The sequence below is a fragment of the Equus asinus genome, chromosome 6, assembly GCF_041296235.1.
Source record: "Equus asinus isolate D_3611 breed Donkey chromosome 6, EquAss-T2T_v2, whole genome shotgun sequence".
In the NCBI taxonomy this organism is placed as follows: Eukaryota; Metazoa; Chordata; class Mammalia; order Perissodactyla; family Equidae; genus Equus; species Equus asinus.
In genome coordinates this window covers 29644982-29783227 of record NC_091795.1, presented here as the reverse complement: position 1 = coordinate 29783227, position 138246 = coordinate 29644982, and the positions used below count along the sequence as shown (strand labels likewise).

Genomic DNA, 138246 nt, shown 5'->3' with positions numbered 1-138246 from the left:
TTGTACCCTCCCACCGTGGGTCTCTCCAGGTTCTGGTAACTGTGCCCTCCTCTCTCCCTCACAGGCCCAGTTGCTCCCTACACCGCCACACTGTCCCTTGTGATTTCCCTCCACCCTGCCCCCACTTTTGTAAAGAGTTCCTTTATTGAATTCTGCTGAAATCACTCAGAGTGTGTCCTCTGTTTCCTGCCACGACTGTGACTAACGCAGCCACTACTGCACGGGATGACCCTGGTCAACTTAGGCATCATGGCCTAGGTTTCCTCATCTCTAAAGTGGAGATAAAAATGCCAGTCCTTACACACTTGTTTCACAGCGTTTTCATAAGGACTATAACGGTGTCAAAGCATAAACAAACATTTTTTTAAAATAACTGTGCTTTCTAAGTTTCACAGTTCCAAGAATGCCTAAAAATAACATGCTATCTTTTATACGTCAAGATGCTGCTGCCAATATGCAGACACTTTAAGTAGTTTTTGCAAAATGCACGTGCGTTTTCATTGAATACCCAAAAGGCTAATCAGATTTCACTGTGATAAACATAAACACGTGAGGTGGCCAGCGATACTTTAATCCTAAAATCTATCCCAAATTCAGAGAGAGAAGACAAAAACATTTTCAATATTTTGCATTCATCAGGATGGTAATGATTAGCATTTTACCAGAAAAAAAAACTCAACATAAGTTTATTTTTCATTTTAGATAAATAAAAATAGCTTTGTTATTACTATGGCCACCAAACCCTGTTGTAGGAAAAAGTGTATTGTCAGACTTGAAAGACAGGTCCTGACTTTAAGTGCCAGTTCTGACACATCTTATATGTGTGACCTTAAACAAAGCATTTCATCCCTCTAACGTTTTTATCAGATCTGTAAAATGGGAGTGATAGTTGCCTCCTTTGCTTGCGTATGAGATGACAGTGAGAGTCCCCTGTAGAGGAAATTGGGCTGTTTGCAATTGCTCCCCCAAGGCTTCAAATACGTCATCTCTGATTATTCTTATCTGCTTAAGATAAGTGGGGGCACTGAGGGATGCCCTGATTTGAGACTCAGAGGGAAATGGCATTCGTCTTGGGGGAGGACAGTGAGGGGACAAGGCACAGGAGGGCCACATGTCCTGATTAACCTGGCTCGAAGAGATTTTAGCCACCCTAGGCTGGCTGCCGTCCAGACACAGAAGTGAGTTCGTTGGTGAATAAGACGAGTCCCTGCCTTCGAGAACTTTACCCTTTAGCCGGGTAGTTAAGTGTAACCCACAGAAAAATCGTTCAAGAGGGGGTTACAATTGCCAAATTGTGTGGTCGACAGGAAGCTCCCAGCTCCCTGTGCACTGGAATATCTGCCTCATACTGCAAGGAAGAGCTGGGCCTCCGGGCGAGCCTGGGGGCAGGGGTGCGGTGCGGACACTCATGCACCCAGCAGGGAGGAGGCTGGCTGTGGGGAAGGGGAAGCAACTTTAGGAAGGTAGGAATGGACCAGACAGCTGGGCCTCAGAGGCAGGCTTGATAACATCCTCAGCCCATTCATCAGGAAACAGAAAACCATCACGTATGTTTTTTTTTTTTTTAAGATTTTATTTTTCCTTTTTCTCCCCAAAGTCCTCTGGTACATAGTTGTGTATTTTTAGTTGTGGGTCCTTCTAGTTGTGGCATGTGGGATGCCACCTCAACATGGCCTGATGAGTGGTGTCATGTCCGCACCCAGGATTCAAACCAGCAAAACCCTGGGCCGCTGAAGCAGAGTGTGCGAACTTAACCACTCGACCACGGGGCTGGCCCCACCATCACGCATTTTTGAGGTGCCTTTCTCACCTAAGAATTTGAAGATGGGTTTTGCAGAGATGGGCAGGATGAAGTGATGAAGAGACTGAAGAAAAAAGACAGATTTTTTTCCCGCTCTTTTAAAGAAACCTAAATATTTGCAACATAACCCAGGAAATTAGGATAGCTGATTTTCCTTCCTGTTAAAGACACGTCCTTCCCAGAATATTTGTTCTCCCTTTAAATGAAGTTTATTTACCCTTCAAAACAGAAGCTTACACTACTATGAGATGACTGTCAAGGCCCTGCAGGTCCCAAATCAGATGGGGTCTCTGCTCAAGGCCCTAAGGATTTACAACCAAGAATTTTCCACCATTATCAAACGTGTTTGTGTGCACTCCTGTGCACGCTCGCATTTTCTTAAAAAGCGTTTTTTTAAAGACTTTATTTTTCCTTTTTCTCCCCAAATCCCCCCCAGTGCATAGCTGCATACATATATATTTTTTCAGTTGTGGGTCCTTCTAGTTGTGCTACGTGGGACACCGCTTCTGCCTCAGCGTGGCCTGATGGGTGGTGTCATGTCCACGCCCAGGATCCAAACTGGCGAAACCCTGGGCCACTGAAGCGGAGCACGTGAACCTAACCATGGGGTCACAGGGCCAGCCCGTAAAAACATTTTTTTAAGAACCATATTAACCCATTGGTATTTTAGGGATGACCCCTGAGGTTCAACTTGGCACCTTTTGTTTTGTTTTGTTTTGTAATCAGCTTCCCTTTATCACTCACTCTGCAGACTTCCTTCAGCAACAGAAACCTTTCTGGCTGTCCCACCCAGGCTTTGGCTCAGCTCAGACTCAGAAGCACCTGGATTGCCTCCCTCTGCAGCCAACGACCTTTTGTCTCAGGTCCAGGTTGTTTATTTATGTTTCCTAGACTATTTGAGTCATTAAAAGAAATGAACTAGTTTGCTTTTTCAACTTCTCTATTCTCTGGAATTTTGCTTCCTCATTTTTACTTATTTATTTTTTATTTTTATTTTTTATTTATTTTTCAGTGAGGAAGACTGACATATGTTGCCAGTCTTCTTTTTTCGCTTGAGGAAGATTGGCCCTGAGCTAACATCTGTGCCAGTCTTCCTCTATTTTGTATGTGGGACGCTGCCTCAGGCCCCCCAAGCAGAGCGCATGAACTTAACCACTATACCACCAGGCCAGCCCCTGATTCCTCATTTTATACAAGACAGATAAAGGAAGTATGCTGGGTGTTTTTTAGCAGAATTTTTGGGAGAAGGGGGAAGGAGGGCCTAATCTGAAATAAGGAAAGAGGGAATCATCCTTTCATTTTTTTCCCCTTTCCTTATCACATTCACCATCATGTTATGCAATGCAACATATGTTGGCATAGAATCTATGGAAGGCACTGGCTTGCGTACTCATCGTGATTCCTGCCCTCTGGGGGCTTACAGTCCAGTTGGGTGATCTGTATGGAATACCTATAGATTCTGGGTCAGGACAGAAGTCTAGAAGAAAGGGCAATGGCCAAAGGCTGAGAGAGTCAGGGAAGGTTTCGAACAGGTGGGGCCTTGAAGGATGGGCGGGACCGGAGAGACCAAAGCCGAGAGAGGTGGGTTCTGGGTAGGGAGAAACCCCAAGCAAAGCTGTGGAGGCCGACACAAGCCAGCTGTGTCTGAAGAACCTGGCGTGCGGAGCGTGCTGGAGAAGAGGTGTGTGACGGCAGGGAGTAGATGATAACACAGGGCTGTATCACAGAGCACGAGCTCGGAAACCCTGGGCTGTGGTTGGCTTCAGGGGCCTTGAGCCCTGAAACTGTGCTGAAAGCGGGGTGTGTTTGTACAGGCTTCTGCAGAGGTGGCCATAGAGGTCAAAGGAGTTTGGGGAGAGCTTTGCATGCCTTGGCTGAAGGTTCTGGATTTTATTCTGTGGAAGCCAATGAGTAGGGGGTGGAAAAGAGGGGTCTCACGGGAAAAATAGTTATTAAGTGTGGGGTTTTGTTGCTGATTGGTTTTTATTTTTTAAAGATTAATCCAGCAGCAGTGGGTTAGAATTAGGAGGAACTCAAGCAGGGAGATAATTTCGATCCCTTGTGATTCAAGCACAAGGCGAAAAAGGCCCAAACACAGTGATGGAATGGGCAGGAGAAACATTATAAGGGACAAATTGGGAAGAGTTTGTGACTGCATGTGATGGGAGAAAAAGGATGAATTAGGAAATCAAAGTGACTGAGGCCTCAGCCCAGACTAGGTGTGACTACGTTTATGCACAATCCTGGCTTATTTCTATAACTTATGGCTTTTAACAACAGATTTTGCTTACGAACTACCCCAAGTACAATTACTTTCTTGAAGGATAAGGTGCCATCTCAAAAGGGTGTATGAGTGACCAATGAACTTTGAGTGCCTTCCTCCACAGAGAAGCCGGGCCAGGACGCCCTGTTGAGCAGCCAGTGATCAAACACATAAGCGTTTCCAGGAGAAAGTCACAACAGGTCTTAGGGATTCATCAGGTTTCACTGTCACATCTCTCTTTCAAATTATTATTATAAGGGCAACATAAAACCATTGAAGAGAGTGGAGAAAACAGGAGAAAGGATTTCCACTTTTGGCTTTGGCAGACAGCTCCCTGAATACCCTACTGATGAAGGCAGCAAATGCCCCAAAATAAAAGTCGGTATTTGTTGAAAGCCTACTACAATCAAGACACTTCAGGATTTTAAAAAACTGAGTTCAAAGGCAAGCTATAACAAGGAAATTAATGTTTTTTAATACTACTTTCAGTTACCTGAAGAAATTAAAACTTGAAAAGAAAAGAAATGGGTTAGTCAGAAGGCTATTTCCAGATATCTGTTTGGTTTTCACTGGGCTTTTTGGCTTTGGGTCAACAGAGCTTGCTCCTGCCTGTGGGGCTCTGAGCAGTGCTTGTGAACTGGAGAGAACTCACTCAAGCCAGCAGGGAGGTTTTCTAAGTCACCCAGGCCAGGTTGTCACCTCTTGTGCCCAGAAGTGGGGGCCACGGCAGTGCGAGCTGACAGGTTTCTCTCTGGCCCTGCCTCAAAGCCCCTTTCCAACAGGTCTGACAGAACCTGAAGATGGATGTAGCAGGGACAGAGGCTTGGGACCAGATGGGAAGCTGAAACTCCTTTGGAAAATCAATTAGCGTTATCTAGACAAGTTGAAAAGGTATAAATCTTAGGACCCAGAAATAACCCTAGAGAAACATGGGCCCCAATAGTCATATGCAGGAATGTTCATAGCAGCATTGCCAGCAAAGCGAAAAATCCAAATGTCCATTGAGAGGAGAATGGAGAAGAAAATGGCAGAGTATTCACATCATAGAATATTATATAGCCACATGCCATAGCATAGACAAATGTCACAAACATCATGTTGAGTGGTAAGAAAAGCAAATCAAAGAATACATACTATATGATTTATTTTATATAAAGGTCAAAAGCATGCAAAACTAGTATATTGTTCAGGAATAGGCATTTTAGGGTAAAATTATGAAGAAAAGGAAGAGAATAATCAACACGAGTGTATAAGGGATGGGGAGAGGTACACAAGAGGGCTTCAATGGTGTGGGTTGTAACCTATATCTTAAGGGGGGTTGCAGGTAGCTGGGTGTTCATTTTTTTATATTTTGCTCATATGATCTATCCTTTTGTATGCATTTAATATTTAATTGGATTTTGAAAAACAAGATGGGGGTGGAAGTCTCCTGCAAAGGACGTGATTACAAAGCCTTATCCTCATAATCCCGGAACTTGAAACTCATCAACTCTCTCTTTGTTTAGCAGTCAGACAAACAAAATGAAAAGGCCAAGTATATATACAGAGCAAATATAGATGGGGAAAAACGACCCAGAGCCCCAAGTTTCTCTGTTTTCTGGATCACATCTGTCATTTAGCATTTCTTCTTTTTTACATTTCCTTTATTATTGTAGCCAACAAACATTTCTTGAGTATCTCATGAGCTGGACACTGTTTAGGTTGTGAGGATTGGACAGTGGAGAGCAAGACTGACGTGGTTCCTGCCCTTGTGGAGAAGACAGATAATGAAGCAGTGAAGATAAACAAGGACAGGTGCTGCACAGTAGCACGGGAGGATAAAGGAGTAAAGGGCAGCCCCAGGCAACTGAGCTTGGGAGATGTACTTTAGAGAGTAACATGAGTAGATGCTTACCGTGTGCCAGGCCGTGTTCTAAGCACTTTACATATTCTGTACACCGTATATCAACTTACTGAATCCTCACAGCAACCCTAAGAAGATAGGTGCTCTCATCATCCCCATTTTACAGATGAGGAACCTGAGGCACAGAGGGGTTAAGTGACTAGCCCAAGATCACACAGCTAGGAAGTGCTGATCCGGGATTCAAACCTGGGCACACTGGTGTTCTTAAGCACCACATTTGGCTGCCCTTTATGTTTCCCTTAGAAAGTGACCTCCTGGCTGAAACCTGAGAGATGAAGGGCAGTCAGGCAGGAATAGAGGAGGGGGGTGAGAGTTCTGGGCAGATGGCCACTGTGTGCATCATTTGAAGGTGATACAAAGAAGTAAAATAAATATTTAGTGACAAAAAGTGTGAAAGACCCTTCCAGCTGAGAACAGTCCTTCATTTCTCTTTTTTCAGACCTTGGCCTAGAAAAGGCAGTTCAGGGACGAGGTGAGGTCTCGGGGAGGTGGTTTGAGCTCTGTCATTTCTCTGGGTGAGATGCAGACCTTGGTGCCAGGGCTCGGAGGGTTTCTAAAGCCCATGGCAACAACTGCCAGGACTCCTGGGAAAGTCCCCAGGCATCCAGGATCCTGTGGCCTTGGCAGTCCCTCTGTCCCCTCTTGGCCTCCTTTCCCAAATGGATCCAACGTTGATCAAGGACGAGAACCTAAAGCACGACCTAGCAAACAGCTGGCAAACTATTTTTAAAATCCAATTTAAAGTTGTATATGTGTAAGCCCCACTGTCTTTCTCTGGGGGATTCTATCTTTCAAGTGGAAATTTTTTTAAGTCAAATAAGGTAATCTCTATTTTGATTCCCATCCAGCCCGAGCGCAGGGCCCCGCAGCCTACGGGAAGTGCTAATCCACTTTAAGCACCAGCAAGTCGGAGCTTGGGAGTCAGGGAGACTCCAGGACCCAGAGAGAAAGGTCAAGACTGCTGATATTTATCCTGTTAACACTGTTATTCTGTGTTTGGCTTTGTCCAGCAGAGGAGAAGAAATAGAAGACAAGGATTATGGCGGCTGGAGTCGGGGAGAATGAGGCCTCTGGGATCTGCCCATATGTTGTCCACTTTCCTAAATCTTGGACTCCCTCTAGGCCCTTTCCAAAAAATAATAATAATAATAATAATAAAGGATTCAGAAGAAACAAGAGTGAGGCGAGAGCAGAGTTCTGGGGCAGGGAATGGAGCAGAGAAATTGAGAGGGAGGGCGGACAGAGGTGGGGACACAGCCGCCAGCACCTCACAACGCCTGCTTGTCTCACTCTGGCCACTGTCTTTCTGGTGATTCTGCAGCTGCCAGGCCTTGGCCTCAGGCGCCAATGGCGAGATAAAGCATCTTGTCCTGGGGCCAGCAGCACAGCGTATCCTGTGAGAATGACAGCAGTTTGCTTCTCCTAACAAATGCCTTTTGCATTCAGCAACCCAGATGTATTTGTCGGGGCTTTTTTTCTTTCTGAGGGCTAAATTGGATGGATACATCTAGAGAAGGAGTTCTCCAGCTTTTTTTTTCCAGGCACTTTCTAAATTTCATTGCTCCTACCTCACACTTTTTGTCCCAAACAAACTTTAGGATAACCCTTGGCTGCCCGAAGGGTCAGGCCTACTGTGGCCACTGCCGCAGCCAAAGTTATCATCCATGCAGGTGAAAGTTTTGAGTCATCAGAAGGAGAGAGCATCCTGGGGTGAAGAGGAGAGGGGCCTGGCCAGGACAGGCGGGCCTAGAGTGGAAGGAAGCTCCTGACAGAAACACTTTATAATTTGCTTGCTGTGATGGGACCCAGGGGGACGGTGCAGGAGGCCGCTCTCAGGAAAGGAAGGCAGTTCTATTAGGATGGGAGCAGGGCAGGGAGCCAAGTCAGAGGAAGGCTTTTCAGACAAACCATGAGTCTATAAATGTAACTTCCCAGGGCTCACGATCATCAGTTTCTGCAGCCATGAAGTGATCACAGTTTCACCAGGCAGCTCGTGTTCAAGTCTCATCATTAAAAGAGTCATTCTCGTATTGAACTAATGGATACCAGGTATTGAGCCCATGCCAGAGCCTGGTGTATGGTAAGTGCTCTCTAAATATGAGCCAGTATCATGGTTATTATTGGGCAGAAAGTTGCTTCCCCCGAATATTTTAGCCATTGGCCCAGTGCTGTCTTCAAAAGCAATCTGGTCCATATCTGATCCCCTTTGTTTCACTTCCATAATAAATGTCTTCGGTGCCTTCCACCATACCTGATACTGTATGGCTTCCAGACACACCACCATGGTTGCCCTCTATGGACAACTCAAGTTATTAATGACTCTTTCTTAACATTTTAAACATGGTACCCAGGACTGAATCTAATATTTCAGGTATTATATGACCATCCAAGAATACAGTGGAAAAGTACTGCTTAAGTTCTCTCACCTGTTTATACACGAGCCATTATGCTAGGTGTGTGTGAAATGCTGGAGATATAAAGACGAAGAAAACACAGTGCCTGCTATTTTCAATAGCCCCAAATGCAGCAGCTCGTCATCATACTTGAATGGATCAATAAATTGTGGCCTATTCACACGGTAGAATATTATATGGCAACAGAAATGAACTATCTACAACTGCATGCGACAACATGGATGACTCTCATGAATGTGACGTTCATCAAAAAAGCCAGACACTAAAGAGTACACACTATTGTTGGTCTATTTTTTTATTTTACAAAAACAGCCCAAACTAATCTTTGTTGTTGAAAGACTGGATAGTGGTTCCCTGGGGAGGGAGACAGAGAATGTAAGAGTACAAGGAGGGTTCTAGGGAGCTGTAATGTTTGGTTTCTTCATCTAGGTGCTGACTGCATGAGTATGTCCAGTTTTGAAAATTCTATGAGCTATACATTTACAACATGTGCATTTTTCTACTTGGATGTTATATATCAAGAACTTAGGGGGAAAATATCATGCATAGGATCAAGTTAATTGAAGGAGACAGACAGTGAGATGACTTTAGTTCAGCATGGTAAATGCCACGATAGACAAATATGTACTGTGTGTTACAGCAATAAAGATAGAAAAAGGAGCTCAGAGATAGAGCAGGGTCAGGGAGGCCTCCCACAGGGACTCTAGAGCTAAACAGGAGCTGAACTTCATCCTCGGAGGCTAAATACTTGGAAAAGAAGGTAAATAGTGTTTTACATACATTTATGTAGAGAGGGCTGAGATGTTAAAGGCACTCACCCCTGAGGATCTCGTTGGGTCCCTGAAATAGGAAGACAAGATAGGCAACCAAGATGAGAGTGGAAGTGAGATGTGAGACGTGAACACGGTGATAATTTAGAATAACTGGGAGAGCCAGAGCCAACCAAGGAAGTAAAAATAAATTGATGGGTGGTACAGAGAAAGCCCAGCGGAGGTATAAACTATTAATGTGGAGTGGGGCCAGTCTCATTGGTTGGATGGCCTTTTTCAGGAGCATAAACAGAAAATCCAGGGCTGGGATTTTACTGGGCAGATGTGGCAAAAGCAAAAGAATTGGCACTAGTGAGGGGTAGCTTAACAAATCAGCCACGGTGTCTAGCCAGGACCAGAGAGCAGCCGTCCGTGACCCACTTCCTCCTGTTTCCCTCTCATGGCTCTGATCACACCCCAGCCTCACTTCGGGTTCCTCTTCCTCTACCAACACTTAAGCGTAAGTGATCTCTAGAGTGCCACCTTGAACTGAGTCTCTTTTTTGGTCTACACGATTTGCTTATACTCAGTTTTGACTACCACCTGATCTGAATCGTTCCACCTGCAGCTCAGAATTCTCTGAGCTCCATACCTATATGTCTACTCAAAACGATCAAATTCAACACATTCTTCAACTCAACATGTTCAAAACTGAACTCACTATTTTCTTCCCCACCTTCTTCTGGTCTCTAACCTTCTCCTTCCGAGTGTTTTCTTAGGCAGCATTGCCATCCGCTTAGCAGCCCAAGGCAGGTCACTGGGCTTCCCATTCTCGTCTAATCAGGCACCAAGGCTGTCAATTTCCCTTATTGATAACTCTCCTGTCTGGGGCTGTCCCTTCATCCCCATTAACACCTCCTAAATTTGAGACGTGTTCTATTGCAAAAACCTTCTGACCAGTCCCCCTGACTCTGGTCTCACATCTCCCCTCCCTCCTCCAGGCTGCTGCCCTCATGGTCTTCCGAAATCCCAAATAATCTGGTCACAACGCTTTTATTAATTCAGCTAAAACAGGGTTGTCCTGTGTCAAGATAAACCGTAGTCTCCCATCTAAGGGATCCCTCGTCTCTGTCTTCTTTATCCCTCCACATTCCTGTCTGCTTTTAAAATATTTATTTTAAGAAAAGGGTTACATTTACATGGAACTTTAAAAAATCAAATATTAGGGGCTGGCCCCATGGCCGAGTGGTTAAGTTCATTCATTCCACTTCGGTGGCCCGGGGTTTGCTGGTTCGGATCCTGAGCACGGACGTGGCACCGCTTGTCAAGCCACGCTGAGGCGGCGTCCCACATGCCACAACTAGAAGGACCCACAACTAAAAACAATATAGAACTATGTACTGGAGGGATTTGGGGAGAAAAAGAAGAAAAAAAACTAACATTGGCAACAGTTGTTAGCTCCGGTGCCAATCTTTAAAAAAAATATTATAGAAAAGCATCAAATAAAAAGCACAAGTTATCTTTTCCTCCCTCCAACCCCCAGTGCCACTCTCCAAAAGTTATCATCACTTCTTATGTATCCTTCCTGAAAAAAAGTCTGAATATACCTGTACATCTGTTTTTTAAGTTTAACACAAATGAGATTATATTGCTGTGCACATTATTTTTGTTCTTGTTTTTGTTTTTAAACAAAACAATTTTGGAAGATCTTTCCATGTCGGCATATACAGTTCTACCTCGTGTTTTAATGACTGCATACTTTTCCATTACACGGATGCGTTTAACTGATCCACTGCTGATGAATATCTAAATGCTTTCCAGTTTGTTGTTATTACAATGTTGGAGTGAACATCCTTGGACATGATTTTGCCAGTATCTCCCTAGGGCAAATTCCTAGCAGTAGAATTGCTAAGTCAACAAGGACAAGCATTCAAAATGTTGATAGACATTGCTAAACTGCCCTGCAGAAGAGTTGAATCTGTTTACACTCCCAGGACCAGTGTATGAGGGTGCCCATTTTCCCATAAACTTGTGAATACTGAGCATTACCAAACTTTTGTTTGCCAATCTGATAGATGACAGATGGAATGTTTTTGTTTTGCAAAGCATCTGTTTATGAGTGAAGTTGAATACCTTTTAGATGTCTATTAGCCATTTGTGTTTCTTGTAGACTGTTTATATCCTCCGCCTCTACAGTGTTAAAATTAATGAGTCTGAGTGTTTGAACTATAGTCTCCCAGAGAAGTTAATAGATTGACAGAATTCCACGCATTTCACCATCATCCAAGTATGAGCCTCAGTCAGTCGAAGAGGATTGCGTGGCTCTTGAAAATAAGGGCCTATTCTTGGAGCTTTCTGTACACTGGTGCTTGGCCCAACCATCTGACCACTCTCTACGCGTTGTGCAAACGTCACCCTTAAAAGAAACCCCATACCCATTAGTAATCATTCCATTCTGCTTTCAGCACCAAGCCACCACTAATCTACTTTCTGTCTCTATAGATTTGCCTATTCTGGACATTTCATATAAATGGAATCATATAATATGGGGTCCTTTGTTATTGACTTGTTTCACTTAGCACAATGTTTTCAAGGTTTGTCCATGTTGTATATATCAGTACTTCATTCCTTTTTATGGTCAAATACTATTCACTGTGTGGATATACCACATTTTGCTTATCCATTCATCTGTTGATAGATATTTAGTTTGTTTCTACCTTTTGGCTATTATAGAAAACGTGCTATGAACATTTGTGGTGCCATATTTTTAATTCTGTTTGAGTTAAACGCCCAAACAAAAACCCAACAACAAACAAACAAAAAGCTCATAGTGATCTAGCATCCAAAATTATGTTTAACGATCTGTCAGCTAACAATGCCATTAAGTCATCCAATTGTGTAGAAAACAAAGGATTAGACAAGATTTAACTTGCAAAAAGATTTGTCAGTCATCAGAATTATTCATTTTCTCAATACCTACACCAATATTTTAGTGTGTTCCTTTGTTTAGCACCCCAGAGTGAGATTCTGCTGGGTGAGACGTCTTCCCTGCTCTAATATACTTAAGAGAAGGGCCACTATGAAAGGAGAATGGGGGATGAGAACCTACTTTTCCATCTCAGGCCCATTCTCAGGCAGATCAGTTTTAGAAAATAGTCCATATGGAAGTTAGGGATCTGGAAATTTATTCAATTAAAACTATGAATGTCTGGACGGACCTTGGAAAGCTTCATGTAGTCCCACGGGTACCCTATGCCAGTTTGCAGACTCCTAGTCTAGATCCTTGCAACTCAGCATGTGGTCCATAGTCCAGCAGGACCAGCACCACCTAATCAGAATTGTGGACTCTTGCTAAAATGCATATTTTAATGAGATCCCCACGTGATCTGTATGCATATTAAAGTTTGAGAACCCACTGCTTCTGGCGAAGGTGTCCATGGTCTTGAAGGATGACACTTTTATCACACATATAACATGGATCTTGCAGGCCTCTTGAAGGTGTAGGGTTATTACCACTGATTAAACCAACAATTAGCTAGCCCAACAGTTTTCAATCCTGGTTGTTCATTAGAATCACCTGGGTTGCTTTTAAAACATACCTATGGCCTATCTCAATCTCAGGGATTCTAACTTAATAAGTCTAGGGTGAGGTCCAGTCATCAGTTGATTTAACGTGCAGCCAGAGCTGAAACCACAACACTTCCTCTGAATTACATACTTGAGAAAGGTTGCCCAATACTCTGAATCCTAGCTGTTGCGATTGTCAAGGGACTCCAAAAACAGGTCCTGCCAGTTCTAATCTGCACGTAACCTAATCCATGAGAGTTAGGTTGATGCTTCCAATCCAGCTGGAAGCCTGGAAAGAGGGTATCAATGTAGGAACCCATAGAGAGGATCATTCCAGTAGGACATACTGGGTGATCACTCTGTTAGACCACCTTCCTTGTGATAGGTGCCATGAACCCTCTGAGACTGCACATAAAGGGTAACATCACTCCAGATCAAGTTAGGGGGCAAAGACTAGAACTCTGCTCCCCAGCAGCTGAGAAGATCTCAGCCTCAGTTGATCCTGACCATGGCCTGGTTTATACTCTTCCTCTGCCAGGCTTTAATCACAGAGTGCAGTAAAACCAAAATCTCTTATATTTGCCTTCATGGATTCCCTTCTCAGTCAAATGATAACGTAAGAACACCAACTACTCAGGCTTCCTGGAGACTGAGTAGCCTGAAGGACCGAAAAGTTCTCAGAGTATGGCAAAATACTTGGCAGGCATGTCAGGTCTCTGAGAATTGTGAAGGCAACACCACTGAGGACAGGGCTCGGTGCTCCCAAGTGCCCCACCAAGTCAGCATTCTTCATCCTGGGGACAGCTGTGTCCTCTCACAGAGCAGAGTTGGGCAAGATGAAGGATACAGGAGTTCCTTCCTACTTCTACCCCAACATCCTCATTTACCCAGGGGAATGGGGCAGGATCTTCCTTTGGCTTCCTGTGGAGGCAGTTTACAAAAGAAGGATCCCAAAGCCAAATCCAGTATCAGTTAGTACGAGGTTAGTCCAGACACACTGAGTCCAAAAAAGGGAGAAAAAGAGTCAGAGATGAAAAGGTAGGTCAGGAGGCCCAGGTACCAAGCAAACAAAACTGGAGATAGAAGCAAAAGCAAGCAGGTATACCAGTAGGACAAAGCTGGCAATCATCTAGGGCAGATTCAGCCCTGAGTTCAGGGCAAACCTAAACTACAACCAGTCTTAAGAGGTGGGTATGTGTCTTCCTGAAGTGTTAGGGTGGGGTCTAAAGAGGTAAGTCTCCAAATGATATGTTGTCTATGGGGAATGGCACCTGCCTTCAGATGAAAACTGAGGATGGCATGTGGTAAGTCTACACGATAGCAAAAACAATCTCAACCTGTCCCAACAAAGATACTGATGATTCAAGGGAATAGCCATGGCTCTAGACAATGGCCAAGTGGCTGAACTAAGCAGCAACAGAAATGGTGAGAGTAAATCTTACAGGAGTCCCTGAGTGCTGATAGTAATCTTTGGCCACAGGTAGACTTGGTTCAATCATGAGAACTCCATCCATACTTGGGTAGGAGAGACATTTGAATCCTAGTGCTTGGACACTGTACACCTCCATGAATGGCGCCATTAGAAATTTTGGAAAGCATCATCAGAATCCTGAAAGCTCTATCAGAGGCCAAACTAAGGGGGAAACTAGAGATGGAGCATCCTATTATCTAGAATCTTCCTTCTAGTCTCCCCTCCTCTATGCACTTTTGTTTTTCCAAAATTCACCATACAAATGAATTAATTCATTTCCCTATCAATGAGGTTGAGCATCGTTTCATATGTTTATCAACAATTTGCCTTTGCTTCTTGGTGAATTATTCACTTACATTCTTTTTCCCAGTTTTCATTGGGCTGTTTGTCATTTTCTTAGCAATTGGTACAAACCCTTTGTCTGTCATGTGCTGCAAATGTTTTCTCCTATTTGTTTGTTTTGGATTTTACTTTACAGTAATTTTTCATTTTTATGTAGTTAAATCTATCAATCTCTTCCTTTGTGGCTTCTGGATTTTTCATTTGTCATACTGACAAAAATCAAAAAGAGTGATAACACTCAGCATTGGTGAGAGAGTTGGAAATGATATTCTCATACCCTACTGGTAGGAATGTGAGTTTGACAACCATTTGGAAAGTAATCTGGTTATAACTACTAATATGTAAAAGTGTACATAATCTTTGTCTCAGCAATCCCACTTTGGGACGTCTTTTCCACAAAAATAAAAACATTGGTTCACAAAAGTATATGTATAAAGATGTTAGGTTCATCAGCATTGTGTATAGGGCAAAAATGAGAAACAACTTGAACATCAACCAATAAGGCAACAACTGAGTGAACTGTATGGCAGAGTCATACTATAGTATATTTGACTGTTATTAAAAGAAATGATTTGGTATAACAATGTCAAAGTACTTAATGCCACAAAACCGTATACTTAAAAATGGTTAAAACGGTAAATTTTAAGTTATGCTTCTTTTACCACGATATGAAAAAGAGAGAGAGAGAGAAATAGAATGATTTATATCTCTACACATTGTCCGGGAGAAATGACCATGAAAATTGTTAAGAGAAAAATCCATGTTTCAGTTAAAATGTGTGTGTGTGTGTGTGTGTGCGCGCGCACGCATCTTCACAGAAAAAAGTATAGAAGGATACAAACCAAATCTTACCATTAATTACCCCAGGGAGTGTGAAGTATTTGTTGTCTGACTTGCAACAAGGAGCATGAATTTAGAGATCAGACCCAAGCTCAAGTCCCAGCTCCACTTCTGATTTGACCTGGGAGAATTACATGTTTGTTCGTTTGTAAAACAGGAAGAGAAATAGTACCTGCCTCATTAGAATTGTTGTGAGGCATAGATATTAGAACAGTGCCTGTCATAATAAATCATAGATATTGTCATCATTATACTATTGTCTCCTTCAGTATCTTCTTCATTGTACCCTATGCATTCTTCCATCCCTCACTACTTCGAGATTGTCAAAAGACTTAAGTATCAGTAGAAAAAAACCAGAGAAACGAAAACAAATTACAAGAAGCCTAAAAATGAGGGGTTCACATACTACTTCTTTCAGATCCCACTAGAGTTAGCTTGCTTCTGAGGCCATCTGAGATGTCTGAGCTTTGGCCCTAAAGGACTGGCACAATTTTGGAGATATCTGGCCTAGATTTCTTTCTTCTTGGCCTGTCATGACGTAGAAGGTACTCAAGACTCACAGCCTAGAAGCTTTCTTCTCAACTTCTCCACATCTTCCCTATTGCTCTTTGATAATACCTAGTATCATCTTCCTCTTTTCTCTTGTCAAATCAACAGCTTCTTGCACTGCAAATACTTTTTCTTACTTAACTGGAACTCTCTCCTTGAGTGGCAGACTGATAAGACCTGGAGTTATACTTGCTGCCTGAGTCACAAACCCAGTTTATCTAATCCCAACCTTGCCCCTTTCGTAGGACTACTGCCACATTAACATTCTCTGGGTTGAGAAATCTGGAGCCTTTAGGCAGTGATTAGACTTTTTCTATGTGCTTTAGATTTCACATTCAACAAAGCTCATTAATGTTAAACATGAAATAAACCAATAACTTCTCCTGGTTTATTTTACCCTTAAGGCACTAATATGTGGAATCAGAAATCTCATTCCTCTCAGAACAGGATGGCAATGAGCTTCCCTGTTAGTAAAGAGCTCTCAAATTTATTAATTATGCTTGTGACTAAAACAAAGCAGTAGCTCTCTGCATTATTTTACATGATCCCCAGGGTTTCTCATTTCCCCACTTCCTTCTGCCATCCCTTATATTTATTCATTTTTCCTTTTGTCTCCTTCTCTTTCTCCCTGTCTTCTCTCTCCCTCTCCTCAAACATTCTTAAGCGCCTTCTGTGTGTCAGGCAGTCAGCAACAAAGCGTGAACAAAACAGACCACCTTCTCATTCTCACAGAGCTTACAAACCTAATTGGGAGTTGAGACATTCATCGAATAATCATCACATCTGTAATTTCAAACAGCACTTAGTGCCACATAGGAAAACCCAGGACCTTGTGAGAAGTCTGTGTAGGTAGAGGTTTCATCCAGGAAGCGGCAGCTGAGCTGGGGTGGGAGGGATGAGGAGGAGTTAGTCAGGCATCTCCCCCATTTAGAGCTCCAGGTGGGCAGAGACCAGGACTGTCAGAGCACCAGCCCTGACGAGGTACTCATAAATATTTGTGGGAGGAAAAGACAATGAGAAAAATATACAATCAATGAAAATGTGTCCTGCTTTGTTTTGATACTAATCAATCAATAAATTTAACTGTTACTAATTAAAAGAAATCCAAAGTAGAAGACAGAAAGGAGAAAGTGGCACAAGATGAGGTTGAAGACGTAGCAGCCAAATCACACGCAGGCCTTTAAGGGTGTGTAGGGATTTTAGTCTTTACCCTAACAGCAAGTGGAAGCCACTGAAGGGTTATTTGTTCCAGCTAACATTAAAAAAAAATAGCCATTATGTGCTAGATACTGTGCTAAAGACTTTACTTGGACGATTTCATTTAATCCTTGAAGCAATCTTATGATAGTACTGTTATTATCCCAGTTTTACAGACTGAAGACACTGAAGTGTAGACAGGTTAAGTTGTTTGCTCAAAACTGTTAATAAGTGGCAGAGGTTTGACTCCAAAACCCTTACTCTTAACTACTACATTACACGTACTCTGGGCAAGAAAGAGAAGTAGGTAAGCAAGTATGAACAGCTGATTCTAATCTCCTTGGCAGGAACAGCGTCACTGTGGAGTTGGTAGCATAGGGGTATCAGGGTTTAAAGAGCTAATCGTTGAATTTAACTAATCCCCTTGTTCTGACTCCATATTAATCAAATAACCTTCTAATTATATTCTGGCTTCCCATATAGAGTTTTCTGCTGGGAGATAATGCACTGACCAGCCTACACACGCAATTTGTTCCAGTTGGCAATTTTATTAGTCATTGTGAGTTAGTAAACTGGCATTCTGCTTAAAAAAAAAGGTGAAATCCACTAAAACACACAAAAAATTATGAACTAGTCTTATACAGTTATTTTTCCATTAAGTTAGTTTGAAACAAACACCAATAAATAAAAATAACATATATTGTCTCTTTTGTGATCTAACCTTTTCTAGCTGCCTGCTCGGAGTGACCATGAATGCCGTCATGAAGTCTAGAGATGAGCCCTTTCTTTATCTTCTTTGTCAAAGCCCCTAGCACAGCTCAAGTGCTTCCATTGCTTCCTAATTGGCAGACTCCAACCATTCCTCCCGCAGACCGCGGAGAGGACTCTTGTTCAGAATCTACCTAATTCTGTGAGCAAGAGGCAGCTGAAGGCTGCTACAAGGGGTCGCATTCATCTCCCCAGGGCACGGTGCATCCTATCCTAAGAGCAGGCGTTCCCTACTAACATCATTAAACCCGATGTTAATGCGCTCGGGGCCTCCGGGACAGCAGCAGCCCCTGCCAGACCTGCACCGAGTCGCAGCCTCAGTACGAGAGGAAGTGACCCCCGCCCTCCTTTCCACGTGTGGGCTCCTTCCACGCGGGGACTCCATGAAATCGGTTCCTGACTCCCTACTCCTTCTTGGCTCAAGTTTTGTTCTTTTTCTTTCTCTCCGTATAATTCCTTTAATGGGCAAAACTGAGACAAACGCAAGTGGACATGTTAAAGGGAAAGCTTCATGAAACAGACCATTTCACCCTGTCAAGAGATCTGCTTAATCACATCCAAGGGCTAAATAGGGTTCCCCTCCTCCGAAGAAAAACATTCAACAGTCTCTTGAACAGAAGATGAAAATGACACTCTAAACAACCATTTTTGGTTTTTCCTCAAAGACATGGGAAAGTCAGCAAGTGCAAGGTCAGCCTTGCGAGCGGCCTCCTTTCTTGGACGGAGAAAAGGCCGGAGCTGAAGGAGCCGGAGCGCGGCCTCCACTGCGGTGTCAGCAAGGGAGAAGGGCCTCTCTCACAAACGTTAGCGCTGGGGGTGAAAGGAGGACAGCTGTCGTTTAAATGGATGACAGAACTCTCCTTATCTTGCTCTGCGGCCATTTTCACCACAGAGGCATGAACCAAGACATTGCTAGCAACCAGGCGGCCCCCCTCAGGACTTCCAGCCGCCAGCAGCGCGCAGCGCGGGGATGAATACAGCCGTGCGAAGAATCGGACGCTGACCAGCCAAGATGGCCACTTTCACATGGCTGAAGGCCACTGGCTCCCCGTCACCCGAGCATCTAAAGGCGGGGCGGCCGGAAAGACCCTCGGGAAGAGTCAGAGGACAAAACCGTCGCCGATTCCCGCCACCGCCGCTGGGGGACGCGATCTCGCGGCCAGATAACCGGGCCAACGGTCGGAAAGGAGGTGCCATGTCACAGCACAGGGGGGGAGGCCCACAAAACCCTTGTCGCTTTCCCTCCACCTTCAGCACAGAAGGGTACCACGACCCAGTATCCTTGCGTTTCCACTTACCCCTTGTTCTAACTGCTTGAGATAGCTACATATTCGCAGGAGGGGCGCGTTACCTCCGCTCCCTCCCCCTGCCTGCCAGAGTGGTTCAGCCCGCGCTCCCCTCAAAGCACCGCCCTCTCCGCTCGCGCGAATGGCGCATTGGCGCGCGGCGCCGAGGGGCGGGGCCCGAGCCGGGCGCGCGCTGGCGCTGTATATAAATGCTGGGCCGCAGAGCCCGCCGCCTCGTTCGCTCCGCGCCGCCCGCCCGAGCTGAATAGGACGTCGTCTTCAGCTTGCGCATTTCGCAGTCGTCTCCTCGCCGCTCGCTTCTCTCTTCAGCGCCGCTTTCGCTCCCCGCCACTGTCACCAACACCACCATGAACGGGCAGCTCAACGGCTTCCACGAGGGATTCATCGAGGAGGGCACGTTCCTCTTCACCTCAGAGTCCGTGGGGGAAGGCCACCCAGGTGAGGTGACGGGGCCTGGAGCGACGCGTGGGGCGGGGCGTCGGGCCGCGCTGGGGCTGGCCGGCCGGCCGGGACCTGCGAGCGGCGGTGCCCATCACATCCCGCTGGTTGCCCTCGCCCGGCGGGCGGTGGGAAGAGCGGCGGCTGCGCGCCTTCCTCGTGGCGCCGCCGGTGCCGAGCGCGTGGCCGCCGCTACCCCCGCCTTCTCCTCTCGTCCCCTCCCATCCGGCCGCGCGCCTCGGCATGCGGAAGATTCCAGAAATGAGAAGGGCGGGGGCTGCGGCAGCCAGTGCTCTACCCGGGGAGGGCACTGTTTCCTCCTCTCCGCCCTGCCGGCTGGAAACCCTCGAGTGGGCGACCCGCCCCGCGTGCTCGCGGCCGGCCGTCGGGAGCGCGCGCCCCGCATTGCGGCCGCAACCACGTGCTTGCCGCATGTGGAGGCCGGGCGCGGGGGAGCCGGCGGGCCCGGGAGCGCACGGGTCTGCGGAGCGGGGCCCGCGCCTCGGGCCGCCTGGGTTTCCATTAATTCCTTGGCGTGGGTCGTTACTACACGCTGCGGAATACGGACGTGCCCTTAGGCGGTCTGTCGCCCCGTCTTCAAGGTGACAGCCTCCAACTAAATATAGCGCGCGTCGGAGAAGGCCTGCCTTATTTGGGCCATGCGGGAGAAGGCTAGGAAGCATGAATTAAGTGTAAGCCGCCGTTGCGTTGGGTTTCCTTTTAAAGGCTGGGGCTTACCGTTAGGCAAGGTTTGCCTTCACCGTTCCTCCTCCGGGCTTTGTCCACTGGTCCGCCATTATGGGGATCGATTTACACGTGAACGGGAGAAGCTATTTCAAGGAACTTTGAATCTCAGCCTGCAGACGTCACCTAGTGAAGATCACGATTTTGCTAGACTGCCTCTGCCCTTTCTTAGGATGACCACCATGACATAGTTATCTAGTCTGATGGGTGAAGCATCCATTTCTCTCTAGTAAGTCTACCGTGCCTGTGATGAAATCCCACAAGCAACCTAGAGGTATTCTGCTGTGGTGTGGGTTTTTTTTTTGGTTCGACTGGGTTCCCCCCCCCCATGTTGAGAGCATCAACACGTGTTTGACCCACCTTTTTAATCATTTAAGTCACAAGCTTTTATAACAGTTTGTAGACTGTCTTGAGCTTCTGACTTGACTGCAACATATTTTGCTTTGTTTTGGAAGGTTATAGCAAATTCAGGAAAGTGACATTTGGGGGGTTATTTCTGTTCCTCTCCCAATTTTTAATAGACGACAATATAGTGATGAGAAAATCAACAAGGATTCAGAATGCATTTTGGGCATATCCCAGTCTGTTCATTCAGCTCCTGTTCCTGGGCTAGTCTTAAAACAAAATCAAATGATTCCTCTTTTATTCCTTTTGTTCGTAAGGTATTCTTGCTTTCATTGTTTAACTCTTTAATTGACATTATTTCTCGTTGCCCTAATTGGTGTTCTTTAGGATCAGGGAGAAATTGATAACAAGACAAACAGTTTACTCTTCTGGTGGTTAGATTTATAATGCATACTTTAAATTTTTGGAATAAACGTGTTACTGTCTTTGGAAATACTGTAAAGCTAAATGTTTCCTTGCTTTACTTCTAGATTTGGAAATGAACCACTTTATTTCTACTTTCACTTGATCTCAATTATGTCGCTGTTCTGTTTAACAGTGGAAATTGTTTTGCCTGGGAACTTAATTTTTCAAAATGTCTGAAAGACTTGAGAGATGGGACTGAAGTCCTTGTAAGGTGTAAAGTGCATATCATAATGAGTTAAAATATATTAAACATGCGGGGAGTTCTAGCAGATAGAATTGGTGAGTTTGGTGGTACAGCTATATTAAGACCATGGTGTCAAGTTTTCAAGTAACATGTAGTACTGTATACAGCATTTATTCTTCAGGCAAATGGCTTCTGGTAAAGCAGTGCTTTAATTAGACAGCAGTTAAGCTCTCCATACTTGGAATGCCACTGAATTGTACACTTGAAAATAGTTAAATTGGTGTTAGAGTAACAGTAAGTTAAAGAAATTGAGCCAAGAATTTTTTTTTCCAGATAAGATTTGTGACCAGATCAGTGATGCTGTCCTTGATGCCCACCTTCAACAGGACCCTGATGCCAAAGTGGCTTGTGGTAGGTTCAGAATACAGCTTGCTTATCAACTGATGAAAAGGTAACATCATGAAAACTACTTTATAAAAGTGACATTTGAGTGTAAATCTCTCTCTTATTAGAAACTGTTGCTAAAACTGGAATGATCCTTCTTGCTGGGGAAATTACGTCCAGAGCTGCTGTTGACTACCAGAAAGTGGTTCGTGAAACCATAAAACACATTGGATATGACGATTCTTCCAAAGGTGTGTTTTAATGAGTTGGATTTTCTAAGCTCCTCCTTTTTTTAGATGTTCTCTTCAACCCTCTCTAGCTCTGTCTTCTACATTGTTACTGCTAATCTTTAACTCCAGTTGTGTAGTTTCCCTATCCTTTTGTTCCAGTCCTATTCCGTTTTTTTTTTTTTAAGATTTTATTTTTTCCTGTTTCTCCCCAAAGCCCCCTGGTACACAGCTGTATATTCTTCGTTGTGTGTCCTTCTAGCTGTGGCATGTGGGACGCCGCCCCAGCGTGGCTCGATGAGCAGTGCCATATCCGCGCCCAGGATTCGAACCAACGAAACACTGGGCTGCCTGCAGTGGAGTGCATGAACTCAACCACTCAGCCACTGGGCCAGCCCCCTGTTCCGTTCTTTAAAAGTACTAAGCTGTAGTTGTATTTTATTTCTTTAGTGGTGTTTAGAATTCCAGATAATTGTTGCAAATGGAAGGCATTCCTGTGGCCTGTTTTTTCCCCCTCCCCAAAGTCCAAGTACATAGTTGGGTATCCTAGTTGTAAGTCATTCTAGTTCTTCTCTGTGGGGTGCTGCCACAGCATGGCCTGATGAGCAGTGTGTAGGTCCACGCCTAGGATCCAAACCAGCAAACCCCAGGCTGTTGAAGTGGAACATGTGAACTTAACCACTTAGCCATGGGGCTGACCGTGTGGCCTTTTTTTTGTGTTTTTTTTTTTTTAACAAGGCACATTGTTTTATTTATAGGGTTTGACTACAAGACTTGTAATGTGCTAGTAGCCTTGGAGCAACAGTCACCAGATATTGCTCAAGGTGTTCATCTTGACCGAAATGAGGAAGACATTGGTGCAGGAGACCAGGTATCTTAGTAGACGCTATTTGCATCTCTTCTAAGACTAAATTCTGATGCTTCAGTTGATCACATTGGTGACCTTTCCTTTTTTAGGGTTTGATGTTTGGTTATGCCACTGATGAAACAGAGGAATGTATGCCTTTAACCATTGTGTTAGCACATAAGCTCAATGCCAAACTGGCTGAACTGCGCCGCAATGGCACTTTGCCTTGGTTATGCCCAGATTCTAAAACTCAAGTAAGTGATGATCATAAAGCTAGATTACACATGTTACATTGGCACAGAACATCAGTAAAGTTGTTTAAATAAAGCTAACTAAAAAAAGAATGAATAGCATTTGTCTTTCGTTATATTGTAACTTAGAGTAAAGAAGCAAGAACAGAGCTGTTGTTCAGTAGACTAACTGTACTGATGGATCTGTGTTGCCTTCAAGGTGACTGTGCAATATATGCAGGATCGAGGTGCTGTGCTTCCTATCAGAGTCCACACAATTGTTATATCTGTTCAGCATGATGAAGAAGTTTGTATCGATGAGATGAGGGATGCCCTAAAGGAGAAAGTCATCAAAGCCGTTGTACCTGCAAAATATCTTGATGAGGATACAATCTATCATCTACAGCCAAGTGGCAGATTTGTTATTGGTGGGCCTCAGGTAAGGCCTTACGGTGTCAATTGAGGTTATTTTTTGCATCTTCTGTGATGGTTACTTGCAGAAATTTGGCTACTTTGACCTTTTTTCTAGGTTTTCTGAAGCCTACATGTGAATCTCCTGAGGATATTTGCTGAGTGATACAGAATAGACATTTAACAAACGTGATCTAGAACTACATATTTGAAAGGATTAGGCATAAAGTGACTAAAATCCTGTAATTTCAGGGCGATGCTGGTTTGACTGGCCGGAAAATCATTGTGGATACTTATGGCGGTTGGGGAGCTCATGGAGGAGGTGCCTTTTCAGGAAAGGATTATACCAAGGTGGACCGTTCAGCTGCTTATGCTGCTCGTTGGGTGGCAAAATCCCTTGTTAAAGGAGGTCTGTGCAGAAGGGTTCTTGTGCAGGTATATACTTTTATATAACCAGAGTGATTAAAAGGCATGTAAATGGGAGGGCATTTAGTGTAGTTATCTACTTTTTTTTTATACCACTGTATTACACAAGTGTGTGTGTCTTTTGATCACTGACTCTTATGACATTTGAATCCTTTTAGGTCTCTTATGCTATTGGAGTTTCTCATCCATTGTCTATCTCCATTTTCCATTATGGCACCTCTCAGAAGAGTGAGAGAGAGCTATTAGAGATTGTGAAGAAGAATTTTGACCTCCGCCCTGGGGTCATTGTCAGGTAAAGATGGTAAAGCCTGTTGCTAGTGAAAAATGATGAGGGTGTGGGTGCGTGTATATATATTTGAGATATATTCAAATCTGAGAAGGTGAAGGTGTGAAGAAAGACTCATCCAGTGGGGAAGTTGAATTTCTAGAAGGTGTCGATGTTATCCTTTAAATTTCCTGCAGTAAAGGCTTAAATTAAGAAAAACGTAAAATTATAGTGCTCCATGGCTTAGACTAACGACTTTAGAAAGTCTACATCTGATATTGGGCTTTGTGCTCATGTTACCTAAGGATGTTTACTTAACAGAAATTAGTACAGATAAATGGAATGTCCAAGGCTGGTAACAGAGAAAATAACCGTGTTAGGGTGTGGGCATGGGACCTGGGTAAGTATGCCATGATCTCAGATGAGCTTTTGATACTTGAAATTTCTCAGAATAATGACAAGTTTTCATATTTGTTGAGCCAGGGACGGAAAAACAAGAACTATAGTTACTAATAAGGACTGTGCAAGGAGTTTGGACACCAGGGAAGTAACAAATTATTTTTTGCCACAAACTTTTTTCCTAGCATACCCCAGAGAACTGAACTCATTTGCCAGAACTCTTGAAAATGAGTCTTGCTGATTGTTTTGCTTTATTTAAATTGAATGCTACATATTAAGTTACGGACTTGTATATTCCAGGGATCTGGATCTGAAGAAGCCAATTTATCAGAGGACTGCAGCCTATGGCCACTTTGGTAGGGACAGCTTCCCATGGGAAGTGCCCAAAAAGCTTAAATATTGAAAGTGTTAGCCTTTTTTCCCCAGACTTGTTGGCGTAGGCTACAGAGAAGCCTTCAAGCTCTGAGGGAAAGGGCCCTTCTTCCTAAATTTTCCTGTCCTCTTTCAGCTCCCAATCAGTTGCAGTCACTCTAGTCAATGACATGAATTTTAGCTTGTGTGGGGGACTGTAAGTTGGGCTTGCTATTCTGTCCCTAGGTGTTTTGTTCACCATTATAATGAATTTAGTGAGCATAGGTGATCCATGTAACTGCCTAGAAACAAACCAACAACACTGTAGTAAATAATGCTTTGAAATTGAACCTTTGTGCCCTATCACCCAACCCTCTAAAATCCTAATTGCATTGACTTCCCAACCAAATGCTGAAAAATGTCCTTGTAATGTGCACGTAAAGTACTTGTAGTTCCATTATAGCCTCTGTCTGGCAATGCCACAGCCCTGTCAGCATGAATTTGTAATGTCTTGAGCTCTATTATGAATGTGAAGCCTTCCCTTATCCTCCCTATAACTTGATCCATTTCTAATTATGTAGCTCTTTGTCAGGGAGTGTTCCCTATCCAATCATTCTTGCATGTAACGCAAGTTCCAGCTGGAGCTCTAGCCTGACATTAAAAAGAAAAAAAAAAGGCAGTTACCATTAAACCATCTCCCTGGTGCTTATGCTCTTAATTGCCATCTCTTAAAACAGCACCAAATCAAAATCTCTCCACTTTTCAGCTGTCTTTTGGAGGACGTACGTAATAAGGTTTTTATTTAGTAAACCAATTCTATGCATGGGTTCAGCACTAGCCAAACCACCAACTCCTAGCTCTAGATAACAGGCACTTGGCACCCTTGTGATGTTATACAGAGAAGTCACAGGGCAGTACCTGAGGGTCTGTAGGTTGCACACTTTGGTACCAGATAACTTTTTTTTTCTTTATAAGAAAGACTGAGTATTCCACACTGCACAATAACTCCTCCTAGGGTTTTAACTTTGTTTTATTTTCAAAACCAGGTCCAATGAGCTTTCTGAACAGCTGGTGTAGCTACAGAGAAACCAGCTTCCTTCAGAGAGCAGTGCTTTTGGCGGGGAGGAGGAAATCCCTTCATACTTGAACATTTTCTAATTGCTTATTTATTGTATTCTGGGGTATGGCGTAAGTACAGAGAAGCCATCACCTCAGATGGCAGCTTTTAAAAGTTTTTTTTCTTCTTTTTTTTTTTTTTTTTTTTTTCCTCAACACCATGATTCCTTTAATAACATGTTTCCAGCATTCCCAGGTAGGCCAAGGTGTCCTACAGAAAAACCTTGGGTTAGACCTACGGGGGGTCTGGCTGGTGTTAACAGAAGGGAGGGCAGAGCTGGTGCGGCTGGCCATGGAGAAAGCTGACTTGGCTGGTGTGGTACAGAGAAGCCAGCTTGTTTACATGCTTATTCCATGACTGCTTGCCCTAAGCAGAAAGTGCCTTTCAGGATCTATTTTTGGAGGTTTATTACGTATGTCTGGTTCTCAATTCCAACAGTTTAATGAAGATCTAAATAAAATGCTAGGTTCTACCTTAACTGTGTCCTTTATTCTTTAAAAGTGTCTTGGTTATGAATATGATCTGAGAGCATACTCTTTAACCCTGAAAAATTGCAGTCCTACCCATGATTCAGGGAAATCGCTTCAATCCTTAGACCCTGACTGCTGGCATTTAGTAGGTTTGTAAAACCTATCCTTAGCACTAAGAAGAAAGTTAATGATTTGACCTCTGTCTCGCATTGCCTTTTTTGGCCAATGCAATGGCCAAAATTCATGTCTCCTTGTTGCAGCAGTCACTCTTGTACCACCAGTAGTGTTTTAAATTGTCTAAGGGCTCAAAACCATTAAAGGCATAAAAACCACTGAGTATAATGTGGAGAGAGTAGTAATGTTCAGTTCTTAAAACATTAACTTTTCATCTTTTTGACTAACGTGGAAAAATGGGTTTATTTAATGTACCTTAAGTATTAATCCCTTTATATAAATGTTACAGGCTACAAGTTACATGCTCAGTACACATTACAGTTTGAAAGTGTTTTGAAACAGTGAGAGACCAGCTTCCAATCTAAAAAGATAGAATGAATGAACTAAAATGGAACTTAAAATTAACAGCAAAGATACAACTTTCCAAAGGCTTACTCAAAGTTTGTGGAAGTTTGGGGGCCGGCCAGGTGGCACAGTGGTTAATTTTGCACGTTGCACTTGGCAGCCTGGGGTTTGCCGGTTCAGATCCCGGGTGCAGACATGGCACTGTGTGGCAAAGGCCATGCTGTGGTAGGCATCCCACGTATAAAGTAGAGGAAGATGGGCACGGATGTTAGCTCAGCGTCAGTCTTCCTCAGCAAAAAGAGGACTGGCAGTAATTAGCTCAGGGCTAATCTTCCTCAAAAAATTTGTGGAAGTTTGTATAGAAGGCTCAAACAACTCCAACTATCCTTTCTCAAGCCTAGGAGCTAAAGTATAGGCTGGAGCCACTTGGCACATGTTTTTACCAGCATGTATGAAGTCAGGTGGTTCAACTCTACTGTGTGCCTGCTGCAAATGTGAGACTCGAGGAATGCTTGCTTGTACCCATTTACCTGGAGGTCTAAAAATTGAGAAATCATAGGGATGGTAAGATTTAAGTCTAATTTAGGAGTATCCAACTCTAACCTACTCAAAGTTGAGAATCTCAACTTTGCGAATAAATTTCGAAAAGCTTAGATAACGCATTACCGGCTGAACACAACCAGGTTGACCAAATAAGGGAAATGATGAGTAGGTCCCTGTAGGCTGGTGGTAGCACCAAAGTAACTGTCTTAAGTTTGGGTTCAATATTTACTAGGAAAATCCTTGCCCTCAAGGGATTTGCACACTAATGACTCACTTTGCAGGTGCTTGTTCTTTGCCCCTGGGGGAAAAGAATCCTAAAGATAAGAAAGTGGAGGAGCATTAACCAGCCTAGAGAGAGTAGAAGCAAAGACATAAAATGGGGTGAAGGTCATTACAAATAGTTGAACAAGCATGAAGTGTGAGTGTTATGTAAAGAAATGTCAAATATTTCATGTTTAGGTTGAAAAATTTGTACCAGCCATCCTACAAAGTTTCAAAGGGGGTGACATCAGTCAGACGATATCCAAATGCTGGGGGTAGAAAGGATACTAAAAAGGAAGGTGATAACCCAGTCCTAGGACAGCTGTAGTTGCACAGGGCCTGATTCCTCCTGAAACCTGAATAACCAAGATCTCCATTGAACAGCTTTTTTTAAAATCAGTATTAGGCCCATTTTTCTCTCCACCCCACCCCAATATTTCCACTGGGAAAAATGAGTCAGAGAGGTGGTAGGTACACTAACAGTTTGGAGAAAGCAGCATCCTTGCCTATATTAGGGAAGAAGGGATGAGGGGAACAGAAGATAGCTTAATTTACTGGCAAAGCACACAGTGTCACTGAGAGAGATGCAAAAGGGTCAAAAACCAATGTTTCACCCATACAGTGCCTTGTATGAATTAGAGGGACTTAACTGTCAGACCCTACTTGGCCTCTGTGGTGCCCTTATTCAGGCCCAAGGTGCACAACCACATGGTAGCCCTGCTCTGGTCTATCCCTAACTAGATTCCAAGATAAAGGCTGAAAGAACACAGAGGTACCAGAGATGGCTGATGACTCACAAATGACTTGGTCAAAAAAATACAGTGGCATTCATTAATGAAGCAAGTGGACTGGGGATGAATGTAAGTTCTTTTTAGGACAGTTTGAAAGCTCTGGGATATCCAGGTGGGACTGGTTAGGTACATAGGTCTTGTTAATACTGTCAAGACAATTCCACCTCCTAGCAACCCTGTGTAGAGCAGAGTAGAAGCCTGCCCGGTCTTTTTGTGCCATCCTCTTGCCTTCTAGTGCAATATGGGTTTTCATGGCCATTTTTTTTGGAAGTGGATGGCCAGGTCCTTCTTTCTAGTCTGTCTGACTCTGGAAGCTCCACTGAAAAATATCCACCATGGATGACCCTGCCGGTATTTGAAATATTAGCAGCATAGCTTTCAGCATCACAGCAACACTCAGCCACCACAGTATGACAACCAACAGATAGGTGGTGTGGTTCCCTGACTGGGAAATGAACCCCAGGCCACAGTGGTGAGAGCCCCAAATTTTAACCATTAGACCACCAGGGCTGGCTGATAGAGGTCTAGGGCATAGGAAAGAAATCTAAGCAGGATCACTGAGAACCATGGAGTGGACATAATCATCCAAAGTGTGTACAGTGAAAAGGCAGCTGCCTCGGAAAGAATCCTGAGACCACTGTCCAAGGGGGTGGGGTGGGGCATGGGAAGAGAAGCCTGAAAATAGAGATGCAATCTTTTATCAAAGTTGGTGGGACTGCCAATTTACTGCCAGTCTCTGCCACGAGACCCGAGCAGGGGCCTTTTATTTATTTTTATTACTCTATGCATTCTCACTTCCTAGCCCAGTGCCAGGCCTTTGAATTTTCACGGAATTGAGAAGCTTCCTGAATCACCCTTGTTCATCCAAACGTACAAAGTGACTATAAACATTCCCTAAACCCTCACCAAGTTTGGTTAATTCTTACTTCACGTTCTGCTTACTGAAGGCTATGATAATGCTAAATATACTAAGCTTATTTTTAGAGAAATGCTACTACCAATCATCTAAATTCCCTTATTAGTTTAACTTTGTGCTATTCTAACTACTTGCATAACTGCTGGTGAAAAACTTACTGGTTGTATAGATATTAGGAACAAAGAAGGAACTAGAGCTGTAGTGAGAAAATTACTCTGCGTTTAGACCCTGATCACTATCCTAATCATAATTACGAAGACGAGTTTTAAGCTACATTATTTCAGAATTATTGTTGGTGATACTGAAAATTACAAGAGGCAGGGTATTTAGGACCTTAAATCAAATGGACTTGTGGTTCAAACCATCAATCCGTCCCTTACTAGGTGTATGTCTTTGAGCAAGTCACATTACCTCTCAGTCTCACTTTCTCCAACTGTAAAATGGGGCCACAATGGCTATTAAGGACTAAATGTAATAATGTAGGCACAGTGCTTCACAGTGCCTGGCACACAGCAAGCACTTGAGAAGAGTCAGCTAGTATTTTCATCATGGTACATTAAATTTCTTTCCCCAAGGAGCCAGTCACTTTAAACCTGACTCTTACCCCTTTATCCTAGAAGGACATTTTCACATTGCTTTTAACCCCTTCTTAGCCCCTCAACCTTAGCTTGATAAATTATTATCCTTGCTTTACTTACTTGGCTCCTCTAAGCTATCATCTCTGAATTTAAAATAGCTATGGAGAAGGAAGAAAAATGTAAAAAATATCTGAAATATTTTCAAATAAACTTCCGCTGTGTAGGTAATGGTCTTGTCACTGGCTGCTCCCATATCTGTATCCAACGTCTGGCCCCCTCAGAGCTCTGAGTGGACAGGGTCAGCATTTGTTTCAGGAGGATTTGAAGAATCTGTGTCTGGAGGACTCGACTCTCCAACTGGCTCAAAGGGTCGTAAGTTTGCGTAAGTCACCTCTTGGGCCAGCTGCTCCAGGGAAGGACGGCCTAATGCCAGATTTCGAAGTGAAATACAAGTCATCAGGAAGCTGAAAAAGAGGGAAAAGGCCATGCAGTCCATACTCCTGTTTCAACATTGGAATTCCTGCCTAAGCCCTTTGGGCCCACATGGTCCTACCTCCTCTCACCCAGGCATAAATGAAAATCTCCTCCCAGTGACCCCTACATCCCAACTGGAAGGGCACCCTACTCCTTATAGAGCCTGGAAGAGGATTCCGGGGTCGGGTAGGAATAACCTACAGGGAGGTGGAAGATAAGCTGAGGCAGAACAAGACAGCAGGCCATCAGACAGAGATCATTTACTCTTCCATTAAATCAGGGGGAAGAGAACAAAGAGTGAAAAAGAGGGATTTAGTGCTAGAATGTCCTTTCCTGGGAGAGAGTCCCTACTGTTACCCTCACCAGAGAAAAGTTACCCAGATTACAAACATCTGACGGCAATGACAAGTATTGTGGGGAAAACTTACCTGCGGCGAAAGATATAGAGCTTTCGCAGCAAGAAGCGGAAGAATCGCTCATGAAAAGGGGTATTTCGCCGGCGTTCAATCTCCTGGAGCCTTTGCTGGCGTCTAAGGAAGGTCTGAACCAGAGGGGTTGGCTCAGGGCCCCCTTTTACTTCCCCTTCCAGCAGAGGTTGCAGCTCTGGAGGTAGAGGTCCTGTTTCTGCCGAGAAGATGGCAAAAAGAGGAATCACTGAGAGAGAGAGAGAGAATTCTCTCTCTCAGATCCCCCTTTCACCAGCTAGAGACTTCAAGGTCATTCTTTAACGGCTAGACCTCATTCACAACCCCCACTCCCTGTCAGCCCCAATCTTCAGGTACTCACCACTTCCATTCTCCACCTTCTCCTTTAATTCTTGCAGATATGCCAGGTCTTTCTCCAGTGCAAGCTCGGTAGTATTGACATAGACGTACATGTAGCAAGAGGGACTGGGTGATATCGTATACACCTTATGGTACTCACCAGCAGGCAACTGACAAGCAGGAAGAAATGGACGGATTTCACTCTCTAGCCTTTCCCTAGCCAGCCTATGGGCTCCTTACACTACACCCCCCTCCCCCGCCCTCGCCTCCAGGCATCTTTCTTCTCATCGGGTTTTGGAGTCCAAAAGAACTCATCCCTAGAATCCTGGATGAGGTTATTCACAGCCCCAGGGCCCTTGCTTTTTGAGCTCCCACTACATCACTCCTATAGTAAAGTATTTTGAGTCTATAATAAATTAACTCCACTTATTGAAACTTTTCTGTCATTGTTAATGCCAACAAAATACCTGCATTTTTTCTCCCTCCTGAAGAGTCTGGTTCTTCTGTTCTGCCAGCAGCTCCACAGTCACCTCCCCCTGCAGCAGCTGGATGCTAGTGTTGCCAAGGTCTTCACTCACAAAATTCTCCAGGTGCAGCCCTGCCAGAGGCAACAAAGTTCCCCATCCATCCCCACCCATGGTAGAGTGAACTCACTCCCAGCCAGAACAGAGACATCATATGGTCACCACTACCACCCTTCAGGTTTCAAAAACATTCCTCCCACCAGGAATGCCCCCTCCTCCCTCTACCACATGCAAAGCCTCCCCTTGCTTTGCTCCATACCAGGGAAATCCGCAATGAAGACCACCTCCGTGTGGTTGTCCAGGCTGCTCTTGATTTCCTGTAATTTGGCCCTCCAGGGAGACAGGTCCATCAACAGTGGCTGTAGCCAAGGTGTACGCTGGAAGGGAGACCAGGTGGCCTGCACAATGTCCACACGAGGGTCAAAAATCCTTAGGAAAGAAAACCATGTTCTAAGGAGGCCACAACCACCCACCCACCAGAACTTCCGGTTCTGTTCCTTTCATCACCGTTTCCAGATAGAGGGAACAGGGTTTCCTGATAGAAGAAATGGCCTATGTCAACATGTTATTGCCAGTCTGGGGCAGAAAGAGGAGGGGAAAGAGATTCTGGAGCATTGGGAAGAATGGGGGTTAGTGGCCACCTGAGGAGAACGGTGTTAATAGTTTCTAAAAGAACAAGTCAGTTACCTTTCCTTCTGGATGATGGTGCCCCCTGCTGGAAGTAATCAGCTTTGCCCACAACCAGGTCAACAGGGACATGCACCAGAGAAGGAGAGCCTTTCAAGCAAGACAACACTGGGGAGCATGGGCTATTCATCTTGGCAAAAGGAGCTGGACTTCATTTTTCCCCCAACTCTGCTCCCCTTGCCCACCTCTGCTGGAAGCGGTCATTGATGGAGACCCAAATATCAAAGTAGATCTGGGGCTCAGTGACATTGTACTTGGGAAGCAGGTGGCTCAGGCAAGTGGCATATTGCTTCAGCATGTCTGCGTGATCCTTCCATCGCCGGCTCTGTGTGAATACCTGCCCCAAACCCCCATATTAGTCCCACTTCCTCATTATCACCTCCCAGACAGTTCATGCACTGCCAATGGCACAGAGAGATCCCTGCCTGCTGCCCATTTTGACCAGGAAAAAAACCCTGAATTTGTCTTTGGGGAAGAATCTTTCAATGCTGGGCAAGTGGTACTTACCTTTCCTAAATCTAATCTCAGTTCAAGGAAATAAATGACACTGCCCTTTTTCAACCCACATAAAAGAAGGTTCAACCTGGCTCCTGAGAAAGGGCAGAGTGGGCCCAAAATTGTTTTATTTTCTGATTGTGTTTAAGACCAAACCAGACCCTAAAGCTCAAGGGGCCCCTGAAGAACAGTGAATTGTCAGCATCAGATGTCTCACCCCAGGGTTAAGGTAGCCCAGCTCGCCGGTGCGGCCATCACGGTAGGTGATCTTCACGTGCTGGTGGGAGCGGGAGTGTACCATCATGTCCCAGGAATAGCCGTATAGCCCGTTTGTCCAGTTGTTATAGCCCTGAGAAGGCAGGGCAGAGGGAATCAGCTCAATGGTTCTCACATCCTCTAGTGAGGAAGGGCTACAAAACCAGTCCCATTCTTTCCCTACTGCTGTCACCTCTGCCACCTTCCAAGCTAAGCCCCAGCCCATACACACCTGGGTGAGGAAATGGGAATAGGGCAGGAAGAGCTGCTCCAGGAGGTAGAGCAGGGTGAAGGCAGTACCGAGCTGATGGCGCAGCCCTGGCTTCTGGCCACCTTTGGCCCGGCTCCTCTTATACATGCAGGAAGTGCTGGGCTGAGGGGCGGCCTTGGGGGGCAGCAGTTCTTGCAGCCTTCTAGGGCAGTAGGATACTAGCTTCCGAGGCCACTCAGGGTGGCAGAAGAGAGGGCTGCTGGCCAGCATGACGTAGGAGAACATACCTAGGAAAGCAGGAAGAAAATAAGCATTTCAGGAGTTTGGTTGGGGGGAACGTGGGTAATCCCCTCAACTCTCTTCCCTTAGGAAGCCTCTTCTAGGTATTCCACTTACGAGCAAAGAAGTTCTCAATGAGAGGATACTTACTTCCCAGAGATTCCTTACTGCACAACATAGTAGCTGAGCCCGGAAGCCCCAGTCCTCTCCTCCCCGTTTCTTTCCATTTCACAGTGACCGCATCTGGCTCACTTCAGCCCGTTCCCATCGCCATCTCACACTCCTAAACAATGCCTCTGGCTAGTCCCTCCCTGGAAGCCTGTGGTTTCCTGTTACCTACCAGACTATAGGTACTGACCAATGCTGAAAAGCTGGGAATTCATGCAGTGGAAGTAGGACACGAAGAGGAGGCCAATGGATCTTGAGGCATCAAAGAAGAGCAGGAAACCAGCTGAGAGGTCCAGTAGCAGGCCGCACCAGTGCACCACTACTAGACTAGTCATCTCTTCGGACAACACTAGTCTGCAGACACCAGGGACAAAGGTCAGGCACCTGCCCACTAGAGAACCCAGCATTCACAGCAAACGTACCTCTGCTACCCTGTCCTTGCCAAAGCATGTACCCCAGCAGGTGGGCAGAAGAACTCTGCACAAAGACACCCTATGGGAATAGAGTTTTCCAACCCCTTTCATTTCCACACACTTTAGGTGGCCAACGTTTTCCAAGATACCCTATGCAGTAAGGGCAGATCTCCTAGGGCAAAATTTGATGGAGAAGTGTGTGTGCTGTGCAGGACAGGCTCTTCATGCAGGTTACAAAGGAAAAAAAACTTTAAGACATGAATGCGTGACTAACATAATAATGAAGTCAACCTTTAGGAACTGGGAAATAACAGCGAAGAGGAAAAACAACACGGTAAAAGAAGAGGAAAGAAGAAATGGGAGGAAGAGAGAAATCAGAGAGGCAAGCCTCTTTTTGGTAAAGAGTTGGTAACAATGGCTTTGTCAGGGCAGGGACACTGTCCATCTTCTTGGTACACTGATTGAAGAATTCTGGCAAGAGGCTGAGGTGGCAACCTAAGGACATAGGCAAGCCCCCATGACAACTGCTGGGGCACTGACTCATTCACCAAGTCACCTAGTTTGGCTTCTTTCTTTTCCTCTTTTCATTTCTCTTCCCTTAGCTCCCACCCATATCATAAGTCTCCCAGGAGCAGCTAGGCCTAGATATTTTGCTATCATCAACTCTGCCTTCTGCTGAGTAGGAAAATGAGCGGACAGAGGAAAGCATGTGGCAAATTCAGGCAAAGCAGGAACAGCAGCCATCACTGCAGACCTGAGAGAGGCGAGTCACCCACTTGGTACCTGTGCCTCAACAAGGCCTCTGCCCTGACAGCCACTCACTTGAAGGGACTGAAGAGCCAGTGCCGGGACAGGTATTCCATGGAATAGCCTTCAACCCAGTCTGCGTCCAGCTTTTTCACCCCGGCAATGAAGTAAACAATGAAGATCTGCAAACACAAAATGCAAAATGAATGTTCAAACAAAAAAAGAACCTTGTTTTCCAGAGACAGTCAAAAATTAAATAAGTTCTGATCTCAGTTCAGGGCCCAAGGAAGATTAGATCCAGTCTTCTATTCACTCATCTCTGATATTCATTCATCCAACAAGTATTTGTTGGCATCCTACCCATGCTAGGCACAGCATTAGGCACCAGGGAAAGTCATGAAGCACAGATGTTATTCTTTCCCTCATGAGGATTCTACTCTAGCAGGGACAAAGCTCTATTCTTTCCTTGACAAGGTGAGAGAACCCAGAGATTAGAGGATTAGAAACAACAGAAAAGCAAGCGTAGCTTTCCAGCCAAAGGGAAAAATGAAAAGACCCAAGGAGGCAGAGTAGAGTGCAGCCTGGCAATGGGATGGTCATGCTGACAATGGCTATTGAAGAACACCTCCCTCTTTCCTAAAATCTTGTACCTGGCCACGTAGCACAGTGTAGTTCCAAAGGGGCACATGGGCATTCCGCTTACGGGCATTCAGCATGCCGTCCACAGACCTAGGCCAAGGAAAGTAAGCAATGAGGAGAGTTCCTTAGTGCAGCCACATTTCCACCTTTCTTTTAAAATATAATAATCTACCTATCCCAGGACATCTCCCATATCCTCTCTGGTCCTCTGGGCTTTCCTAAGGCCCTTTAGAATTAAATGAACAAATTATAACAGTGATTAAGTCGTAACAGAAATATAACTAGTGAGTTATAACAACAAAAAGTTCAGCATTTACTATTAGTTAGTTAGCAAGTTAGTTTGTTCTAATGGAACAAATCACGAAAAAGACTACAATGCTAGAATATAACTGAATTTGAAAAAGAATGAATTTGAAGGAGTGTTTGAAAAGCTAAAGCTATATGTAAATATATACAGTTCATTAAAAAACAAATCAATATCCAAGACAAACTGACATTTCACAGACCTGGATGCCAGGATCTAGTGGCAGACCGTACCTGCTAACAGTTTACCTTGGGAGAGAACTGATAAACCCAGGCTACTAAAACTAGATGTATTGTGGGGAAGCAGAAGGAAAGCAGGTTTTCAAGAAGACAATGAATGAGCAGAGTCTCTGGGAAAGGGGTAGCTTACACTTATTGTCAAGAGCCCTGGAGTCTGCAGTGAAGGAGACCTGGATTCTCACTTGTGCCTCTTACCTGCTATCTGACCTTAGGCAAATCCTTTCCTTCTCTAAGCCTCAGTTTCTTCATCTGTAAACGGGAATAGCACTACGGGCCTCATGGGGTTGTAATGAGGAAAAATTAAGCGTTTAGTATAGTGCCCGGCATGTGGAAAGCCCTCAGTAAGTGATAGGTATTTTTTTCAAATTGTGTAAAAAGTCATACAAATGAAACTTTTCAGGGATCTTCTGTCAAAACTGCCTCTTAATTCTACATGATCAGAGCTGGCTATTCTGAATGAATTGACAGGTTTACAAAAGGGGTATCTGTGTACTAATGAATGAAACTTAATTAATGACTGATAAATCACTAATGAATTCAATGTTTGAGATTTTTTTTTCCTTTACCCATCTTACTGACATGTCATATTTGCTTTTCACTTCATACTGGGAAGAATCCTTAAAGGTCATCTGCCCTGCGACCCTGTCTCCAAATCCCTTCTCCACCTGCGCTGAAAGATGGTCACCTAAATGAGAGGTGGGGGAGGGTTGCCTCCTCCCAGGACAGCACTGCTGAGCTGCCCTGCTGGGCCCTCTCCTTCAGACATGGCTTTGCCTCACAGCAACTTTTACTCTGGGCTCTAACTCTGCCCCTCTGCGCTCACACAGAGAAAGTCTGCTCCCTCTTCCACATGACCACCCTTGAAGTATCTGAAAACAGCTATGTCTGGCTTTAGTCTTCTCTTCTTCTCTCTAAGAGGATTACAGGAAGTGGATAGATCAAGGCACCTGGGGAAATATGGAAAGAGTGAAGGGGTGGGAATGGAGCCATTTTGCTTTTTGTCATCCCAAGTGCCCCAACCTCGCTGACCCTTCCCCCTCCCAAATCCATCCAAATGAAAGTGTGACCTTGTAACCAACCTTTGCAAAGAATGGCTGAAAATATGCTTGCTGGGGCAAATTCTAGGACTTCACTGGGCCCTATCACTGGTAACCATCCTGACCCAGCCAACCCCCCAATCTTTTCCCCTAGACTCACCAATAGTGGTTTGCATCCATGAATGTCAGCTGAAAGGCCAACAAACCATACAGATAGGAGTGGTTGTTCCACGACGTCTTGTCCAGGAGAAACACATACCAATATGGCAGCAGGAATAACACACAGCTTATCCGGTAGCACATCCCCAGCATCATGCCCAGTGCCCCTGGGATTTGTGGAGGAGAGGATTAGGAGGTCAAAGGGTCACCACAGGCCCAGCTCCCCTGGGACAGGCTGTGGGTGGGATTAAGAAAAATCATCAGACATTCCATAGTGAGGTAAAACTAAATGAAAATTAAATGTTATTTTAATATTTTTAAAAAGAGTTATGGGGTCACAGTTCAGATGATACACAGGTCAGCAAGATGAAATTATGAGTCACAGCAGAAATGAAATAAGGAACCCAAGACCTTGGTCATTCATCAACATGCTTTGTATTTCTGTGTTTTAGGCAGGCCAATCAATACTCCCATCTATCCCACAGTTTCCCTCACCCAGAAACATGACGGTATAGACAAGATACATCCAGTCAAGTGGCAGTGGCTGCAGGACATCCAGCAAGGGGAAGCGGCACACCTCCAGCCCATCCAGGTATTTTCGGTCCAGGGAGCTGAGCCCCCGCTCCTGGGGAATGTCTAGCACCATCAACAGCCCTAAGAAGGCAGTGGAGGAGGGGGCAATTAGGCTCAGCAAAGGAAGCAGTGGAATACACTGGAATACAGTCGAGCGCACCCAGCTCCAGGGTCAGACTTCTCTCCTGATTGTGGCTCTGCCATTTATTCATTCATTTAACAATAATTACTGAGTGCCTACTCTATGCTACGTATTAGGCCAGTTGTGTGGTCTCAGACAGCCACTGCACCTCACACTGAGCCAATTCTTCACTTGTGAAATGGGGCTCATAATATTTTACAAGGTTACAGAGAGGGTTAAATGAGAGAAGTGAACAAAATGCTATGAAAGTTGTTCAGGTTTTGATAGTTATATTTATAAAGGTCTGTCCTACTGGGATACAGAAAGTGCTCTAGGTGGTGCTTCGTGACCTTTTCCGGGCACAGCGAGAAAACAGCAGTATTTGGCTAACACTCTGAGGTAAACAGAAGGGGCCACTCAGGTCAGGAAGCCAGCTCCAGTCAAGGCAGGGTTTTTCAACCTCAGGACCATCCCCATTTTGGGCTGGTTAATTATTTGCAGGTAGGGGCTATCCTGCATATCACAGGTCATTTAGCAACATTCTTGCCTCCTACATAGACGCCAGTAGCCACCTATTCCCCTTCCCCCTAGGTTGTGACAAATAAAAATGTCTACAGACATTGCCAAGTGTCCCTGGGGTAGCAAAATCGCCCCTAGTTGAGAACCACTGGGCTAAGGGGATTAATATCTCAGCACATCTGCAACCCATTCCAAGCACACATGCTGTGGCCTCTGAGTTAGGAAGCTCCACATTAGGGAGTCACAGTCAAAACGTCTGCCCTGTCACCTCTGCTATTTCTCTGGAGTCTAGTCTTTAGCATAGTTCCTGGGCAACTTCACTCCACAAGCAAAATGGGTCCCTGTTCCTCTGCCCCTCTGTTTCCTAGAGCCTCAGATCAAAGCATCTCTGGCCTCCAAACCCTAATCAGAGGAGACAAAGCTGGGTTTGATCCTTAACTCCACAAAGACCTCTTCCAGGATATCAATATCTTCAGCTCTGAGGAAAAGGGTAAGTCCACTAAGTAACCAAGAAATGGACAAGGGACGACTATCATTCTCCCACCCCCAACCACACTGGCCCCTCCCAGAAACTGGACTTACCAAAGAGAAAACGGAAGACAGCCAGACTTGCAGGATCCATTGGTCGATTCAGCAGGGTCACCAGCCTCCCCCAGCTGGACACATCTGTCCACTCAAAACCCAAGAGTTTCCCCATTCGGCTGCCCTGACTGGGCCCTGAGGTCTGTCCAGCCTTGTCTTTCTGTGCTTTATCTGCAAGCAATAAATGGAAAAAGTGTGCATGAGCGCGTTGGGGTGCAGGTGCTTAAAAACAGGCTCCTGCCCAAACAGCAGAAATCACAGCCCCAGCAGCCCCCGGGCTTCTGCCTACCTGGGTTCTCCCACTGATCTGTGATCAGAAACATCCCTGCAGGGCAGCCCCTTCTCCAGGATCGCCCAATGCCCCAGAACCCCCCTAGACCACAGCCCCCTCACCGCAAAGAGCCCCCGAATGTCATCATCACCCCGAAGCCGCAGACGGCAATCTCTCTCTACAAGTCCCTTCCCAACCGAGGCCCCCTTCCGCAAGTCCCACATGGCGGTCCTCCTGCCCCGCCCCTCGGAGACCAGCGCCCCTTTCTGTCCGCCACAGGGTGGGGCTCTGAGCCTACCTGAGTGCGGCGAGGCCCGCGCGGACAGGGAAGGCTCCGCCATGGCTCTACCTAGGTAGGTCGGCCGCAGCAGCCCCTTCCGAGCAGAGGGCGTGGCGAGAAGCCCCTCCCCTAATCCCCGCCTCCCCGACACATCAGCAGCCAGACGGCCTGCCGGGAAGCGCCAGGACTGTCGTGACGGGCCCTGGCCGGCGGCGCCGGGTTCCCTGCTTGGCGGCAAGGGGCGGAGCGAGGAGACGGGGCGGGGCGGCGCAGGCGCGAAGAAAGGGGTCGCTTTACCTGGTGATGGTGAGGCTGCGGCAATTCCGGCACGCCCCGTCTTCCGCCGCGGGACCAGTCTCGTTCCAGAAGCCTCCCGCGGCCCCTCCGCGCTTTCAACCCTGAGCAGACTCGGAGTTCCCCCCACTTCCCATGAGGCTTCTGCAGGTTGTTGCGTCCCTGCGGTGCTCCTTGACGTGAGCGATGCGGACGCAAATGTCAGACTCTTCCCCAGGGAGGGTGACCGCCGAGTTGAGGACGCGCCTGGAAGGGCTGCCGCAGCCTAGAGAGCGTGTGCGAGTTCTTTTATTCCCTCTCCCAGTACCTGGCAAGAACGAGAGGTTTGAAAGCAGCAGGGGACACCGGGACAGCGTAACTGCGGAGGGGATGCAGAGCAGGGGCAGTGAGTAGAGTGTGGTCCCTCAGGGGAGATTCTTAGAGGTGAGTCTGCGACACCACTGGAATTCTCCGCAGGATAAGAGGAAGGCATCCCAGAGCAGTGGTTCTCACGTTATTTTGGTCTCAGGACCCCTTTACACCGCTACACATTATTGAGAACCCTGAAGACCTTTTCTTTCTTTTTCCGTATTTGCCCTATTGGAAATTTACGCTGACAAATGTTTAAAATATGTATTGACTCACACACAAAAAGGAATAAACCCATTACATGTTTACATAAATAACATTTTTATGAAAAAAGTATGTTTTCCGCAAAAAAAAATTGCATGAGAAAAGTAGTATTGTTTCGCGTGCAAATCTCTTTAATGTCTGGCTTAATTGAAAACAGCTGGATTCTCATAGCTGCTTCTGCATTCGATCTGTTGTAAAGTGGTGTTGATTGCCGTAGATGAAGGAAATCTGGCCTCACAGATACTTAGAAGAGGGAGAAGTATTTTAATAGCCTTTTTAGATAATTGGGGATATTTTTGATACAACACCTAAACTTAGAAGTGGTAGTTTTTTAAAGGTTAGTCGGATGTGGAATCTGAAACCATATTAAGGAACTTTATGCTCTATTACTTTAAAATCATTGGTATATCTCGCATTTTGAAAGGACCTCTTATGAATGCATGACTTTGTAAAATCATACATATCATCATTTGGAAGACACTGGTTCACTGAATTATGCAGCTCTTCCAAACACACAGTCTCTTAAATGTTGGGAAGCTGCCAAGTTCACAGCGACAGATACAAGTTTTCCAAAATTCTAATTTTCACTTGAAAGGTCAAATTTTATCGTTGGCATCAAATACTGTCTGTTGTTTTCCTTGAAGGAACAGGCTTACTCCTTTCGTTTTTGAGAAAATATCTGCCAAATGTGCCCGTTTGAATAACCATAGTTTGTCCGATGTCTTTTCAAATAAAATGGTCCTTAGTTCAAAAAACAAAAAACAAAAAGATGCTGAACATCTTATTTTGTTAGGGAATTGCAAATTAAAACAACGAGATACCTGTTAGAATGGTTGAATTCCAAAGCACTGACAACAAATGCTGAGGAGGATGTGGAGCAGTGGGAGCTCTCCTTCATTGCCGGTGGGAATGCAAAATGGTACAGCCACGTTGGAAGATGGTTTGGCAGTCTATTACAAAACTAAACATACTCTTACCATATGATCAGTGATTGTGCTCCTTGGTGTTTACCCAAATGAGTTGAAAACTTATGCCTACACAAAACCTGCTTGTGAACGTATAGCAGCGTTATTCATAATTGCCCAAACTTGGAAGCAACCAAGATGTTCTTCAGCAGGTGAATGGATAAACTGGGGCACATCTATACAAGGGAGTATTGAGTGATTAAATGAAATGAGCTATCGAATCACAAAAAGACATGGAGGAAGCTTAAATGCATACTGCTAAGTGAAAGAAACCAATCCGTAAAGGCTGCATACTATATGATCCCGGAAAAGGCGAAACTACCGAGATAGTAAAAGATCAGCAGTTGCCAAGCATAGGGGGAGGGAAGGTTGAATAGGTGGAGCACAGAGGATTTTTAGAGCAGTGAGACTATTCTGTATGAGCCTCTAATGGTGTCATGGAGCATACATGTACAGCAAAAAGTGAACCCTGATGTAAACTATAGACTTTGTTAGTAATAATGTATTAATGTTAGTGCATCAGTTGTTACCAATGTACCAAACGGATGCCAGATGTTAATAATAGGAGAGATGTTAATGTTAATACTGGGAGAGTGTGAAGGGGTGTATGGGAACCGTCTGTACTACTCAAAAAAAAATCAAGTCTATTAACTTAAAAACAAAAGTTATTTCAGCTCACAGTTTAACTGCCCAAGTCCTTTGTCTCAGAACAACTGACTTGGGTATATAGAAGCGCTGTGTGCGTATTTCCCATTTCTTCACACAAAATAGTAAAAAGGTGTGTACTCTAGTATCAAGAGTTAATAAAATTAATAATTTTATTTTGCTTCTTTAAGGGTGTTAATTGAAAATGGCATTTTAAAAAATTGCAAGGGCGCGGCAGGGAGCGATGCAATGATGACTACTACAGTTTGGTGTCACTGTCTCATTCCTGCTAAGTTGCCAACAGTTTTACCCACCATTGCTTTTGCATCATTGGCTTGGCGCAAATGTCAACACAGTTAAAAAGGCAAATAACATCTCAGGATTATTATAGAAGTACTTTTGTTGTGGAAGACTGTAGAAGTTCATGGACCATGTGCTGAGAACTGCTATCCTAACAAGGAAAAGAATGGCAGGGGTAGATGTAAAAGTAGGGATTACTGGGGACAGATGTGTTTGGCAGGTGGAATCACTGGGCTAACAGTGTTACTGCTCTCGAAGGTCTGGCCCACTTCTAGGGCATCCTAACAGGTAAGGCGGGACAAGTCACTTTGGAAGCCATAGATCCGTTTAGGGGATGGCTCTCTTAACCTGCTGTCAAACCCCAGTCCAAATGAATTCAGTGTGGGTTGGGAAGTTTGGGCTAGTTCTTCTAGGACCACTCAAAATTAGATGGTTCCACCAAGTCCAGCATTTATGGTCTGTTACATGCCAAGAACTGGACAAGTTACAGAGGAGGAAACGGAAATGATTAAGTTGTGGCCCCTGTCTTATAGGACTTTAAGGATAAGGAAACATAATAAAAGAATATAGAAATAATAGAATAATAATAATAGAATGTATGTAAAAAGTCATAAGTATTAAATGAGGTTCAAAGTGAATTATGACTGGAGAAATCAGGAAAGTTTTTTTGAAAACTTGAGCTGGGCTTTGAAGAATGAGTACAATTTTGAGAGGAGAGAGGGAAATCAAAAGTTCTTAATAGGGGGCCGGCCCTGTGGCCGAGTGGCTAAGCTTGCAGGCTCTGCTTCGGCAGCCCAGGGTTTCGCTGGTTTGGATCCTGGGTGTGGACATGGTACCGTTTGTCAAGCCATGCTGAGGTGGTGTCCCACGTGCCACAACTAGAAGGACCCACAACTACAATATATAACTATGTACCAGGGGCTTTGGGGAGAAAAAGGAAAAATAAGTCTTTAAAAAAAAATTCTTAATAGTTGGGTGAACTGAGAGCATTCTGGGTAAGAGAAATGCAGCTAATAAATGAGCTGTGCTAACTCAGCACCTCTCCATCCCATGATTTTAACTTGTTTCTGTTCAAAGAGTTGATCTCCAGTTTATCCTTTCAGGACCAATATACAATATACTTGTGGCATTTAGCATTCATTTATCCATAAAATTTAATACAAATAAAATAGAAATAAAATACCCAAAATGTAGAAAAGAAACTTATTCATGGGTCCTGTCTAATGAAAATTATCTTTCTGTCTGGACTGTGAAGAAAGAGGCCCTCTTTCAGATCTCTCAATTCAGTACTCCAAACATTTAGTGAGTGCCTACTATGAGAGGGGTATATGTAATTTTCTCTGAGGGGTAAAGTAAAGACACAGCCCCTGCCTTCACTGAACTGAGTCTCAGAGGAGTCAAATGCGTATGCAGTTAATGGCAAAGCATATTATGGATTCTATGAAAGATAAAATGTGACAGAGATCAAAAGAGGATGTTAGGGGGCCAGCCACGTGGCCGAGTGGTTAAGTTGGTGCACTCTGCTTGAGCAGCCCGGGGTTTCACCAGTTTGGATCCTGGGTGTGGACCTAGCACCACTCATCAGGCCATGCTAAGGTGGCATCCCACATAGCACAACCAGAAGGACCTACAACTAGAATATACAACTATGTACTGAGGTGCTTTGGGGATAAGAAGAAGAGAAAAAAAAAAGAAGATTGGAAACAGTTGTTAGCTCAGGTGCCAATCTTAAACAAAAAAAAAGAAGAGGATGTTAGGAGCTGGCCCAGTGGCATAATGGTTAAGTTCACGGACCCAGCTTCGGCAGCCTGGGGTTTGCAGGTTTGGATCCCGGGCACAGGCCTAGCACCACTCTTCAAGCCGTGTTGTGGTGGTATCCCACATAAAATGGAGGAAGGTTGGCACAGATGTTAGCTCAGGGGCAATCTTCCTCACAAAAAAAAAAGTTATTTTGGGCCAGCCCAGTGGCATAGCAGTTAAGTTTGTGCACTCTGCTTCGGTGGCCCGGGGTTTGCTGGTTCAGATCTCAGTGTGGACCTAACACTGCTTATCAAGCCATGCCATGGCAGGCATCCCACATATAAAATAGAGGAAGATAAGCACAGATGTTAGCTCAAGGCCAGTCTTCCTCAGCAAAAAAAGAGGAGGATTGGTGGTAGATGTTACCTCAGGGCTAATCTTCCTCAAAAAAAAAAAAGAGGACATTAACCTCAGTAGGGAAATCTGGAAGGCTTCATGGAAGCAATGTCTTAAATATGAATAGACTTTTCATAGGCTGTGATGAGTGAAGCAGCATATTCATTCATCATGAGAAAAGTCCACTTGAGCAAAGATATAAAAAGGGATGGTGTGTTTCGGGAAGGGCATGTAATTTGGTATGAGTGGGGGGCTGGGAGGTGAGGCTCATGGGAGGTAAGCTTCAAAAAGCGGGTTGAGAACAGTCTTGGAATGCCAAGCTAAGGAGTTTGGGCCTTACCCTTGGGGCAGGGTGGAGCATACTCAAATCTGTGTTTTGGGAAGATAACAAGCAGCCCCGTGGGGAATGGATGGACAAAGAAAGGTTAGTTTGGAGGTGAATGGAATTATTCCGAGAAGAGAGTATGCTGGCATTACCTAGGAAGCAGGAGTTGGTGTGGAAAGGAAGGGGTAGATATGAGAGACAAGACCAAGATGGAATCAAGACTTAGTGATGTTCCATTGCATATGTCAGATGGCTTAGGGGTTCCTAGCTTGGGAAACTGGTAGCATGGGAGTATAACCCAGGAGGAGGAACATGGGGAAAAGATAAAGGGTTTGGTTTGGCTGTTGGAGGTGTCTCTGGACTGTGCAGGGCATTGGAAAGGCAGCAATGGCAATTGAGAGAGTTGAGAGAGAGCACAGGGCTGGAGATAAGATTTGGGGCTTGTCCATAAATGGCTGTTGAAAATGTAAAGGCATTGCACTTCCCTAGGGAGACGGAGGTTGTCAACCTCGGCACTATTGACATTTTGGTCTATATAACTCTTTCTTGTCGAGAATGCTGTCCTTTGCATTGTAGGAAATTTAGCATTCTTGGCTTCTACCCATTAGCACACCCCTCTAGTTGTGACAACCAAAAATGTCTCCAGATGGTGTCAAATGTCCCCTGGAGGGCAAAATCAACCCCATAGAGAACTGTTGCTCTAGGAGAGAGTGCAGAGTCAGAAGAGAAGACGGCCAAGGGCAGAACCTTTGGGTTCTAAGAGCATGGTCAGAAAGGAAGAGAACATATTGGGAGAGATGGGGGTGACTGTGTCGCAGATGGGGTGGCCCATTGTGTGACAGCTTACAAAGAAGGATTTGGACACAAAAGAGGCCTTGGCAGTGATGAGAGCTTTATGATTCTTCAGGGAGCAATTTCAGTTGAGCCTCCTGAATGTGCCTTTTCCTTGTTCTCTAGCCTTTTCCCTGAGAGGTACAGGAGTAAACTGCCCACTTGGGCCATAAATAAGAAGACTGAGATATATACTAATGTACCCCAAAGTTTGCCTAGTTGCTTTGCAGGCTGTTAATTTTCCTCTTCCCTTATTTTCTCATTCCATTTTCTCTATTAGTCTCCTTTTTCATCTGTAAAGTGCTTTAGCAGAAATATAGAAATATATACCCATATCATTCAATCCTAATAATAACCTTGCAAAGCATCTTTCATTCTTATTCCCATTTTTCAGATGAGGAAACTGAAGCTCCCTGAGGGAAGTGGCTTGCCCAAGACCACACAGCCAGGGAGTAGTAGAGCTGATACGCAGATCTTCTGATCACAGGGGGACTGAGAACACTCTCTGTCACACTACGATGGCTTCTTTCACTGCAACTCCTACCGCCCAGCATCTTTTCCTTACACAGTTACTGACACTCCATTTCTCCTGGGATAGGGCCTTCATTGACTGGAGAGGAATCAATGACTTTTGTTTCTCTTCTTGTACCCTGCCCATTGCTGCTCATAATGTGTTGTTCAATGCCTTACTGAATGTCTCACCTTGTGAGGGTATTAGCAAGGTGGTCTTCTGACAAAGGGTAACATCGTAATGTTTGCACAGGTGAGGCCAAGCCTGCAGGGATACTGCCGGGTGAAGAGGTCACAGGCCCAACTTTGGAACCCCCCTGATGGTTGCTGGGTCTAGGCCAAGGGTCAGCTCCCTGAGGGACACCAAAGTACATCCAAGGCTGGCAGGGGCATACCAGACCCCAAACTCCTCAACCTTATTCCCACGCTGGGGTTCCCTCCATTTCTTCCTGTTCCCCTCAGTCCTCCTACTCTGGTCCTTTGTTTCTTGGTACCACTCATGTTCCCCTATCCACTACCTCACTTAGAATCTGAAACTCTTAATAATAGTAATCACAATAGCCACCGTTTACTGAGGATGTTTAAGTGCCAGGCACAGACAGTGAGGTAACTGAGGCTTAGAGATGTTATGTAAATTTGTCCAAGGTCACATAAATATTAAGGTATAGATCACCATTTCTAGTAGAAGTACAGACATGTAATTTGAGCCACATTTGTAATTTATATTTTTCTACTACCCAAATTAAAAGAGAAAAGAAACACATGAAATTAATTTTATAATTTTTTTTTTTGAGGAAGATTAGCCCTGAGCTAACATCTGCTGCCAATCCTCCTCTTTTTGCTGAGGAAGACTGGCCCTGAACTAACATCCGTGCCCATCTTCTTCCACTTTATATGTGGGATGCCTACCACAGCATGGCTTGCCAAGCAGTGCCATGTCCACACCCGGCATCTGAACCAGCAAACCCTGGGCTGCCGAAGTGGAATGTGCACACTTAACCACTGCACCACAGGGCCAGCCCCTATAATTTTTTTTTTTAAGAGCCACACTCATTCTTGTCGATACTATCTAGGGCTGCTTTTTTTTTTTTTTTTTTTGCTGAAGAAGATTTGCCATGAGCTAACATCTGTGCCAGTCTTCCTCTATTTTGTATGTGGGTCATCGCCACAGCATGGCCATCAACCAGTGGTATAGGTTCATGCCCAGGAACCAAACCAGGCCGCTGAAGTGGAGCATGCCAAACTTAACCACTAGGCTATGAAGCTGGCCCAATATTTTTTTTTATTTAACCCAATATATCCAAAATATTATTTCAACATGTCATCAATATATAAAACTACTAATGAGATAGAGATATTTACATTCTTTTATTCATAATAAGTCTGAAATCTGGTGTGTATTTTACTCTTAAATCACATCTCATTTCGGACTAGGCACATGTCAAGTGCTCAACAGGCACATGTGGTCAGTGGCTTCTGTATTGGACAGCACAAGTATAGATCAAGGATTCTGACCTGCCTCCACTTGGCCATGTTGTAGCCTTTCTAAGGATGGTGAGGAGTGGGGCAGCCACATTCTCTGTGAAAGCAGGCTGGTACTGTCCACCAAAATTCAGGGCTGCAAAATATGATCATCTAATTGGGAATTAGATTTCATTATAAATTAGAATAAAGTGTCTCAAAATGCTACAGAGGTCCAAAATTTTATTAGACCTTTTAAAAAAGTATTTGTTAGAGGGACTGGCCCCGTGGCCGAGTGGTTAAGTTCACGCGCTCTGCTGCAGGCGGCCCAGTGTTTCGTTGGTTCAAATCCTGGGCACGGACATGGCACTGCTCATTCAAGCCATGCTGAGGCGGCGTCCCACATGCCACAACTAGAAGGACCCACAATGAAGAATATACAACTATGTACCCGGGGGGCTTTGGGGAGAAAAAGGAAAAAATAAAATCTTAAAAAAAAAAAAAAAGTATTTGTTAGAGAAGCTGACATTTCCCCCTTGGAACTGGGATGGGACAGGAATGTTCCCGTCTGCATGTCTCTGTTACTGTTCTGACTTGATAAACACCATCCGGGAAGAGTGGATTTTCTCTGGCCTGGAGCCCGGTTGGTGGAAAAATCCTTTGTCCCGGGCCCCCTCTCTGGTTTATAGGGCAGTCCTCTGACCGTTTTTGAGTGGGCTCACCAACTCCCATGGTGGCCCCTGAATGGAAATGTAGGATTGTTGAATTTTGGAAGGAAGGGAGCCATTGTTTCCTGATTTGCACAGTGGACAGTCCTTCGGTCCAGGCACTGCGCTGGGCACATTACCTGTGCAATCCTTTTACTCCTTACCAGCGCTCTCTGAGGTCTGCATCAGCACCTGCAAAACCCAGAGAGGCAAAGAGGTTCACTCAGGGTCATGCAGCTAGTAACTCAGACTCTGACACCAGAGTCCGGATCACAGCATTCCATTTGGGAGTTTTAGTGCTTTCTGCCCACCCACGGACATGGGAACAATGGCTGTCCAGCAAAAAATGTTCGTATTTCCGTTTTGTTTCCCTGTGAACTAGGCCGGGCAGGGTGCTTACAGTCGATTTCAGTCTCTAAGAATTGGGCTCAGGTATTCAGGACATGAAAAAAGGAGATGGCTGCCCCTTCCATATCAGGAGGCCCAGCCTCAGGAAACCTAGGAGGGCTGCTTGATTTTTTTTTGTTGTTGTTCCTAAGCAGTTAAAAAGACCTTTGGCTCCAGGGAGCCCTGTTGCTTTAAGCCTAAGCCCTGGTTTGGGAGGAGACTAGGAGGGCAGTAGAAGGTGTCCGCCTACCTGGGGGAACCTGCGTGAGGTGTGGCTGGAGCGGCTCGGGATGCGAGGTAGACGGGGGCGGGCTGAAAGTTGGAGCAAGCAGGAAGTGAACCGAGGGCCGCCCCAAGAGGAAACAGACTAAGCAAGTTCAGCTGCTGACAGGCCCCAGCCGTTCGGAGACATGGTGAGTGAGCTGGGAACTAGGAAGGGGCTGATTTAAAGACAAGCCAGAGGGGCCTCTGGGCTGGGGATCGGGAAAGGAGAGTTGGTGGCAAAGTCAGAGGGTTGGGCCGGCACTGACTGTGGCCTCTGTTCTGTGATGACTTGGCGCCACAAAGCTCTGAGCTGCCCTGGCGGGTGTTCCTCCTCCTTCTAGACTTCCTTCCCTGACCTCAGTGCTGGCCTGGAGCAGGCCTTCGGTGGATGGGCTTGGGGAATCCGAATTCCAGGCAGTGAGCTGCCGAGCGAGCGGCCCTTCATCTCCTCCTCCAGCCCGCGCAGTCGGCTGGGTGTTGTGACACTCTGGGCAGCGCCTCTGCTGTTCCCAGCGCAGATTCCAGCCCAGCGGCAGGAGCTCTTCGCCTCTGCCTTTCACTTTATCCCTGTACAGAAACTCCGAATATTTGTCTCTCCTCCAGTCCAGGGAATCGGCCTCCCCTCCATAAACATGAGGAAGAGAGCTGAGGGTTTGTAAAAGAACCACAAGTTGGTTCTCTGCGATAATCTAGTTTGGATCCACATCCCTGGCCTGTGTCTGGAGGTCCTGTGGGTCGGAGAGGGAGGAGCTTAATAACGTTTTTCCCTCGTTTAAAAACCTTATCATGAAGCGTGATGATGAGGCATCAGCCAGAGAAGACTTGTTTTCTCTTTTCCCCACTGCCCAGCCTGCTGCTTTTATTTAATATCTGCTTAAGCAGGCCAGTGGCGTGGTGCCTGCGCCTGGTGCTAGGTGGTGGGGAAAGCAGAAGTTTGTGGCCCAACGGCTCTCTCTTGGGGCCTTGTGAGGGACTTGGAGCCTAGTTGCTGTTGCTCTGGGTCACAGCAATTAGGCTGCCCGGGAGGCCAGAGGCGGAGCAGCTCTCCAGCTGATGTCTTGGAGAGAGGGAGAGTTGGGCTAGGTGAGGGCATTCTGCTGGCCAGCACAGATGTTTATAATAAGGACCCTGTGGGATCTGGGAATTAGGAGATAGCGCCGGGGTTCTGCGTTGTGAGATGCCAGCTCAGCCGTCTTCTCTGACCCTCTCTGAGGAGCAAAGAAGCAGTGGAGAGGGATTAGTGGTATGCCTCTCTTCTTTGTCAGGGAGGGCCCAAAAAGAAGTTTGATCTGGTCTGTCTAGCGACAGCTCTCATCTTCTGGGGCTTAAATAGGCATTTAGTTTTGACTACATGAGTAATACATGAAAACATTCTCTTTGTAAACATTTCAAGCTTTACAAAACACTAGGCCCACTTTAGGTCTTCCCCTCCTCTAGCCTCTGAGGCTGAGTCTCAGTTCCTCCACTTGGCCCGATTAACCCCTGTGTTGCTGTCCAGGAGGAGGGCAGTGGAGGTGAAGGAAATGATCGTGTGCGGGACCTGCGGAGTGAGGTGGAGGGAGTCAAGAATATTATGACCCAGAATGTGGAGCGGATCCTGGCCCGAGGAGAAAACTTGGACCATCTCCGCAACAAGACAGAGGATCTGGAAGCCACAGTGAGATGGAGAACCCACGGGAGCGAGAAAAAGAGAGCAAGGGAGGGTTGTTGGGGGTTTAGGTTTGGTGGTATTGGGAGCAAAATGGTTAGGAGGGAAGTCTGCCTTTTCACCTGTTTTAGGAATTGATGGGATCTGAGTCCCCACCTCTGATTCTGCTCTACCCCGCTGATCGGTACTGGGGTCCAGGGAATGCGTCCAGTGACTGGGGTTGGGGCACAGGGGCTGACCCTTGGAGGCGTTTTCTGAGACAGATAGATGGCTAATCCAGCCCGTGCTTTCTTAGGCTTCTCTCCTATGAAACTGATTTTCCCTTTGAAGGCTGCCACTGACAACCATTTGGACCTCACCTCCCCAGGACAAAAATATTGGCTCTGGAAAATCCTCCCTGGGCCTTTGACCTTTTCCAGTTCTTAGGCCCGGGGTGGAAAACTGTTAGAGTCTTGCTGAGTCCGCTTTAAAAAGAAGCTGGGAAGCGCAGTGAGTCTTTGATGCCGAGGTCCTTGCTGGCTGAAGGCTAGAATAATATCTCCCACACATCTTGCTAGATCTCATTCTTCTCTCTCTCCAGTCAGCTGCTCAGGAAGGGAGTAACTTTAAAGTTCAACAAAGGCTGGAGCCTAGGGTTCTATGTCTATGGCGAGGGACTGGCTGTGGCTTTCTGAGTCCTGTGTGTAATCTTGGGTAGAGCTTCTTTTTCTTCCTGGGACTCAGTGTTTCTTTCTGCAACCTTACCTGGGGAGCATGGCCCAGGGAAACTTAATTTCTGCAACTCAAGTTGGGAGAGGAAGAGCAGTTTCCCTCACTTCCAACCTCCATATTCCCCTGGTCCCCCTTCAGCTTCAGCAGTCCCCATGGGCAAGGAGACATGGAACCAAGGAAAGGTGCCCACCTGGAGCTTGCACCCCTCGGTCCCAGTGTCTGCCTCCCAACGGCGGACTGTGCTGCCAGTGTTGTGTCCCTGGGTGTGAGCGAGTGTAAAAGGCCCTTTACTGGGCATGATCAGTGCAGGGGTAAGAAGAGAAGCGGGCAGGCAGGGGCCCAGGGGGAGCCCAAGAATTCTAAACTTGAACCTGGCCCACCAGATTGTTATGAAGGTATATTTGTCAAGGTAGGAGGACAGAACATGTTTTTATTTAACAGTCTGTTACCTCAACTTTACCACTTCACTGTTTAGGTGTATCGCACATGGGCCCCTGTTTGTACTCCTTTTCCAGTCGGAGGCAGCTCTGGCTCACTCTACCTTATCCCCAACAGTCCGAACACTTCAAGACCACGTCGCAGAAGGTGGCTCGGAAGTTCTGGTGGAAGAACGTGAAGATGATTGTCCTCATCTGCGTGATTGTTTTTATCATCGTCCTCCTCATTGTGCTCTTTGCCACTGGTGTCATCCATTAAGTAACTTAGGGAGCCCCCTCCCACCCTGCCCTCTTCCTTGGGGCAACCCTCCATAACCGGTGCCACGAGGGGCCCTCTCTCCTACTCTTCTCCACAGGGAATGCTGCTCGGTCCTCCTGCCCCTCACTTTGAGGCGCGTCTGCCACAATGTCTGCCCCAGGGAGCACTTTGGTCCCCGAGAAGGAGAGAGCTGGACTGTGATTGCATTTCATGGGTCCTCAGAGTTGGCTGGAGAGACCCAGAGGGCCCAGCTTGTGGCTGGGAAACTGCTGGTGGCCGGTGGGCAATAAAGACCTTTCAGTATCCCTACATGTGTGAGGTACTTCCTCCCTTTCCAGTCCTCCTTTGGACCTTCTATTTCTTTTCTCCCTTAGAACACCCTCTGGCTAAGATTCTCCTACCTGAGGCCCAGGTTGTTGGAGAGCATATGTTTGGAGAAGAAAGATGGGGCCTCCCTGTCTTTCTTCATTCCTCCTTATTCTGTTCATTTTCACAGGTCTCACAAACAAGAATTTTCTGGGGGTCTTGGCATATGGAGAATTCAAAACCTTCATGGCATTTTAGCATGGTGTGCAAGACTCCTAAGTGTACCCCTTAAGTCTTGCCATGTCCCTTTATTACTTTTCTGCTGGAACTGTTAGCCGAGACATGAGGTCTATCTGGACAGAGCATTTAGGGATCTGGGTAAAGGCCTCCTTGCCTTTTGTCTGCCCCTGCCTTTCTGGGACTTAGCAGGGCCTCTGGGTCTCAGCTGTCCTGAGGGGGCGAGCATCTCTGCTCCATGTCCCGTGGCTGGGCACAGTCAGTGTCACAGGACAGGGCCTGTGGCCTTCCTTCCCCTCCATGTACAATGGGCCTCTCTGTCTTTGGGCCTCCGTCCTCCCCACCAGGTTCCACCGTCATTGTCACTCTTTCCAGTGCCCAGTCTGCATTAGTTCGGGGGAAGGGTTCTTGCCATCTCTGTTCCTATTTCCCCCATAGGCTTTCTAGCATTGAAAACAACCTGTTTTGGGGAGGGAGTGTGGAAGGGGAAGGGTTGGGACATAGGATTTGGGACTCATACTGGCAAGTCAGGTTCTGGAATCATGCTCTGAAAACTGGGGAGGGAGGGGGAAAGCATGGAAGAGACCCTTGGGGAAATCTTTGCCACAACTATGTCCATTCTCTCTCTCCTCAATCCACTCCTGGACTCGAGGTCTAAGGAACTGGGATGAAACCTCTTCTTTGGGACCCAGACAGTCCAGGGTGGGGGTCAGGTTTGTGCTCTCAAGGGCTCAACCACAGGGAGAGAAGCCCTCAACCCCCTTCCTCAAGAGGGGCCACATTTGAGATATGGTGACATCGGGTGGGGTGGAGAATCGGTGACTGGTGACGTCTCTGCAGCAGTGAGAGGAGAAGGTATGGACTGGGGATTCACCTAGGGAAGGCTCTCGAGGGGCCACCAGCTTCACCCATCCTCTGACTGAGGAGCAGGGTCATATCAGGGCAGGGCTGCACCTGCCCTCGTGGTGAAGAGGGCACTACAGAAAAGCTAGAACTAGAACCTTCTCCACGGGGGTCTGCTTTCTTTTTTAATTGAGGTGAAATTCATATAACATTGCAATCGACCACTTAAAAATGTACAATTCAGTGGCAGGTAGTGCATTCACAATGTTTACTGTGAATAGATTTTCATTTCAAAACTCTTTTAGGGTCGGTTTTTGGTTGCGGGTGAGACGCACTCACCAAGGGGGCAAAGACCCCACCTGGCTGTTCAGGGGTATCCAGCGCCTAGCACAGTGCCCACAATGGCGCTCATACAGATGCTTGTTGAATGAATGAATGATGCCTCCCCAGGTAAACCCAATCTACCTGATCTTGGATGCAGCCCCAGGGAGGACTTCCTGAGCCCGCTCCAGAGCCCACTCCACTGTGCCCATTTCATAGACTGGGCCCCCCGAGGAGTGGCCAGCGTGCAGACCCGGCGCCAGGCTGCTGGGCCGTAGCTCCTAATTCACGAGGCTGGGGAGTTACCCAAAGCTGGGCGCCAGCGGCCCGGGAGGAGGCGCCCGACCGACCCGGATCGCCGTCGCCGGCCGCTTTCGATTTGACTTGGTCTCGGCAGCCGCTAGGGGAAGGCGCGCCCCGAGCCCCCCGCCCCTGCCGGGCCGGCGGTCCGCCCCGCCCCGCCCCTCTGCTTCCTCCTGGTTCTCGGGCGCTGTGGGCGCTCGGCGGGCAGAGGAGCTGGAGAGGGCCAGGCGACGGCTGCAGCGATGGTGAGGCCCCCGGGCGGGGCGGGGCCGGCGGGCGAGGGGCAGAGGGAGAGCGTGGGGGTGCGAGGCAGAAGTCTGAAGTCCGAGGGAGGGGGCGTCCCTCGGGACCTGCGCTGGTCCCCTCGGCGGCGAGGTGACCGCGGCCAGACCCTCCGCTCCCCTCGCTCCCCGGGAGGGAAAGTGCGGCGTGCTCCCGGTCCGGGCTGTGCGGGCGGAGTGAGCGGGACTCGGGCTGCCCACTTCCCTGAGCGAAGTGGTTACGAGCACCGGGTTGGGAGTCAGACTCCAGGCTGAGAGCCTGGTGGTGGCCACTTACCGGGACTGTGACCCGGGGCAACTCACTTAACGTCCCTGAGCCTTTCTTCCGCATCTGTGAAGTGGGGTCAGCAATACCTGCCTTGCTGGGTCTTTTTGAGGTTAATGACAGAGGCCCGCCCGGCACTCAAAACCTGCTTCCAAAAGTGGTAGGTAATGTGATGACCTCTTCAGCCCTTCCTGGAGCTGTGAGGAGCCAAGCCGGGCTGGGAGTTGGAAACCTGAGCAGCTGGGGTGGTGGGGGCCATGCCAGCCCCGTGGCAGGGTGCTGGAGGGCAAACTCCTTCCTCTGGGGAAAAAGAAAGGAAGATGTTTACTATAAAAGTTCCACTGAAGTTATCAGAGTGTGGCTTAGGCCTGAGTCCCTCCTAACCCATAACTAGGGACACATTCCTGAGTTGAGTCATCCTCCACTCCTGCTGCAGACTCTGGCCTCTGTCCTCACTTGCCATCTCCAAGGCAAAGGTATCAGAAGCAGGTGGTGCCACTGCTTCCCCTCTTCTCTGGGACCTCTGGGAAGATGGGCCTGGCAGGAAGCAGGCTTGGAGCTTTAAGATCGGCCACTGAGGAGCTGGCAGAAGTGTAGTGGATGTGGCCTGGCTAGGGGTCGTGATGCCTGGATGACCTCATCTCCAGGGAACTGGAGGCAGGAAGAGGAAGCAGGGCAGGAAGATGGTGCTGAGCTCTAAGGCCACGCCAGGAAACTGAGGGAGGCTTGGAGAATGCGACAGAGCCCAGAGCCCACTTCCTAGCATGGAGGGCAAGGGATCAGATGGGCCTGGGGGTCGGATTCCAGCTGACTCTTAGCACTTGGGGAGAAGAGGAAGCTCCTGAAATGAAGGCTGAGGCCAGGACAATTTATTGGGGGGGACTGGAAAACTCTAGGACTCTTACAGGTTCATGTGAGGCAAACAGTGGATCAGAGCCTGGGGAGGGTACATTGATCTCTCTCTCCTACCCATCTCCTAGCCCCATCCTCTGTTTCTTCTTTCACTCCTGCCCCTTTCTCTGCCCCTCGATCTTTCCCTTCCTTTTTCCCATCCCCCTTCCCTCCCTGGTGCTTCTTCCTTTCCCTTCTCTTCTCTTCGTCTCTGGTTCATTCAATCAACAAGTATTTCTTGGGCATTTATTTTGTGCCAGACATGGTGATGGGTATAGGGATAAAGTAGGAACAAAAAAGTGATGGGAAAGATGGAAACTGAATGGGTAGTGACTTGAATTCATTCATCTTATAGATTGTCCTCTCATGTACTGTCCAAAGAATTTGGGTTTTGAGCCATGGACCTCCCTCACACATATACAAGTTGAGTTGGCAGCATCAATGGGTCTAGTGAGTCTTTAACAAGCCAGCTAAAGCATTTGACCTGGACCTGCATTCAGCTGAGCACAGGGGTTAAGGTTAATGTGATCTTTGGAGTGTATGTTGGTTCAATTTTCAGATCTTCTACTCACTGGCTCTGTGACCTTGGATGAGTGGATTTAACCCCTCTGAGCCTCAGTTTCTTATAAAAGTGGGATAATAGTACTGTCCTCAGTGGATTGTTGTGAGGATTAAATGAGATAAAGCGAACAGCTAGCAGCACAGTGCTTAGCTCAGAGTATGTGCCCGTTGAACAGTGGATGTTATTACTGTCAAGATATAAAGCCTTCTCAACAGCCTGTAGTGCCTGATGAAAATAAACTAGATGTAGGTTATCAAAGGCCCATGTCAAGTTCTGTATTTAGGTTAGAAGCAATTAAGTGCGATAAGGAAGAGCTTGCTGGGCTGTGTATATATAAGAGGTTTTACTGACCACAAGTATTGTGTAGTTCTTGGGATCGGACTGCAAAAAAATAAACTAAGGAAACTTGAGCTACATCAATAATAATAGCTGTTATATATTGAGCATTTAGTATGTGTCAGGTATTGTGCTAAGCACTTTATTTATAATATGTCACATGCCTTAGCCAACATTATGGTAGATGTTATTGTCACCACTTTACAGATGAGGAAGTGGAGGGTCAGAAAGGTCATGTCCTCAGTCTTCGGTCACTCAGCTGGTGAGCAGCAGAGGCAGGATTTGAAGGAACCCAGGGCCCCAATGTAAAGAACTGCTCTTAGTCTCTGAGCTCACATGAGTGAGTGCTGACCCAGGAAGGAGTTGATACACCCAGTTGCTGCCCGGGGCCATCTGACTATGATGACCATGACAGCTGGAAGAGGGTGTCTTAGGCACTAACCAAAAGAGAGGGGAGACAGGAGAGTTCGGACAGGGAGGTGTTTGAGAGGTTTGTTTTCAGATCAAAGAGGAATCTTCTCTTCAGAGGGTAGCGGTCTATCAAGAACATTTCCTGTGTAACTACCACCCTCTGTCTGCCAACAACGCTGCTGCCCCTCCCTCCCCCGGCTCGAAACCTTAAGTCCTGCAGGCCCTTGGCAGGGCTTGGAAGTTCCTGTCTCACCCTCCCTTCCTCTCTCTGCTCTGTGCTCCCCGCTAGCCTGGCGGACATCTCCTCATACCCTTGCTGGTGGCACTTCTCCAGCCCTTCTGGCTGGCCTCTCTGCCCTGAGTTTTCTCACTTCTGTCCATGCCCGTCTACCACCAAGAGAGAAATTATCCTGAAGCACCTCTTCAGTGTTACCCTTGGCTCAGAAACCTACACTAGTTCTCCTTCTATCCCTCCCTCCAAGGGAGCTTCCTCTTCTTGACTTTTACTGCTTTCTCTGGCCCCTTCTTGCCCCTCCACCCTTACCCGCTGCCTGCTCCATCACTGTCCTGAGCGTCTGTCTGTCTCTTCATGCCGAGAATGCCCCACTTCCACCCCATCCATAAAGGGCTCACATCCTGTCCATCACAGTTCCAAGAATCCCCCTCTCTGTGGGCCACTCCAACCCTCACTATTTGTATCTCACAGTGTAACTCTTTACTTTCTCTGATTGTCTCATATATGTCTCTTTCCCCCAACCTATAGTGACTTCTTAAGAACAGGCGCAATTCATTCAGAAAATATTTTCTGCTCATCCATTGTGTGCTAGGCACTATGCTGAGTTCACTGTGGCAGGAGGCGGCATGGCCTTGCCCTCTGGTCGCTTACCTCCTTCCACACCTGTAATTCTTTATTTCTCACTGTGCCAGCAGAGACCTGTGCATACAGTGTCTGTTTTCCTCTGGTTGAGTGGGGCCAAGGAGGGCCAGAGACTTGAGCCTGAGGCCTCTGTGCTCCCTGGAGTGAATGTTTTTTTTACTCCTGGGCCCATCTTGGCTCCAGAAAGGGCTGACTTTTGCAGTGGGGGAAGGAGGCTACAGACTGCAGCAGGAGGCACAGCCAGCTCTCCTGGAGAATGTGACCCAACGTCACCCCATGTTGGAGAATAAGATAACAACAGCTGTAGCATTCAGAGTAGAAAAAATAATATCCAATGTCCCACCCATCTTTAGTAGTGATTCTCATTTTCGAATCTTTGTCCATTTCCAGGTTTTTGCCTTGGACTATTTGAATGGGGGGTGTGTGCGTGCCTTGGACTGTTTGAATGTGACAGGCTCCAAATAATGGAGCCTTGTTGAGTAAAATAGCAGTAATAATAGCAATGATGATGGTTGACTCAGGAAAAGGTAGAGACAAGTGCAGTTTCTCTGCTCTCTTCATCATTCTTCCTTGTTCCCCAGTTACTGCTTCCCCCAGTCTGTGAGTGCACCCCTCTGCTGTGGTTTGCCTGCCCCCTCTCAAAGCAGGTTGCTTTTCTAGCTCATGAGTAAATATTGACCTACTTGGGTTTCAGATGCCTGCCCCTCGAAACTCCTGCTGGGCTAGATAAACACACAGGGATAACATCTCTTGAGAATCAGAGCTGCTTTTGGACAGGCTAAAATGCAGTTGACCCCCTCACTGAGTCTGTGCAATGGTCAGTGCTGTTCTGCCTCCCCGGGATGGTGGCAGACAAAGGCAGGGCACTGGCCCCTGCCCTCCCTCTAGGAGCTTGTGGTCCAGTTGGGGAGCTAGGACTCATATACTGGGAATGCTTGGAGGTTGTGTGCAAGACAGCTGCAAGGATCCTGAATAAGGATTCTTGCCTGAGTAGGTGGCCCTCTGTGACCACAAGATCCCTTCCCTTTCTCTGGTTTTAAGTGGAATTCAGTCAAGTGCCAAAATGTTTGCTGAAGACAATGGGCAATACGGTTTAGCAGGAAAGAGAGCTTGGCCAATGCTCTGTGGGGAGGAGATGAAAACAGGGATGGGCTGTGGGGGACAAGGCTGGGAGGAGTTACTGTGGTTTGTTAATCCACTGGTATGCATCTCCCTGACATGTCCCTGGACCTGCTCCTGGACCTCCAGCTCTCGCTAGGGCCTTCTGCCCTGAGTCTCTCTCAGTTGCATGCATCCAAAGCCCAGTTCCTTTCTTGCTTGTATCCTGTGCTTTCTTCCTCTCTCCTGTCCTCTCAACCTCCCCTGGCTTGGACCCTGCACCTCCCTTCCCAGTCCTCTGAAATGAGCTTGATTATTTTGTCAGGAGAGGCTGCTGCCCAGGCTGGGAAATCCATGAGTTGGTCTTGTCTCAGTGAGTTGGATCCTAGTGAAGATCCAGGCCAGCTGGAAGGCTGGAGACCAGAGGCCAGGAAGGCTGAGGTTCCCAGGCAGACAGGGAATCAACTTCGAGCATTAATGTGGATGCAGGGTCAGGCCATGAGGCAGAACTGGCCTGACCAGTCAGAGGCCCAGGGAGGGAGATCTGATCTCAGTTTGTGTCTGTGTGTGTCTGTGGGGTTAAGCAGAGGTTATGACGTGTGGTGGTCCCAAATTACCTTTCTAGCTCTGTAGGGTAGATCTCCTCCCTGTCTGGCTTCTAGCCAAGTAGCTTGGTTCCCTGTTCTTTGCTGCCTCCTTAGGCCAATGGGAAGCCATGAGGCAGGCATACATTGGGTAGAGGCCATCCTAGAGCAGGTGGGAAAAGTGTCTGCTTTGTGGGAGGCTGGGGTCCTGGGAAGGTCCCATCCTGAGGCACTTTAGAGTAAGCTGAGATGCTTGAAGCCAAGGCTGACCCAGGACCTACCTTGATGGCCAAGGAGAGGAGCCTGTGAGACCAAGGTGAGCCACACTCAGCCAGGAGGCCGGCCCTTCACTCTTCACATATCATACCCTTACATGAAAGATGCTGTTTCCCCTACTCAGACACTGCATGTGTGTGTGCGTGCACGTGCACACAGGCTTGCGTCCGCACGCACATGCACACACACACACACAAACACAGTGGGGGCAAGGAGGCCTCTAGGTCTCAGGATGAGGGCCAGATGGGGGCCTCTTGCAGCCCTGACCTTGGGCTTGATGCCCAGGCAGGGAATGAGTTGGAACGGTGCCAGCGGCAGGCGGAGGAGGTGACGGAAATCATGCTCAACAACTTCGACAAGGTCCTGGAACGCGATGGGAAACTGGCGGAGCTGGAGCAGCGTTCAGACCAACTCCTGGACATGGTGTGAGGCCTGGGGAAGCAGGGAGCAGGGAGGGAAAGGCTGCAAGGGTTCTTCAGAGGGAGCTGTCAGGCTGTGCTCAGGGTCTCCAGCCCCTTCGTGGAACCTGAGGCTTGCTTGGGGGCCAGTGTGGGGCCTGTGGGTTTCTTGAGGCACCCTGAGTCTAGATATGCAATGGGTAGGCTTCATGAAGTAATAAGTCCTTGGTTTAAAGCTGTGGACTTTCCTGAACGTTAAGGACTGGCATTGTTAACTGGGGGTGAGTCCACAGGGCTGTGAGTCAAGGGCTACACCAGTGCCCAAGACCAGGAGTCAGGCTGGGAGGGTCCCAGCGCAAGCTGTGTGGAGAAAGGGAGCAGACCGGATGGGGAGGATTCAGGAGGAAACTAGGCCATGCTGGGGTGGGGTTGGGAGGAGCTGGCTCTGGAGCTCTGGGGGAACAACTAACTCCTACCCTGTGTCTGGGGGGCATCCACAGAGCTCAGCCTTCAGCAAGACAACTAAGACCCTGGCCCAGAAGAAGCGCTGGGAGAACATCCGTTGCCGGATCTGCTTGGGGCTGGTGGTGGGCTTTGTCCTGCTCATCATCCTGATTGTGCTGCTGGCCGTCTTTCTCCCACAGACAAGCAAGGACAACAGTGTCCCACAGGCCCAGGACACAGGCATTATCTCAAGGCCTGGGGACTGACCCAGCTTGGCCTGGAGGAGAGGTCGAATGACCGCACTGGCTGGTTCTAGTCTCCAGAGAACCCTGGCGTTTGCTCCCACCTGAGCCACCCCAGTGAGTGCTGAAGGGCAGCCCCAATGTGTCCACCTTTGCATCTCCTATCATGCCACAGACTGGCCCTTGAGGGCAGCCTGCTGCACTGGCCATGCCAGGCCAGCCCCACCTGGAGCTCAGTAAAAGCTGCTGTTTGGTTAAAAGCTGGTGTGCGTGTGTGTGTGTATGTGTGTGCATGTCTGAAGGTGTCCAGGTTGGTTCATCCTGCTTTGCTTCCACCCCAGGACTGCTTAGAAAGTCCACCAGCCAAAGGACTCCATCCCTGGGAGGTGGCCCCCTTCTCTCCCTTCCCTACTTGATCCACCCCTCACAGACAGATCCTTTCAGAGTGCAGGTGTAAAGACACAACAGCCCCCAAACCAGACCCTTCAATCATTGCCCTCTGGGCCTGTTTCTCTGAGAATGAAATCTATTATTTTTCTGATGTCTTGGGGATGCTCAGAGAACCAGTGGGATGCTACATGGTATGACAATGAGGCAAGCACTTCAAAGATTTTTATATCATGAGACTGTCACCTTCAGGTAGACTTTTCCCTCTCTGAATGCCTCCTCCTCCTCAATTTCACTGCCCACGTTCTTCAAACTTTACACCAAATTACAGATGAGGCAGGCAGCAATAAAAATGGGAAGGGCTTCTATGGTGCTACAATGCCGACTCACAAAGGATGGCCTGGCGTTTGCCTTGTAAGAAAGAATTCGGACTTTTCAAAGCTCCAGGGCCACAGAGGGCCAAGTCAGCACTGCCTTCTGGGCCACAGGAAAGATCACTGGGTGAAGGCCGTTGAAGAAGGAAAGAAGGCCCTACCAAGATGGTGGAAGCAGGGCAGCCTCTGCCTGGGCTATTTCACTCCATCTCAAACTCAAGTGTGGGTGGGAAGGGGAATTCAGGGTGAAGGGTTTAACAGAAGCAGTTCCTTTTCGGGAGAGTGAGGGCTGACTGAGAAACAAGAACAAGCCAGAGACTTGTGTGGCGCTTTACCCTCACAGATCCTGTTACTTCGGCTGGGCTCATTACCCTCTTCCTTTCCTGGGGAAGAAGGAGGAAAGCCCTTGGCTCTGCCAGGGTCAGCAACACCACTTAGAGGCTGTGCAAACATGGGCAAGCCACTTCTGGGACTTGGGTTTTACATATGTAAAAAGGGATAATGATACTTATCTCCGAGGACAATTGTGAGGATTATTTATGCTGTGTGTAAAATATCCATCAATGTAATGGGTTCTAGATGCCAGATAAATGGTAGCTATCATCCAAATCATTTAGTACAGTGGTTCTCAACCCTGCCTCACAATAGAATCACCTATAGGGGCCGCCGGGTGGCACAGCAGTTAAGTTCGCACGTTCAGCTTCAGCAGCCCAGGGTTTGGCGGTTTGGATCCTGGGTGCGGACCTATGCTGCTTGTCAAGCCATGCTGTGGCAGGCGTCCTACATATAAAGTAGAGGAAGATGGGCACAGACGTTAGCTCAGGGCCAGTCTTCCTCAGCAAAAAAAAAAAAAGGCGGATTGGTGGCTGATGTTAGTTTGGGGCTAATCTTCCTAAAAAAAAATCCTCTTAAGACTGTTTCCATGTAATGTAAATTAATTAAATGTTAAAAAAAAAATAGAATCACCTGTAAAACTACCATGCCCAGTTCAGTTAAATCGGATCAGTGAAATTAGTCTTTGAGAGTATCAGACACGGGTTTTTTCTAAAGCTACAACCTTTTCTCTCCTTCTCTCTCCAGGAGATTCATGGGTAGTCAGGGATGCAAACAACTTATTTAATTCAAGACACTAGTTTTACAGAAGCTAGGGGAGAAGTTGAGCAATGGGCTGAAGGTTACATAGATAGTCCCAGGAGCAGGTAAGGCCCCAGGTTCCCCGGCAGGGATCTTCCCCCTGTCAGCTGGGGAGGTTTGCCCCACATTTTATTATTGTGCCTAACACAGAAGAAATGAGCAGGACATTTTTGTTTGTCTTGCGGGGATCTAGGGGGAATCAAGCGCCAACCCCTGAACCAACTAGAACCCAGCGGGTGCGTAAGTGTCCAGCGGGGTCCAAGGCAGAGCAGCGGGAAGCACCCTGACTCCAGGCTCTTTCCCTAGGCTCGCAGAACCCTGAGCCCCTGGGCCAGCGCCTCCCTCTCTCTGAGGTCTCTAGCATCTTGCACTGCCTAGGCCCCCTGAGCCGCAGAGCAGACTAAGGACCCCGACATCCCAAATACTTGGCTTTTCCGGGTGCTACAGACCCGATCCACACGTCATTCCCAGGTACCTAACCTACACTCGGACTCCAGAACAGCCGCTTCCTGACCAGCCCCGGGCTCTGCCATTGGCTTTAGCCTTTGGTCACCTGACTTTTTTAAGCCAATGAGAAGCTACAAAATTGATACTTCCGCTTCATGTGCGTCTAACGAGCCACTGTACCCACCTTTCGGGTGCTCTGATTGGTCATTCTCACTCAACTCGCCAGTTTATTGGTTAGTACCGCGAGGCCGCAGTACCGGGGGCTGTGAGGGCTGTGTCAGCCAACCCGGCTGCCATGGCGTCCTATTTCGATGAACACGACTGCGAGCCGTTGGATACCGAGCAGGAGGCCCGAACCAATATGCTGCTGGAGCTTGCAAGGTGGGTGGCTGGGAGGTGGGGCCCAGGCAGCAGGTTTCTGGGCTGGGGCTGGCTGGAGAAGCCGGATTATCTGGGGCAGCGGATTCTGGGGAGGACGGATAAATAGTCTGGGGTGTTAGTCCGGCGGCGAGATTCGGGGGGAAGTTGATCATTTGGATCATTCGTGAGCGGGCCGGGGCAAGGGGATTTTGGGACAGACTGGAGCCGGAGAGTAGGGGGGTGGTGGGGTCACGGGCGGGAGGAGGAGGGCCCCAGGAAGTAGGGGAGGAGGCGGGTCATGGGGGCGGGGTAGGGGCCTGAGGGTGTGAGTAAATACGTTCGTTAGGAACTCCAAGCACGGAAGACGACACTGCCACTTGGAATCTGGCTTTACCAGGTTATCCCTGCGTGGCCTGAATAACTTCTCTGAGCCTGTTGCCTGTATGAAATGGGAATAAACGGCCTGCGTGCTTGGGTTTGTCTGATAGTAGCTGTAAATCATTTCCCACTGCTTTTTATCTAGTGAGCACTACTGAGGAGTAGCTATGATTACTATTAACTGGGCAGGGTATGTATCTGTTAACGCCTAGTGGATTGTGAGGGCAAAGAGAAAGGATGATTTTCTTTGGTTCTGACTTTGCATCCTTCTTCCCAGGTCACTTTTCAATAGGATGGACTTTGAAGACTTGGGGTTGGTTGTAGATTGGGATCACCACCTGCCTCCACCTGCTGCTAAGACTGTGGTTGAGAACCTCCCTAGGACAGTCATCAGGGGCCCTCAGGCTGGTGAGAACACTAATTCTTTCTGCTGTTTGGGGCAGGTCAGCCAGACCCACTTCCTACCCCAGCCAGACTATGGTCTGGCCCTTAATTTTCCAGGCCAGGTTGGGGCAAGAGTGTCCTTCAGGAGTGGGAGCTGGGAGGTAGGGCCTGTAGCAGCTCTCCTGATCAGCACTCCCTCCTAAAGAGCTCAAGTGCCCCGTGTGTCTTTTGGAATTTGAGGAGGAGGAGACTGCCATTGAGATGCCTTGCCATCACCTCTTCCATTCCAACTGCATTCTGCCCTGGCTAAGCAAGGTAATGCTTCCTTTCTCCCAGCCTGCACCCTGCCCTGGGCCCAGTTCTCAAGCCTCTTTCTGTTTATGGACTGTTGGGGGATCAGGGAAGGGAGAGGGGTAGGAGTGGGAATTGGTAGCAGGGGACTGATATTAGCTTATGAAGACCAGACCCGGGCTGGAACACTGCCCTGCTTTTCACAGACAAATTCCTGCCCCCTGTGCCGCCATGAACTGCCTACTGATGATGATACTTATGAGGAGCACAGACGAGATAAGGTAGGGGCTTGGGGTAAGCAGAGGGGGTGGTGATGGGGCTCCCTCAGTCCCTGTCCTCAATGCTTGCATTCCACACCTCAGCAGGCTTGGGTAGACCTTAGGGTCCCTGGTTCTGGCCACCTTCCCAGTGTCTTTAGTGAGGGGCAAGAGCCTTGGCAATACAGATGCTAGGGGCCTGAAAACAGTGAGAACCTGCCCCATCCCTTCACCCACAGGCCTTCAGGTATGGCCCCTTCCCAGCGTGCCCTCTTTCCTTTAGGCTCGCAAGCAGCAGCAGAAGCACCGACTCGAGAACCTCCATGGAGCCATGTACACATGAGACAGCTGGGGCTGGGCACCGGTCTTCCACAACATCTTCCTGTTGCACCACGAATCCTCATTAAAGGTTTCTTTACCCACCCTGCGGCTGCATTGCTCAGAGGTCTGGGCAGGGCCTCTGCACCCTCCACTAGGTCCCTACTGCTAATGGGGAAGGTAGTCCTGAACCACAGAAGGCCTCAGGTTGCGTATCCCTCCCTGCCAAGCCTGCTGCCTTGTCTGGCCTGAGGTCAGTGGAGCCCAGGTCAAGAACCTCGCCGCTAGATCATCCAGGGCTTGGGCCTCTGTCTTCGTGGCTAGAAAGCAAAATGTGTCTGGGTCTGGCAGCCAGTAGCTACTTAAAGATGGTAAAGAAAAACTAGCCTGGATCCCCCTCCCCCTGCAATTTTTAGTCAACCTTGGAATCCTAGGGGCTTTCCTTAGCTCCGCTGTGAAAATTGCTTCTAATGTTTTTAAGTTGTTCTCTCCCCACCTCCCCATATCCCATACTAAGGAATCAAACTTCAAACCAGACTCTGAGCAGGGGAAGGAAGTGTGAAATGATGAGACCAGGTCAGTTCTTTAGACTGCTTAAAGGCCCGGAAAGGGCTTCCAGCCCTGGAGGGGTGTTTGGATAGCACCTGGCATCCTTTGTTCTTAGCAGCCCTAGTCTCAAAAAGAGCACTGGGCACTCAAGTCTCTCCCTGGGGGCAGGGGCTTCCTCCTGTCCTTTGCCTAGGGAAAGCCATCCTCGATCAGGCCCTCTCTGACTCTCCAGAACAGACTACAAACATGCAAATTAGAATTCTTTTAATAGATATAAAAAAAAAAGTACTAAAATACCCACGTGGTTCTGCTGTGTTATTTGCCCTAAAGAAAGTAATGGGCAGAGTGAAGAATCCCAGTGCAACTCAGTGGGCCCAAAAGTGGGCCTTTTCACAGACTAAGATGTGCTCACCCCCCGCCCCCCCGACTTCTATCCTTCTTGCTGTTCCCAGCCCCCAATTCCTGCAGCAGGAAACCCCAGTGGTCTGGCCTCAGCACTGGGGAGTAGAAGGCACCTGAAGGGCTGGCTGGGTGAATGAGGATATGTGACCTTTAAACATAAAAACAACACTGCAGAGTTGGGGAGTGGGTCATGCGCAGCTCAGGCTGCCACGGTCCGCTCCTCTATGGCACAGGTGGGTGTAGGATGGTCCCTCCTCCAGGAGCGAAGAAGCCTATATCCCAACAGAATACTTTCTTAAAATAGTTTTTGGTACAAAATAAATGCAAAGAAGATATGGGGTGGGGAGCTGCGGAGGCTGGGCCAGCCACCCTCCCCAGACCTCAGATCATGGCAATGCTCTCAGGGGCACAGTTGAGGTGAGTGGAGGTGCTACTGTTCCCAGAGGACTTGCAGGCCCGGCCAGGGGCAGGCTGCAGTGCAGCCACCAGTGTCTCAGAGGAGACTGCCCCAAACTCGTAGCTGAAGGTGCCATAGAAAATGAGAATGTCGATGACAAACACCCACTCGCACAGGGCTGCCCCATGCTGCAGCTGAGAACTCTCATGGATGAAAAAGACACCACCTGGAATGAGGCTAAGGAAATGTTCAGTAGGATGTGTGGCAGCCTGGCGACACCCCTTCTGTCTTCCCAGATATATAACTAGGCTGGGGCAAAGGATCAGGCCTCACCTCCTGGGAGGGGGAGCAGAATACAATACTGGGCAGTGTTATCTGGAAGGTGTGCCATCCTCCCCCCTCGTCTTGGGTGAGAGAAGGGTTAGGCTAGAAGATGAGTTCCTGGCTGCCCTGACCTGGAAGGATACTGAGAATCAGGGTGACAAAGGCAATGGTTGCCAGCACAATCCGCAGGTAGGCCATAGCCAGGTCCTGGGGGGCGGTGGCCCCATGGTAGGAGAGGGCACAGTGCAGGCAGACAAAAAGCAGCCCGGCGGCAAAGGCCACGCCAGTTCCAACGTAGTGCAGAGACTTAGCATGATCCACCTGAGCCCAGAGAGGGGCTGATCTGTGAAGCAGCCCCACCCCTCCATCCCCCTTCGCACCTCCTCTGTCCCTCTTCTCCCCGCTTTCCCTCCTAGGACCTCCTTCCCCCAACCCCCAACCTTGAAGGGCTGCCCTCAAGTTCAAGAGGTGGGAAGGCAGGCGTACCTGGAAGTTGCCGACCACCAGAAGGCCTGCAGCATTGGTACAGCCTGTGATGAGCGTTGTGGTGTTAACCCAGGAATGACGACTCTGCTCCAGAAGCTGCCCATAGCGCAGGAGGCAGATGAGGGCCACTGGGGGAGGACAGCATGGGTGGGGCCAGCACTGGCGCCTTCCTCCAGCCTAGCAAGCCCGCCAGCTTCCCCCCAGACATTCTGAGGACCGGAAGGGAACAGATGGGTGGGTGGTGAACTGGGTTTCCTCAGGCTCCAGCCAGCAGGATGGCTGTGTTTGAGAGTCAGCCTTTGGAGAGAAGTGGCCCCTCTTGCTTTAGCCCTCAGTGGGGTGGGCTGCACTGAGCAAGGGTTTCCTGGGCCTTTCTGGGGAGGGTGTGGGGGTGGACTGGACTGGGCTGACTAGGGGGGCTGAGGGCACAACTCACCCATGAAAGCACCCAAGTTGCCAATGAGGCTGAAGAGGCAGCTCTCTGGGGGGTATGTGCCGCACTTGCTGCGAGGAGGTGGGGCAAGGACAAAGTGAGAGAGGGGCAGGAGCACCAGAGGGCCCCCATTCTGGCCCACCTGCTTTCTCTTGCTCTATTGCGTCTGTTGTGTAGCAGGCAAGCCACTGATTTATGAGAAGGGCCAGTGTCCCTCAAACAACTGGCCCCAGGCTGGGGCCCCCCAAAGCAGAGCTTGTGTTTGACGGGTAAGGAAGTGCGCAGGATTGCTCAGCAGACCCCGAGACCCTTGGACTCCCTGAGACTGCCAAAGCCTGCAGCGGGACTGGCTTTTCTTGAGCCAGAACTTGCGCTGGGCAATCAGAGGGCTTGAGCTTAAATCTGGGTGCCTCCACTTAACTAGCTGCGTGGCCTAGACAGATGACATAATTCAGTCTGTTTCCTGCCTATAAAATGGTGAAAACAATCGCTGCCTCAATGCTGGGAAGATTAAATGACATTATGCATGTAAAGCATTCAGCACAGTGCCCGGGACATAGTAATTGGCAAGTACTATTGTTATTAAGTGCTCTTAACATAATTATTCCTGAGAACCAGGGACAGGCCTTTGCTTGAGGGGCTTGACTGGCCCTCGGGTCTCCCTGACCTGCCCAGTTTCCAGGCCTTACCTGATGAGGGGGACATCATCCAGGGTGCAGCAGGTCTTGGGGCCCCCTTGCTCAGCAGGGTCAGGAAAGCAGGACTCGTTGTAGGACCTGGTAGGCAGGACAGAGAATAGACTGGGGGAAAGGGGTTCCCCCAGGCCCTCAGCCTGTAGCCTCAGGCCTCTCAGAGACCACCCTCCCAGACCTCCCTTGGCAGGGGCAGAAGAGCCCGCTTCCCAGGGCCTGCCTGAGACAGAAGCCAAAGGGGTGAAAGGATGGTGGGAAGCAGGTAGATGGGCACGAAGCCATGCCTGGGGAGGGACAGGCGCTCCCAATGTCAGAGAAGAGCAGTGAAGCCCAGGGTCTCCGTCTGGCTCACAGCAGCCCCGGCCCAAGAGGGAACAGAGATGAAGGGAGCTTTAGAATGAGGCTGTCTGCAGAGTGCGCCATACCAGTTCTCCACGGGGCACACGTGGCGGTTCATCACGGCCATGGCATACCTGCGGGAGCAGAACTGTCACCTTGCCCCTGTGACCCTCCCAGCCCAGCCTACCCCCACTGACTCTTCTCTTCTCCCTTAAATTCTGGCCTCATTCAGCTGGGGACTCAGGTTGGTGTGGCCCTGAGGTTTGACATCACACCAGAACCCACAGCACAGCCCCCAACTAGAGGACCTCCAGAAACTGTGCTGGCTAGGAGTATGTCTGTCAGGGCTACAATGCTGGACAGCAGTGGTGCCAGCTTGTCCCAAGGGGCTGTGTGTCCAGGCACCAGGCCAGGCTTTGGCCAGAGTGACCCTGGGTACCACCCTGGAGCTTGCAATAGGACAAGGGACGTTGTGTGTGTCGTCAAGCTCCTTTTGGGTCCTGACTGGGCCCTGTCCCTCCCCAGCCTAGGCCCATTTTGTCCCCTAGTTGTCCTTCCCCTCCCCCTCTTTACTCACACAGTCCATAGGCCAGTGATGGAGAATGCTGACAGGCTGACAGGAAGGAGGATCCAGGCGGTCATGAGGGAGGGGAGCCAGGGTGGTGGTGGTGTTGGGGGCAGGATAAGAGGTAGGTGAGGAAGAGGGGGCGGGCGCAGCTACCTCAAGATACTTCACCAAAATCATCAGCTGCCCGGGCCTGGTGGAGAGAAACAGGTCAAAGTCCAGGGTCCAGTGACTGGCCAAAGCCCGTGAGGGGCAGAGGAAGGTGGTCAACACTTGATTCAGAGCTCTCGCTGGGGCTCTGAGGGCCCACACTTCGGCCTAAGCCCCGCCAGAACGTGGACACCCTGTGGCATCCACCAGGGGCCTCCGCGTTCCACCCAAATGCCATCGGCGCGCTCAGAGACTCAGTAGGGGCCAAAACATCTGGAAAGGGAATCACCACCGCCCGTCGCCTGAGGGACGCGGGCTAAGAAAGGGGCTGGAATTAGGAGTCAGGGGGCCTACGCCAAGGAAAGCCTGGGACGGGGTCCGGGGCCCTGGTGGAGCGGCGGCCGCGCGCAGGCAACCACCCGACTATCGGTGCCCCAGGGAAGAGGCGGGTTCACGTGGGAAGCCCAGCCCGGCGCCCGCTCGCGTGGGCGCATGGAGCCCATGGCCGGGATCGGGGGACACGAGCCTCCCCGGGTGATTCCTGGACGTCCGGGGGAAACGAAGGGGCCAGTACGCACCTCCCCGGAGCGCCCACCGTCGCCGCCGTGCCCCGCTCGGCCCCCGCGTGGCGCCGTCTCCGGCTGCGGCCCTCGCAGCAGCCTTGAAAGGTTTAAAGGGCCGAGCGGCCCCGCCCCCGACGCCCCAGGCCCCGCCGCGCCGCCCGCCGGGACGTGGAGTCCGCGCGGCCCCGGCCCCGGCGCCCGCGCCCTGGCCGAGACTACAACTCCCGAGCCCCCACGCCCGCGTCACGGTGGAAACGTGGGCGGCGCCCCAACTTCGGGGGAGCTGAGCGCGGAGGGCTGTGGAGTGGGACCCGAGAGGAAGCTCTGACGCCGAGATGAGAGAAGGATAGTCTCGTTTGCCTTGTTCCTGCGGTGGAAGCTTCGGGAGGCGGGAGGCTCCGGGGCTGCACAGCCCTCAAGCTCCACCTGTGATTGTCATCGTGCAAAGGCTGAAGGAAGCCTCCCTCCGCCGCTGGGCGCGTTTTGCAGCCTGGACCCGCCAGCCTGTAGTGAGACTTCGGGGAACCTCTCTGTGTGGCACCCAGTGCTCGCCTCTGTCTAAGGCTAGGCGGGTCCGCAGAGAAGTGAGCACAAACCTTTGGCTCTTCCTTAAGAAATTCAAGGGCCCTGGATTTGGCTTTTGCTTCCCTCGGCTCAGCAAACTCTGGAGGAGGGCTACTTTTATCAGATACTTTTAATTTTCAAGGGTGCAAATACAGACTACTGTCCAGAAGTCAGTGTCCAAAACATGTTTCCTGACTGCTGAACACTCACGTGAAGCAAGGCCACAGAGACCAATGGTTATCCATTCTAAGTAGACACACGTAGCCAGGTGTTGGTAAGCAAAAGATGAGATGAAGGCGGGAGACCCAAGGCAATTTGGGAAAAGGAAACAGAATAGTGCTAGAATAAATTAGCCACCACCTTCACCAAAACTTACAGGCCAAGAGTGCCCTTCCGAACGTTCTTTCCATGATTAAAAGGGGTAGGGGGGAATACTTCCTTTCACATACCAGAAGCATGCCTGTCACTCTAGAAGGCAGCCCCGTGGAGCACTTGTGAGACAACACTGGGGCTGACAAATCATTACCTGAAGGGAGCATGGATCCAGCCTGCCAGGAGCTGGGGAGCTTAAGTTTGGCAGTGTTGGTGAGGCAAAGGTAATCTGCAGAAACAAGGCCCTGTACTGGGGCTGGGAGGGACAGACAACGGCACTATAAAATAGTACACCTTCTGCTGGTCATGCTCTGTGCCCCCGGACAAAGGGGTACCTCTTTCTAATTCAGAGATGTACCATCTTCCTGCCCAGGTGTGTTCCCATTGGAGCAGGCACCTTTTTCTCATCTGCCCAATGTTGCTGTGAACTCAGCATTTCCGACTTCACTGGAAGTTTTGCGTTCTTAATCTTACTATAGCTTGTTGAACTGGGTTTCAGTTCCTCCCCAACCATTACCATGGGGAAGGCCTAAGAGGACTACTCGGGTTCTAAACCGACTGTTCTAACACAGTGGGGGTAAGACAAACACTTGAGAACTATGATGAGGCAGACTGGCTTAATATGACGATCTGAACAGTCCCTCAAATAAAATTACCCCAAGATAGAGCTCCCTATAACAGAAAGGCTCTTCTGGGTAGTTGGTAGGAGGAGTTGCGTATCAGGTAAGAAATAGAACCTTATGTCTTTCTTTTCATATACTTTTTTTTGGTGAGGGAGTTGGCCCTGAGCTAACATCTGCTGCCAATCTTCCTTTTTTTTTTCTCCCCAAAGCCCCAGTACATAGCTGTATATCCTAGTTGCAGGTCGTTCTAGTTCTTCTACGTGGGATGCCAGCCACCACAGCATGGCTTGATGAAGGGTCTGTAGGTCCGTGCCCAGGATCTGAACCAGCAAACCCCAGGCCGCCAAAGTTGAGCATGCTAAATTAACCACTTAGCCCCGGGGCCACCCATAAGGGGCCACCTTATGTCTTTAAAAGTCCCGTCCAGCTCTAACGCTATGTGTGTCTAGTTGTTATGCCCTAATCAGGACAGTTCTTAAAACAGGCAAAGTAAGAGATGAGATTTAAATGCTGAATGATTTTAAGGCAGGCATTTAATCTTCACTTCTCATATGTACACAAGTGATTTCATCACTCCTGGCAAAAACTGTGCTGTAAAAATAGTTAAGTTTATTGGTTAAAAAGAATACTGTTTTTGAAAAGTAATTTCCTTCCAGGATTTTCAAATAATTTGTACACTTCACTTTATTCATCCACACAGCAAAAATGCTGGAAATGAGAAAACAGAATGTATGGCTTTTTATACATTTAATATCACAACATAACCAGTGCAACCAGTCTCTCATCCTGGTGGCTCTGAGAAGGCAGAGGAGCCATTCACTCGGAAAGTTTTCATTCCTAGCATCACTCCAACTACTAAGGAAATTTGGGGTGGGTGCCTATGGCTTCTAGGCCATCAGATTCCTCAGGGACAGGACAGGAATTCAATGAGGGAGCTTAAAATGTTTAAAGTAACTGTCAACATCCCATGGTGATTCTCCCAAAAGACTCAGAGGTAGGAAAGTAATCTGTCCTTATTCCTCTTTCTATATGCAAAGGCCTTATTTACACTTGTGAACCAGTTGAGAATCCACTACTCTACCATTCCCGGATCCTGCCAAACGCACAGAAGGTTGGATACTCACTACCCCAAAGGGTTTCTTCCAGCTCCATGGGCTAATCTCTAGTTGGCAGTGCCTTCAGAGTGGACCATGGAGACAGAATGTCCCCTTCAGAGGCTCTTCCACAGGGAGAAGCACTGGTTGTTGCCCACGTCGGTCCTACTGGCTGGCCAGACTCCACAGGCTCCCACTCTCACTCAGTACAAAAAACTTTACATTCTTCTTTCCCTTCTTGCATTACGTTCTTCAGACACTTCCATGCTTGCCAGCGGGCTGGAACTCAAGCTTTAGTGTTTACTCTTGCACAGCCCAAAGCCTCTGCAAACCCTAGCTTCCTTCTGTTTGTAACACCACCAGTTGTGGCCCAGGCAACACGGCGCCTTAAAATCCACGGCTTACCCTCAGTAAGTGAAGACCACTTCCTTTTGGATGGGTATGAGATACGTCTATCAGGCTACCAGACTTTTTTAGACAGCCAAGAATGTATCTAGTCAAATGAGTGTTGATTCTGAAGCAGCCTGCTGGAATGCTCCAGCTGGTCCACTTCTGCTGCCACTACATCAAACAGCAGGGAAGAGTCCTCTGTGGGACAGCTCTAGAGCCTGTGGGAAATGCCATGCTCCTTGATGGCAAAGCACCAATCTTTGAAAACAGCTGGAAGATGTCTGGAGGCAAGTCTGGTGAATAAACTGGGTAGTACCATCTTGGACCCCAGATGAGGAATAGCAATAAGCAATGAGCCTGAGTTAAAAGGGTGTCAACTGGCTGACGGTCATCACCAGAGAAGCATATCAGGCATGCCTGGAGCAATGGCAGTTGTCACCATCAGCAGGCCTCCTAGTCTAAAGGACAACCTCTCATTTAAGTACCAGGCTTAGTGCTTTATTATAATCATACTGCCTAAATTAGCTAAGAATTAGATTGCTTTCTTGGGAGAAAAATATTTTATATGCACTTAATAAAGAAAGCATCTCGAGAAAAAAACTTTACAAGCAAGGAGTTCCTATCAGTCTCTTATCTGAGAGTGGGGATTACATGATAAACACATAAAAGGACACAACAGGCACACACTTGCCTTCTCACAAAACAGGAATGGAGGCTAAAATTTGAGGTGCCATGCTCCCAACCTTCTCCTCTGGTCTTCTCTCTAAATTCTATAATTAATCCAGGAAACAGGCCATCCAGCTGTGAGAAGATGGACCCAAAAAGAACTTCTGGTCTAGGAAGCCTAAGAGTTCCAGTGAAATCCTATGTCCAAGTCAAATCAGTTGAAGAGCTGGACGACTAAAATGACTGTTCCTCTGAGCTGTAGGAAGATTGGGGATGAAGTATGCATAGCCTCCTTGACCCAGAAGGCTCTGGAGCGTAGTTAACATTATAAGTCAAAAGGCACTTCTAGCCCAGCTGAGTAAGTAGAGTGCAGACTTTCTCCTTTGAAAGAAGAACTGAGTCCAGGACTGGCAAGTCGAAGGCATTAACCTTGGGTCAGCTCTGTGGGTCAGCAGCAGTCTGGTCCTGGATGCCTTCACAACCAGGCCCTTCAACTTACCCACCTCACTTACCTTCCAGCATTCTACTGGCACTGCAAGCTGTGGCTTGTTGCAGTTTAAGGTTGTAGTTTAAGTAGCTGCCTTGCCTCATATCTGAGGTGGTAGGTTTTCAGGGGTGTAAGGCACAAACCAACAGTGTCCTCAGCTGTCCTTTAAGAGAAAAGCTGCTGAGATGGAACAACCAGAATGATCTTGAGACCCTGATGTTGAGAAACCCCCAGGGCAGGGGGACTTTGGTTTCAACAAGTCTCAGTGCTGACAGGCTCACTTAAGTCCTATACTTCAAGTCCATGAAGTTGGGCCGATTTGCTGGAAAACTGAAGTGGCCTGGAACTTTAGTGTGCAGGATGTCGTGTGGACTTCTCAGACCTTAGCCTAACCCTGCTTTAGGAAAAATGTCCAATTAGGTGAAAGCAGTGATACTCCTGGGGATCTTTACTCTAAGGATCTCAGTTTGTACACTCTTGAGAGATAGGAAAGGAGGAAGCATGGGGCATGAGACTGGCAAATGAGAGCAGCTCATTTCACTCTCTCTGGGGCATTGTTTGGGTCTTTTCGTTTTGGCAACTAGGCTCCAAACAGGCAATTATTGCTAATGTTGAATTCCCTTGTACATACATTCAAGACTGTGAAATCACATTTGGAGAGTTAATTTCAAGCTTGTTTTGCTAATTCCCTTTAGTCTGAGCAGAGGATGGTCTGTTCACCACTAGAGAGGAGCTCGAAAGCTGGAATTATAGCCCTAACCAAGGCAAGTTTTGCTGCAAGAAATCTGGCATCATCTTCCTAGGTCTCCTTATTTAGACAGTGCAAAGTGGTTCAGCATGAGAAAAACTTGCAAAAGCCATGGAAGGGGAGGGAAACATGCTTGCAAGCAGGGCTCAAAACTGAAGATCTCCCATTTTATTGGTATCGGAATTACTGGGAGAGCTTGTCAGAAAGGCAGATTCCCAGAACTCCCCACCTCTAAAAGTCCTGAGTAGCTGTAGGTACACAGTCACGTTGGGAAGTGGGGGTGGGGTGGAAGTGATGGATTCTGAAGACAAAAAGAGAAGGGAAAGGAAAGAACAAAGAAACAGAGTTGAAAAAAGATCTAGGGAAACACAGAAGTGAGCAGAAGCACATAGAAAGAAATCATAAAACAAACATGGCTCATGGAGCTGGGTGGAACAGCAGTGGCCAGGTGTCCTACAGCATATGACCTCAGTGAAAAAGCACCATGTTGGCACAATGCTTCATAAAACTCAGCTCTCCCTGGAACCCCTGCTTCCAGAACACCAAGCTAGCCAGATAAAATTCTCAAAAAATTCCAGAATATTAGGCTGGTCAAATGGGCCAACGTACAAGAATAGCCGCGAGGGAGGTGGCCACGCACAGTCCCTGCAACACCCTTTTCCTCTGGATGTGGCAGCTCTGTGGGGGTCTCAAGATCAGCTCAGACTGGTCCTGGCACCCCCAAACTAGGGGTGAGCTCCCTGGGCAGTGAATCCAGCCTGGAGAGAATGCCTTCAGCCTGGTCAGTGTCGGCTCTGGCGCTTTGCAATCTCTTCCTGGATGCGCAACTTGAGGGCCTCTCGCATGGGTGGATCCAGAGGCGTGTGTGTTGACACCTCCTCACTCACCCTTTCTGGATCATCGTCCTACGTGGAGGAAGAGTCAGGAAGCTCAGGGCCTGGCCTCTTCGGGAAAGGCGACCTGCCCTGTTCCTAGATAACACTCTCACAGAACTCCGTTTGACTTATGGCTTCTCACCAGTGCCTGTCACTTCCCAGGTGTCCCCTGTAATAGTGATTCTCAACTGGGGGCCAAGAGCCCTCCCTGTTGCCCACTGAGAATCACTGTAGGATGGAAGTGAGTTGTGCTCAAAAGTATTGCCCAGCAGTCTCTGCTCCCATGTGGAGCAGACGTTTCCCACTGGCACTGAGGAAAACAATGATTCAGGGTCTGGCAGTGATTTCTACCATGGCCCAGGACCTTCAGGCTGCAGCTGTTTCCAAGAGGCGTACCTGATACACGATAACTGAGGTGACCTCTCCGCTGTCTGCCTCATATTCTAAGCAGAAGAGCTGATGGCCAGAAGGTTCTGGCTCGGAGCCACCACTACTGCTGCTTTCACCGGACTCCTCACAGTCTGGGTTGCTTGGGTGGGTAGAAACATCTGGAAGGATGAACCAGAGTGAGAGGGAAGAGGGAAAGGCTGCTGGAGCCCCTGCCCACAGAGATGACATCGGAAAACATACCGTAAAGAAAGCCCCAAACTTCTTATGGACAGTGTGTGTGTGTGTGTGTGTGTGTGTGTGTGTGAGTGTGTGTGTGTGTGTGTGTGTGTGTGTGTGTGTGAAGTGTGTGTGTGTGTGAAGTGTGCCTCCGCCAATCAGGAGTTTCATTTACCTTTGTATCCCTGCTCCCGGGCCAGCACAGTCCTATCACATAGTAGGTACACAATGCATTTGTCTAGTGAGTAGGGTTGGAAAATAGTGGAGAAGTGGATAGAGCTCTGCTTGGGTTCAAATCCAGGCTCTGCCGTTTACTAACTCTGAGATCTTGGCCAAGTTACTTAACCTCTCTGTGCCTGTTTCCTAACTGTGAAATAGAAATGATAACAGTTCCCATCTTACCGGGTCCTTTGAAAACTAAGTGAATTAATGTACGTAAGATCTAAGAGCACTTTAAGTAACGCTCAACAAATTTAGTGCCATATGTTAACTATCGTGCTCTCTTGGTTGCAGGTAAGCTGGGGAAAAAGGCCATTTACGGGGTTTGGGCTTCATTCCACAATTATGTCCTGGTCGCCTACAGCTAGGCCAGGCTTTCCGTTAGGTAGTGGAAATAGGAAAATCTAGCACGGTGGGGTAAACCGGCAGACAGACAGCTTCTTGCCGGCTTCCACGTATGTCCTAGAATAATGATGCTTAACTGGGAGCCATAAACTCTCCCTGTTCTGCGAAATTCCTGAGCGGAGACTGAGGAGCGTCGAGGAGGTTCCGCGAAGGGACGAGGTGAGCTGAGCCTTGGGGACTAAGAAGCGGTTTTTTCCACACAGAGAAAGGAGAGCGTCGGGGCAGAGAGCCCGGGGCCGGAAGAGCGCGCGGGCTCGAGCAGGCGGGCGGCCTCACCTCGGCGTCGCGGCAGGTACACCTGCAGGTCGGGCTTGCGGGGCCGCGTCGGCGCGGGCGTGTGCCGCCTCCTCGCCTTCTCCTTGGCCGCCTGCTTCACCTTCTTGTCGTAGTCGTCCCTGCGGGGAGCCGAGCGGGAGTCAGGGACGGCCGGGCCGGGCCAGGCTGGGGGCGGCGGCGCGGGGCGGGGCGGTACCGGGCGAGCTGGTTCCTTCGGATATGGTGCACGAAGCCGTGACTCATGTCCAGCCGCCCGCCAGGCTTGCAGCAGAGCCCCGGCCTGGGATCCGGCGCCGCTTCCATTTGGGACCCAGCGCGCAGAGCCGCCGCCGCCTCCACAACGGCCTCAACGGCCGCCGTCCCTCCGGAAGAGGCCCGGGCGGCCCCTCTCCCGACTTCCGGCCCCGCGTCCTGAAGTCCCGCCCGGAAAGGGCCGGCAGTGCCGAGCGTCCCCGCGCTCGGAGCTCCGGGCGCGGAGGGAGGGAAGGCGCATGCGCGACTTCAACTTCCCGGGCAAGGCCTTGCTTTTCTTTGTGACATTTATCAACAGGAAATAAGAATTTAGGCTGATGTATCAAAAATTCGGAAAATCACAAAGCACACATTACATACTCAGCGTTAGTTGTCGAGCCTTCTCGTTCTTTTTCCGGTGATAGGATGCTGTGAAAAACTCCATCACCAGCTGCGTGACTTCGGCTGACTTGAACCCCGCTGTGCGTCAGTTTCTTCATTTGTAAAAGGGGACACTGCAAGCACCTACCTCAGAAGAGGTTGTAAGGAGGCGAATGCTCAGACAGGGCACACAGTGGCGTCCCGGTTGCACAGCGCGAAGGCTCTCTGGGCCTAGCCGTGCGAAGGTCTGCACGTGGGATCCAAACCTGCGAACCCACAGACGGCCGAAGCAGAGCAGGCGCACTTAACCACTACACCGCTGAGCCAGCCAGAGTCCTCTTAAAAAAGACAAAGTTTGGGGCTGGCCCCGTGGCGAGTGGTTAAGTTGGCGCGCTGTGCTGCAGGTGGCCCAGTGTTTCGTTGGTTCGAATCCTGGGCACGTACATGGCACTGCTCATCAAACCACGCTGAGGCAGTGTCCTACATGCCACAACTAGAAGGACCCACAACGAAGAATATACAACTATGTACCAGCGGGCTTTGGGGAGAAAAAGGAAAAAAAAATAAAATCTTTTAAAAAAAAGACAAAGTTAGGAATTCGTGATTACAACAGGGACAAACTGGTACATCCACACAGTGGAATACCACTGAGCAATCAAAAGGAACCAGATATTGATACACTCAACAACGTGGGTGAATTTCAAATATGCAGAACAAGAGGCCAGGCAAAAACGAGGGCAGGCTGTGTGAGCTTCCATTTATATAAACTGTAGACAATGCAAATTAATCTGTAGCGACAAAGCAGATCGATGGTCGGGGCAGAGGGACACTTTGGGGCTGGTGGATAGGTTCATAGCTTTATCGTGGTGATCGTTTCAGAAGGTATACATCCATCTATCAGTTATCTACCAAATTGCACACTTTAAACATGCAGTTCATTGTATGTCAATTACACCTGAGTAGAATTGTACAAAGTAGTTCAAAACCATGGAAGGGGTCGTGAAAATAAGCCCTGAGATTTGAGCTTTAGTAGCATCATCATTAAGCACCCCTCTGCCCCACGATTGTATTTTTCTGTGATACCGAGAATAACCCTCTAAATGTGGAATTGGAGACTCCAGGTTGCTGCGTCAAGGGGATGCTTTGGGGACATCGCCTAGTTCTCCTGTGCAGAGGTGTCAGTCTCCGAGGCACAGAGACTGTGGAGACGATCTCCCAATTCTGGTTTTTGGGCACAAATTATCTTGAAAAAATCTGAGGCCCAGGGGCCGGCGGGTGGCGTAGTAGTTCGGTTCACACATTCTGCTCCTTGGAGGCCCAGGGTTCGCCCAGTTGGATACCCGGTGCAGACATGGCACCGCTTGGCAAAAAGCCACGCTGTGGTAGGCGTCCCACATATAAAGTAGAGGAAGATGAGCATGGATGTTAGCTGAGGGCCGGTCTTCCTCAACAAAAAGAGGAGGATTGGTGGTGGCTAGCTCAGAGCTGATCTTTCTTCTTCAAAAAAAAAATCTGGGGCCCAGTGACAGCTGCTTTTATCCGGAAATTCTGTAGCCACTAAAAGGTTCCTGGCTCTTTAAGCTGGAAATTATGGGTAAGGCGGCAATACACCCATAAGTCGTTCTCAGGTGCGCACACAGGTTCGAGAAGGCCACAAGGGGCGCAGTACTTCCCAGAAGTTTCCTGCAACGTGATTTGTCCCCATCGGCGACTCGTAGAGAGCCCTGGGCTCGGTAACAGCTCCGCTCCTGATTGGCCGCGTACCGCTCACTCAAGCGTGCCTGGCGCCGGCGCTGGGCTACTCGGCCGGTGGTGGCCATGTCCGGCCGGTCCAAGCGGGAATCTCGTGGTTCCACCCGCGGGAAGCGCGAGTCCGAGTCGCGGGGCAGCTCGGGTCGCGTCAAGCGGGAGCGAGATCGGGAGCGGGAGACCGAGGCGCCGAGCTCCCGCGGCAGCCCGGTGCGCGTGAAGCGGGAGGTCGAGGCGGCGAGCGCGCGGGAGGCCCCGGCGCCCGTCGTCCCGGCGGTGCGGGTGAAGCGGGAGCGCGAGGCCGACGAGGACTCGGAGCCTGAGCGGGAGGTGCGAGGTGCGCGGGGCCGGGCGCGGGCTCCACCCTCTCGTTCTCCTTTTTCTCTTCCCAGTCTTCCCTCCCCGGGGGAGCCACACTCCAGTGTCCGCGTCCCGACTCCACTGCGTTTTAGTGAGGATAGTAGTAGTCTTAATAGTAACCGTAGTTAATGATTCTTCTAGCAACAGTAATAACAATAGCAGCTTCCTTTTATCGAATGCCTAACGCGCGGGCCAGGCGCTGTGCTAATTGTGTTACAGGTGTTACTTTTTTCAACTTTTACGAAACATTTGGGGAGTGAGTCCTGCTGTAATTTCTGGAATTAGATCAGAGTCGAGAGCCTGAATCCTGGCACCAGCACCATACTGTCCATTATCCGGGCACCCAGCCGGGACATCTGGATTCCAGCCCTGACTCTCAGACTGAGTCGCTGTGGTTTGGGAAAGTGGGTTTGACGTGTCTGTCCCTCTGTAAATTAGTGCAAATAGTCCTGGAACCCATGACCTTTGAGAGTCCTGTCAGTGGCCAGTGAGGCTGTCACTCCCCTCCATGACTGCACTTTTTGCCTCCTTCCACTGGGTTCTTTATGCTTCTAGTAATTTCTAGAGACCTCTTTGCCTAGCCTTGGTTCCCTGTCTGTAGTGTGTGCTTTTCCAACTTATCTTACCAATCGTTAAGTAGTTTTCCACCACTTCTGAAGGTCTTCCTGTTTATACCAATTACATCTTTTTCTTTTCTGAACTTGGAACTCCTGATTTGAACATCTTGCTAGATACTTGCTTTACGGTGAGGTAGTAGCTTATTGAAGTAGCAGTTAAACATGTCGCTAGGCTATATGCAGGGTCCTTGCTCATAGAAAGTGCTTGATAAGTATTCCTTGAATAGTCTTGTTAGTAATTTCAGGGTATTCTCTGATTTCCTTTACTTAAATACTCTGTCAACCTTAGGTTTCCCTTTCCTTGGTAGAGAAATTGTTTCTTAGATATTGTGCATAGCTGTGATAAGGAGATTGTTTTCTCTGGGACACACTAGGAACCCAGTTGCTGTTACTGTCTTGTCTTTTTTCTCCTTTTTATTTTTATCGTGAAATAGATGACAGGTACTAAGGTAGACGGAATGTAATAACGCACAAGCACAATTTAAAGAAGAGTGTGGATGTACATCTACTGCTTGTCAAGAATTGAGAAGGATCTGAGTTTTTACCTTATGTGCAGGCTACCAAGTTAGTCTGCCACAGTGTCACAGATGCTGATGTAAGACATGAGACTGTTGGGTCTGACACAGTTTATTGCAGCAGTAGCCAGAATACAGCATTGGTGTCAGTTCCCTGAGTTAGTTCCCACGGTGCAGCATGAAGAGAACCCCTACACACCAAGGCTGGCCTTATAGGAGAGGAACTCTGAGCATAGAGAAGCCAAATCTTTTATAATGGACTGTGAGCTTGCCTCTCTTTTGCTCTGTAGAAAGACACTTTCTCTGTCTTCCAAGGCTGTTCACTATACAAACATCCTTGACAAGGTAGTCTGGAGGCAGTCATTGCCTCAGATCACACACAGTATGTGCAGAAACATGAGAGACCCATGGAGAATTGTCTCCTAACACTGTCCATCTTAAGAAGTGGTACAGAACCAGTATCTTAGAAGCTCCCGCAGGCCCCTTCCCAGTTGTATTTATCATCCTTCCTTGCTCAGGTAAATCACTATTCTGAATTCTTTTCTAATCACTTCTACTTTATTTATAGTTTAACCTCTTGTGTATCCTTAAGTTGTACTGTGTTTTATGTTATATTTGATATGAATGGAATCATATTGTATGTAGTCTTTTGATTTGCCTTTTTTTTTTTTTTCTAGCCGTAGTTTTGAGGTTCATCCAGGTAGATGTTCGTGGCTAAATAGTGTTCTATGAATGATGTACCACAATCTATTTCTCCATTGTATTTGTGGGGGACATTTGGGTTTCCAGTTTGGGCTCTTTCAAATATTGTTGCTATAAATATTTTTTAGTAAAGCATTCGTGGTGCACATGTGCAAAACTTTCTCTAGGGGGTCTAAGTGGAAGAGATTGCTGGTCGAAGGGTCTGCATATTTTCAGCTCTGATCCTGCTGTACTGTTTTCCATGTTTATGCCCCATACTCATGTGCCACCAGTACATGAGCAGTCTCATTGCTCCGCATATTCACCAACACTTGGCATTTTCTGATTTTATATTTTCTTCTCTGGTAGGTGTGAAGTAGTATATCATTATGCAAAGAAATTTGCGTTTTCTTGAATATTGATGGGGTTGAGCATCTTTTTATATATGTGTGGACTGCATTCCTCATTTTCTATTGGGTTGTTTGTCTTTAAGAATTCATATTGCTTCACCAGATTTCTTTATGTAATCTGCAAATGAATCCCTTGTTGGTCATATATGTTTCAAATATATTCTTAAGTTTGTAGCTTGTCCAGTTGGTGGGCTTTTTTGGGTGTTGCCAGGCTGCCTTTATAGGAGCTCATCTTGATTAATTTTTCCCGTTTCTAGATTTCTTTGTTTGTAATTGTAGTTGACCCTGAGTATGAGTTTCCCATTTTCACAGTCTGTGATGATTTTCCTTTCAGCAAAGAATGGCCGTGTGGATTCCGAAGATAGGAGGAGCCGCCACTGCCCGTACCTGGATACCATTAACAGGTCAGTAGAACTGGGATTCCGAGGGCAGCAAAAAACAATGGGATCTGTGCACAAAGGTCTTTGGACTGTACATTGAGTAATATGTTCACAAATTTTATCCCTTTTAAAATTGTCCTTCTTGCCATGTTTATTAATCTTTGCCTTTCAATTTAAAGCGTCAGAGGGCGTGTTTTTTTAGGGTGAGCACATGCATAAAAAGCTTTTAGCTCATTTTGAATTTGTATGATGGAGTAACGGGATACATAGTATTCTTAAATGACAATAGCAAATTTAAATATTTATTGAGCACTCATTATGTGCTAGGTATTACTCTAGGTGGCTGGAATTCCACAGAGAAAAACAGACAAAAGTGTGACCTAAAGGAGAGGTAGTTACCTCATCCTGGTATTCTTTTCTTTAATCTCAGATGGCATCTTAGGATGCTTTTCAGCTTATTCTCTAGGGTAGACCTGTCTAATAGAACTTTTCATAATAATGAAATTGCTCTTGGCACTGGCCTGTTGCCGAGTGGTTAAGTTCGTGTGTTCCACTTCAGTGGCCCAGGGCTTTGCGGATTCAGATCCTGGGCGCAGACCTAGCACTGCGCATCAAGCCATGCTGAGGTGGTGTCCCGCATAGCAGAACCAGGAGGACCTACAACTAGAATATACAACTATGTCCTGAGGGCTTTTGGGGAGAAGAAGAAGAAGATGAAGAAAAAAGAAATTACTCTTCATAAGGCCTGTCCATTGTGGTAGGCACAAGCCACTTGTGGCTAGTAAGTACTTGAAATGTGACTTGAAGGACTGAATTTTAAGTTTAATTTTAATTATTTTAAATTCAAACACCAATAGCCACATGTGACTAGTGACCCCTTTAATGGATAGTGCAGTTTTACCAGGACCATCATCTATTAGTTGGCATTAATATTTGAGAGGAAACCCCTTGTCACTTGGATTCAGTGGAGGTAAAGTTTTTTTTCACTTAACCTGCCCAGTACTCATATACCATTACTTTGCACTTGAATAAATAGATCTATTTGTAGATAGTCCCCTAAAATCTCAGGCTTCCCATTTATTTTTATTGACAAAAATAAATTTTTCTTTTATAAAAGGATTTATTCACTCTTTTTATGTTCTTGCACCCCCAGTCTTTTAGTTTGGAATGCTTTTGCGGACCTCTTACTTTAGTCCTGCTTGTAGCTTTCCCTCTGGAGAAAGTGACTGCAATGGAAGGTTCTCGGCTGGTTGTAAATACTGAAAAGAAAGAGAGTCTTTGGCATTATGTGTCTGGTGGAGACACCTTTACCCTGCTTTGGGCCTTGGTGGGTGAAGGTGCTATATTAAATGTCTAGTGAGGAATAGTTAATATTCCCCACGATTTATATATGGTTGTTGAACCATTCTCTGAAGGATGCTCTGTGACATTGTGGAACACGGAACCAGCACTGCTTCCCTTGGTTGCTTTCCTAGACATCCCTCCCTGTTAATTGTTTTTTCTTTTGTTTGGTTCTCTTAGGAGTGTGCTGGACTTTGACTTTGAGAAACTGTGTTCCATCTCCCTCTCGCATATCAATGCATATGCCTGTCTGGTGTGTGGCAAGTACTTTCAGGGTAAATAAATGTTATGCATTATAAACTTGCTAAATTTTCAGTATTAGCCACAAATCTGCTCAAGAGAGATTTTCTTTTTTTAAAGAAAGTACTCTGCTGTCAGGAGACCTGTCTAATAATCCCTATCTTTGTTCCCAGGAAATTGGAGTACTCTTAGAAAACCAGCGGGAGGGTCTCTGGTTGGTCAGAACCGGAATACGTATGAAAGGGAGAAAGAACTAGTTGTGTGAAAGACTATGTAGGAGATCTCAAAGATTCTGGGGTTTGAATCTCTAATGTTTTCTATACTTATGTCTTTTTCTGAGAATCCTTTTGCTCTGAGGACTTTTTCACTCTGTTCTTTTCTGGAAATTTATTATTTCATTTCATTCAGACCAAGCAAATGCTATGTTCAGAGTATAGTGGAGGATTCAAAAGAAATATAAACTACTTTCCTTGCTCTTATAAGGAGCTGATGAATAGTCAAGATTAACACATGGAACAGTCAGCAATCTATAAGACCATAAAGATTATTGCTGGATTGTGTGGCACTAAGTATAAATAGGGGTAATAGGAGTTGAAATATGCAAAGATCAATGTTAGCTGGAGTGTTTGAGTTCATAGAGGAGGTGGAGATGGGACTTGAACTGGCAGGACATCTAGAGTTTGAATGGGTTAAGGGAGAGGTATTCTAGAAAGGAGTGGCAACCTGAACAAAGGTATGTAGGTGTAGGATTGTCCTCAATGTGGGCAGTTGGAAATTTAGGACTGAGTGAAGACAGACTGTTAAAGGATGTGTTTATGTGTATATGTGCATATCAATGTATGTGTATACATGTATTATATATAATAAATGCAGATAGTTCTCATTTGTGCTAATATATGAAACTTGCTCATATATATACACACATAGATATTTCATATTCGTGTATATGAATTAGTTTCCCCAACCAATGTTTTATGCCATCTAGGCAATAAAGTAACTAATGTTCTATTCTTTCTTGCTAACTTTTGTGATGAGAGAAGTTCATGTGGGAGATTCACTTCACGGATGGCATAGTACTTTCTTTTTGCTAATATTAACATGTTCCAGTTCAAAATAGTGAAAGAATCAAAGCTGATCTGTGCCTTTCTGGGATCTGCGCTTCTCTTACAGCCTTTCATCCTTCCCTACAGGCCGGGGTTTGAAGTCTCATGCTTACATTCACAGCGTCCAGTTTAGCCACCATGTCTTCCTCAACCTCCACACCCTCAAGTTTTACTGCCTTCCAGACAACTATGAGATCATCGATTCCTCGCTGGAGGATATCACGGTGTGTGTCCAAGATGGCTGGTTTGGAACCAGTTCTCTTGGGAGCCTCTCCAGGGCTTCTGGGGATCTGCCCCACCCACAGGGAAGAATCTCAGTCCCTTGGGCTTGCAGAGGCTTCTTTCTCTTTGGGAGGAACCAGGGAAGCCAAGTAAGAAGGTCAAGATTCATAATTGCAGCCTGTGGTCTGCAATCTATCCATCATTCCTGCTTTTAATGTTGAGAGTTAGGACCGAAGCAAAATGGCTACTTTCTCATTGAGGTGAAAGCGTTTTTGCTAAATAATTATCCTTCCACACTGTGGAGTAGGGATGTAAATTGGGCCTGACATAGGACAGTGGATACCAAGTTGCGTACCACTTCCTGGCTGCTTTTGACCTGATGGGGCCAGAGTGCTCAGCATGTCCCATCTGTGGGCTCTGGTTTGTGACCTGTGCCAAGAATCACTGTACTTAAGTAGAAAACGTGGGAAGTCCTCTTAGGCTTCCATTAATGTTGGGACTGTTGTTGTTATTTTCCTTTTCACCATGTGGCTGTGTATTCATAGTGCTGAATGCTCTGTTTATTTTTAAGGAAAGCTTGATACTCAGTTTTTAAAATGCTCCGTATGTTACTCTTATAAGTTTTCTAGATCTATTAATAATTGAGTTTGAAGTAGTTATGGACATTATTTACAGAGGGGGAAACTGAAGTAAATTCAAGGTTTCAAAGAGTTAGTGGCGACTTCTGTCCACTCGTGACATGATCGCCCTCATAGCTCTAGGGCTGGGCAGGTCCTGATCCTGCCCCTCCAACCACAGGGAGTCGTTAATCTCAGTCCTGCACACAGGTGAGGAGGTGCGCCTGCTCCTGTGCCGGGTCCACGTGCTGGGTCAGTGTGAGGTCCCCCCCGAGATTCAGACTCCTGCTGTCTGCAGAGACTTGAGTCTCCTGCAGTTGCTAACAGTCGTTTGTCATGGAGTTGGCTGGACCTGAGTTCTGAGGAAAGACCTGGGATTCAGTGGTTTTGGGTTAAACAAGGAGATCCTCTTGTACATTAGTAATGGGGAGAGGACTTACCCCTCATTACCTTGGTTTTAATATCTGTTGTTGGGAGCCCTTTTGGGTATATGGTGAGACGTTCGTGACCAAAGTGTTTTTTGTTTTTAGCAGCAATTGCTGTTCCAGATATATGTTGTGAACTGTTTACAGCCCTAAGACAGCTTCGAATTTTCTTTTGCTCTGCAGTATGTGTTGAAGCCCACCTTCACAAAGCAGCAGATTGCAAACTTGGACAAACAGGCCAAACTGTCTCGGGCGTATGATGGCACCACTTACCTGCCAGGTATTGTGGGACTGAACAACATAAAGGCCAACGACTATGCCAACGCTGTCCTTCAGGTAGGATCAAGACGGGAACAGTGAGGGAGAGGGGGTAACCTGGGAATACTGTGAAGGTGGGCTAAGAAGTTACTGCCTTCTGGTAGAGTGTGGTCATGTGGTCCCCAGACACCAAGTCTTGCCGAGGACTCTACTTGAGTTTTTGTTCTGTACCAAGCATAATATTCTTATGTCTGCTCAAGGGGCTACTGCCAAATGATGAGGCCTCTTCTGGCCTCTAGCTCTTGGCCTCTGGAGCTTCCAGGGAATGAGGGATAGAATTTGCCTGTGGCCTGGCAATACCAAATAGGAAACATTTAGAAATGCTAGATTGTTGTGGGTTTTTTTGGTGCATTTTTTTTTTTTACCGTGCAGATGTTCATTTTGCTGGCTGTCTAATGTCTCATTCCTGCCCCTCCCTGTGCTTAAGCCCCAAAGTGAGAAAGGCAGAAAGCCAAAGTTGTCCTGTTTTCAGTTGTTTTGTTTTTTAAAAAATTACATGAGTAATATGTGCATATTGTAGAAAATTTAGAAAATGCTGGTAAGCATAAGTAAGAAAATTAACAAGCCCATTTCACCAGAAAAAAATTGATTTTAATGTATACAAATAGTGCGTCACTGTGTATACCTGAAAATAAGTTATGTGTCAATTATACCTCAAAAACATTGATTTTAAAAAATTATAAACATAAAAATTATAAGCACAGACTTAGTGGGGGGAAAGAAAGATGTATGAAGTTAAAGCTTCCTTCCTTTCCTTTCCTAGTGCTCTGTCCTGGGGTAGTTCACAGTATATAGATCTCCAGAACACATATACACACATAGATAATATTCTCTTATGTGGCAATATCATGATTTATTTTGCCATTCCCCAATTGGTAGGTAAAATTTAGCTTGTCTCAGTTTTTTTTCCTATTGCCACTGTTAACAGTGACTGTCCTTCCATGTATAGTCTTGCACTTTTTGTGACACTGTTACATTTTCTTATATTTGTTTCCTGGACTTTTAAAATATACATAATGACATGTTTTTTTAATGTGTAAAGCAACAGTATATACGTGTATCTTTATATATTTTTTAACTTAAAAGCGTATTATGAAATCAATAAGTATTCTTGTGCAGCATCCTTAATGATTATGTGTCAATCCATTTTGTTAATGAATTATAATTTATTGAGCCTTTACCTCTTCTTGTATTAATGTATCTAAGGCCTAGATTCTAGGCCGTAGGGAGTTTGTAGCAACTTGCAAATCCACCAGCAATACAAGAGTGTTCTTCATCTTGCATTGTCACTGTTACCATTGAAAAAGATTTTTTCCATTTTGACAGGTATCTCCACTTTAACTTACCTTTTTATTCACTTCTAAAGTTAATTACTTCTATTTTTTCATGAGTTGTTGGGCCTTATGTGCTCATTTTTCTATTGGTTCATTTTACTGAACTTTAAGAAATAATTTATTAGCCATTTTTTGTGTTATATGTTGCAGATATTTCCTCCTAGTTCTTATTTGACCTTTAAACTTTGTTTATGGTATTTGTGCATAAAGAATTGGGCCCAGCCCTGTGGTGTAGTGGTTAAAGTTTCACATGCTCCAGTAGGGTGGCCCAGGTTCGCAGGTTTGGATCCTGGGCATGGACCTACTCCACTCACCAGCCATGCTGTGGTGGTGTCCCACATACAAAAAGATAGAGAAGGATTGGCACAGATGTTAGCTGAAGGCTAATCTTCCTCAGCAAAAATAAAAATAAAAAGAACGGGGTAAAAAATTGTGAAAGTATATCTCTCAGTTTTGGTGTCATGCCTCGTCCTTGGGAAAGTCAGATTCTTAGGTGGAGAGAGACATTGCAGACTGTTCCTCTTACTGCCTCTCACGGCTTTGTGAGGACTGTTACAGGTGGGAAGGTAGGGTTTGAACATGGTTAGGGCAGTTAGTCTTGGCTTTGTGATGGGTTTTAGTTTCCATAACAAGTTCTCTTTATTTGTAAAAATAAGTGGATCGGGCCTGGCTCCGTGGCTGAGTGGTTAAGTTCACGCGCTCCACTGTGGCGGCCCAGGGTTCAGATCCTGGGTGCGGACATGGCACCGCTCGTCAGGCCACGTTGAGGCGGCGTCCCACATCCCACAACTAGAAGGACATGCAACTAAGATACACAACTGTGTACGGGGGGGTTGGGGAGATAAAGCAGAAAAAAAAAAAAAAAAGTGAATGAACAAAACCTCTGCAATGAGGATTCCACTAAAATAGGGTTGAATGGACCAAGTACTCCCTCTGGAGGCTGGAAAATTTCTCTCCGAGGATGCTTACTATTATTTGTATTGTCAAGCCAGAGAGCAGCCTCTCTCCACAGCATGGATAACTGAGAATTAGGATAAACTTTATCTATATTCTTTTCCATTTGAGAGTAACTCTCTCTTTTTTTTTTAAAGTAATTATTCTCTAAGCAGGAAGTTCTTGTTTGTTTAAGCTGTTTTTGTAGGGATTTTCCTAATCACCTCTAATGGTTTTGGTGCTCTCTGCGTCCTGAGTTGTCTTCCCCAGAGACGCCTTGGTTTATATTATATTTGGCAGTAACCTTGTGTCCTCCTCCTAAGTGGCTTACCTTGCCAAAGAAAGTTGTGTTCATAGTAAGCACAGCACAGGTGGGGATTCATGAACCCAAAGGGAAAGACCTGTGGGGAGACTGTGCATTTATTTGGGGTCTATTCTGTGGTCTTCCTCCCAGAGTCATGAGCATGTATTCCTCAACGAACATGGCTGGTTTTTGTCTTTTTGCTTAATGAGGTAAAATTTATTTTTGTTCTCTTAAACCTTTTGACCATTTTCCAACACACAATAGAGTACGTTCATTTTTATATACAGTTGTATGGTTTGTTACCACATTCTTAATACTACATTTGGGGAAAACACTAAATTTTATTGTGATGATTTTCATATTATTTTAATGTGCAGTTGAGAGATGGGGGAACTGGGTCTCCCAATAGTTATCTCTGCCCCAGCCAAATGGAGGATGACAAAAGAGTATTTGGGTTTCTAGCCTTCAATTCCTCGTGAATCTAAATGTAGTGACAGGCCTGATTAGAGTAAACAAAGGAAATTATTAAATAAGTTGGTCAGCAGATAGGGATTTGAATACTTTTTTTAGAAACTCCTTTGTCATATCCATGTCAACAAAGTGTCTGCAGCACTGGGCTTTGTATGAAACATCCAATAACAGGATGTTTCTCTCATGAACTCAGGGTAGGCTTCTTTGGGAGTCCATTTACTTCTGGTTCTTTAAGGCATCACAGGCACAGTTCTATTAGAAGATCTTTAGTTGAAAGAGCTTGGCTCCCGGGGTCCTGCAAAGGAGCTTTGGATTAATCAGAATGTTTGACTTCCAGGCTCTGTCTAACGTTCCTCCTCTCCGGAACTACTTCCTGGAAGAAGACAACTATAAGAACATCAAGCGTCCTCCGGGGGATATCATGTTCTTGTTGGTCCAGCGTTTTGGAGAGCTGATGAGAAAGCTCTGGAACCCTCGGAATTTTAAGGCACATGTCTCTCCCCATGAGATGCTTCAGGCTGTTGTCCTTTGCAGCAAGAAGACTTTTCAGATCACCAAGCAGGGTGAGGAACAAGTCGTTCGTGTTCTCTGACTTGAGGGCAACAAAACTAGTTTGATGAACAAATTTACTTCCACTTTGCAGTGACCCCTGTAGTGGCAGAGTGAGTGTCCACTGCATAGCCTGGTTGGGCTCCCCCCTCTGCTTTCCCCAGCCTGCCCTGCTCAGAGTCCCAAGAGATTTCACCTGAATAAGAAGTGTGTCTTATTTGGTAAACTAAACTACTAAACTGCATAGCTTCAGGGGAAACCAGGGGGCTGGGAAAGGTACTAACCCAACTAACCCTTATTAAGCACCTGCCACCTTTGCTTCTCATTTTGTCAGGTCATAGGCTAGAATATTCTGATGAACGGTTTTGACTGTTTTCATCCCTCCAAACCCAATTAATTATTGCCATATGAGTAAAGTGGATAGTCTGTAGCTCTTAGCACCTGGCTTTCGTATAGTATCCTTTAGCATCCATGTCAGTTTATTCAACATTCATTCATGGTGCTGGGTTTTGGAGCTGCAGGGATCAGAAACATGCTTCTAGGAGCTGCCATTCTAGTGGGGAAGACAGTCATGCAAAGAGGTGATTATGAGGTGTTAAGTGCTGTGATAGACGAAGCAAGGTATGTAATAGGAGGGAGCATGGAGCAAGAACCCCCAGTCAAACATGTAGGTAGGCTGAGGGTCAGAGTGGAGGGAGAAGCACCTGAGTCTTAGGTAGAGGAGGAGACAGGTTGGGGCTGGGCATTCTAAATGGAGAGTGGAGGGGGAGATTGAGAGGGAGGGACCAGATTGTTGGGTTTGTCTATGCTGTTATATGGAGCTTGGGTTATATCGTGACAACAATGGGGAGTCACTGAAGGCTTTAATTTAAAAAAAAATTTTTTTTTGGGGGGAAGATGAGCCCTGAACTAACATCTCTTTTTTGCTGAGGAGGACTGGCCCTCAGCTAACATCTGTGCCCATCTTCCTCTATTTTATGTGGGAGGGCTGCCACAGCATAGCTTGACAAGTGGTGCATAGGTCCACACCCAGGATCAGAACCAGGGAACCCCGGGCCACTGAAGCAGAACGTGCAAACTTAACCGCTGTGCCACTTGGCTGGCGCCTTTCTGAAGGCTTTTAAATGTCACAAAGATGTGACGTCAGATTTATGTTTTAAAACATTTTTTTGGCTGAGGAATGACTTAGAGGGGAAGTATAATAATGGCTTTTGATGGGCAGAGAAATACAGGCTTGGAGTAGAGATGATAATCGAAGGTCCAGGTTGGATCAGAGAGACTAGGGAGAGAGTAAAGATTGGAAGACTAAGAGCTTGTCCTTGAGGAATGCCGTCATTTAATGGCCAGATAGAAGAGGCTGCCCAGGGGATGGGATGGCATGGCCTGAAAGGAAGGAGGAAAACCAGGAATGTGGAGTCATGCCAACCAGCGCTTGGTTGGGGTTATTGTACTGCCTCCCAGCTTTGACATGTCCCGCCCTTCCTTTTCCAGGGGATGGAGTCGACTTTCTGTCTTGGTTTCTGAATGCTCTGCACTCAGCTCTGGGGGGCACAAAGAAGAAAAAGAAGAGTAAGTCGTGTGTTTCCTTTTAAAAACACTGCAACTTCCCGTCCTTTTCCTCCTAACTGTTTTTATGTTAGGGTAATATCTGTATACGTGGGTAAATTTTGTTCCCGAATAGACCCCTCTCCCTTTTTGTTATAATATGGTTATATCTGATGGCATTTTTAATAAGTGGAAATGGATATTATTGTGCTCTAGAAATCCTGACCTGGTTTCACACTGAGGGGCTGGGCAGCATGCTGTAGACTGCTAGTCTCCTGGCTGTGCAAGAGTTAATGTGAGGAGGAGCTGGGGTGGTTTGCCTGGCTTGTAAATTGACTGGTGAAGTAGAGTAAAAGCTCGCTCCTTGCTCAGAGCCTACATGTGGAGGAATGAGGCTGGCCTCCATACAGATTCTCAGACTTTGAGTCCCTATGTCCCTTAGCATCCATGTTGGCTTAGCAGTAATCATGCATTTTTCACGAATGCCAAAAATAACTATTATCTTAGAGACTGCTGAGATGGGTGAATAATTTTGGAGACCTAACACAGTTTTTTCCTTCTTTCTCTGTTCTGATGGTGTTAGTGTCTCTTGATGTGGGCTTGTGGCCTGCTCCTCTTCCTACTAGATGGCCCTGCTGCCTACACCAGCTGTCTTCAGCCTGTGTACACCCTCTGAGTGCTCTACTTTTGTGTCCTGTTAGCATTCTAGAACGCTGTTGTGCTTTTCTGTCTCATTGCTCTGGTTCTGTTCTGCTCCATCCGTTAGTCTGTCATTTTCCTTTTACGTCCGGTGCAGGGTGGACATTGTTTCCCTCTGCAGGCAGCATATGGTTCTGGGAAGTTCTTTGGATGTATCTTGTTTTGCTTATGAATTTTTTGTGATTCATAAATCTCCAGGCTATAAATCATTCATTTCAAGCGCACTTAATTTTTCTCTCATGGGGTAGGCCCTGTGCCGGAGGTTAGAGAGCATCTTGTGTAGAAGACAGACATAAAAGAATTTACACAAATAATTATAAAGGTGCCATGGTGGTATATGTTACGAAGGTACTTCTATGTTTAGTGAGAACTTTGGGTCTAATGCTGGAAGATGCTAGTTTATTTCAGAAATTTAGAAGTTAGGACTATATTTTGGAAATGCTTTCCAGCCTGACAGAATTTGCACTTTGATTTCTGTTTGTACAGCTATCGTGACTGACGTTTTCCAGGGGTCCATGAGGATCTTCACTAAAAAGCTTCCTCATCCTGACCTGGTGAGTGGCTTGAACCTGAGTCTTGGACTGATTTATATTGCCTGAGGGGATTTAGGGTTGACAGAGACGCCTAGAGAACTGGTAAGGCCTTTTTCCCCAGGAAGAGGTTCTACAAAACACCTGCCAAGTGGCAGTTCCCTCAGGTTCCTGTCGCACCAGTTTGGGAGTTACTGCTTGCATACAGTCATACGTCACTTAAAGATGGGGATATGTTTTGAGAAATGCGTTGTTAGGCTATTTTGTCATTGTGCGAACATCCTGGAGTGCACTTACACAAACCTAGGTGGTATAGCGCACTACACACCGAGGCTGTATGGTACTAATCTTACATGACTACCGTCGTATGTGCAGTCCCTCGTTGACTGAAACATGCAATGCAGATTGTTAGGGTAAAGGTCTGGCCACCGGGTGGTGCTGGTGTGTTTCTTTTAGAAAGCTCAGGTAAGCTTTCTAGATCATCTAAAAGCTTTGTAAATAGTCTGATATTTAAATAAAATCTCTCTGAAGATGGAAGATCTTTGGTTCTTACATTAATCTAACCAGGTGGTGCTACTGCCCTTGCAACTGCCCGGTCTCTTGGGCACTCCCTTGACTTCAGTATAAAATGAAGTAAATGTAAATGTAACAAAAGTGTTGTTTCTTTCAACCTGTGGTGGTCTTCATGCTGCTCCTTCTCTCCTTTTTTTCTCACTTATTTCTAGCCAGCAGAAGAAAAAGAGCAGCTGCTCCATAATGACGAGTACCAGGAGACGATGGTGGAGTCCACCTTTATGTACCTGACGCTGGACCTTCCTACTGCCCCCCTCTATAAGGATGAGAAGGAGCAGCTTATTATCCCCCAGGTGCCACTCTTCAACATCCTGGCCAAGTTTAACGGCATCACGGAGAAGGTAGACCCTCTGCATCCCTACCCAGCTGATACCCCTTTCTCTCTCTTAACTTTTTCATTTTCTTTTTATACTTAGATATCGCCACGTGTATGTAATGCATGTGTTATAAAGTGTATTTTTTTGTGTGTGTGTGAGGAAGATTGGCCCTGAGCTAACGTCTCTGCTAATCTTCCTCTATTTTTTGTGGGACACTGCCACAGCATGGCTTGATGAAGCGCTGTGTCCATCTGCACCCAGGATCCAAATCCATGAACCCTGGGCTACTGAAGTAGAGCATGCAAACTTAACCTCTAATGCCACCGGGCCAGCCCCAAGTGTATTGTCTTTATTGAGCCTCCCAGACTCCATGCCATTTACAGCTGATCACCCCCAACTCTTAACTTGAGTTACAGTGCCCTCTCTTGTACTTCTCATGTACCCCTTTGAACCTTCCACCCTTGGATAGTATGGAGAAAGGACTGGATATTTAAGACAGTAGAAACTCACAGAAGTAAGAACAACTCCCATCTTTTAAAAAATATGACATCAGTGTTAAAAAAAAAAGAACTTAAAATACAGTCATGTGTTGCTTAATGATGGGGCTACATTCTGAGAAATGGCCTCATTAGGTCATTTCGTCATTGTGTGAACATCAGAGTGTGCTTACACAAACCTACATGGTATTGCCTACTACACACCTGGGCTATATGGTACTCATCTTGTGGGATCACCATAGTATACAGGGTCCATTGTTAACGGAAACATTGTTATGCAGTGTATGGCTGTATAAATAAATAAAATGAAATAACTTATTCTTATTGTAATATTACTCTTTATCAAGTTAAAAGTTTCTTTTTATCTGCTGAGTTAACTGTTTCTTGGTTTAATTCCTTTCTTCATCCTAAACAGATTTAATCCTTTTGGTTCCTTACTAGGAGAATTTTTTTTTAACTTGATGCCTCATTCCAAACAATTTCTGCTTTTTATTAGCTGAAGTTCTTTTCTTTTCAGATATTAAATACTAACAAAAAACTAGTTAAATTAGAAGAGGAACTTTATTGGAAGGTATCTCTTAGGATCCTAGGCAAACTTGAAGCGAGCAGGACCTGGGAAGGAAAGGAGCAGAGTGATGGGGTTCTCAGAAGTAGTGGTCTGTTGACTTGTCCCATTAACCTGATCTCAGCTGTTCCAGTGTGCAGGCTCTGCCGCTCTGCTCCAGGTTCCCAGGAAGGGGCTGAAAGGCCCGCTTGGATCAGGTGTCCTTTCTGGTCAAGGAGTGGGAGTTGTGAGCAAGGCAGCCACCCCAAGAAGTCTCTAAAACACATCTCCCTGACCCCCATTACTGTTTCCATCCGACGTCCAAGTCACTTGTCAGGAACTGGGAGCAGGCATAGTAAGCAGAACAAGCCCTGGGTGACCATGTACAGTTCAGCTGCCCATGTCACACACGCACCGAGACAGGGAGCAGTGATCCCTGAAATGTCTAACCTGTTCATTTGACTCGTTTCACTTTTGGGAGGTGAAAGAGAGACTTTAGGCTCATGTAGTTCAGTTTTTTTTTTTGTTTTTTTTAGCATTTGCTTTTTAAGATTTTATTTTTCCTTTTTTCTGCCCAAAGCCCCCCGGTACATAGTTGTATATTTCTAGTTGTGGGTCCTTCTAGTTGTGGCGTGTGGGATGTCACCTCAGCATGGCTTGATGAGCAGTGCCATGTCCCTGCCCAGGATCCCAACCTGTGAAACCCTGGGCCGCCGAAGCGGAGCACGTGAACTTAACCACTTAGCGATGGGGCCGGCCCCAAGTGACAGAGCTAAGAATCTAAACTCAGATTTTTCACCTGACTTTTTCAGCTCTGCCACTTGGTCCCTATTGTCACTGTTTGTTCAAACTTAAGAAATATTAAGATGCCCATGGACCCTCAGTATTGATTTAAATTTATTCTTAATATAATATTACTTAAGTTAGTAGAAACATAAATGTTAGTGTATAAACTCCTATATTTACAACTTTTGAGTGTAAAATTATAGCAAACTTATAAGTTGTATACCAACAAAACTTTGAAAGCAATAAAATTAACAGTGCTATTATAGTGTGGTGTTTAGCTAAAACCAAATTGCTCCTTGCTTTGTGAATGTGGTGCTGATGTCCATGGTGAAATTCTTTCCCCTCATGTTTTCTCGTAAAGTCCTGAGAAACCTTGTAAGTTAGGCTGTGACATCATTTAGGTGTTAAATCTGTCTATCCTTCACTAGTCTGAGATAATTAAAAATAGTGCTTCTTGATGTCAACTTGTTCATTGATACAATGGTGGGCAGTGAAATCTCTTGGCATTTACTTGATCTTTTAAAAAGTTTTTTGCTTTTAATACAGTATTTTATTTCAGTCACACTGAGACGAGTTACTTGATACCAACAAAAGGACGTTTTCCCATGTTGGTTATACCATTAGACGATCAGAAATGGAGTTTTTGGCTGTACCAGTCTAGAGAGGAGTTTCTGTCTTACTGAGCTGGGAAGGAGAGAGGGAGAGGTCTTGTTTCAAATACCACCGACTCTCACTTTTCTTACCGAATTAGTAGAGTTTCTTTTTGTAACATTTTAGAAAAAAATTTTAAAAACCGTTTTCTTTAGTAATGTTTTTTCATTTGCTCTATGCCCTTGGGACCATTTCCAGAGAATTTAAATGGTGGTGGTGGTGGTGGTTTTGTAAAATGATTTTTTACCAGTTTTGTTGGTAAGCAGCTCTTTGGAGCTCCTCAGGCTGTAACGAGTGGAAGTGAAACTCTTACTTGATATTTTATAAGGTCATCATCCAGGTGGTTTTGGATTATGTGTATCCTAAATTTTTTTGAGTATCCTAGTTTTATATTAAAATATTTTAGTGGGAAACTTGGGTATCCCTGAATCGGCCTCTTCTTACCTCCAAAACTCACCCACTCCAGACAGGGCTGTTCTCATCGGTCCTTCCTCTTTGATTATGCCTAATCTTTCCCTCCTGCATCTTAGTTTTTACTATATTAAATTGTGTGTGTGTGTCTTCAGGAAAAGTAAATTTGTGTTCACTAGCTTTTAAGCCTCTTGGGCTGGGGAAGATGTTCTGGGTCCTCCACCACTCCATCTCCTGGAACAGCTGAGTGAGTCCTCAGTAAACGTTGCCTGACAGGTTGCATTTGACCCACGAGTCTTGGGACCTTTCAGAAGAAGGATGTTGGTTGACACCCTCAATGCTGATGAGCTCCTCACTGCTTCAAAAGTACCTGTTCCATGGGTGCGTGCATCTAATTATCAGGAAGTTCTTCCTTATTTTGAATTGAGTGAGACTTTCATGGTTTTAATTCTTCAGCTTTTAACAAACCTTCTTTTGCACTTGGTATTTTTGTTTCTCTTATAGAAACGGATACCCACATTACTGTGGTTAGAGTTCAACAGTATGATCATGTGCTGGCTGAGAGACAGCCCACGGTTGAGGTATTTTAGTCAGCCTTAGCCAAATTGCTATTCCTAAGCCTTGTTTGTGGTTTCTGGTATTAAGTGTCTTCTGAATTCTAAGTATAAGGCAAGAGTATACTAAAAACCCCAAACCAAACCGGAACTCACGCACCTGCTCCGGTACTCCAGCACTCGTTTTGATAATTGTCTTTTCTCTCTCTAGGAATATAAGACTTACAAGGAGAACTTTCTGAAGCGCTTCCAGCTCACCAAGCTGCCTCCATATCTAATCTTTTGTATTAAGAGATTTACTAAGAACAATTTCTTTGTGGAGAAGAATCCAACTATTGTCAACTTCCCTATTACGTGAGTATTACCCTGCTTCACTTTCTCTTGGGGGAATGAGCCTGAATTTCTTTTCATATTTTTGTGCCATTACTAATTTTGGACTGTCTTAGCTGGAGATTGCAAGGAACAGAGCCTGCCTACACTATGGAAGTTAAAGGGTTTTATTGGAAGGATACGAATATTTCAGGGACTTGAAAAATAGATGTTTCCCTGGAGGCAGTCCGTCTTTTACCTTCTCCTCCTGCTTGCTGGGAAGTGTGGTCTTTCAGTGCCGGGAAAAGCAGTTGATCAAAGTAGGGTAGGGCAGGTCGGGTTCTGCCTGGCTTTGAAGATGATCCTGAGCAGTTAGAGTCTGTCCATCCATTCACTGATTGTCACATCTTCTTGCATACTGTAGTTAGGCATGGACAGTGGGGACGACCCCAGATTTGTCTTGTGGTCTTGGGGTCCTTCTGTCTTATTTTTTCACCAGAGAGTAAAGTCTGGAATGTGTTCTATGTCTCCTTATTGACAAGGAAGTTATAAATTTTGATAGATGGTCTTAATTTACCATGCAGTTTTCAGAGAGACACAGTTTTTCACACTCTGTAGACAGTATCTCTGAGAACGAGGGGAAATCTGGTGGCAGGGCTGGCAGGAAGAAATGTGGGTCTCTGTGTGCTGGCATTTAGATAAGGTAAAAGTAGAGCCCTAAGACAGTTTCTTTTTGGGAAGGATCTGGATGGGTATAGGATTAACATGATGTTTAGTTCAGTAGTTTTTTTTTTTTTAACCTTCACAAAGTTTTTGGGAGCTGTAATGGACAGGTGCTCATCTCTTTTCTTACTCCCTCTGTCCCCCACCATTTCCCAGTTCCCCAAACTATACGAGGATTGCCCATTTTCTTCTTTGAAAATAGTTCCACTTCTTAATTCTATGAGGTGTTAAGAAGGTAGTATCTAAAATTAAAGAGGCCTGACTGCTGGACTGTCCTAGTTGTGTGACCTTGGGCAGGTCATTTGCAATTTTCTGCCTGTGTTCTCTCATGGATAAAATGAGAGGCTTGAACTAGATGAGCCCTAGGGGTCCTTCTGGGTGTAACATTTTATTATTTCCAGTTCTGTGATCACCAAGAATCTGAGAACAGTGGGAGGTAAGGATTATAGAATTTCTTTTTCTTTTCTCTCACTTTTCTTCCTGTGATCACTAGCATCTTGTGTGTGTGATAAGTAGAGTGAACCTGGGGGACATGGAGCCCAGCTCTCTGCTACCTTGGGTGGGACCACAGAGAAGCTTTCTTTGACAGTCTCTTGAGTCAGGGTTTTATTTCAGAACTGGACTCTTGTGAATTGCCACAGTCACAGTCTGTACCAGGTAGGAAAGAGCACTCTTGACTCAGGGCAGCTTCCGGAAGGAGGACCATGTATTGATAGTAGTTTCTACTCACTCACTGCAGACGTCTCCTTATCCCATCGATATCTTTTACATTAGGCCTGGGGTATGTTCATTTTGCTACCAGTTGCATTCGGAGTTTTGGTAACTGTGACTTCAGTGGTTTGTGTCCTTCAGAAAGCTTGCTTGGAGAGGTTAAGAAAAAGGTTACTTCTTAACTAATTAGTCTTTAGAGAACCTCAAATTGTGTGACTCATGCTGGAGTCCTGCACTTAAATTACTTTATGCACTGTAATTACTTTCAAAGTAATACAGTTCTAGGTTATTCCAAGTCCCCACTTCATGAAAAGGACACTTTTTGTACCTAATTCTTCTCCTGTGTTTTATTTATAACACATCCCCTTTTTACCAGGAATATATTGGACTTGCAGCAATTAGGTGCCCTCTGCTCACTTGGAGATAGGGTTTTTGGAGTACAGGTTTAAAGTTTGACTTCCAGCTAATTAGGTGTTCTCTGAATTGGACTGTTGTTCTGACTGGGAGGTGAGTATGCTTCTTTGCCTGTTTTCTAAGGCAAAATGATACAACATGTATTCGTTCCCTTTTGCCACTTAAACAGGTTTAATTCAGTCATGAAAACTTGAGTGTAAATACTCCTAAACATTTCTCTAGGTCTCGTTCAGCCAACTCTGGACAGCTGTTAAAACTGAGGAGAAAACAATGGAGAAGCCAGCAGGCAGTTTGGCTACCTAGAGCTTGCATGGATTTCTTAGGATTTGTATCTAAATTATCTTTTACAGTGAATATTTATTGTAATCTATATGGGACACTGTCAGTGTGTAGAAATAAACAGCTATCACTAACACATAGAAACCTACATAATATAATTAGAGCAAAGTTGCATCTTTATTACTACATGGTTCACATTGAAACCTTTTTGTGTTTTTGGACAGGTAATAGATTCACATAGTTTAAAATACAAATGGAAATATGGATCTAGAAGTGACCACTGGACATGACCACTGTTAGCTTTTCTTGTGAATTCTTCCAGAGATGACATTATTGTGTTTCCTGTTGTGAGTGGTAGCATATCAGACAATTGTACAGAGATTAGAAATAGGATACAATCTCTTATTCTACCATGTATTATTTAAATTTTTATATATTTGTAGGCTACAAAAGGGTATATTTTTTCTAAAATTAGGTAGTTGACATATTGTCTTAATATTCACATTGTCAATCTCCCTGTGTGACAGTTCTTAATAATTGTCTTTGTACAGTCTTCACAGTAGGCATTTACTATAGCACTTTACTTTGTAATAACCTGTATGCATTTGTAGTTCAACTGATGGATAGAATTCAAAACATAAAACACAGAAGGAGGGGCTGGCCTGGTGGTTCAGTGGTTAAGTTCGTGTGCTCAGCTTCAGTGGCCTGGGGTTCGCCAGTTCGGATCCTGGGCACGGACCTATGTATCGCTTATCAAGCCATGCTGTGGCAGGCGTCCCACATATAAAGTAGAGGAAGATGGGCACAGATGGTGGCTTAGGGCCAGTCTTCCTCAGCAAAAAAAAAAAAAAAAAAAGATTGGCAGCAGATGTTAACTCAGAGTTAATCTTCCTCAAAAAAAAAAAAAGAAACACACAGAAGGAGATTTTATTCTGGGTATGTCAAGAATGCTTCTCTGTATTTGAAAGTGAATGTTCAGATATTAAGGATGAGTGATGTCAGCGACATGGTGGAGTGAGCTCGCCTGGGACTTTCTCCCCTCCAAATTACAATCAGAAGGAGCAACTGAATTCCAACCAAAAGAATCCTAATAACACAGAGCTTGTCAGAGACCCACAGCAGCCAAATGACAGAGGGCGGAGAGGCTGGAGCTACCCTTGGAGGAGCTGGAATGGGGTAAGAGAGAACTTTGCTCTCTCCGCTAGAGACTGGGATCACTGCGGAGGGTGAGGGAAGGAGCAGGGGAGGGGCTGTGCATCCATGGGATCGTCCAGGACTCCCACCACCCCTGCAGCAGAAACCCTCTAACGGGGGAAAGCTTTCACGTGGGGGGACCCCATCAAGCCAGGGCCCCAGGAAACTAGAGAGCCGGAGCTGATCGGAATCCAGGTCTGCATGCGAGAGAAGGTGCCCCTCCTCCCTCAACCTGCTCTGTGCACTGCCATCACAGCTGAAGGCAGAGGGCTCAGAACACGTGGCTCTCGACCCCCATCTAGTGGCAACAGGCTGTAACTGCAACCGAATAATAGCATTATGTGCAAAAACCGCTCCTCCACCATCCAGCAATTTATAAAAGCTCCAGTCCAAAAGGAAAACAATAAAAACACAGAATTATGTCCTGAGGACTTAGAAATAGGTAAACTAAGTGAAAATGAGTTCAGAATAGCTATCATCAAAATACTCAGTAAGGTAAAGGGAAATATAGAGAAACAAGTCAACGAGTTCTGCAGTTATTTCACAAAAGAGATTGAAACTTTAAAGAAGAATCAATCAGAAATACTAGAGATGAAAAATACAATGGACCAGATAAAACAGAATACGGACTCCCTGAATGCCCATGTAGACACCATAGAGGAGAAAATTAGCATAATTGAAGATAGGCAGGTTGAATGGCTCCAGACAGAGGAAGAAAGAGAACTAAGAATTAAAAAAACTGAAGAAAATCTCAGAGAAATAGCTGACTCAATGAGAAAATGCAACTTAAGAATCATTGGAATTCCTGAGGGTGTGGAAAAGGAAAATGGAGCAGAAAGTGTGCTCAGCGACATAATAGCAGAGAACTTCCCAAAGCTAAGGAGTAAGTGAGAAGTGTGTGTGGAGGAAGATTTCAGATCTCCTAGATTTGTCAATGTAAAAAGACCTACTCCAAGGCCTATAGTAATAAAAATGGCAAAAATGAATGACAAAGAATACTCAGGGCAGCAAGGCAAAAGAAAATAACCTACAAAGGAACTCCTATCAGACTTTCAGTGGATTTCTCTATAGAAACCTTACAAGCTAGGAGAGATTGGAGTGACATATTCAAAACTTTAAAGGATAAAAATCTTCAGCCAAGAATACTCTATCCGGCAAAAATATCCTTCAGATATGAGGGAGAAATTAAATCCTTTCCAGACAGACAAAAGCTAAGGGACTTTGTAGCCACAAGACCTCCACTACAAGAAATCCTCAAGAAGGCCCTCATACCTGAAAAAAGAACAAAAGGGAGAAAGGGGTCACAAAATACAGAGTAGGGAGACTAATAGAATAGGATAGCAAGTATTCAACTATAGCATTAGGATAAAGGGAAGGAAATCACCAGAGCAAAGACAGTCTTATCACTCTAACCACAAACTCACAACACATGTTGGAATAAGAGATGAAAATAATAATTTAGGAGGGGAGGAGGAAAGGGATTGAATCAGTTTAGGCTAAGGAAGTAAAAGGCCACCAGAAAATGGACTATGTTATGCACAAGGTTCTGAATACAAACTGCAGGATAGCCACTAAACTAAGAAATAGAACAGAGAGACAAAACATAAATAAGGAAAAAGCTAAAAAACCCAGCATAAGAAATTGCAGAAGTCAATGGGTAGGCTAAAACACACAGGACGAGAAACAAAGGAAACACAGGAAAACCAGAAAATGAATGACAGAATGACAGCATTAAGCCCTCATGCATCAATAACCACCCTCAATGTAAATGGATTGAACTCTCCAATAAAAAGAGAGAGTGGCAAGATGAATTAAACAACAAGAGTCAACAATTTGTTGCCTCCAGGGAACACACCTCAGCTCCAAGGACAAACAGGCTCAGAGTGAAGGGGTGGAAGACAATACTCCAAGCTAATAGCAAACAAAAGAAAGCAGGTGTCGCAATACTTATATCAGACAAAACAGATTTCAAGATAAGGCAGGTAAAGAGAGACATAGAGGGCCAATACATAATGATCAAAGGGACACTTCATCAAGAAGAAATAACACTTATAAATATCTATGCACCCAACACAGGAGCACCAAAGTTCATAAAGCAACTATTAACAGACCTAAAGGAAGATGTTAAAAACAACACAATAATAGTAGGGGACCTCAACACCCCACTCACATCAATGGACAGATCATCCAGACAGAAAATCAACAAGGAAACAGTGGAGCTAAACAAAAAGCTAAAATAGTTGGATTTAATAGACATATATAGAACACCTTACCCAAAAACAGCAGAAGACACATTCTTCTCAAGTGCACATGGGACATTCTCAAGGATAGACCATATGTTGGGAAACAAGGCAAGCCTCTGCAAATTTTAAAAAATTGAAATAATAACAAGCATCTTCTCCGATCATAATGCTATAAAGCTAGAAATTAATTACAAGAAAAAAGCTGAGAAAGGCACAAAGATGTGGAGACTAAACTATATGCTATTGGACAAGCGGTGGATCATTGAAGAAATTAAAGAAGAAGTCAAAAAATACCTGGAGACAAATGAAAATGATTACATCCCATACCAACTCATATGGGATACAGCAAAAGCTGTATTAAGAGGAAAATTCATTGCCATACAGACACATCTTAACAAACAAGAAAAATCCCAAATAAGCGATCTTAAACTACACCTAACTGAATTATAGAAAGAAGAACAAACAAAGCCCAAAGTTAACAGAAGGACAGAAATAGTAAAAATCAGAGCAGAAATAAATGCTATTGAAACAAAAAAGGCAGTAGAAAGGATCAATGAAACAAAGAGCTGGTTCTTTGAGAAGATAAATAAAATTGATAAACCCCTAGCCAGACTTACAAGGAAAAAAAGAGAGCTCAAATAAACAAAATCAGAAATGAAAGAGGAGAAATAACAACAGACGCCACAGAAATACAACGGATTATAAGAGAATACTATGAAAAACTATATGCCAACAAAATGGATAACCTAGAGGAAATGATTAAATTCTTGGATTCCTACAATCTCCCAAAGCTTAGTCAAGAAGAAGCAGACAATTTGAACAGACCAATCACAAGGAAAGAGATTGAAACAGCAATCAAAAGCATCCCAAAGAATAAAACCCCAGGACCAGATGGCTTTCCTGGGGAATTCTATCACACTTTCAGAGAGGATTTAATACCTATCCTTTTCAAGCTATTCCAAAAAATCTGGGAGGATGGAATACTTCCTAACACATTCTACGAGGCCAACATCACGCTGATACCAAAGCCTGACAAGGACACCACAAGAAAAGAGAACTACAGGCCAATATTGCTGATCAACATAGATGGAAAAATTCTCAACAAAATTTTGGCAACCCGAATTCAGCAATTCATCAAAAGGATCATATACCATAATCATATGGGATTCATACCAGGGACACAGGGATAGTTCAACATCTGCAAATCAATCAACGTGATACACCACATCAACAAATTGAGGAATAAAAACCACATGATCATCTCAATAGATGCAGAGAAAGCATTTGACAAGATCCAACAGCCATTTATGATAAAAACTCTGAAAAAAATAGGAATAGAAGGGAATTGCCTCAACATAATAAAGGCCATATATGACAAACCCACAACCAACATCATACTCAATGGGGAAAAACTGAGTGCCATCCCCCTGAAAATAGGAATGAGACAAGGATGCCTTCTATCACCAGTCTTATTTAACATAGTACTGGAGGTTTTGGCCAGAGCAGTTAGGCAAGAGAAAGGAATAAAAGGAATCCGAATAGGAAGGGAAGAAGTGAAACTCACTGTTTGCAGATGACATGATCCTATATATAGAAAACCCCAAAGAATCCATTGGAAAACTTTTAGAAATAATCAACTACAGCAAAATTGCAGGGTATAAGATCAATTTACATAAATCAGTAGCATTTCTATACTCTAATAATGAACTAATAGAAAAAGAACTCAAGAACACAATACCGCTCACAGTTGCAACAAAAAGAATAAAATGCCTCAGGGTGAATTTAACTAGGGAAGTGAAAGACCTATACGATGAAAACTACAAGGCTTTTCTGAAAGAAGTGGATGACGACATAAAGAGATGGAAAAACAGTCCATGTACTTGGATTGGAAGAATAAACATAGTTAAAATGTCCATTCTACCTAAAGCAATCTACAGGTTCAGCACACTCCCAATCAGAATCCCAATGACATTCTTTACAGAAATAGAACAAAGAATCCTAAAATTCATATGGGGCAACAAAAGACCCCGAATTGCTAAAGCATTCCTGAGAAAAAAGAACAAAGCTGGAGGCATCACAATCCCTGACTTCAAAACATACTACAAAGCTACAGTAATCAAAACAGCATGGTACTGGTACAAAAACGGGTGTACAGATCAATGGAACAGAATTGAAAGCCCAGAAATAAAACCACATATCTATGGACAGCTAATCTTTGACAAAGGAGCTGAGGGCATACAATGGAGAAAAGAAAGTCTTTTCAACAAATGGTGCTGGGAAAACTGGAAAGCCACATGTAAAAGAATGAAAATTGACCATTCTTTTTCACCATTCACCAAAATAAACTCAAAATGGATCAAAAACTTAAAGGTAAGACCTGAAATGATAAGGCTTCTAGAAGAAAATGTAGGCAGTACACTCTTTGACATCACTATTAAAAGGACCTTTTCGGACACCATGTCTTCTAAGAAAAGGGAAACAACAGAAAGAATAAACAAATGGGACTTCATCAGACTAAAGAGCTTCTTCAAGGCAAAGGAAGACAGGATTGAAACAGATAGTAAGAATAAATCTGATGTTTCTAAGTCCCAATTGAAGGAACCTAGCCAATAGTATATTTTGGCAGCCAGAACTGAGAAATTGGAAGCTGTCGGGTAACAGGTGGGTCACATAAAGAAGAGAAAGCCAGACTGCAAATGGGGGAAGAAGAATAAAGCTGATGTCAAAAGCAGGAAAGAGAGCAAGCAGCTCTCTTGAGTCTTGCCTCTTCTCCATTGCTTGGTTCCAGCTGCATTTCCTAGTCTGAAAACCTAGAATAAATTCCTCTTTTGTGCTTATGCTACCTTGGGTGGGTTTCTGTTACTTGTAACCTTTCTGCTTACTTGACTAAAAGAAAAAAAATCAAAGAAGCAAGTTCTCAGAAAATAGAAAAAAATCTGGATGATCTGCCTGGTTTGTCCTATTGAGATTGTTACAGCAGTTATATACAGCAGCAACCCACATAGTTATGTAGTCAGGCCTTCCATAGCCTAAGGCCAGAGACTGTGTGTTGCCTGAACACTGCAGCTGCAGTTGATTCCCGGGTAGGGCACAGGGTGAGGTAGTTACACCTGTCCCATCACTTAATCCTCACCGTCTCGGTGGAGTCGGTGACTTGCATTCTCATCTCGTAGAAGAGGCTTAGGTTGTAACCTGCTCATCACACACACTTCTGAAGTGGCAGAGCCCAGATTCCAGTTCAAGTCTGAATTACTCCAGGCCCTCCTCTTTTGGTTACTAGACATGCTTTTAAAATGTACTTTTCCTTCAGAACCTATCTTTCTAGTTTGATTAGAAAGCCTCATTTTTATGGCAAATTATGTGAATTCCCACAAACCTGGGCTTCTGTGGCTCTGCAAACCTCCTTCAAGCCAGGGTCCTAAAGTCGGGTTCAACAGCTTTGTGATCCCTTTGTGTAGGATGCTTTCCCTGACCTCACAGCATTTGTCTGATCTTTTGGCTTTATTTTCATCATCACCAGAAATGTGGATCTGAGGGAATACTTGTCTGAAGAAGTACAGGCAGTCCACAAGAATACCACCTACGACCTCATTGCCAACATCGTACACGACGGCAAGCCCTCCGAGGGCTCCTACCGGATCCATGTGCTTCATCATGTGAGTGGCGCTGACTTGTCATGGCACAGAGTGGCCAAAACAGGTGTCGTTCCTTTGGCATTTCAGAGGGTAGCTCCTTTCAGTTTGCCCTTTCTTGGCCTTGACTTTGAGACTCCACAAGTGATAGAGTTAAGGCTTAAGTGATTAGTTAAGGCTAATCTCTGTTTCGGCTGCACATTGGATTTACCTGGGGAGATTTTGAAAAATCCTGGTGCCTGGGCAGTACCCCAGGCCAGTTACATTAGAACAGTGTAATCTGTGCCTGTTATTTTTCAACTGGGGTAGAGGCCAGGGATGCTGCTAAATATCCTACAATGTACAGGGCAGCTACTGCAGCAAAGAATTTTCTGGCCAAAAATGTCACTTAAGGTTAAGAGACTCTGCATTAGCTTATCCGGAGGTGGAACCCAGGCATTGTGATGTTTGAAATTTCGGCAGGAGATTCTGGTGTGCAGCCAAGTTTGAAAATCACTGTCTCAGACTAGAGTCTTACCACCTAGAGTGGGATTCTTGGACCGGCAGCTGTGGCATTGTCTGAGAGCATGTTAGAAATGCAGAATTTCAGGCCCACCCAAACCTACTGAATCAGAATCTGCATTTTAATAAAACCCTCTGATTTGTATGAAACTAAAGTTTACAAAGCACTGGGTGTAAAGGTTCCCTTTCAGCTAAAAACAATTTTATGAATTTGTCTCAAGCTGAAAATGGATGAAACATGTGCTTGACATATTTGGTATCACACAGATTATTAGCACATATTGTTCTAATTTATTAGTCTCTTCCAGGACTCTAGTTTAATAATAACTAGCTTCTGTTTATCAAGCACTTTACTGTGTGCTGGAAAGTACGCCAAATGGCTAATGCATGTTCATCTCATTTACCTCCTTAAAACACACCCCCGAGACAGGTGTTGATACATCTTTTTTACAGACGACAAAATCTAGGCTCAGAGCTTTAGTGATGTATCTGAAGTCGGTAGAATTGGCATTTGATCCAGATACTTGGTTTCATCATGTTCTTAACCTGTCCTTGGACCAGGAATGGGGACTTGATTATGTGATCCTGAGCTTTCTTTGTTTCCTATATCCCGAACTATTGGAATAGCCAGAATATCTGGAATACCTGTCTTTTATGGTATCTATCTTTGGCATTCTTAGAAATTTGGATGGATGAGGCAGGCAGGCTTCCAGAAGTGCCTCTGCCATATTCCAGAAACCTCCTTTCTCCTTGTTATGGAAGCACAGAATGAGGTAGAATTTGCAGTATTCACAGCACTGGTTTTGTAGGCCACACGGGACACTTTTTCTTGGCTGACTATTGCTGTGTTCTCTGGAGTGAGGGTGGGAATGTCCACTTTTAGAGTTAACACTGCACCTCCTGGGTGAGTGTGTCTAGTCTGTCATTTCTGAGCAGCAAGGAGACATCTTAGGTGAGGAATAGAGGGCTTCCTCTTTTTATTGTCCACCTAAATTGTTTTTAAAAGGTGTACAGAAGTGTTTGAGACTCCATTGTACTTTAAGGAATCCTTGGCAGGAATCAAGTTTGCCATGATCACTACCCCAAAAACTCTTTAAATGGAATGATGTCCAGCAGACGTCAAGCACCGTCTTATTTATGACTGGCTGCATGATGGTCTAGTAGCTTTTCTTCTCATTTTTGTAACTTTTTACTGTGATCCTTTCCTTCTACACCCTTGTGGTTTTAGGGAGCCGACTAACTCAGCCCTTCATACTTTTTGCAGGGGACAGGCAAATGGTATGAATTACAAGACCTCCAGGTGACTGACATCCTTCCTCAGATGATCACACTGTCAGAGGCTTACATTCAGGTGGGTGGGCCACAGGCTTGGTGAGCACTGAATAGCTGGAGTGTTGGGCTGGTGAGAGGAATGACGCGGGCAAAGGCAGGAAATGGGATTGAGTTAGAGCCTTGGTTAGGCTGGGTGCCTGGTTGGATGCACTGGGGAGTTGAGTGGGGCCGGATTATATGGCCCTGAAAGTCAAGGAGCGGTTTTCAGAGAAGGGAACAGCAGGGAGAAGCATGGAAGATTTACAAGTGAGTAAGGAGGTTATGTTTGTGGCCAGGTTAGTTTTGCAGAGGTATGTGGTCTGGTTTCCGAAAGGAAGAGCCTGAAATCATCAAGGGGGCAGGTAGGAGTCGTCTCTGAAGCTTTCCCCAATTCTCAAGGCAAAGTTATCTCTCGTGACCCCACAGCACTTTCTGCAAGTCTTTATTGGAGCACTGATCGCATTTGAACTGTCTTCTCCACTGGATTGAGAGCTCGTGGAGCAGATTGTCTCTGTCTTCTCTAACTGCCCTAGTACCTGGTGAAGAAGGAAGGTAGAGACTGAGGAAAAGCTATTGCTTTGTAAAGAAAGAGAGACATCTCTCCTTCTAGAGATGACTCTTCCCTCAGCTCTTTGTCTGAGGTTGTAGGCTTGACTATGAGTCCTTTTATAAAAAGGGAATTTGGAATGGAAAGTAAGAAAGAGGGGCAGGGAGTGGAAAATGAAAATTGAATGTAAGAATTTTCAGAAAGATTTTGAGTTGGTTTCCGGGGATTTAGCAATATGTAAGTCGGGTGACAGGTTGTCCATTGTCTAGTGCAGAATTGGTACTCGATAAATATTTGTGAATTGAGTTTTAGCTCCTAAATATCTTTTGTATTCATTTCTTACAGATTTGGAAGAGGCGAGATAATGATGAAACCAACCAGCAGGGGGCTTGAAGGAGAAGTCTGGGGCTTTGTTCCGGCTGCTTTTGGCTGAAGATGGTGAATGAGAATACTGAGGCTGTAGCTAAGCATGGGCTGACTGACACATTCCCTGGACCAGCCCGCTTTTATGGGTTGTGGTTCACACCAGAGCATCAGAAGGGCCCACCCGCCTGGGATTGCTTTGCAATGTCACCCAGCCGTTCTTTGGTCAATTTATTGTAGATTGATGCTTCTTTCTCCTTCCTGTCCAGCTCTCTTGTAGCTTAGCCTGGGCAGACCTCTTTTACAGACGTATATAATTTATTTCTGAGTAGCTAGGAGTATCTGAAGGACAAGATCATTTCTTCTAAACATCAAAGCCTCAGGATTGTAGGACGGAGAGCACAAGGCCAGTAACATCCTTCTTCCATCATAGGTAAATAATTTTCCTGTGATTCTTTTTATGTCCTGTTGTGTTTTTTGGAGTGGATTAAATATTTTCCTGTTTTTAAACCCGCCTCTTGTTTTATATCCTTACCTTAGGCTACTTCCTAAAGGAAAGACTTTTTTTTTAATCCTTACAAACTGTCTGTTCTACAGTCTGTCATCTGGTTGACATCATGTGTGTCTTCCTGTCAGCTTGTGGGTGGTATGTCAGTTAGGATGCATTGTCTCTAAGTAACAAAACATCTGACAAAGTGATAAATTATTATTGTGCTTAACTAGAGGTCTGGAGGTGGATGGTTTCAGCCTGCAGTGTAGGTTGTGTGAGGGAAGAGGGAAGGAAGGGAGGTGGGAAGAGCATCTGACTGCAGTGCAGTCCTGAGAAAGTCTGTGCCAGGCCAGTGGGGAGCCCAGAGCAAAGATTGCCTGTCAGAAGAATCGAGCAGATGTGGCTTTCATCAAGTGTAGTCATTGATTAGGAACAGCCTGGAGGGAGTGTGGCCTTGGCCTGAGCACTATGGAGATCTGAGAATGGGGGAAATCTGTAGACACAGCCACTGGCAGCAGTCAGTCAACTACAGCACGTTCTCTTAAAGGGAGGTAGGAGCTGCGCACTTCTGTGGGTACCACCCTTTTCTTGTGGGACATAATACTCTCCTTATTTTCCTCTACCTCTCTGACAGCTTTCAGATTTCCTTTGCAGGCTCATCTTGCTCTATCCAGCATTAAAAGTTGGGGTTCCTCAAGACACGGTGCTAGGCCCTCCCTTTTCGCTGTTTACTTTTTCTCTAGGCCATTTCAGCCATGCCTGTGGCTTCACTTACCACCTTCAGGGCGATCACTCAAACAAATCTTAATTCCATACTTCTCTAAATTTTTAAACTTTATTTATTTTTAAATTTTACTAATTTTTTTGAGGAAGATTAGCCCTGAGCTAACTACTGCCAATCTTCCTCTTTTTGCTGAGGAAGACTGGCCTTGAGCTAACATCCGTGCTCATCTTCCTCTACTTTATATGTGGGACGCCTGCTGCAGCATGGCTTGCCAAGCGGTACTTGGGTCCACACCTGGGATCTGAACCGGCGAACCCCAGGCAGTTGAAGCAGAACGTGTGAATTTAACCACTGCACCACTGGGCTGGCTCCCAATTTTTAAACTTTAGAGCCAACTGCCTACTTGATATGTTTGGGATGTCTTAAAGTCAGTTTAAACTCAACATTTTCCAAAACTTGGGCGTGTGAGTTTTCTCCTCAAACTTAGTCTCTTTCCAGTGGTTTCTATGTAGGTGAAAGGTTCCACCATCCATCCAGTTATATAAGCTGGAAATTTATCCAGGAGTCATCCTTCCTCCACCCCCACTTCCCTTGTCTAAAATGTTACCAAGTCCTGTCAATTTTACTGTGTAATTTTTTCTTGAATCTCCCCACTTTTTGTTCTCTGCCACTGTCTAGTCTAAGCTAGTGCCAGCTTAGTCCAGGTCCAATCAGGAGAGAGAAACGATATAATAAGTTGATCAGGGAAAGTTTAATTTCAAGAATTATCAACTGTAACAGGATTGGAGTAACCAGGGATTAACTAGTAATAAGTAAGGAGAACTCTAAAGAATGTCGGGATACCAGACATGAGGAACAGCTGCTACCCTTACGGCTGACACAGAATGTCCAGGGCTGAGATCCAGGCCTTGGTGAAAGTCTACTCCCTGGAACTTGTCAGAAACCTGCTCTCTAGTGCATTAGGGAAAGCACATGACAGGGAGGTGTCTCACTTTGCTGCCAAACTGCCTGGGGAGGAGGAGAGTGCCCACTGAAGCTGCTGGCTGCTGTGCGCTGCAGGAGCCAGGCACCAGAGACTCCACAAGCACAGCAGGAGCCTGATGCTGGATGTCTGCTTTCAAGTAGGCACACTGGGACTGGGAAGGAAAGCGCTCTCTTCCTGCCGTGTGTCTCCAGCACACTCTTCTGACAAAGCTTCAGTGGCTCTGGCAAGAAAAAAATCGAGAGGGCCCAAATCCATTACCACAGAGCAGGCAAAAAGGGTGAATTTGGAGCTGAGAGGCACTAAACTGATAACTGGTGCAGTCCACTCCTTTGATAACTCGGCTTTCATATGCGCTCTTGTACACACATTTGAGCTCCCGTGCAACAGCGACAACCACAAAGAAAACCACACTATATTCTGCCCGACAAAAAATAGCTACCCTTTTTATGAGTGAACAAGTTTCCACCCTTTCCCAAAATGAAATGCACAGTCCCAAGAGTCGTGTATCCATTGGTGGCTATGTTGGTTACTCCTCAGATCCATTCACAGTCCCACTGAATAGTCTGTTGCCTAAAGACTAAGTTGTCGAGTTAACTTTCAAGTTGTATGTAAAATAAAAATGGAAAAAAGGAAAAATGGTTAGCATATGCAAATTATCACAGATGTAATAACAAGCAAATAGAAAATAAAGCTACTTATAGCTGTTATTTCTGTAATTGGTCGCAACGTTATAATTGATAACTGTGCTTCCTTCTTCCTCTACCCCTTCCACATTCACTCTGCCCTTAGCCTGAACCTCAGTTGGAGTCCTTTACCTGACAGTGACCCAAACCTTCAAACCCGAGGGTCTAACTCCTTAATCATCCTGCCCATCCTGCCCCCTCACCCCGCCCCCCGCCCTTTTTCTTTGTTGCTCTAGTTTTCTGTTAACGTTTACTGTGGATATAGTCCATCTTGTGTCCATTGTCTGAGAACAGTGCAGTTTCTCCTTGGTAATCAGGATCAATCACTCTGACAAGTAGATTACACTCCCTCACCCCACTTTTTTTTTTTCCCCCTATTGGTTCAGTAACATAAGTAGCCCCAAATGCCCAGGTGGTATCATCTTTTTTTTTTTTTTTTTAAAGATTTTATTTATCCTCCTCCTCCCGAGAGCCCCCCGGTACATGGGTGTGTATTTTTCGTTGTGGGTCCTTCTAGTTGCATGTGGGACGCTGCCTCAGCATGGCTTGATGAGCGGTGCCATGTCCATGCCCAGGATCCGAACTGGCGAAACCCTGGGCTGCCGCAGCAGAGCACGTGAACTTAACCACTCGGCCACGGGGCCGACCCCTCATCTTCTAAGTTAGTGGAACCGTTATTGTGTCCTCTGGTGGAAGTATTCCTCCCTTGGGAACTAAAATCTCTAAACCAGTAGAGATTAAAGTTGTTGGTACAGGAAGCAAAAATTCTGCAAGAAGGTTATTAGGTGTAGTAGAAGAGTCACTCCAACATCTGCGCATTTTCTAGACCCATGTATTTTGGCTCTGAGGGAGAGAGCATCATATAATGGTCTCTGATTCAAAGTATGTACTGCATCCTGTAAAAGAAGAGGACCAAATGGTACTGTAACAGTTTTCAGTAAGCCACTCTACCTTTCAGTTAGGCTAGCTGCTTCCAGATAGTGGTGTATGTGGTAAGAGCAGTTAAATCTATGGGCATGAGCCCATTACTGCGCTTCTTTTGCTGTGAAAAGAGTTCCTTGACCAGATGCAGTGCTGTGTGGAATGTCATGATGGTTGATAAGACATTCTGTGAGCCAATGCATGGTGGTGCTGGCAGAAGCATTATGGGCAGGGAAGGCAAATCTGTGTCCAGAATGTTTCTATTCTTCTGAGGACGGATTTCTGCCTCTATAATAGAAGGTGGTAATCAGCCTGGCACCAGGTGGCTGGCTGATCCCCACAAGGCATAGTGCCATATGAGGGGCTCAATGTTAATCCCTGCTGTTGGCGGATTAGATACTCAGCAGAAGTGCTAATCAGGTCAGGAGAAGGGAAGTCCATGTTGTCGAGCCCATGCATATTCTCCATCCCCACTACCATGGGTCCTGAGCTCTTTGAGCAAGCACTGGGGATGGCTGGAGAAAGAGACCGCTGGCTGACATTAGAGAGCATGTCCTTGGTGTACACCTATTTTTATGAAGAGTCTCTGCGGTGCATGCCTTTTGATGGGCATTCGCATGGAACACAAATATTTTCATAGTATATACTTATTCAAGTAGTCTCTCCATATACCTCTTCCCCAGACTTTCTTTTCACCAATCACACAATCCTGTTCCTTTTGGATCCCTGACCATCCAGCCAAACTGTTGGCAACTGCTCAGAATTAGTCTACATCTGCACTTGTGACCATCTCACACTCCAAATACAGTGAACAGCCAAATATACTGCCTGAAGTATGCCCGCTAGAGGATTTTCCTTCACTGTTGTCCTTCAGTGTCACCCTGAGTAGGGGTGAATCTGTCCACTTGTGGGTTGTACCAGCATATTGTGCAAATCCATCAATAAACCAGTCTTGAATTTTGTCTTCCTTGGTCAGCTGGTCTTAAGGAATACCCCAGGAGGCAATGCAGCAGGAGTTGGTACCAAAGGAATCTGAGCCACCTGCTCATGTAACTTGTGCCTTTTGGACCTGCCTGAGCTTGGTCTCTCATGCTGGTTCCATTTAATGATAGGCTGTAGCTGCGCATGTGCAACATGGCTAGGCATCAGACCACAGCCAGTTCATGAGGGGAACTCAGGCTGCATGGGCACCTGATGTGCCATGGTTAGGTGCTCAGTCTCTACCATGGCCCAGTCACTAGTCAGAAGAAACTGATTCTCAAAAGGAGAATAGGTATCTGCAGAAGAAGAGGACGTAAACTTGCTCCAAAATCCCGGAGTTCTGCACTGTGATTGTCCTACGGGTCTTGCCGGCGGCCCCATACAGCGTTCCTATTTGCCATGGGCACTTGGACATATCATTGGATCTCCTGGATCATAAGGCCCAAGTAGTAGAGCAGCCTGTTCTGCAGCCTAAACTTGCTGCAGAAACTTCTTTTTCTAGTCTCCTTGAAACTAGTGGCCGTACAGTTCTAAGTGACTCTCTAGATGTGTCAAAGCACACTCAGGTGGGGTGTATGTTGTCTCCAAAAGCCCAAACAGCCTACCATTGTGCCGCCTTTGTGGGTGTGTGTGCAGTAGGTGATAGGAGGTAGAGCAACTTGTTTGTCACCTTGGAGGGGATATTTTGACATACTCTAGACCACTGACCCTCAGAAACGTCACTGAGGTGGCAGGCCCCTGAATTGTGGGGTTACATCCCACCCTCTTGTTTTCTTATGTGTTACTGAAACATTTAAAGTACTTGGTACTCCTGCTCATCAGATCCAGTCATGACAATGTCATCAATGTAGTAGACCAGTGTCATGTTTTGTGGGATGTCAAGGCGATCAAGGTGTCTGTGACCTATGTTCTGGTGGAGAGCGGGAGAATTGGCATTGTCCTGAGGCGACACTGTGAAGGTTACTGTTGGCCCTGCCAGGTGAAAGCAGACAGCTTCTGGTGATCTTTAGAAAGCGGTGTGGAGAATAAAGTATACAAGTGCCAGGGGCTGTGCTGTATCAGTAAACATGCTACATCTGGGACAACAGCTTCTTTTGGAGTCACCCTCTGACTTATTGATTTATATATAATTATCATGTAATTTTTATATAAATTACATAGTTTATTATTAATTATATAAATTATATAATTATGTTACATAAATTATATAATTTAGTATTAATTATATAATTACATAATATCATTATATAATTAATGATTAATTTATGATTGTCCCAAGTCACTCTCCAAGATCCATCTGACTTCTGCACAGGGCCTCTGCCACTCTCATTCTTAGCTATTGCCGGTTTCTGTTTACAGTGAGCTCCTAATGGGTCTCCCCACACTCCCTTGTCCCCCTCCACCAATTCATTCACACTTTAACCAGAGTAATCTTTTAAAAAACAAACCTAACCAACTCATCTCTCCCTCACACCCTGGTCTCTCACTTAAGACACTTCCTTGGCTCTTAGGATAAAGACTGAAATTCCTAGCCTCTCTGGCCTCTCCTCTGGGGAGGTTTCTCGCGGTCCTCCATCCCAGGCTCACTGACCTTCGTTCTGTTGCTCAGATGAGCCACAGCCCTTTGTGCCATCTGCTTCCTCTGCTAGGGATGCTCCTTGATCCTCTTCACCTCTCTGATGCCTCGTATCCACTTAGTATCATGTGTGTCTCTAATTGATAGCACTTATCGCACCTGAAGTATTCCATTTTTTTCTGTGATTCTGTGATTAATGTCTGTCTTCCCAGCTAGACTCTGAGTTCCCAAAGGGCAGACAGGAACTGTTTTCTTTTGTGCCCAGCTCTAGGGAAATGCTTTGCACTTAGGAGTCAGTCACTAGTGATTGTTGAGCAAATGGCATGGTACTAAGTCTCTGTTCTCTGTATCCTTCTTTTGCACAGATGATTTTGTCTCTTTGTGGTCTCCCAAGAGGTTGACAATAGATAATGTTGCCTGAAAGGTTGGGGACCACAGCTTAGAGCTGTCATGTCCTGTGTGCAGTAGCTTAACGTCCTTGTGGTTGACACATGGCTTGCTTCCACCACTGCTGTCTGAGCCAGGGGCCTGGCCCGCATGTCTTTACGGTCCTGATCCCACCATATGCTTCCACTTTTGGAAACCTCATGTTCTGGCCACTCTAACCACAGATGAGAAAGAAGTGAAATTCGTGCTTTCTTAACCAGAAATCACAAAGGAGAAGATAGATACATAGAAAACATATCCTAAATCTAAAAGACATATGATAGATAGAAAATTTGCAACATATAGGACAGTAAATAAATGAGTATACCTGATATACTCATTTACTGGAAAGATAATAAAAAGAACACTCCAATGGAAAATCAGACAAAAAACCCAAATAGAAATTTCATGAAAGATCACATACAAATGGCCAATAAACATGTAAAAAAAAATGTTTACTTTTACTTAGTAACCAAAGAAATGCAAATTAGAATAACCAGAGAGGTCATTTTTATATTTTAGATTAGCAAAGATTTGAAAGATTGCTATACCCAGGGTTGATGAGAGTGGAAAAGAGACACTTGTTTACTATTGCGATGGAAACTGGTGTGGCTGGTAGAGAGGGGCAGTTTGGTAATACATCATGGATTAAAGGTAAAGGTGTGCATAGTTTTCATCCCCCAAAATTTTGTGTCTTGGAATTGATTCTAATAAATAGAATAGTAAACAAAGATAAAGTGCCAGGATTCTTATTTTTCACAACATTGTTGATAATAATTGTTTTAAAAAGGAAAGTGCTTATATCAAGAAAGTCAGCAGCAAGTAGCAGTAATATAAGTATCTACATTTGTTGACCTGGAAAGGTTATTTTTAAATGAACAGAGCAGTTTTCAAAGAAGCATGTATAGAATGTTCCCATTTTTGTAAATCTGTTACATCTCTTTGTATATGTGCAGAGAAAGGCTTGGAATGATAAATAATGTTATAGTGATTGTGTTTTGGATTTTAAATCTCAGTCATTAATCAGGGGGACAAAACGTAACTGTCTTTATTTCTCTATAACTGAACTCATTTGGCTCATTAGCCCCCAAAACTTAGTAATTCCATTTGAAAATAACTCGATCCCTTGTTGTTTAATACGCAGCCCCTCTTGGATAAATAATCACAGAATCCTCCTTGCCTTTTCCCTGGGAATGATTTACCAATTGCCCTGTCATGAGGAGGATGTCATGACTGGTCTCCCTGGTCCTCCAGGTCTCCACTGAAGCGTTGCTCGTCTTGCCTTATCTCCCCCTTGTGCTGCCATTGGCTACACATGTCTGACTTTTGCTCCTCTCAAGGTCCGCAAAATCTGTCAGTGCTTTGTCTCCAGTCACAGGGGCTCTCGGGGGCTCGCCGTCTTGTCCAGAGCTGATTCTGACAGCCCCTTGGGCCGTGGGCTGTGATCGCTCTTCTGTGTCATGCTGGGGGCACTCCCTGAAGAGGGCCTCCGCCTGTCTGTCTAGGTCCCTCTCTGAGGCTGTGCTCTTCCCTCTGTGGTGTCACATTGGAGGCAGCCTTCTCTAAGGGACTCTTGTTCTCCTCACACCACACCCTGGAAAGTGAAGATCAAGTCCCGTCTGCTCTTGGGGCCTCACCCCTTCTGGGGCTTCTCCCTCCCCACCTTCCTCTTGGGATGCAGGATGCTGGGCGCGTCTCAGGGACCCTCTGAGTCTCAGCCCTAGCCACTTCCTGCCACTTCTCTCCTCCCACCAGCTGGTTAACTCCTGGTCTCCTTTTGAGTGAAGCCTCTCCTTCAGGCCTAGGCACTTCATCTTCCCAACCAGCCTTTTTAAAGAATTTAAAACACTCTTCTCTCAGGGACTTGGGGCTTTTTGAAATGGAAATAATGGCTTTCAAGACAGTAGTCTGCTATAGATTTACAAAAATTTACTTAAAAGTTCAAATTCAGAGGCCAAGAATTTGTGTGCATCAGCCCTACCCCAGGAGTAGGTTGTATAGAAAGCTTTCCCTGGTGCCTGAAGGTGGAGGTGTGGGGAAAATGGATTGAAAACGTCTAGCTCAGTGTCAAAGTATACATCCTTCTATAGTTCTCTCCCAGGACTGGGAGGGTTGTGGGTGATTTCCACTCTTTTTTGGTCTGCAGTTTCTGAATTTTCTACGAGAAACACATTTCTTTTATAATAGGGAATACCACAAAAGTTCTTTTATAAATAAAGGAACTCTTCCAGACATTTAGGTCTTTAATGCTAAAGGATTCTTTATCTGTTTTTTGGTATGTTTTGATTTTTTGTACCCTGACAACCTCACCTTGTCACAGTGAGTGGACTCTTCGGGAGAGGGGAAGGTAACAGGTGAGGGCCGGGCTGGAGGCACTTATAAGAGGGAGAGGTGATGTGGGCATCTGCTTCTCCGTCAAAGGGGAGAGTGAGGTGGGCTCCCAGTGGCTCCCTTCAGAGTGAGGCTGCAGTTGCTGCAGCATCTTAAAGGACAGTGTCTTTTTCTTTTTAGTACAAGGAAATATGACTTTATTAGCATTATTATAGGCATTGCATTACATAGGAACTGATTCAGAGCATGCACAGCCCCAACTGAGCTTTGAGGAGATAAATCATAGCAGAAATTGAATCACCCTGCAATTTCTAACAAAAGTTGGAAGTTCACCTTAGAAAGACATAAAAAAGGAAAACCCCTTTTTACATCTTAAAAGTGACAGCTCTTCAGCAGCAGCAGATTTCAGATATGAAAATTTGCCCGACCACCTTCCCACCATGCCTGAACACTGCCATGTCCTCTCTTGACCACGCCAGGGATTTCCTGATTTTTTAAAAAAGTTTAAGGATTTCATACGCTTAGCTTTCATGGTAACTTACGTTCCCATTTTTTATTCTTCTGAATTTTAAATTTTGTGAAAGTGTTAGCAAAATAATTGTAAAAGCTAGTATCTTGTGCACATGGAGATGGGAGTGAGGCAGGGCCCACCGTCTGCCCTGCTGTCCTCCTGGGCTCGGATGGCCAAATTCCCCTCGGCCCAACCCTGAGGGGCTGTGGAGCTGTGCTGGCTCCGGTCCACTGTGAAGCTGGCCCAGGCTGGAAGCCCCACCTCTGGCAGACCTCCTCCAGAAGACGCTGCCCTACACCCGGAGAGGACGGAAGTGACTGTGGTTTCAGGCTGTGGTTAGAGATAGCACAGACAAGACAGACACTGGCCTGAGAGCACAAGCTGTGGGTTCGTGGCCCACCAGCTTAAGGTCCTTTTGAGGAAAGGAGGTGGGGACGGTGAGCATAGCAGTGAAGGCTTCTTTTCAGTGGGGGCAGGGAGCGTGAGGAGGAGCTTTGTCATGTGGGAGAGCTCGAGTCCTGGAGACCGCTTCACTTGGTAACCTCTTTGCTGCTGAGGAGAATGAGGGCCAGAGAGGTGGTGGCATCTCTTGGCTGGGGACCCGTGGTCAATTGATGGCAGAGTTGGGACCAGAGCCCAGGCCCCTCGTGCCAAGCCACTGCTCTTCCTGTTTCAACAGGGATGGAAGGCTCAGGTCTTCCTGGTGCCGGGAGCCCTGCTCATCAGTGGGGGAGGGATACCATTAAACAGGTCCCTGTGGGATGGGTCTGGGTCGGGGCAGACATTTCCTCCCCACTGCCTCCCACAGGGACTTGTGATTCTAGGAGGGCTCCTGGAGGGCGGGGGGCTCCCTGTTTTATTCACACCTCTAGTTCTTGTCCCTAGAATGTGGCCTGGCCACAGGCACTCACTACATTTTTTTAAAATGAGCGAAGAAGTGAATAATGACCATTGCGTTAGGGGCTTGCTCTGAGCAGAATTGTAAAGTCAACCAAGTTTGCTCTGGGGCACTTCGAGCCCACTGTTGCCATGTCTGTCCCTCTCAGCATCACTTCCCTGCCCCGAGGCACCTGGTCACAGAGGCTGCATCTGACCCACCCCTGCATCCTAAGGTGCTACCTCTGACTTAGACAATGAGAGGGAGAGAGAAATGTGTCTCAGGAGGGTGGAGTCAGATGATGGTGGAGTTCCTGGCATCTGAGGGGATGACACTTTGGGCAGTGAAGTCTGATGTCCCCTGAGTTTCAGGAAAGTTTGACCTTGGTCTGAACACATCAAATACTGAGGATCAGGGAGTCCGGAGGGTGAGCTGTGAAGGGGAAGCCTCAGGCAGGAGCTGAAGCTCTCCTGAGGGCTGGGACAGGGCAAGGAAGCTGAGAGCTGGGCCTGGCACTGAGGGCAGCAGGGATTCTGAGGAGAGGGAGTGGGTGGGGTCTGAGAGAGGTCACTCTCGTGCTGGTGCCGCCAGGGGCCCTCAGGAGCCTTGAGTTATAGCCTGTGAGGAGGATGGAGCAACCAGCAGCAGTGGCTCCCGCCTCCTGCTTGGGGAACAGGGGCCCTCCTCTGATGGGTGCGGGATGGGCCCCCCTCCTCCTCCCCCCAGTTGGGAGCCTGGACTCACCTGGTACAGCTTTGAGTTCTCATCAGAAGTGGGGGCTGCCGACACACTGGAGAGGACTGAACGTGGTTGCACACACCCCCAGGGCCTGCACAGAGACAGCATTAGGGCCTGAGGCCTTGAACCCCGCTCCCATTCCAAGCTCTGAGAGGGATGGGGAGGCCTCTCCTGGAAAGGGCAGCTCTCCACCTGCCACCTGGCGGGTACTCTTGGTGTAACCTGGTTAACTCCTTGGGTGCTCCGAGCCCCGGCCTTCTCGGTTTAGAATTGGAGAAGATGGGATGCTTGCCCCAGAACCCCCACTGTGCAGCCACTGCCAAGCACACACTGCTCTGTGAACAACCTCCATCCCATAATGTGCATCAAACCACACTCCTTAAAGCTGCCCCCTCCCTTCCCATACTGCTCCTTTCCATTCTTTTGTAGCTTTTTCTTGACCGCTCTGAGATGCCTTTTCTATATTAAAGCAGTGGGGGGCACCTCCCAGGCCTAGGCCTGTGCTCCTGGGGCTGCTCTGGACCCAGAGGAGTGGGCCCTCTGAGGATCATGCACCAGAGAGGGTGGGGCTCTGGGAACTGAGGAAGGTGCTAGGACCAGTGGGCAGGGGCGGGCATACCTGGCAGGTGGCGTGGGCAGCCCAGCCCCTGGATGCCAGGGTCTGCAGCTGCGGCATGTGCTGCTCCAAAAATTGCTCACACTGAGGAAGGAGACAGACAAATGGATGTGGGGTGGACCGGGCCCCCTGCAGGACTCTCCTGCCTTGCCGTCCTGGTCTCTCCACTTATCTGGATCACTCCAGGGCTCCCCCCTGACCCGCCGTAGGTCCGGCCATCGGCCCCCTCTGAGCAGCTCAGGCTATAAGTAAGACTGAACAACCCTGTGTGGGCTGAAATGGAGGGTTTCTGTCGGGAAAGCCAGGAACGTTGGAGATGGAGGGTCTTGAAACCCAGGCACAGGGGCTGAATCTTAGCCCCCACCTTCCCCTCCTCCCAAATTTCAGTCCTAGAAGAAACCTTCAAGCTCATCTGGTCTTTGAGATCTGGTGTGGTAGGCAGCAGGGAGCCCTGAAAGTTATGGAGCAGAGGAGTACCCTGCGGAAGCTGCCTCCTGGGAAGGCAGTCAGCAGGCTGGCCTCGGCCGCGCCATCGGCATCATACGTTAAAGGGAATTCACTGTCATCGGCTCTGAGTACTGCGACTCTAGGACCTTCGAGCCCAGCCTTCTCCTTTTGCAGGTGGGTTTGTCCCCAGTGAGTCACAATGGGAGGAGGGATGGGGCTGGGACAGGACCAGGACCCTGGAGAGAAGGCCAGGCCCTCTCCCGCTCCCTTTGGCCCTGGCCCTTGGCATTATTCGTCTCCTGGTAAACTGGCCTTGCTCCTCTTCCATGAGGGAGGCCTGTGGGTTCTCCCAGCCCACATCCTTTGTCCAGAGGTGACTGCTGAATCGAGCAGGTTTTGCTCTGAGTCACAGTCCCACCGTTGTTTGGCCCATGTCCTGTCTGAGCTCCTCAAGGGCAGAGGTCTGGCCCACCCTGTGAGTCTCTGGCTGGGAAGCCGTTCTCAGCTCAACCCTCCACCCGCCCTGGGTCCCAAGTTCCCCACACCTTTTGCCTGTCCAGCCAGGAGCCGAGGCAGGCCTGGCGCATTGCCTGCGGCATGGGCTGCGTGCTGCTGTTTCTTGCCTGGGTGGTCACAAACAGGCAGAGCTGGCACTTGGAGTCTTGTGATAGCCATTTTCCCGGGAGGGACCCTAGAGCGGTGAGGGCTAGAGAGAAAACAGTCAAGGCTGCCCTGCAGAGGTACTCAGTTTCCGTTCTTGCTGGTGTGGTGCAGGGGGATAGGAGAGGGAGAGGGTGGTGCAGGGCCGAGGGAGGGGGCAGAGGATGAGACGGACAGTAGGCAGGGGCTGGGGCGGCAGGCTCACCTGGGCCAGTGCCATCCTCGCTGGAGCACCTGAGGACGAGGCCGCAGACCAGCTGGGGCACAAAGCGGCCCAGCAGTGCGTCCAGAAGGATGACAGTGTAGCGCTCGGCCAGGCACTGGCAGATGCCACCCACCACCAGGGGTACCACGTGGCACACCTGGGCCACAGCCACGGCCAGCACACCCTGGGGCGGGGGTCGAGAGAGGGCACGGTGGGACCTTCTCTGGCAAGATCTACTCCGTGCCCACTGGGCATTTCGTAGACTTTCTTTTGTTCCCTTCTCAGAGGGTAAATGATTATGCTGTTTACAGATAAGGACACTGGACATCAGAGAGTCCAGGGACTTGCCCAGAGTCACAAGCGAGTGCTGGAGCCAGGCTGGGGGTCCAGCTCTGACTTCAAAGGCTCTGGAATCGTTGAAAGGGGCATAGCTAGCCCACAGAGGTGGGCATCCCAAGGCCACCTGGCAGCCGGGGGCAGAGATGGAACGTGATCTGTGTCTTCTCCCTCCTGACCCAGGGCTTGCTGTGCTTCCCCACATGTGGCCTCACTCCTGTCTGTGGCTCCCAGAGCCAACCTGTCCCTGGTTGCAGGAGTCCCTGGGGGAAGCCGGGAGTTTCCCCACCTGACCTTGATTCCAAACACAACCTCCAAGGTGAAGGGCAAGGAGAGAGGCAGCAAGCATGCTAGCTCATTCCTTCCCTCCTTTATTCACTCAACCAACTTGTAGGAAGGACCCATGTGCAACAGGTTGACCTTGGCCCGGCTCCTGCTTGCAGCCCCCACTGTCCCCCAGGGCCAGCAAGGTTGAGGTGGGAGCTGGGCACAGGGAAGTGCAACTCTCTGGGTGTGATGTGTTCCAGATGGGTACATTTCACCCACCTGCTGGCATTGGAACCCACACTCTGCCTCCCCTCCTGCTACAACGATGATGGATGAGTGATCTTTGCTCTGTCAAAGGCCAGCCTGTCCACTCATGCACTGGTCCCCCCAGATCCCCCTTCACAAGTGCTTCATCCCTGCATTATCCTCTCTCTTCTGCCTCATTACTTCTCCCATTGGCATATAAACATGTTAAAATAGCTTCTGTCATTAAAAAGCCTCACCCATCTCTGTTCCCCTTCCCAGAAAAACTTCTTGAAACAGTTGTCAATACTTGCTGCTCCATTTCTTCCCCTCCATTCTCCCTGGAGCCCACTGCATTTGGGCTTCTGTCCCCATCATGCTTTCAAAACAGCTCTCGAGGCCCCCAACAACCTCCCTGTTCCCAATCCCCCAGTCCTGCCTTGTCTTGATCCAGCAGGAGCTTTCAGCCCAGGTGACCACTCCCTCCTCAAAAGGGAGGGAGAACTTTCTCCTCTCAGCTTCCGTGACATCACACCATGCTGTCCCCCACTTCATTGGCTGGCCCTCCTTGGGCTCTTTTGCTGGCATTTCCCTCTGTTTGACCAGGACTCCTCCTCCAGCCTGGCCATACCACGTCCCTGGGATGGACCATGGATGATCCCACTCTCCCTTGGATTTAAATCTTGTCCACAGCCAGAGACTCTTAGATTGATATCTCTGCCCCTGACCTTTCCCCTAAGGCTCGACATCTCCTCTTGCATGTTGTACTGCCATCTGGGACTTAGGACTCGGAGAGGGCTTCTAGCCATGTTATTTTTCTGCCCAAACCAGTTTCTTCTCAAGTTTACCCATCTCAGCTGGTGACATTACCAGAGAGCTGGTTGCTCCAGCCAAAGTCCATGAAGTCATCATGGATTCCTCACCTGTCCTCACTCCCCAGGTCCCACCTATAACCAAGTCCTGTTGAGCCACCTCCCAAACATATCCCCAGTCCACCTCTTACCTCCACCCCTATCTTCTCTCATTGAGATTGTCTGCAATAGTCTCCTAATTACTCTCCTTGCTTTCATTATTGCCTCCCATCTGCCCAACCCATCCTTCAAACAGCAGGACAGTGATCTTTCTAAAGTGCAACTCAGACCATGGCATCCCCCAGTTGAAACCCTTCCACAGCTGTAAATAGCATTGGGAATAAAGTCCAACGTTTCTTAACTTGACTTAGACATTTCCACATGGCCTGGCCATGCCTTCCCCTCTGGTCCCTTCTCCGACCACTCTCCCCTTGGCCCATCTGCTGCAGCCATGCAGGCTTTCTGTTCCTCTGGCTTGCCAAGCTCGTTCTTGATCGAGGCCTGTGGCCCATCAGGGTCTTGTCCTCTAGGTCCCAGCTTAATTGTCACCTCCTCAGACACTCTTCTTGACCAACCAGCCTAACCCCCTCTCCCGTCACTGTCCCTCACTTCATATGTTTTAATTCTCTGCTCTGCCTTTATCACTATCTGAAAAAATCTCTCCTACCACAAGGCAAACTTGGGAAAGCGAAGACCTCATCGGCTGCTGGACCCCTCCGTGACCAGATGGAAAGGGCTGGTGGGTCAGGGGCTCTCCTCACTGGGCCCCATTTCAGGGCGGGGGAGCTCTGGGCTGACGGGGCCCTCGGGCAGTGGTCAGTACAGGTCCAGAAGACTCCACATTCGGCGCAGGCGGGGATGGGGAGACCATCTGTGGAAGTTCTCCTTTTGAAAAATTAAAGCAGCTTTTCTAGAGAGACCACTAGGATTCTTCTTCATCAGATGGTGAGCCGCCGGAGGGCAAGCCTGGGTCTGGTCCATTTTCGTACTTTGACGCCTGACACAGTGCCTGGCACACAGCGGGGGCCTGACATTTGTTGAATGTACTCTAGGCCTGGCACCTACTGGGGACAATGCACCAATGGCTCCCCTCCTACTTCTGGCAGCCAGCTGGCCCCTGACAGGGGTGGGGGAAGCTGGACCTCTGGGGGCCCCTGGACGCCTCACCTTGGGAATCATAGCTTGGACCCGCTTGATCAGAGTCCTGCAGAGCCAGCAGAAGGGGAGGGGGATGGGAAACCGCTGCTCAGAGAGATCCTGGGGGAGAGAATCACGGGCGGAGGCTGGGCTGGGCACGGGAAAAGGCATCCTCCGGGCTCTGCCTCCCCCTCCCCTTGTCGCTCCTGCCTTAGGCCCTGCCTGGAGTTGCTTGTCCCCTTCCCTGCTTTGCCCCTCCCAAGGCCCAAGTACTCATGGGCCTCCACTGTGGCCCTAGCTCTCTGGATCCCCACCTATCCAGTGTGAGGGGCCAGCAGCGTGAGGGGCCTCCCTCACCAGTGTCTCAGGCCCAGGTATCTCTCCAGGCAGCTCGGGGAGGACCAGCTTGTCCAGAAGAGGGTTCAATCGCTCTGGCTCCAGCCCTGGCTCTGGACGCTCAAGTTTGCACAGGCCCAGGTACTTGCAGATGGCCCTCGGGTTCTAGGGCACAATGCAGGGTGAGGGGGTGGTTAGGATGCGGGAGGGAACCCCATTCCTGCTCAGGCTGCTCAAGGACTCAGGGACTAGGGCCGCTGGCTTTGGGCCTGGAGTCAGGGGAGCAGGCCGGGTGGGGGCTGTGGTTTAGAGCTCTGTGATGGGTGTGGAGGGAGACAAAAGGCAGAGATGGACCAGGTGGGGACTTCGGGGCGGGTGTCTGGGAATGTGTGTGAATGAGCGTGAGCACGAATGTTTGTGAGAATGAATAAGTGTAAGCATGAGTGTAAGTGTGAGTGTGTAACAGTGTGGGTTTTATGTGAGACTGAGTGTGTGCTATGTGTGTGACTGTGTTTACTTGCATGAAGGGTATGAGGGGGTGTGTGGCTGTTTGTAAGTGCACAGGCCCACTGTGTACAGGTGAGCAGATGGGGCTGTGATCTGGGGACCTGGCTGAGGGGCAGTGTGTTTCCTGGGCTGGTTGTGGGCAGGGTCTCTGTGTGTGTGTGCACGTGTGTATGTGTGGCGGGCTGGGTGCTGTGTGTGTGGGTAACTCTGGGCATGGGTAGGCATGGGGGGCTGTGCGGGGAGGCAGGTTGGAGGCGAGGTCCGCGGGCCCTCACAATCTGGCTCTGGAAGTAGTCGATGACCACTGGGAAGTAGACATCCAGCATGTGGCGGCACTGGGGCACGAGCAGCTTCAAGGGGAGGACGTCACACTCACGCTCCAGGAACTTCCGCATCGTGTCCTGGGAGGCAGATGGGAGCCAACAAGGACGGAGAGGGGACCATCAGCTTGTCCTCTCTGAAGTCTGCCCCGTCCCTGCATGCAGGGCCACCAGCAGGCAGACTGGCCACCCTTCTCCCAGGACCGGAGTTCAGAGACTGCCAAGGAGTTAAGTACACTTGGGCACAGGTAGGGCCCCTTCTCCCTCAGGAAAGATGATCTCTACCTGTGCTGCTGAGCTCACTGCCAAGGCCCTCTCTGGTCCAGGAGGTGCCTGGAGTCCCCAGATGACCCAGGCCTCACCCTCAGCCTGGAAATGGCCTCTTTATGGGGCTAACCTCTTCTCCCTGCTCTGTCTCCCATCTCTTGGCCCATAAACTTTACCCAGGATCTGGGCCTCATCACCTGGAAAATGGCCTCCTTGGTCATATTGGTGAGGATGCGGACAATGTCTTCACATTCCTGGCACAGATCATCCTGGAGAGGGGGCCCAAGGTGGGGCACATGAGTGACAGGCTCCCAGCTCAGGTGGGTGAGGCTCTTTCAGAGACTGACAGGGAATTTCAAAGCACAGGCAACTGCCGGCCACCCGCAATCCCATCCCATCCCATTTCAATCCATTCCATTTTAGCCCATCCCATTCTATCCATCCCTTCCCATCCCATCCTATTCCATCCCATCCCATTTCAACCCATTCCATTTCATCCCATCCCATCCCATCCCCTACTGGGGGTTCTAATTCTCTCAGGACCATCCAGAGCATACCCAGTTCCCTCTGTCTCAGACCTTTGGTCCCCATGCATGCTTGGGTGGTACTCACTGGTCCTGCGTGTCCCCAGACTTCCTGTAGGCAGTGCCCCAGGGCTTTGCACTGCAATGCTTGCTCCAGGCTTTGGCACCAGAACTCAGGGCCCTGGGCACAGGCCAGTGATGAGGTGGTCCAGACAGCTGCAGTTTGGAGCCAAAGCAACCTTGGGATCCAGGCCACACCTGGTGCTCTGACCTCACCCATCCTCCAAACCCGATTTTACTGGGAGCACATGGCTGTTAAACATGCAGGAGTCAGATAGCTCTGAGTTTCACCTGCTCTTGTGCCCACCAGCTGTGTGACCTTGTGCCAAGCCCTGGAGCCTCTCTGAGCCTCAGCTTCCTCATTTTTAAAATGAGGATAATGCACAGACTAGGCACAATGCCTGGCATGGAGCCAGAGCTCAGTAAGAAGTGGAGGTGGCAGCGATGTCCCATCCGCACCTGGCCCAGCTGGGAGGGAGGTGAGGAGAGGCTGGGGACACTCACCAGCGCCTGGGCCACAGAGTGTGGGGAGCAGCAGCAGCCACAGCAGCAGGTGTGACTTGGCCATGACGCCTCCACAGCCTGGACACCCTGCCTGGGCCCGGGGCCCTTATAGCTGGGGGCGGGGCCAGGGCTCCATGGGAGCAGCAGGACCCATTGTTTGCCTTTCCCTGGAGGGCCCTCCAGGGGCTTTGAGCCCTAGCTCTTCCCAGCACTCCTGCCTGCCTGCCCCCACCCCTCCCTGTCTCCTGCCCTGTCCTGCTCTCTGCCCCCTCCCCTAACTCCCATGGGCCTGGGCTCCTGGCTCCTTCCAACCAGGGTGCTTTTGAGCCTCCATATCTGGCCCCATATCTCTGGGATCTGGGAGGGAAACTGAGGCAGGGTCAGGGCGGCCAGAGTGATCCCCCTCCCATCTCCACCCAGGCCTCTCAGGCCTCCTCTGTTCTTGTGCAATGCCCTCGAGAGCTTCCTGCCTGCTCTTGACCCAGGGCAAGCACCGGAGGGGCAAACCCAGGACTCTCCTAGGCCACCCACTTCCCACTCCCTCCTTATCCTCTCCCTCAGAAAACGCCTCTGGTTCTGTGGACACATGGCTGGCATTAGTCAGAGGAGCGTTTACATGAAACAATGAAAAAACCAAAATGCCCCAAGAATCTAAGACAAGGATGTGGAGGCTGAGATTTCCAGAGCAGCTCTCAGACAGCGATGCTGCCTGTGTGCCCTGGGGACCCCTCCGGGGTAGGGGCTGAGGCACAGCTAGTGGTTCAGGAGAAAGAAACTGTCCTCTGCAGCTGCAGAGTCTCTCAGTTCAGGCCCCACGGAGCAGGGCACGTCCAAGGACAAGCTCACCACCTGACAAGGGCAGACGCTATGGTGAGCGCGGGGAGTAGAGCCTCAGCTCAGCGGCCACCACCTTGGTGATCAGTTGTTCTGATTGCTGAGGAGCCCTCTCCAGCGGAGGCTCACAGGCCTCTGTAGTCCAGGAAGTGCTCCGACACTCATGCCGTGGGCGGGGCAAGAATTAGTACCATTGGACACAGGATGCTCAAGTGACATCCTTGAGGTCACTCAGGGATTCATGTAGTTTCTGTTGGCCTCAAGCCCTTGTCAGTACGACAAACACAGTTGCCATCCTGGGAGCTGACCAAGAGTGTGTAAATGTGTGACGGAAGATTAGCAACCCGATGGCTCGCATACAACCTCAGGAGGGTGGAAGCGGGAGGTGCTTGCAGTTTAGTAAGTGTTACACGAATGAGCCGAGCTGGAGACAATCAAGTTTGGACACAATCAGGACTGACTGAGCAGCAGAGTGGGGGTTCATGGCTGGCTGTGAAACCAGGGGTCAAGTTGCTTTAACTATACTCAGTTGTCTGTTTGCAAAAGTACTTAGACAATGTATTACTAAAGCCCAGCCTATAGATAACATCTGTGACGCTGGGGTCACCGTGGTAACAGGTACTTAAGTTTTTCAGGACCTGAGAGTGGACCGCTTGTCCAGTTCAGGCCGGTTAAGACCACTGACTCATCAACTGGGCCTGAGCAGATGACCAATAAGTGACCTCCTGTTGTCAGGGGCCTGAAAACTCCACCCTCAGATCGTGCTAAAGCCACCATTTTGTAAACATGCATCCTGTGAAGAGGTAGGAAGCTTGACTACGTTTGAGCAGATCATCAGTTACCCCGCTTCTCCTCAACTCCAACCACCTATCCTATACATCAGACCACCCTGCCCTGTATCCCATGAATATCCCTAACCTTCATTTTTCAGGGAGGTAGATTTGAGATTTGTTCTCCCGTTTCCTTGCTTGGCTGCCTTGTGAATAAACCCTTTGTCCGCTGCAAACTTGCCATCTTGGTGGTTGACTTTTTGTGAGATGGGCAAAATGAACCTGGTTCAGTAACAGCTGCCTCCAGCAGTTTGTTGGTCAGAGTGGTTTAACTGCTGTAAGAAAGAGCCCTCAAGTCCAGTGGCTTCTGTGACACAGGTTTATTTCCCACTCACACCATAGCACAGAGCAGGGTGGCTTCGGTTGGGGAGGCTCTGGTCCACACAGTCCCTCCGCAGCCCAGGTTCCTCCCTCTGCTTGCCCGGCCATCCCCCAGGCCTCAGAATCCTCCCCTGACCCTCTGCATCTGGCCAGCAGGGCACAGAGAGAAAGAGTGGGAGATAGTGAGGGAGGTTTTGGGGGCCAGGCCTGAGAGTGGTGTCCCTCAATTCTGCCTTCAGTTCATTGGCTAGAAGTCAGTCACCTGTTCCCACGTAACCATGGGGAAGCCTGGGTGATGCGGTGTTCCTGTGTGCCCAGGAGGAAAGGGAAATGGAATTGAACGCACAGCACTGTCTCAATCCACCAAACTGAATACCACACTGTGTGTTTATGTGGGGTTTTCTGAGTAGTAGGTCCACGGCTCCCATCAAATCTTCAGAGAGGGATTGGTGTCTCCACACTGTTGAGAGCTTCCATCCAAGAGCATAAAATAAAAGAAACATAAAAAGCCAGCTGTTGGCAGAGCTGCCCCTGCCGTGGGCAAGGAGAGGGGCCTGCCTCATGGTCCCTTGTTCCCCTTGCTCTCATGCCACCCTCACCACAATCTCTGATTCAAACTTGGCTTCCTATGGGGCATGGCTATGGGGAGAGCCTGCACAGATCTTGTATACAGCAGGCTGTCCTCCTGGCCCATCTACTTCTCACTCTAAATGAATGAAGAATCATTGTGAAGGAAAAAAAAAATCTATTAGCCACCCCAAGGCCCGAGAGCTTTATTAACTTGAGTTTGTTTATAAGAGATGGCTCCCCTCCTGGTATGTGGACAATTTGACATCTCTGAGGGCCAGTTCCTCGTGACCAAGCTACAGGACTCATGCTTCCTTCCTACCACTACGTCCACAGCTCACCACTGTCTACACTGCACAAGTCTGCTCTTGCCTGCCGCCAGCAACCCTCACAACATTCCCCGAAAGGGAAGCCCCACGGACTGCCTCCCTCCAACCCCCTGGCTGGTTGGACCAGGAGTAGACACCTGACTCGAAAAGAATCTATCTGTGGGCTTGGCTGAGCCAATTGGACTTTGAATTGGGAGCTAAGAGCTGAGCCAGCCAGCAGTGGGGTGTTACAAAGAGGATCCTCGACTACTTAAATCAAAGTGGCCTGGAGCAAATCAAAGCCACACTTTACACCCTCTAGGATGGCTATCATGAGAAAACAGAAAATAAGAAGTCTTGATGAGGATGTGGGGAAATTGGAACCCTAGTGCATTACTGGTGGGAATGAAAAATGGTGCAGTTGCTGTGGAAAGCAGTTTGTGCAAAATAATTCTTCAAAAAGTTGAATATAGAATTACCTTATGACCCAGTAATTTCACTTCTCAGAGTATGCCCTGGAGAATTGAAAACAGAGACTGCAACAGATACTTGTACCCCAATATTCATAACCACATCATTCACGATAGCCAAAAGAGGAAACAACCCAAGTGTCCATCAACAGATGAATGAGTAAAAAAATGTGGTCTACCTATACAATGGAATATTATGTGGCCATAAAAAAGGAATGAAATTCTGACATGTGCTACAACATAGATGAACCTTGAAAACATGATACTCAGTGAAATTAACCAGACACAAAAGATCAAATATAGTATGACTCCACTTACATGAGGTACCTAGGATAGTCAAATTCATAGAGACAGAAAGTAGGTTAGGGTTCCCAGGGGCTGGGGGGAGAGGAGAATGGGAGTTAGTGTTTAACGGGTGTGGAGTTTCTGCTTGGGACGATGAAACACTTCTGGAGATGGATGGTGGTGATGGTTACACAACATTGTGAACATACCAAATGCCACTGAGCTGTACACTTAAAAATGGTTAAACTGGTAAATTTTATGTTATGTGCATTTTACCACAGTTAAAAAAAAATTGAGAAGGAGTCGGAAGAAGAGAGAGAGAGAGAGAGAGAGGGAGAAACAAGCCAAGCTGGGGGTGGACCAAGGTTTTGTTTTTCTTTTTGATTGTGGGAAATGTGTGGCTTTGAAGTGTAGGACTTGAGAGAACTGGGGGCTGAGACAAAAGGGGATCAGTGAGGTGTGGTCACAGGTTACAGACTGAAATCTCTTTTATATCCTTTGAGAGAGGCAGGTGAAGAGCAGAATTCCGTTTAATCCCATCTGTGGTTTCGGGCCGTGCTTCTGTGATGTGGCGCGCTCTGGGACTGAGGCCTCAGGGCCTGTGGCTTTCCTCCCTTCTCCGCCCCAACTCTTACTTGAGTTTATTGGAATGTAGTTTCTGGTTTGGGCTAGGGCCCACGGGAAAACAAGACAAATGCCACCTTGGGAGGCCTCATGGCAGCCTTCTTAGCATAGTTCTTTTCTTACTTTCTTTCAAAAGAAGGGATTTCCCCCGGGGAGGAGGAAGGAGGGCAAGGAAACAGAGTTTACACAGAGCTTTCACTCATTCACACATTTGACCAAAGTGCAGTTAACGATCTGGAGTTGGGACCACGGTGTTCACTGCCCTCATGGACTTAAAGTCTCTCCAGGGCCACAGATGAGGAATCAGAGTAGAGGCATCGCCCAGGTCCCTGGGGAGGGGGGGACTCTGTGGGGCACGGGACAGCTGAGCAGAGACCTGAGGAAGCAGGAGTTGGCCTAGTAAGAGGAGGGGTGGCATCGAGAGAGGGATCCAGGCAGAAGGACTGGCTCATGCAAAGGCTTGGGAAAAGAGGGTGTCTGGGGCTGGACAGGGATTATTCTGTCCCCATTTGCTGGAGGGGGCAAGTGAGGCCGCTTCCCAAATAGTGAGTTCAGAATGGCAGGGAACTCAGTGGGCAGCGATGGCCAGCCCCAAATCTCCAGCTCCCTGGTCTATTTCTGAGCAGCCCAGATGGTTCTGGGCCCTCAACATCTGTGGGCACCAGAATCATCCTCTTTTCTTCCTCTGTCTCACCAAGCTTGGCTCGATTCTGATGCTAACAGCCAATGGGAGGAGTTGGCAATGTTGACTTTGACTTTCCTCCCATCCCCTTTCCCCCTTTTCTTTACTCTGATGTCATGGGTTGGATTGTGTCCCTGCAAAGATATGTTGAGGTCCTAAACCCGAGTATCTGTGAATATGACCTTACTTGGAAATAGGGTCTTTGCAGGTGTAAGTTAAAATGAGGTCTAACTGGATCAGGGTGGGCCCTAATCCAATGACTGGTGTCCTTATAAGAAGCAGGAAATGTGGACACAGAGGGAACATCATGTGATGATGGAGGCAGAGATTGTTGTGATGAAACCAAGGAACCCCAAGGACTGCAGCAGCCCCCTAAGCTGGCAGAGGCAGGGAGGGATTCTGCCCAAGAGCCTTTGCAGGGAGCATGGTTCGGAGGACACCTTGCTTTTGGACTGCTAGGATCCAGAACTGTGAGAGAATAAATGTCTTTTGTTTTAAGCCACTCAGTTTGATGATTTGTAACAGCAGGCCTAGGAAACTAACATGGCGGCCCACCACATTCTCCACCCACTGCATTGCCCCTTCTCCCGCACTAGGAGCCTGAGCCCATATTTTCCAAATCTGAATTAACAGTTGCCAAGTTCATGGCAGGCATGGTGCTGGTCAATGCTGCTGTGTGTGTTTTCTGCCACCAAAGGGTCTGACCTCAGCAGAGGCCCTGGGGAAGATATGGGTTTCACAACTCAATGCAGCATAGGTTTGAGAAATGAGTGAGTGTGCAAAGCGGGTGACATCTGGCTTCACTGTCAGGGAGGTCCTCTCTCAATATCTGCCAGGTGTACCTTCCGTCAGGGCCGTGACTAAAGCTCACTTGCTTATCCTCCCTGCCATGAATGCCCTTCCCTCCGTTTCTAACTGGACACTCCCTACAGGAAGGAAATGGGCCTGTCTTGTTCGTTGTTGATTCTCAGGTGCTAGGGGCATAGTGGCTGCTTAACCAACTGACTGCCGTTCCCTCTTTCGTCCTTGCTAACAGAACCCAAATTTAGTTCAGGCTCTGGTTTTTTGGAGAGCTGAATCTGTGCCCCAGCCCTGGTGATACACCATGAGTAGGCCAAGCCATTCCCTTTGCCCGTAATTACTTTGGAGTAAGCATGTGTTCAGGTTCTGGTTAACTAGACCCGATGGAAATCTGCTAGGGGCAGCAGGGGTGGGTGTACTTCTGGGAAACGTTTCCTTCATGGTTAAAAGACAGATGGGGAGAAATATCTCTTTCTGTCTTGTACGTTCCCATGCAAAGATGTTGGAACAGTGGCAGCCATTCTGTCCCAAGAAGGGAGACACAACAGAAGCACAAAAAATAGCTTAGAGCCCTGACCTGGCCAAGCTGAAGATTTAATAATCCTTAATCCTTGTTGTTCTGCTTATGCAATTTCTAGTTAGATGTTCTGTTATGTGCAGCCCAAATCATCTTCACCAAAGGCAGAATGGAGGAACGACAGAAAGAAAGAAGGAAGGAAGGAAGAGAGGGAGGGAGAGATGAAAGAAGAAAGGACAGAAGGAAAGAAGGAATGAAGGAAAGAAGGAAGGAAGGAAAGACAGAAGAAAGGAAGGAGATAAGGAAGTCAGCCCATTCTTTCCATCCCTCATAGGCAGATTAAATTCCATATCCTCTAAGGAGATCTTCCAGTTTCCCCCCACTGGAGTCCATCTCCCCCTCCTCTTGACCCCAGTGACCATCTGTCCTTTGTGACAACTCTCAGCACTCCTGAGCTCGCAGGTCCATTTGGCTTGGAGGCCACAACTTGAGCCTCAGCCATTATCCCTCCTAGGGTCCATGCACATTCGGTTCTGCCCAGCGTCCTGGGGTGGTATTCTGCTGAACAGAAGCACAGGGGCCTGGGGAGCCTCTTAGGAGAACGTTCTCCCTAAGGGACGAGGGAGTCAGCCTGTCAGACTTGTGCTCCAACAAAGCCTCAGTCCCCAGAAGAGAGGAGGGCATCTGAGCGTGTTCTGGCATCAGTCATCCACCAGCCCAGCCCCGCCCCGCCCCCTCAACTAAGGCCTGGGTTCTAGGAAAGGAGAGAGGAGAGAGAGCTGTCCCACTAACACCTTGGTGAGAGGCTGGGCTGCAAGGACGGTGTGTGCAGCATAACCCAAGAAAAGCAGACAAAGGCACTTCTTTCACTGTTGCCCAGGGACTCCCAGAAATGCTTGGGAGTGGAGGAGACTTTGTAAGGGCTGAGATTCTTGCAATACCTGGCAGGGAGGGAGCCTGGAAGTTCAAATTGTTACTCTGGCATTGATGCATTTCTAAGCCCATGTTGGGATAACTTGAAGAAATAATGGTTCCATTCATTTATTCATTTTTTTATTCATTTATTCAATTAAAAATATATAATTGACAATGTGTCAGGCACTAGTCTAGGCACTGGAGATACAGCAGAGAACAAATCTGATAAAGTCCTTGCCTTCCGGGGGCTTCCGTCCTCGGGGTCTATGTAGGTAGGCAAGTGCACTATATCCAGAAATGAGAAATATCTGACAGCAAAGGGTGAACTAACATCAACTTGCAGGCTTTCTTAAAGCTAGCAAGAAAAAGTTTGACTTTGGGGAACATTGTCATGATTTTTGTGTTAGTTAATTAATTTCTGACTGCAAAAATACTTGTATCAGGCATTTTTATGTTAAAAACAAGAGAGAAGGTAATTCAAACTGACTTATATGAGAAAAGAAATTTTTGGTGTATGCAATTGAAAAGTCCAGAAATAGATCAAGTAGTTGTAAGTAAAACTTGATCCATAGGCTCAAGTCATGTCACCAAGGTCTGGCTTCTCTTTGTGCCTGTCCTCCGCTTTCTGGGGTGTCTTCCTGCAGCTCCCAGCTCTCCCTCATGGAGTGAAATGAACGCAGCTGTTCTGGTGTCACAGCTTCACCACACCCTGTCTGGGCAGAGACTGGGGCTTCTCTGGTGGATCTGATGGGGATAAAAGGAAGCCTTTCTTCCCCAAAGCCACAGCAAACATCTCACAATTCATTGGCTCAACTTGGGGTATGTACCCCTCCCTGAACCCATCACTGTGGCAGGGCAGTGGGAGACACTGAAACAGGCAGGTTCTTCCCTGCAGATGGCTGAAATGATGGAGGGACAGTGCTCTCAAAGTTTTAGTGCTGACACAGAGCGGTGGGCGTGGATACTGGGAGGAAACATTGATAACCGTCTCCTGCAGTTGGCATAAGAAATCCACATACAGCAGTGGGCAACCGAGAAAGGGAAAGTGCCCTGAAATCCTGATTTCAGAGAAGGCCTCCGATAACTGTTTGCTGCTTTCTCTTCCAGGCGTTTTCCTGTGCATGTTTCATCACATATCTTACATATGTGTACTTCTATATGTGTAGCAGGCAGAATGGCCCCCCAGAGACGTCCCACTCCTTTCTCCAGAACTGCTGAATATGTCACTCCTGTGATTAGGTTATATTATATGGTACAGTTGATGTTAAGATAGAGAAATTATCCAGTTGGACTGAATATAATCACATGAACCCTAAAAACAGAGAACTTTCCCCAACTGGTAGCAGAAGGGGACAGCAGAGGGATTCAAAGTGCCATTGCTGACTTTGCAGATGAAGGAGCCCGGAGCCAAGGAATGCAGGCCTCTAGAAGCTGAGAATGAGGCTGGCTGACAGCCAGCAAGGAAACAGAGATCTTAGTCCTACAACTGCGGGGAACAGATCTCTGCCTGGCTGAGGTTGGAAGTAGATTCTTCTCAGGGCTTCAGGTCAGACCCCAGGTTGGCCCATACATTGATTTTGGCCTTGTGACCCACCCAGACTTCTGAACTACAGAACCGAGAAATGATAAATGGGTGTTTTAAGCCAGTGAGTTTTTGCAATTTGTTATGCAGCAATAGAAAACTAATACAATAGGGAACCATTATTTTACTATAAAGGGATTATCCTATGCTTAATGCTCTTAATTTTTTTCCACTCAGTTCATCTTGAACATTTTTCTAAGTTAGAAAATATAGTTTTAACTCTTTTAGATGCCTGCACAATATTTCATTTTTTGAGCTATACCATCATTTACTTAACCATCCCCCTTGGATTATTTTCAGGTGTTCAGTATTAGGAACAATGTCTCAAAGAATACTCTTCATATGCACGTTTGTGGACTTCTGTAAGTACTTTTAGGTAGACTAAATCTAAGAATTGCTGAAAGTGCCAGAATATTTAAATTTTAAAGAACATTGCTTATAACTCTCCAAAGATGTCCTGTTGACCTTTGCTCCCATGAAGGATAGGGTGCCCTTATCCTTCCTGGAATTGTGAATCTTACTTTTAAATTCTAGAATACACATAACAAAATTTGCCATCATAACCATTTTTAAGTGTACAATTCAGTGGCATTAAGTACACTCACATTGGTGTACAACCATCACGACCATCCATCTCCAGAACTTGTCCATCTTCCCAAAGTGAAACTCTGTATCCATTAAACAATAAATAACTCCCTATTCCCCCCAGCTCATGGCAACTACCATTCTGTGTCCTGTCTCTATGATTTTCACTACTCTAGGTAACTCATATGAGTGGAATCACACAGTATTTATCTTTTTGTGTCTGTCTTATTTCACTGAGCATTGTTTTCTCAAGGTTCATCCATGTTGTAGCATGTGTCAGAATTTCCTTCCTTTTTAAGACTGAATAATATTCCATTTTTTCTCTCTCTCTCTCTCTATACA

General features: G+C 47.0%; 9 protein-coding genes across 22 annotated transcripts; 5 read left to right on the top strand and 4 right to left on the bottom strand.

Annotated features, from left to right (window-relative positions):
• Positions 1-19322: 19322 nt before the first annotated feature.
• On the top strand, positions 19323-26482 carry MAT2A (methionine adenosyltransferase 2A). Its single transcript, XM_014852823.3, has 9 exons — positions 19323-19609; positions 21681-21758; positions 21860-21982; positions 22717-22829; positions 22916-23059; positions 23256-23474; positions 23699-23881; positions 24031-24164; positions 24837-26482. Exons 1-9 carry the CDS (start codon positions 19519-19521, stop codon positions 24937-24939), a joined length of 1188 nt encoding a protein of 395 aa, XP_014708309.1. The 5' UTR covers positions 19323-19518; the 3' UTR covers positions 24940-26482.
• An 854-nt stretch (positions 26483-27336) lies between these two features.
• Positions 27337-49378, bottom strand: GGCX (gamma-glutamyl carboxylase). 4 transcript variants are annotated; one of them, XM_044772762.2, is made up of 17 exons: positions 49247-49378; positions 48750-48801; positions 40121-40424; positions 39273-39443; positions 37973-38131; positions 37479-37644; positions 35750-35828; positions 35175-35281; positions 34130-34293; positions 33514-33779; positions 33244-33375; positions 32717-32868; positions 32104-32273; positions 31788-31918; positions 31343-31490; positions 30985-31180; positions 27337-30546 (listed from the first exon to the last, which is right to left on the bottom strand). In XM_044772762.2, the coding sequence occupies exons 4-17, from the start codon at positions 39385-39387 to the stop codon at positions 30360-30362; spliced, it is 2172 nt and encodes a 723-aa protein (XP_044628697.1). In that variant the 5' UTR covers positions 39388-39443; positions 40121-40424; positions 48750-48801; positions 49247-49378; the 3' UTR covers positions 27337-30359. The 4 variants fall into 4 exon arrangements, with proteins under 4 accessions (XP_044628697.1, XP_014708307.1, XP_014708308.1 ...); XM_014852821.3 differs by lacking the exons at positions 40121-40424; positions 48750-48801; positions 49247-49378 and adding an exon at positions 39842-40070; XM_014852822.3 differs by lacking the exons at positions 40121-40424; positions 48750-48801; positions 49247-49378 and adding an exon at positions 39666-39774.
• VAMP8 (vesicle associated membrane protein 8) lies at positions 49272-52624 on the top strand. Its single transcript, XM_014852825.3, has 3 exons — positions 49272-49409; positions 50759-50917; positions 52175-52624. The coding sequence occupies exons 1-3, from the start codon at positions 49407-49409 to the stop codon at positions 52313-52315; spliced, it is 303 nt and encodes a 100-aa protein (XP_014708311.1). The 5' UTR covers positions 49272-49406; the 3' UTR covers positions 52316-52624.
• A 1702-nt stretch (positions 52625-54326) lies between these two features.
• VAMP5 (vesicle associated membrane protein 5) lies at positions 54327-61250 on the top strand. Of its 2 annotated transcripts, XM_070511848.1 has the most exons (4): positions 54393-54570; positions 58339-59946; positions 60192-60329; positions 60805-61250. In XM_070511848.1, exons 3-4 carry the CDS (start codon positions 60246-60248, stop codon positions 61012-61014), a joined length of 294 nt encoding a protein of 97 aa, XP_070367949.1. In that variant the 5' UTR covers positions 54393-54570; positions 58339-59946; positions 60192-60245; the 3' UTR covers positions 61015-61250. The 2 variants fall into 2 exon arrangements, with proteins under 2 accessions (XP_014708310.1, XP_070367949.1); XM_014852824.3 differs by lacking the exon at positions 58339-59946 and having other exon boundaries at positions 54327-54570.
• A 1941-nt stretch (positions 61251-63191) lies between these two features.
• RNF181 (ring finger protein 181) lies at positions 63192-65425 on the top strand. Its single transcript, XM_014852820.3, has 5 exons — positions 63192-63713; positions 64348-64478; positions 64660-64769; positions 64952-65026; positions 65286-65425. The coding sequence occupies exons 1-5, from the start codon at positions 63628-63630 to the stop codon at positions 65343-65345; spliced, it is 462 nt and encodes a 153-aa protein (XP_014708306.1). The 5' UTR covers positions 63192-63627; the 3' UTR covers positions 65346-65425.
• Positions 65426-66116: 691 nt separating this feature from the next.
• TMEM150A (transmembrane protein 150A) lies at positions 66117-70374 on the bottom strand. 2 transcript variants are annotated; one of them, XM_070511847.1, is made up of 8 exons: positions 70236-70374; positions 69520-69700; positions 69029-69076; positions 68601-68711; positions 67915-67982; positions 67479-67606; positions 67136-67313; positions 66117-66894 (listed from the first exon to the last, which is right to left on the bottom strand). In XM_070511847.1, exons 2-8 carry the CDS (start codon positions 69582-69584, stop codon positions 66653-66655), a joined length of 840 nt encoding a protein of 279 aa, XP_070367948.1. In that variant the 5' UTR covers positions 69585-69700; positions 70236-70374; the 3' UTR covers positions 66117-66652. The 2 variants fall into 2 exon arrangements, with proteins under 2 accessions (XP_070367948.1, XP_014708303.1); XM_014852817.3 differs by having other exon boundaries at positions 68601-68687.
• Positions 70375-72297: 1923 nt separating this feature from the next.
• Positions 72298-78000, bottom strand: C6H2orf68 (chromosome 6 C2orf68 homolog). Of its 3 annotated transcripts, none has more exons than XR_006529390.2 (5): positions 77742-77965; positions 77546-77664; positions 76436-76587; positions 75774-76069; positions 72298-74813 (listed from the first exon to the last, which is right to left on the bottom strand). XR_006529390.2 is itself a non-coding variant. In XM_014852818.3 (4 exons), the coding sequence occupies exons 1-4, from the start codon at positions 77846-77848 to the stop codon at positions 75947-75949; spliced, it is 501 nt and encodes a 166-aa protein (XP_014708304.1). In that variant the 5' UTR covers positions 77849-78000; the 3' UTR covers positions 72298-75946. The 3 variants fall into 3 exon arrangements, 1 of the variants encoding a protein (XP_014708304.1); XR_006529389.2 differs by having other exon boundaries at positions 72298-74810; XM_014852818.3 differs by having other exon boundaries at positions 72298-76069; positions 77742-78000.
• A 1871-nt stretch (positions 78001-79871) lies between these two features.
• USP39 (ubiquitin specific peptidase 39) lies at positions 79872-110570 on the top strand. 2 transcript variants are annotated; one of them, XM_014852814.3, is made up of 13 exons: positions 79872-80243; positions 82824-82893; positions 84391-84485; positions 85641-85777; positions 87001-87153; positions 90515-90740; positions 92218-92295; positions 93457-93524; positions 94226-94414; positions 98045-98187; positions 107227-107362; positions 109104-109190; positions 110043-110570. In XM_014852814.3, exons 1-13 carry the CDS (start codon positions 79976-79978, stop codon positions 110088-110090), a joined length of 1698 nt encoding a protein of 565 aa, XP_014708300.1. In that variant the 5' UTR covers positions 79872-79975; the 3' UTR covers positions 110091-110570. The 2 variants fall into 2 exon arrangements, with proteins under 2 accessions (XP_014708300.1, XP_070367946.1); XM_070511845.1 differs by lacking the exon at positions 84391-84485 and having other exon boundaries at positions 79919-80236.
• An 8774-nt stretch (positions 110571-119344) lies between these two features.
• SFTPB (surfactant protein B) lies at positions 119345-128758 on the bottom strand. 6 transcript variants are annotated; one of them, XM_014852809.3, is made up of 11 exons: positions 128584-128758; positions 128108-128235; positions 127693-127764; positions 127184-127309; positions 126423-126566; positions 126096-126185; positions 123232-123415; positions 122912-123072; positions 121923-122003; positions 121310-121394; positions 119345-120403 (listed from the first exon to the last, which is right to left on the bottom strand). In XM_014852809.3, the coding sequence occupies exons 1-10, from the start codon at positions 128645-128647 to the stop codon at positions 121332-121334; spliced, it is 1113 nt and encodes a 370-aa protein (XP_014708295.3). In that variant the 5' UTR covers positions 128648-128758; the 3' UTR covers positions 119345-120403; positions 121310-121331. The 6 variants fall into 6 exon arrangements, with proteins under 6 accessions (XP_014708295.3, XP_014708297.3, XP_070367943.1 ...); XM_014852811.3 differs by having other exon boundaries at positions 119345-120355; positions 128584-128742; XM_070511842.1 differs by having other exon boundaries at positions 123232-123346; positions 128584-128742.
• Between the last annotated feature and the right edge of the window lie 9488 nt (positions 128759-138246).

Coding starts and splice junctions, on each gene's coding strand:
- MAT2A (XM_014852823.3), top strand. CDS start 19,519: ATGAACGGGCAGCTCAACGGCTTCCACGAGGGATTCATCGAGGAGGGC. Junction 22,830..22,915: donor ACATTGGTGCAGGAGACCAG/GTATCTTAGTAG, acceptor TTCCTTTTTTAG/GGTTTGATGTTTGGTTATGC. Junction 23,882..24,030: donor GCAGAAGGGTTCTTGTGCAG/GTATATACTTTT, acceptor GAATCCTTTTAG/GTCTCTTATGCTATTGGAGT.
- GGCX (XM_014852821.3), bottom strand. CDS start 39,884: ATGGCGGAGCCTTCCCTGTCCGCGCGGGCCTCGCCGCACTCAG. Junction 33,376..33,513: donor ATTCCCATTTCCTCACCCAG/GTGTGTATGGGC, acceptor CTGCCTTCTCAG/GGCTATAACAACTGGACAAA. Junction 31,491..31,787: donor AGGAGGGAGAAAAAATGCAG/GTATTTTGTTGG, acceptor CCTGCTTGTCAG/TTGCCTGCTGGTGAGTACCA.
- VAMP8 (XM_014852825.3), top strand. Junction 50,918..52,174: donor CAGAGGATCTGGAAGCCACA/GTGAGATGGAGA, acceptor TATCCCCAACAG/TCCGAACACTTCAAGACCAC.
- VAMP5 (XM_014852824.3), top strand. Junction 60,330..60,804: donor CAGACCAACTCCTGGACATG/GTGTGAGGCCTG, acceptor GGGCATCCACAG/AGCTCAGCCTTCAGCAAGAC.
- RNF181 (XM_014852820.3), top strand. CDS start 63,628: ATGGCGTCCTATTTCGATGAACACGACTGCGAGCCGTTGGATACCGAG. Junction 63,714..64,347: donor ATGCTGCTGGAGCTTGCAAG/GTGGGTGGCTGG, acceptor CCTTCTTCCCAG/GTCACTTTTCAATAGGATGG. Junction 64,479..64,659: donor CATCAGGGGCCCTCAGGCTG/GTGAGAACACTA, acceptor TCCCTCCTAAAG/AGCTCAAGTGCCCCGTGTGT.
- TMEM150A (XM_070511847.1), bottom strand. CDS start 69,584: ATGACCGCCTGGATCCTCCTTCCTGTCAGCCTGTCAGCATTCTCCATC. Junction 67,983..68,600: donor GATGATGTCCCCCTCATCAG/GTAAGGCCTGGA, acceptor ACCTCCTCGCAG/CAAGTGCGGCACATACCCCC. Junction 67,314..67,478: donor TGGTGGTCGGCAACTTCCAG/GTACGCCTGCCT, acceptor CTCTGGGCTCAG/GTGGATCATGCTAAGTCTCT.
- C6H2orf68 (XM_014852818.3), bottom strand. CDS start 77,848: ATGGAAGCGGCGCCGGATCCCAGGCCGGGGCTCTGCTGCAAGCCTGGC. Junction 77,665..77,741: donor CGAAGGAACCAGCTCGCCCG/GTACCGCCCCGC, acceptor GGCTCCCCGCAG/GGACGACTACGACAAGAAGG. Junction 76,070..76,435: donor CCTCAGTTATCGTGTATCAG/GTACGCCTCTTG, acceptor TCCTCCACGTAG/GACGATGATCCAGAAAGGGT.
- USP39 (XM_014852814.3), top strand. CDS start 79,976: ATGTCCGGCCGGTCCAAGCGGGAATCTCGTGGTTCCACCCGCGGGAAG. Junction 93,525..94,225: donor AGCTTCCTCATCCTGACCTG/GTGAGTGGCTTG, acceptor ACTTATTTCTAG/CCAGCAGAAGAAAAAGAGCA. Junction 94,415..98,044: donor TTAACGGCATCACGGAGAAG/GTAGACCCTCTG, acceptor TTCTCTCTCTAG/GAATATAAGACTTACAAGGA.
- SFTPB (XM_014852809.3), bottom strand. CDS start 128,647: ATGGCCAAGTCACACCTGCTGCTGTGGCTGCTGCTGCTCCCCACACTC. Junction 128,236..128,583: donor ACTCTGTGGCCCAGGCGCTG/GTGAGTGTCCCC, acceptor TCCAAACTGCAG/CTGTCTGGACCACCTCATCA. Junction 122,004..122,911: donor CCTGGCTGGACAGGCAAAAG/GTGTGGGGAACT, acceptor CTCCTTCCTCAG/TGTGAGCAATTTTTGGAGCA.